The sequence below is a fragment of the Gopherus flavomarginatus genome, chromosome 9 (genome assembly GCF_025201925.1).
Source record: "Gopherus flavomarginatus isolate rGopFla2 chromosome 9, rGopFla2.mat.asm, whole genome shotgun sequence".
NCBI lineage: Eukaryota > Metazoa > Chordata > Testudines > Testudinidae > Gopherus > Gopherus flavomarginatus.
The window spans coordinates 11,091,540-11,235,718 of record NC_066625.1 but is presented as its reverse complement, the minus strand read 5'-3'; the positions used below and the strand labels follow the sequence as shown (position 1 = coordinate 11,235,718).

Sequence of the window (144,179 nt, the reverse complement as noted above, 5' to 3'; positions counted from 1 at the left end):
TATCCTCTTTTCTTCAACTAAGAAAGTTCTTTTCCCCCACCCCCAGGGCTGATGAAGGAACAGGATGCAGTTTCCTTAAGGGCAGGTCCAGACTAGAGCTTTAAATCGATTTTAAGAGCTCTAAATCGATTTAAAGCTGTAACCGTCCACACTACAGAGTGCATAAAATCGATTTTAAGGGTCCCTAAAATCGATTTTGGAACTCCATCAAAACGAGAGGAGTAACCCCAAAATCGATTTTTTAAAATCGATTTTATGATAGTGTGGACGGCCATCGAAGTTAATGGCCTCCGGGACGTATCCCACAGTGCTCTAGTGGCCGCTCTACACAGGTAAAGGTACTCTTCTGCTGGCCAGGTAAACAGGAAAAGCCCCGGGAAGTTTGAAATTCCATTTCCTGCTTGCACAGCGTGGAGCTCTCAGCAGCAGAGAGAAGAATGCAGTCTCCTGAAAATAGGAAAAGAGCTCCAGCATGGAGCACACAGGAGTTACTCGATCTGATAGCTGTATGGGGAGAAGAGTCAGTGCTTTCAGAACTGCGCTCGAGCAGACGAAATGAGAAAACCTTTGAAAAAATTTCTAATGCCATGCGGGAGAGGGGACATACCAGGGACTCGTTACAGTGCCGAGTGAAAGTGAAAGAGCTCAGACAGGCGTATCAGAAGACCAAAGCAGCAAAGGGCAGGTCAGGCTCTGCCCCCAAAACATGCCGGTTCTACGACGAGCTTAACGCAATATTGGGGAACAGCGCAACGACGAACCCCCCCTTGTCTGTTGATTCAGAGGTGGGCGTTGTGATTCCTGCAACTACGGAAGATTTATTTGATGGCGATGATCAGTATGATGAGGACCAAGAGGAGGAGGCTCCAGCAGAGAGCACAGAGCATTTTATCCCCCCAAACAGCCAGGATCTTTTCCTCACCCTTACTGAGGTTCCCTGCCAGCCATCTCAAGGCAGTACTCCAGAAAATGAAGCTGAGGGACCGTCCTCTGGTGAGTGTAATTTTTTTTACTAAAAGCTTCGGTTTACTGTAAGCCTTTTTTAATGGGTGCTTCAAATCACTACCTGTACTTAGAGTCACTGACCAAGTAGATTAAAAACCTTTCCTAAAACAGTGACCCATGAGGTGGTTTTTAGAAAAGTCTCCATTGTAACAGGGCGGATTCATCCTGCTTGTTGGGGGAACGCGAGAGCAAAGCAGGGAAGGAGAGTAGCTTTGCCGCGGTTTGCTCTCGCGTTCCCCTAACCACCCAGCAAACCGCAGGCAAGGAGACCTTCTTGTTCGGGGACCGCGAGAGCAAAGCAGGGAAGGAGAGTAGCTTTGCCGCGGTTTGCTCTCGCCTTCCCCTAACCACCCAGCAAACCGCAGGCAAGGAGACCTGCTTGTTCGGGGACCGCGAGAGCAAAGCAGGGAAGGAGAGTAGCTTTGCCGCTGTTTGCTCTCGCGTTCCCCTAACCACCCAGCAAACCGCAGGCAAGGAGACCTGCTTGTTCGGGGACCGCGACAGCAAAGCAGGGAAGGAGAGTAGCTTTGCCGCGGTTTGCTCTCGCGTTCCCCTAACCACCCAGCAAACCGCAGGCAAGGAGACCTGCTTGTTCGGGGACCGCGAGAGCAAAGCAGGGAAGGAGAGTAGCTTTGCCGCGGTTTGCTCTCGCCTTCCCCTAACCACCCAGCAAACCGCAGGCAAGGAGACCTGCTTGATTACCAGGACAATCTACTACAGGGATTACTAGCCATTATTAACTTAACATTTTCTCCGGACACGGTCTGTGTGCTCCCCTGACCTGCGTCTAAGCAGAACTCTCTGTCCTCAGCCACAAGCAATAAGTATTAAATGAATCCTAAGGTGACCTTGTGGTAAAGTAAAATGTTCCAGGTTCGGTAACAGGCACAGGTCAGTGAGGAGAAAGACTGTATGCATGGTTGTGTGAAATGTGTCTCTTATGATTCTTTTATCACTCTTTCCAAACCCCACCCCCCCCACACACAGCTGCACATTTCTCCAGCCTCCCTCTCGCTTCTCATCTACGTGGGGGGGGTATCATAAGAAGACTGAGGAAAAGGAGGACGCGTGAGGACATGTTCACCGAAATTATGGCAGTAACCCGTACAGAGAGAGCTCAGCAGGGAGACTGGAAACAATTGGTCGCAAAGTACAGGGAGGCTGCCAGTCAACGCAAAGACAGGAGGGACCAACGCGAAGACAGGAGGGACGCCAAAAATGATGTCAGGTGGCAGGAAGATCAGCGCTGGCGAGCAGCAACTCTGGATCTTCTTCGTGATCAGACTGACATCCTCCGCGATATGCTGCAAGAGCTCCGTGGTTTCAGAATGCCCCTACAGCCCGTGTATAACCTCCCTCAGTACTCACCCTGTCCCACACCTTCCAGAACCAGGCGTGTAAGAACGCGTGGGGGAAGGCTCTCTGCACCAGCCCCCTCCACTGCTGCGGACACTCCAACCAGAAGGCTTTCATTAGATTGAAAAGCCCTTTGTGTCCTGTTTTTTCCCTCCTCTAATGATCCAAACTTCTCCCACGGCACCTTTGCCTATTCTTACTCTCAGGTCATGCTATTAAGGCAGTGTGACTGTAGTTTGGTAATGAACTAAAGCAAGCAGCTTTGGAAAGCTGCACGGAAGCTAGTTATCAGCATCAGGATTTGACAATTGGGGATATGGGTAATAAAGGGAAAACAAAGAAAGCAGCCATACCGTAACCTGGTCCATGAGAATTCTTTTTCTGTCTTCTCTGATGCACTTTCTTCTTTCAAACCTCCCTCCCCCTTCCTCCAAACCTCCCTCGCTCCGTCCCCCATAGAACGCTGAGTTATGAAATTTCATGCACAGTATTGTAACAACAAGCATGATGCTTGATTGATGAAAGGGTCTGATTTTAAATAAAGAACACAATTCTTGTAACAAATAGTAGTAACTTTATTTTCAATAAAAAAGCAGTTAAGGAAGGTTGCAGGTACTGTGCCTAGCAGCAGACGGAAGCAGCTAATGGTGGAGGTAGGTAATAATTGGGAAATACAGAATTATATGTTTTCCAATGGACAGCTCTCGCAAGTAACCTAAGCAAGCAATTGAGGAATGCTGCAGGCAAAGTATCTTGCAGCAGCAACACTGCATAGACGGGGAGGGCAGCAATCAATTGAAAGGAAAATCAGCATTCAAACTGTACCCTGGCCCATGAGGAAGCTACTTTTCAGTGCTTCTCTGATGCGCACAGCATCCTGGTGAGATCTTCTAATTGCCCTGGTGTCCGGCTGCGCATAATCAGCGGCCAGGTGGTTTACCTCAGTCTCCCACCCCGCTATAAAGGCCTCCCCCTTGCTCTCACAGAGATTGTGGAGCACACAGCAAGCAGCAATGACAAAGGGGATATTGGTTTGGCTAAGATCTGAGCGAGTAAGAAGCGTTCGCCATCTCGCCTTAAGCCTGCCAAATGCACATTCTACCACCATTCTGCACTTGCTCAGCCTGTAATTAAACAACTCCTGAGCACTGTCAAGGCTGCCTGTGTATGGCTTCATTAGCCAGGGCATCAAGGGGTAGGCTGGGTCCCCAAGGATAACTATAGGCATTTGGACATCTCCAACTGTTATTCTCTGATCAGGGAAGTAGGTCCCTTGCTGCAGCCGTTTAAACAGTGTAGTGCTCCTGAAGACACGTGCGTCGTGAACCCTTCCTGGCCATCCCACGTGGATGTTGGTGAAACGTCCCTTGTGATCCACCAGGGCTTGCAGAACCATCGAAAAGTACCCCTTGCGGTTAATGTACTGGGCACCCTGGTGTTCCGGTGCCAAAATAGGTATGTGGGTTCCATCTATGGCCCCCCCACAGTTAGGGAATCCCATTGCAGCAAAGCCATCCACAATGGCCTGCACGTTTCCCAGAGTCACAACCTTTCGAAGCAGCAGCTTAATGATTGCTTTGGATACTTCCAGCACAGCAGCCCCCACAGTAGATTTGCCCACTCCAAATTGATTCCCGACTGACCGGTAGCTGTCTGGCGTTGCAAGCTTCCATATGGCTATTGCCACTCGCTTTTCCACTGTGAGGGCTGGTCTCATCCTGGTATTATGCCGCTTCAGGACAGGAGAAAGCGAGTCACAAAGTTCAAAGAAAGTGCTCTTACGCATGCGAAAGTTCCGCAGCCACTGCGAATCGTCCCACACCTGCAGGACTATGCGGTCCCACCAGTCAGTGCTTGTTTCCCGTGCCCAAAAGCGGCGCGGAACGGGTAGAACCTCACCCATAACCGTCAGGAGCTCCAACGTGCAGGGGCCCGGGGAGTCAGAAAACTCGTTCTCCAGTTCGTCATCGCTGTCGTCCCCGCATTCAAGCATTCTCTCTTGCATTTCTGCATCATGGGTCAGCAGTGATAGAACGAGAATGCGTGAATTATTTACAGCATTCGCGATCAAGGACAAGAGCAGACCTGGATCCATGCTTGCTGCAAAATGGCGTTTCCCTCACTGCAGCCAGTAAAAACAGCGCGAACTGACTGTGTGCCGTTTACAGGAAGGGGGGGGGGGGCTGTACCCAGAACCACCCAGGACGGGGACTTTGATCCCATCATGCACTGGGCTAGTAACCCATAATTCCAAAGGGCAGGGACCCGTGCAGGAACTGTGGGATAGGTACCCAGAGTGCAACGCTCAGGGAAAAGATGGACGCCAGGGAACATGGACGCTCAACATCGATGTAAGTAGCCCTAGTGTGGACGCGCAAAATCGATTTTATAAAGCCTGCTTTATAAAATCGATTTTACCCTGTAGTGTGGACGTGGGCTTAGAAAATATTTCCATTCCAATTCTGATTTACTCAGAAGCCCTGCTGGTAAATGTGTGGATATCAGCTCATGACAAGCATCTAACTATCTAGTGACTTAACAATTCTCAGGAAATGGACAAAAGTATATTCTCCTGTCCTTTTTTACTGAAGATAGGAGAGCAAAAGGACAGAGTGCACCTATGAAGTCTCCAACATTACTGTCAGTTCCAGTTAGCTACAAGCTGCCACACTGCATGCTTACATTTAATATAGGTAGTTTTTCCTAGGTACTGAAAACCAGGGGGCAGGGGAAAACACCATCACCACATGCTCAGAGAAAAAAAATTGCAAATTCCAAGAACCAGTTTAAACAGAAGTGCTTATATTTTAAGTGCATGAAGAATGAAGCATGTTAAGTTACTTGTGTTGTACTTAGCCGGGGGACGGAGGGGAGATAAGTCAGCGTGAACTGTAAATGGAGCAAAAGGATATTCGAATTCATACTCAAAATACTGACAAAACAAGCATTCAAGCCAGGAGGCCTTTAAACCAATTTATAGAGGAAGGGAGTGATTGCAATATTACTTTGACCATCAGGTTAAATTTTCTAGTTTTACTGTATTATATTATGCTTTGCACACATGCACACAAATCATTGACATGTCTTTCCATTTACAGAATCAGAGCATCTTTATTACAGAGTCAGCAACAGGATGGAACACTGCTACTATCTTTACATTTGTTGATGGAGCAGCAGAGGTTATGTGCTATACATAAACAGCACTGAAGTAGGCAGGGTTGACATTCAAAAACACACACAACTTACACCCTCGACTTCTGGTTTGAGAAGAGTTAAAATAGCCAGATAGCAATGGCAAAAACAAGTCCTTAACTAGCACATGCACTTCTTGCATCTGTGTGAGGCAGGAACAACAGGAGGTTTACCAGCCCCAAGAGACTTCACTGTAACACTAAGTCTCAACAGAACTACTGTGAGAGAGTATTTTATAATACATACACAGAGGATACAGTACTTGGAAATAGTGCTTCTATTTTAAACTATTAAAAACAAACAAGATATCAGATATGAAAGAAACACACAAGTCAGTCACTGAATATGTAACAATCCAAGAACAGTTTCCCCAACCTACACTTGTGTTTCTCCACTTCAATACCTCACACTCTTTTTTGTTTCACTACAGGAGGCAACCAAAGAAGTGAGCTAAAATCACTGGAAATACCTAGAGGCTTTTTTGTTTTGTTTTTTAAAAAACAAACAAACAAACCTTGCACATCTTGATTTCTCCTCCAACCAAGGAAATTCAGATGAGTTAAGAAGAGAAAGACCAAGGTTGAAGATCAGAAGACAATTTTGCAGCCAACTTCCCCCTCCCACAAAAAAAAAAAAAAAGCCCCTCAAGAATAGTCTTTGCTATAATCAATCCTGCAATCTGAAGCTACTTAAAAATAAAAATACTGCTAACTAAAATATTCCTGTAGCATCTCTTTACAGTAGGTAAGCACCGCTTAGATGCCTTCCCATTCCTGCATTATGGTATTGTGGTGCCCTACAGAACTAAGTATATTCAGTGAAGCAAAATGGTGTTTTCAAAGCCAAAGAGTGTGGCCCAATGAGGCAGTAGAATCACTGCAGCTCCAATCTAAGATGGCAGCAGAGAACACAGATGTTAGAATATACAGATCCACTCCACCATCATTCCAATTAGACAGCAAGTCACTCAAGTACAGGGTAAGCAACGCAAAGGACACAAGTATCCTGCCAGTGTCTCCTCACACACTTGGTCCTATGTAGCCACTAAGCCATCTGTTGTCTACCAAGCATTTTAGGCTTCAGAAAGAGACACTGAACATATCACTGAGTCCCAACAAAGGCATGGTGCTGAGCTATCTGAACCACCGCTCCAATCCTATGTAGGATGGGATATTTTGTACAAAGTGGCCCCACAGCTGTTACGCAACCAAGGACTTATTCAGCCACAGGATAGAAGGCAGCGCTTGTGCCTCACCTGGGCAGCTCAGCCTGCGGCAGCATTACCCGTCCAGCCCCGAGGAGCCATCTCCCCATTGCCGTTTGGCATCTGGGCCCAGGGGGCTGGTGTTTTACCCTCCCCGAGAGGAGGAAGAGCTTCAGCTGCTCTCAAAGGAACTCAGGGTCTGTGCTCATTGTTCCAGAGGCTAAATAATTTCCTGCCTCTCTCCGGGGGGCGGGGGGACGGGACAACAGAAGAGATGTATTATAGACTACAGGCAGAGAAGACAAGCTGCCCCACGGCTGATCTACCTCGGGGGAGGGCAGGATACCCTCCCCACCTGCCCCTGGGCGGATCCGCCCCGGTGGGGCCCCCCGCAGGATACCCTCCCCTCCCCCACCGGCCCCAGGGCGGATCTGCCCCATGGGAGGGGGCAGGTCAGACACTGCCCCCCCGTGGATCTGCCCCATGGGTGGGCAAGGGGCAGCACACGCCCAGCCGGGGGCTGTCTGAGGAGAAACTGACGAGACCCTCCCCCCACAGCCGGCCCCTCACCTGCTGGTACTCGGCGTCCTCCGGGCGGAAGTCGGCGCTGGCGGCCTCCCAGCGCAGGCTGAAGTGCGGCAGGCGGTGCAGGAGACTCACCCACCAGGGCGGCGAGTAGCTGACCCCCGCCATGCCCGGCCCGGCCCGGCCCTGCCGACGGCCCCCTCCGAGACCCGAGCCGCGGCCCCCGCCTCACCCGCAGCCGCCTGTCGCTGCCATGGGGGGGAGGAAGGAAGCGCCGCCGGCTCGGCTCGGCTCTCTCGCGCTGGCTCCCCCGAATCAGGCGGCCGGGCCCCCGCTGCTCCCGGGCGGCGCCCTCCCCCGCATGGCGGTGCCGGCTCGGCCCAGGTGAGCGGCTCCCTCCCGCGCGCGCTCCGCGCTGCCAGCCCGGCCGCTCGCTCGCTCGCTCTTTGTTCGCGGAGACTCCCCCGCCTCCCCGGCTGGCCCCGCCCTCCCGCTTCTCATTGGTGCCGCCCGCCGCCGGCCACGCCCCCGGGCGCCCTCCCTGAGACGAGTGTGCGGGGTCTCAGGCCCGGGCGGGGGTCTTCGGCCCCGGCCTGTGTCAGCGACGGGGCGTTGCACCATCACTGCTGCACCTAGGGTGACCAGATGTCCCGATTTTATAGGGGCAGTCCCGATTTTTGGGTCTTTTTCTTATATAGGCTCCTATTACGCCCCTGCCCTTGTCCCGATTTTTCACATTTGCTGTCTGGTCACCCTAGCTGCACATCATGCCACTCCATCACCACCATGCCAGTGCATGATCATGCCACACCACTGCACCACCACGTGCCACCAGGCCACTCCGCTGCACCAGCATGTGGCAACCCAAACCACTGCACTGCCACCACACAATGGGACTCAATCTGGTTGACATCTTTAGTCATTACTTCTAGGTAAATATTGGAATAATAAAACCATCCAGTTACAGTTAAACCCCTGGTGAGCATGATATCAACTAATTTGGTTCTTCACAATTATATTTGTGCACAATAACCTTCTGTACTACAGACAAGTCTAAAAGAGGAAGGATGGGGGAGGGGACAGTACAATTTCCCGAATGTGTGCAACAATCCTAGAACATGACAGAGAAAACAACAAAATTGAAAGTTAACTCAGAGTTACAAATACATCTTTTGGCTAGCAGGTTATTTAACAGTGATAGCTAAATGTAGAGAAGTCATCCTCTGCATCTCTTCCCACATCTTTCCTCCTACTCCCAATCTCTCCTCTCCTGCCCCCCAAATCAAACCTGCACAGTGCAGCTGATGCCTAAATCCACCTCATTTTACTTCCATCTGGAGCTGAGCTTTCTGCACTGAGGGAAACTAAATGACACTTAGTCAGTTTCATTCTCTGTGCTAGGAGAGTTGTTCTTAAAACTTGACAGGAGCTAGAATTAAACTGACTGTGTGCTGGTCATGTTCTACCAGAAGAAGCAACACCAAAGTGCTCTGTCCTCTCACCCTTCTTGGGCAAGAAACAAAAATACAATCTAAAATGGTTGTGTTGATTTCTCACCTGCAGTGCTGGAATTGATAGGTTTCTTCCCCAAATAATCAACTTGAATATAAGTCAAAATTAGGGCTAAACTCTGCCAGATTCTCTAAACAGACTATTTGTATGTCAAGTTCTTTGCCCCAGGTATGAAATTACAGATCCTTTGTCTTTCTCCATTTCACTAGTCAACAAGAAAACAGTATTAGAATAATTAGATGGTCCTCAGAAGACAGAAGCTAGTAGTGGGATAGCTCAGGGATTGGATTCCTGCCCAGTATCTGAATCAGTGTTGTTCAATATATTTATTAATGGTTTGAAGGGGAAAGTGGATAAACTGTTGATGAAGATTACTGACAATACAGAACTATTCCGTTTAGGAAAAACTAAGGAGAATCATAAGTAACTTCAGCTGGATCTAAGTACATTAGGGAATCGGGCAGCACTATGAAAGATGATTTTAAACTTTCATAACTGTAATGTAATTAATATTGGGCAAAATAATCTAAACTTGTGCGTGCTGAGGGGTTCTAAATTTGTAGGAGTGCCTGAGGAAAGAGAACTCGGAGCATATGTGAGAAATTCAAAAGTAAAGAGGATTGGATAATTCTGATCTTTAAGAACAAGCCACCTAAGCTCATTAAAGGTTAACCCAATCTCACATTAATTGCTTGCAAGGATCAGTACAGAATGTCCTTTTTCCTTAAACACAAATGTTGTACAGCATTCCACATTCATGTAGGCACATTATCTAGCTGAAGCACCAAAACATTGAGTCTTAGTTAATGATAGAAGCAGAACAGTGAGTTTGATGGAGTAATACTCTGATCCACTTTGGCAAATATGGTCAGTATTTATACTTTTTCAAATTTAATATAGAGTTTTTAGTGAGCATCGGGTATAGTATGTCAAACGGACGAATAAATAAAGTCAAGAGTTTTGTTTATTCCAAATTGAACAAGGAGTTACTAGCATACCTGGTGTGGTGTACAGAAATGCAGAGATATGGAACAATGAAGACAAGAACTCCAAGGGGGTAATCCTGACCCCCATAAAAGTCAGAGGGTGTTTTAATATTGACTTTTATGGAGGGTCAGGATTACACCCCAAGTATTTAGAATTGGTAAGTGTATAAAAGTATTAAGTCCCCATCCTACTTGTTTATTAGAGGTATTTATATGGCCCTCATCCCTGTAGTATCTGAGCACCTCACAATCTTTAATGTCTTTCTCCTCACAACACCCCTGTAAGGTAAAGAAGTACCGTCAGACCCTTTTTCCAGATGGGGAATAGAGACACAGAAAGACTTGCCCAGAGCAAGGACTTGAATCTGCTAGATATCTTAAGTTCTCTCCTGAAAACATGTAAACATCTTAACTGTTGAAATTCATACCCACTTTTCTATCCTCCAAACCCATTCAGGAGGTTTTTTTTTTTTAAATAGTCATAGATTCCAAGGCCAACATGAGTCGTTTTGCTAATCTCATCTAACTTGCTGTGAAACACAGGCGATAAAACTTCCTCAAAATAATTTCTACAGCATATTCAGTCATTCAGGTTCCCATTGTTTTTCCAGATCTTCCATTCATATGGGTGGGTTTCAGTCAGTCCTTTAACAACCCATTCATACTTCCCCAGTCAGTTATGTGACACAAACACCTCATGTCTTCTGCTCTGCCCCAAGAGCAGCTTTTAAACTTTTTAGCACCACTGGAAAATAAGCTCTAGTCAAGCAAGTCACTGCCATGAATAGAATTCATACAAATATTATAGAGGATTCCCACTTTGTCACATCTTTTCCCCTCTGACACAGAACCAAGCAGGGTCACTTTATCCAGTCACCTGGGGAAGTTCAAACTCACAATTGTTATCATTGGATGCCCAAACCAATTTCCCATCCCCTTGATAGCTGTCCTACTAGGCACTTTTAAGATTCTTACAGCAGAGTTTTCACAACACAGGACACAGCAATTTCACACTCTACCTTAGGTCTTGAGATGACACTAGAAGCGTGCACATGACATGCTCGAGATCAAAAGGAATTATTGTGAAGAAGTTCTATGGCCCGTTTTTTACAAGTTAGACCAGATAATCACAATGATCCCTTCTAGCTTCGGAATCTATGAATCCAAACAAATTTCTGGCATTCTTTAGGTCCTGATCCAAAGCCCACTGAAGTTAATTAAAAGACACAAATTACATGAGCTTTGGACTGGGTCCTTAATTTGATCTGGCAGACAATCAGTACATAAATCAGACCCTTGAATTAAATAAACCCCTAAATATTTCAGTATGAATTGACTCTATTATGCATAGCACAACAGATCATGTGTTGTGCTCTTAACAGAGCCATTCATACATTGTGACTTACTTAAGGTCTGCAACCTGATTAAGCTGGAGGGTCCTTTCACATTCTCTAACAAACAAAGATTAAATAACACTATTTTTAGATTCAAAAAGTAAGAAGTGGAGTGTATCCTCTTGGGAAATGTACTGAAAATTAAGTAAATTATCTGACTAGCTTCAGGACCTTGCAGTAAATAGGGATGAGAAATAACAAGCAGCCAGTGCCCTCAAGCAGGAACAGTGGAAATCACAATTTCACCAGCCTCATTACAAAGATTGTATTGTTTTCTATGGAGATTAAAACTTGTAAAAAAAGTTTGTTGTTTTTCATTATAAAGGAATGTTCCCATATGTAAGTGAATTCTTACTGTAGAGAGGCACGTGGTCTATTATTGCAGGAGCCCTCAAACTTCTCTACAGTACAGACCAAATTTTAATACCGAGATCATTTCATGGGCCACCTGCCTCCCACTGGTAATCACGTGAACCACGCATTCTCAGCTGTGACTGTAGAACATCCTTGTGGCAACACACATGAATTGATTACATGAAAGAGTGAACGTAACATGTTTTAAGTATAACTTATTGCAATTTAGCAGCTGGAAAAAATAAAAACAGCCAGCACCATGTGACCAGCCAGTTTTTCATGAGCCACCAATAAGCATTCCACAGACCACAGTTTGAGAACCACTGGTCTATTTAAATAGTTTTAGAATTAGGAAGCATTATGACATAAATCAAGCTACAAAATCTGTAAATAGCTTAGTTTCTCTATTTGAAAATGAGTATAAAACCTACAACTTTATCCTCTAAACACTAGGAGATGAGTATGGATCATGAACACCTTTATTTTCAGGGAGAGATTTTACCATATTATCCAAAAGCAATTTAGGATTTTACAGTGTCTGCACCAGTATAGCTTATATAGATATGGAAAGCAAAAGACTAAAATGGGCTCTTTGAAAAACTAGGATAAAATGTTAGTTTCTGTAAAGTTTTGAAATATATAGTTGATTTTAATGTCTTTTTTACTGAGGAGGGGCTTTCTGCACAGACCAAAACAGTTTACAGGAATCCTTATAAACAACGGTAAGTAGATTTTAAAACACAGAGGATTCAGGGCTAGACATACAGTAGCATTGCTAAAAAGGAGTAACCATGAACTATAAAAGCCCAGACCCTTCGGCCCTTTTGTAAGAAAAACTCTCATTTTCCTGCACAAGGACTGCAGGATTCTGGTCAAAGTGTTTTGCTTAATTTTGTTTTGTTTTGAGTGCCATCAAGGAGGAGGCAGACATTATTTTGGATTCACACATTCTAAGATTTTTCACCTTTAGTTCAACAAGCTGCAATTGACAATCCTAGGACAAGGAGCTGACAGAGCTCATTGTGAAAGCTGGAAATATCCTTATGCAGGTAACCAGTGGCAAGGTATTTATGTCTCATAATTGTAAGCTGAAATGCTCTTGGCTGGAATCCGTTCTACAGATGTTCCTGCCCATGGACAGAAAAAAAATCTCTTCTGCATCCACCGAGCTCTCAGTCAGCAAAAAATTGAACATAGAGCCATCAAAACAACATTGAGACCTAGTTTGACAGCACTGCTGTAAATCATTCCAAAGTGTTTCAGTCTGTTTGAATTACAACAAGCTGAATACCATTAAGTAAGAGTATAAATGACAGAATAACAACAGTATCATCATGAGGATCAAAGTGGTATACAAGCTGGAGCTCCTGCAGGCTGAAGAATGGTAGTAAACATGCCTCACCTGCAGTTGTATGCTACAAGAGAGAACTGGGCATAAAGACATTGGAATGAGGGCTGGGTTCAAGGGAACAAAGAGGTATCAATGCTTTGAAGCTGCCTCACAAAATCAATAACAGGTGTAAGGGAAAATACAAAGCAGAGAAAAAGATGCACTCTTTAATCTAGGACAGCTGCTCTCAACCATTCCAGATTACCCCTTTCAGAAGTCAGATTTGTCTTGCGTACCCCCAAGTTTCACTTCACCTAAAAACAACTTGCTTACAAAATCAGGCATAAAAATACAAAAAAGTAACAGCATGCTATTACTGAAAAATGGCTGACTTCCTCATTTTTACCATATAATTATAAAATACATCAATTGGAATATAAATATTGTACTTACATTTCAGTGTATAGTTTATAGAGCATGGTCTGTAATATGACATTTTAATTTGTACTAACTTCGCTAGTACTTTTTATGTAGCCTGTTGTAAAGTAGGCAAGTATCTAAATGAGTTGATGTACCCTCTGGAAGACCTCTGTGTACCCCCCAGGAGTATGTGTACCCCTGGTTGAGAACCATTGATCTAGGAAGTAGAGATCAAGTACAGTATTCAATACTAGGCATATTTTCTATTATAGAGAAGTTATGGTATTTCCTGTGATTGAAGGCAGAAGGGACTCTGATCTCAGATTTTTTTTTATCTCTTTCGTGAGCCTATTTAGGTAATTCTTGATTATATGAAAACCAATGGCTGTCGGACCCCATTGATTAGATTTTAGTGGCCTCTTCCCCGCCCTAATTTTTCTTTTAAAGGGTATTTCTCCCACTATCACCAAAACAAATGAATAGAATAACCACAATAGCCACAACAGGAATAGAAGACGAAAGTAATTCACTTTATGTAAAAAAAGTTCTGCAATCAGTTGGAGCCAACTTCAAATGTCATCTTGTTAGATGGCAATCCTGCTGAAAAAATGGTCCTTGAGAGATTTAGTTACTTACAGTTTGCTAATGTGCAGCAGTAGCAACATATTTTGTAACTCATTAGCTTTGTTAAAGATTCACCAGATACAATCAGTCAATCAATCAAATGAACGGATTTCCAAAATGAAAGGTACTGAAGAGACAGTGAGATTAAGGCCAATTTAAACCTTCAAAACAAGGCATGCAACAGGGTGGCCCACTTCAGCCCATGATATAGCTTGAAAAAATGCAAATAGACCTAGTAAATGTAAAAGCACTTACTCTTCATGGGACTCTCTTGACAGTCAGTCAGCCAAACCATTTGTACATTTTTCTTTACTTATTCAATGTAATTACTTCTGGTTGTGCTATAGAAGCATATTATGCAACAAGTAGGCCCACATCCCTGGATGTTGTTTTGAGTTTGGATAATTCAGACTATATCATGCTTTGAAGCTCACACTAGCTTATTGTTTATCAGAACTTGCATGTAGTAGGAAAGATTTTACCCCACATACAGATTTAAAAAATGCAGGCTTGTACTGTGACTAATGGTAGGAGGTAATTTTATGACCCTCTTGAGGCTGGGGGCTAAACTACAGGACATCAGTGAGAAGTCAGTATGACATATGTATTTCAGCAGCATTTCTGCAATCCTGCTCCATCTTGGGAAATGCTAGGATGCCACCTTCTAGTTATGCAAAATCCAAACTGACTTTGCCCTTGCCCCTCCACAAATTATATGCCCTATGTCAAGCCAGGACCTTCTCGCCTACTGAGTCAAATTGTGCTCCTGGGGTCAGAGCTGGGAAACTGTAGGATTCCACTCACTGACCTTCCTCTGCATTTTTCCGTTGAGAGGAAAAACCAACCACTACCCAGAGGCTGGTCCCCAAGCCCCACAGATCATCCTGTGCCTCCATATTAGCCTTGGGTCCCCACAGTCCCTACTCCCTCTAACAAAGCCACACTGCCAGGGCTCTCCCCTGCTGGTGGCAACCCCTCGGCCCATCCTCCCTTAAGGGGAATTCCCCAGCATGGAGGAGGGAGGGGCTGAAGCAAGTAATACATGGCTATAGGGCTTTCTTCTCTTAACTGCAGTTATCATGATCATCTCATTTCCTGGCACTGGTTGATTTTCCCTCTTCATATAGTGGAATCTCGGCTCTCCCTATTTTCCATGGGACTCTTCACCAAGACGCTCTTTTCAGCAAAAAACAGAGACACCCACAGCACAATTCCTTCTCCCTTACCTCCCAACACAGTTTAAACATCCAGAAATGATGGGGATGAAGGCATATTAACCCCAAATCTTTGCAACCCTGGGATTATTATTCCAGCCTGCTTTCTAGCAGATTGCGGAGCCTACTGCTAAGTGTATTATTCTGTGCATTTCCATCATTGCCTGGTCTTAAAGCAGAGCGCTCCATGGTTCTGGCAAAGCCAAACTACTCCTGCAGGCATTCTGCGTCAAAAAATTAAAAATTCTGCACCAAAAAATTAAAAATTCTGCATACAATATTTTAAAATTCTGCAAATATTATTTGTCGGAACACTACATAATCATGCCAGTTTCAATTATTTTGGTAATTTATTTCAAAATACCTGTCAGCAAGTATGTCTGTAACGATACAGACACCCACAAAAATTCCCCCAAAAGTAGAAAGTTAAAGAAACCCCTATGACAACCTTGTCATAAACAGATAGCTAAGGGTTAATATCTCGTTCACCTGAAGCACCTGACCAGAGGACCAATCAGGAAACCGGATTTTTTCAACTCTGGGTGGAGGGAAGTGTGTGTCTGAGTCTTTGTTTTCTGCCTGCCTGCTTTCTCTGAGCTTTGGAGAAGTAGTTTCTTTTTTCTAGTCTTCTGTTTCCAAGTGTAAGGACAAAGAGATCAAATAGTAAGTTATATGGTTTCTTTTCTTTGGTATTTGCATAAATATAAGTGCTGGAGTGCTTTGATTTGTATTCTTTTGGAATAGGGCTGTTTATTCAATATTCTTTTAAGCAATTGACCCTGTGTTGTATCATCTTAATACAGAGAGAACATTTGTACTTATTTTTCTTTCTTTTTATATAAAGCTTTCTTTTAAGACCTGTTGGAGTTTTTCTTTACTTCAGGGAAATTGAGTCTGTACTCACCAGGGAATTGGTGGGAGGAAGGAATCGGGGAGATCTGTGTGTTGGATTGCTAGCCTGATTTTTGCATTCCCTCTGGGGGGAATAGGAAAAGTACTTTTTGTTTCCAGGATTGGGAACAGAGAGGGAGATTCACTCTGTTTGGGTTCACAGAGCTTGTGTCTGTGTATCTCTCCAGGAGCACCTGGAGGGGGGAAGGGAAAAAGGATTATTTCCCTTTGTTGTGAGACTCAAGGGATTTGGGTCTTGGGGTCCCCAGGGAAGGTTTTTCAGGGGGACCAGAGTGCCCCAAAACACTCTAATTTTTTGGGTGGTGGCAGCAAGTACCAGGTCCAAGCTGGTAACTAAGCTTGGAGGTTTTCATGCTAACCCCCATATCTTGGACGCTAAGGTCCAAATCTGGGACTAAGGTTATTACATGAGTGGCAGCTGGTGGGAGATAGACAGAATCCAGAAGCCAGTAGAAATATTATATTTTTCTTTTCTCTGCTAAGGGCTTTTTAGCAGAGAGAAGCAGTTGGTTTTAAAAGGGAACCAGAGAGAATTTTTTTTTCTGCTCTCTCTCGCAGTTTGTGGCTTGCATGTTAAGGGTCTTTTGTCATGCAATAGCCCTCCCATTAGGAGGCAAGTACCAGCACTTATAGGCATGCAAATAAAGTGGTTTTTCTGGTTTCCCTTCATTGAACATTAGCTAGAGAGAGAAAAGGAAAATTAGCTAAAGGCACTGTTGCTAGGCAGACTTCAGGAGGCAACAGAGAACCTGCAGTTCAGAAGATAAACACCGGAGGGCACCCCAACACAAGAAAACAGGAACCATGACTTCTAAGGCAAAAATTGACGCCGAAGAACAAATCAAAGAAGCTGAACACAGGCGACAACTGGAAATAAAACAAAAAGAGATGGAGATGAAAGAAAGAGAAGAACAGATCAAAGAGGCAGCCTACCAAAGAGAACAGGCAGCCAAAGAGGCAGCCTACCAAAGAGAACAGGCAGCCAAAGAGGCAGCCAAAGAGGCAGCACACAAAAGAAAACTAGAAGAAGAAGAGATGGCCTACCGAAGGAAACAAGCAGAAGATGAGTTGGCCCACAGAAGGAAGCAAGAAGAAGAGGAGGCGGCCCACCGCCGAGACAAGGAAAAACACCAAAAAGAAATGGAAAAACAACAAAAAGAAATGGAAAAAACAACAAAAAGAGAATGAAGAGAAGGAAAAACAGAGAAAACATGAACTGGAGATGGCAAAAGCTGGGCTGCCTGTGCCAGCCAACCCTAACAACCCGGCGCCAAATATTGCTCCACAGCACAGGAAATTTCCCACCTACAAGGCAGGTGATGACACCGAGGCCTTCTTGGAAAACTTTGAAAGAGCCTGTCTTGGGTACAGCATCCCCGAAGACCAGTACATGGTAGAATTAAGGCCACACCTCAGTGGACCTTTAGCAGAGGTGGCAGCTGAAATGCCTAAGCAGCAAATGAATGACTATAAACTTTTTCAAACCAAGGCCAGATACAGGATGGGGATAACCCCAGATCATGCCCGTCGGTGCTTCAGAACCCAAAAGTGGAAACCAGAGGTGTCATTTCCCAAACACGCCTACTACATTGCAAAAAACTATGAGGCCTGGCTAACAGGAAACAACATTCAAACCTTGGAAGAACTGAACCTCCTCATACAAATGGAGCAGTTCTTGGATGGTGTTCCTGAAGACATCACATGGTACATACAAGATGGAAACCCCAAGAATATCGCTGAGGCGGGGGAGATTGGAGCCAAATGGATGGAACTGGCAGAAAGCAAGAAAGCTACTGTCAAGGGGAACGATTACCCCAGGGGGCACACAGACCATAAACCCTACAACCGAGGACAGCCAAAGACCCCACATACCACCCAAGTAAAGCCACAGATACCCTACCCTTCAACCTCACCAGTCTCCAGTAACTCACCTCGGCCCAGTGACCCATCAGATGGAAGATGCTTTAAGTGTAATGAACTGGGACATATCAAGGCCAAGTGTCCCAAGAACACCATGCGAGTGCAATTCATTACACCACCATCACACCAAAGATCCCCAGGCCCGGATGCCTCTCAAATACCCTTGGAGCGAAGGGAAAATTTGAGAGTGGGCGGAAAGAAGGTTACTGCGTGGAGAGACACGGGGGCACAAGTGTCAGCTATCCACCAATCCTTCGTTGACCCCAAATTCATCAACCCAAAGGCCAAAGTTACAATTTACCCCTTCATGTCACAAGCTGTAGACTTGCCTACAGCTCAACTGCCTGTCCAGTACAAAGGCTGGTCAGGAATGTGGACTTTTGCAGTCTATGACAATTATCCTATCCCCATGCTACTGGGGGAAGACTTGGCCAACCAGGTGAGGCGGGCCAAGAGAGTGGGAATGGTTACACGTAGCCAAACCAGGCAAGCTTCCAGACCCATTCCTGTTCCTGAACCGTCCACAGAGGCCCCGTCTGTGTTACCAGAGACCCAGACAGAGGTAGTGGACCCGGATTCCATGCCTACCACTGAAACAGCCACAGCATCTCCAGTCCCAGGCCCGGAACTGGAACAGCAACCAGCACCAGCAAGTACAACTACATCTTCAAACTCAACGCCAGAGGGCGCCAGCGAGCCAAAACTGGCAGAAGCAACAGACAGCCATACCCAAAAGGCTCAGCCAGAGCCTGAAATACCCTCAGGTGCACCAGCGGAGAGCGGTTCACCAGCAACGGAAACAACCCCATCACCTACATCGCTTCCAGAGGGACCAAGCCCAAGTCCACAGTCTGAGGAAGAACTGGTGACCCCAGACTCAAGGGAACAGTTCCAGACTGAGCAGGAAGCGGATGACAGCCTTCAGAAAGCTTGGGCGGCGGCACGGAGCACCCCACCGCCTCTCAGCTCTTCTAATCGATCCCGGTTTGTTATAGACCAAGGACTTTTATACAAGGAAATTCTTTCTGGTGGACACCGGGAAGAATGGCAGCCGCAAAAACAGTTGGTGGTTCCAACTAAGTACCGGGGGAAGCTCTTAAGCTTAGCCCATGATCATCCCAGTGGCCATGCTGAGGTGAACCGAACCAAGGACCGGTTGGGGAAGTCCTTCCACTGGGAGGGGATGGGCAAGGACGTTGCCAAGTATGTCCGGTCTTGTGAGGTATGCCAAAGAGTGGGTAAGCCTCAAGACCAGGTCAAGGCCCCTCTCCAGCCACTCCCCATAATTGAGGTCCCATTTCAGCGAGTAGCTGTGGATATTCTGGGCCCTTTCCCAAAAAAGACGCCCAGAGGAAAGCAGTACGTACTGACTTTAGTGGACTTTGCTACCCGATGGCCAGAAGCAGTCGCTCTAGGCAACACCAGGGCTAACACTGTGTGCCTGGCCCTAACAGACATCTTTGCCAGGGTAGGTTGGCCCTGCGACATCCTTACAGATTCAGGGTCTAATTTCCTGGCAGGGACCATGGAAAAACTGTGGGAAACTCATGGGGTGAATCACTTGGTTGCCACCCCATACCACCATCAAACCAATGGCCTGGTGGAAAGGTTCAATGGAACTTTGGGGGCCATGATACGAAAATTCATCAACGAATTCTCCAATAATTGGGACCTAGTGTTGCAGCAGTTGCTGTTTGCCTACAGGGCTGTACCACATCCCAGTTTAGGGTTTTCACCATTTGAACTTGTGTATGGTCACGAGGTTAAGGGGCCATTACAGTTGGTGAAGCAGCAATGGGAGGGGTTTACGCCTTCTCCAGGAACTAACATTCTGGACTTTGTAAGCAACCTACAAAGCACCCTCCGACACTCTTTAGCCCTTGCTAGAGAGAACCTAAAGGATGCTCAAGAAGAGCAAAAGGCCTGGTATGACAGACATGCCAGAGAACGTTCCTTCAAGGTAGGAGACCAGGTTATGGTCTTGAAGGCGCAACAGGCCCATAAGATGGAAGCATCATGGGAAGGGCCATTCACGGTCCAAGAGCGCCTGGGAGCTGTAAACTACCTCATAGCATTTCCCAATTCCTCACTAAAGCCTAAAGTGTACCATGTTAATTCTCTCAAGCCTTTCTATTCCAGAGACTTACAGGTTTGTCAGTTTACAGTCCAGGGAGAGGATGCTGAGTGGCCTGACGGTGTCTACTACGACGGGAAAAAAGACGGTGGCGTGGAAGAGGTGAACCTCTCAACCACTCTGGAACGTCTGCAGCGGCAGCAAATCAAGGAGCTGTGCACTAGCTTCGCCCCATTGTTCTCAGCCACCCCAGGACGGACTGAACGGGCATACCACTCCATTGATACAGGTAATGCTCACCCAATCAGAACCCCACCCTACCGAGTGTCTCCTCATGCCCAAGCTGCTATAGAACGGGAGATCCAGAACATGCTACAGATGGGTATAATCCGCCCATCTACCAGTGCATGGGCATCTCCAGTGGTTCTGGTACCCAAACCAGATGGGGAAATACGCTTTTGCGTGGACTACCGTAAGCTAAATGCGGTAACTCGTCCGGACAACTATCCAATGCCACGCACCGATGAGCTATTGGAAAAGTTGGGACGTGCCCAGTTCATCTCTACAATAGACTTAACCAAGGGGTACTGGCAAGTACCGCTAGATGAACCTGCCAAGGAGAGGTCAGCATTCGTCACCCATGCGGGGGTGTATGAATTCAATGTCCTTCCTTTCGGCCTTCGAAATGCACCCGCCACCTTCCAGAGGCTGGTAGATGGTCTACTAGCTGGACTGGGAGAATTTGCAGTTGCCTACCTCGATGATGTGGCCATTTTTTCAGACTCCTGGCCCGAACACCTACTACACCTGGAAAAGGTCTTTGAGCGCATCAGGCAGGCAGGACTAACTGTTAAGGCCAAAAAGTGTCAAATAGGCCAAAACAGAGTGACTTACCTGGGGCACCAGGTGGGTCGAGGAACCATTAACCCCCTACAGGCCAAGGTGGATGCTATCCAAAAGTGGCCTGTCCCACGGTCCAAGAAGCAGGTCCAATCCTTCTTAGGCTTGGCCGGATACTACAGGCGATTTGTACCACACTACAGCCAAATCGCTGCCCCATTGACCGACCTGACCAAAAAGACCCAGCCAAATGCCGTTAAGTGGACTAATGAGTGTCAAAAGGCCTTTACCCAGCTTAAGGCGATGCTCATGTCTGACCCCGTGCTCAGGGCCCCGGATTTTGACAAGCCATTCCTAGTAACCACAGATGCATCTGAGCGTGGTATAGGAGCGGTGCTCATGCAGGAAGCAACAGATCACAACTTCCATCCTGTCGTGTTTCTCAGCAAGAAACTGTCTGAGAGGAAAAGTCACTGGTCAGTCAGTAAAAAGGAATGCTATGCCATTGTGTACGCCCTGGAAAAGCTACGCCCATATGTTTGGGGACGGCGGTTCCAACTACAAACTGACCATGCTGCACTAAAGTGGCTTCATACTGCCAAGGGGAACAACAAAAAACTTCTTCGTTGAAGTTTAGCTCTCCAAAATTTTAATTTTAAAATTCAACACATCACAGGAGCTTCTAACAAAGTAGCTGATGCACTCTCCCGTGAAAGTTTCCCAGAATTCAGTAGTTAAAAAGTGTTCTTAAAATGTAGAAGTCTGTTAGTTATATACTTAGGAGTATATGTAAAGGCCTATGTGTTGTATTAATCTGTTTATTTTCAAGTTCTAGAAGGAAATCGCCGCCAGTAAGCTTCCCCACTGTCTGCAATTTGGGGGGCGTGTCATAAACAGATAGCTAAGGGTTAATGTCTCGTTCACCTGAAGCACCTGACCAGAGGACCAATCAGGAAACCGGATTTTTTCAACTCTGGGTGGAGGGAAGTGTGTGTCTGAGTCTTTGTTTTCTGCCTGCCTGCTTTCTCTGAGCTTTGGAGAAGTAGTTTCTTTTTTCTAGTCTTCTGTTTCCAAGTGTAAGGACAAAGAGATCAAATAGTAAGTTATATGGTTTCTTTTCTTTGGTATTTGCATAAATATAAGTGCTGGAGTGCTTTGATTTGTATTCTTTTGGAATAGGGCTGTTTATTCAATATTCTTTTAAGCAATTGACCCTGTGTTGTATCATCTTAATACAGAGAGAACATTTGTACTTATTTTTCTTTCTTTTTATATAAAGCTTTCTTTTAAGACCTGTTGGAGTTTTTCTTTACTTCAGGGAAATTGAGTCTGTACTCACCAGGAAATTGGTGGGAGGAAGGAATCGGGGAGATCTGTGTGTTGGATTGCTAGCCTGATTTTTGCATTCCCTCTGGGGGGAATAGGAAAGTACTTTTTGTTTCCAGGATTGGGAACAGAGAGGGAGATTCACTCTGTTTGGGTTCACAGAGCTTGTGTCTGTGTATCTCTCCAGGAGCACCTGGAGGGGGGAAGGGAAAAAGGATTATTTCCCTTTGTTGTGAGACTCAAGGGATTTGGGTCTTGGGGTCCCCAGGGAAGGTTTTTCAGGGGGACCAGAGTGCCCCAAAACACTCTAATTTTTTTGGGTGGTGGCAGCAAGTACCAGGTCCAAGCTGGTAACTAAGCTTGGAGGTTTTCATGCTAACCCCCATATCTTGGACGCTAAGGTCCAAATCTGGGACTAAGGTTATTACAAACCTAGTTCCTGTTCTCTGGCTCCTCCCTAAGCCCAACCAGGGGCCAGACACCCAAAACCCCTTTCCCACCCAGCACCCAGCCATGCCCCCATGCCAATACACCTGAACCCCTGGGCCCCAGAGCCCAATCACAAGTCTCCTCAGCTCAGATAACCGCACCCCCTCCCCACAGAGTCCAGCCAAGGGACCTCCTTGCCCAGACACCTGCCCCCACCCTCCCAGAGCCCAGTCATGGCCCCTCTCCAGCCCAGACACCTGCCCTGTTACCCCTGAGCCAGGAATCCAGAGGGAGAAAGAGCCTGATGCTGGGTCCAGGGTTTGTGTGGTTTCCTGTCCACTGCCATCTCCTTCTCTCAGGGTGTGCAGGGAACTGCAGCTGCTCAGATCCCTGTAATTCCCTTCCCTCCCCCGGCAGTGTCTTCTATGTGTGAGCTGGGATCCACTGGGTCCAGCGGCCCCTAGTGGTGGCCAGCAGCACTGCAGCCATTTCTTTGGGGGGAAAGGAAATTCTGCATATGCAACATCAATTTCTGCAAAATTCTGCATTGCATAGTGGTGCAGAATTCCCACAGGAGTAATCCGGGCCCAGGTTAGTCTTAATCCACCCATAATAGGAAAGGAGACTATTGAGAAGTCAGTCCACTTCTGTCAGCATCAAGAACCCAGGAAACCTGTAAACTTCATCTTTCCTTGCTTACAGTAAGTGCTTCATGCAGTTGGCATGACGTTTCTTTTTAGTCTTACACTTGAATTTTATGCCATAACACAGAGATACAGATGAAACTTCTTGCTGGCTGCACAAAGCAGGAAAATCTGAGGCAGTGGCAGTTTTGGTTTGGACAGTACATTTTCAGGACTCTTCCTTTCAACAGAACACCAGAAACAAATATCTGATATCTAAATCTATCATCACTGCCAATTCTACTTGTGCTTTGGACAGAGTCAAAGAATGTCTTTCATCCTTAATTCCCCTCCTCTCTCTGCGTACTTAGATGAGGACTTTAGGAGTAGAGTTAACACAAACTCCACCCCACTCCCATCTTCACTTTTCTACCACTCCATCTCCTCATTTGTCCTGTGGAACATAAAAAGAGGGACTAGGCACACCTGCCGCAGCAAGACAGCCTCTGGCATAGGGTTGAACAATGACCCAACTGAAAATATAATGACCACATCTTTAATGCATTATGAGTTAGGGTAATAACACAATCAGAGGCAGTTACTGATGCAATTATGCATGAACAATTAATTTATAAACAAAGTTTATTTATAAAGTTCAATAATTAGAGGATAATATATAGCAATTGATTTTAAATCCAAAAGATCTCAGTATAAATTATGTACAACATTAGCACAGTTCTAAATAAAATATTAAAAAGATCACAAAATATATTTGCTCTTCCTAGTGTTCCAAGGTTAATACATTTACATTTAATCTACATTAAAAACTGCTTTTTGTCTGGAATTGTTATTTTAATTGTATGCAGAACACAATAAACATATCAGGCCTAGATGCCACGTTTAAAATGTATTTACAAGTATAGGCACTTCAGGATCAAGAAGAAAATGGAGGAGATATAGTCTCAAGAAAGTTGTACTCTGACTAAAACACACACAAACGCACTCACACACACACTCATGCCCATTTTAAATCTGTTGGAAGACAAAATGGACAACACTGGCACAGAGAGCACTTCTACAACAGCAAAATGGAAAATTTGCAATTAGATTAGACAGGTTATAATGGAGTTTAATTTTAATTCAGGCCTTGAAGCCCTTACGAGGTTATCAGTGCCTTCTGCAGTGAATATTTATTTCTCAGAACCTGAATGAGTTTTTATAGGAACTGTGTTTAGACAGGACTAAGCTACGCTGATTTTCATTTCCTGGTCTCCATGGTGGGTTTGCAAGGAGAAAGAGGATGTAGGGTTGTGATCTACTTTGAGTATTCCTTCCTTCAAGCCTCCTCTCAGCTTTTTCTTACTGACACTCCGAGACATATAGGAATAACATAAAGCTCGGAATGTTAGTTGGTGTTTATATATTGCTTTCAATGTATTCCTTTAATAAATAAAATGAAATAAAGCAACAGCAAAAGCTATTAATATTGTAGCTTTTTCCCTTCTCCCCATATCAACTCAGGGCTCTGATATAAAATGAGTGCAGTTACTTTCCAAACTAAGAGGTGAGCAAGAGAGCAGTACTCAAGGGAACATCATTTTTTTGACAGCTCAGATTTCAAACTTTAGTCTCCCTCCAGACACATTTTGATTTCTCCCACCCTACACAAAGTTGTGTCTCCTTTACCTCAAACTCACTCTGTGCCTCAGAGAGATTTCCCCTCCGCTCTATCCTGGAACTTGTCTGCTGATGCTAAGATCTGACTGCAAATAGCCTTTTAAAATGATTCACTGCTTAGTGAATATGAAAGCCTCTCTGCTCTGTATCTGGTTCCTAATGCTTTGTTATGTAGCACATTATTACTGCCTACTATTTTAAGAGAGAGTATTCTATCCATTATATTCACCATCCAAGTATCTCCCCACAGAGCAGAGGCTGGGAAGCCATTCTGCTCCAGCCGTGGCCCTAGCACATGCCATGTACCACACACTATCCCCTTAATCGGTCAGAGCCCTGAGCTCTTTCAAGTCTCTACAGGCATATCCATGATACTTAACCATGGTTTAAGACCTAAAATTTTAGACATAAGCAACTTTTACAGACCTACCACCATTTTAACTAGCTGACAATCTCTGTCATAGTTTATGTGACTGTTTCTGAAAAAGAAGGAAAACGTCTTCTTTCAGCTTCGGCCAAGAGAACTGTTTTTCTCCCCTCCCCCTCATGATATCACGTGACTGCAGTAACAGCAGGAATACCCTATCCAATGGGAGTGTAAATGACATTCTACAGACTGCATTGGGTATGGAGAGCTCCCAACAACTGCCTCTGGAAATAGTGCAGACAGCATTTCCACTGATGGAATTAAATGAAATCAGCTGCACTGTGCTGCAGCCATCCAGTTTCCTCTTTGGCTGAAAGTATTGGCATGGACTATGATAAACCTCAGATAACACACAGTCTCAGTCGCCTGACTGCAATGAAGAACTGACTTATTAGTATTCAGCATAACAATGCTGACTGACTTTTAATTTAAAAAAGAGAAGGAGGGAGAGAATGTGATAAAAATCTTATATCTAGAAGTGTGGTTTGTGTGTACAAGGGACTCAAAAACTCCTGGATGACATCCTTACCAAGCAGCAACTAAAAGCAGTGTTAGCCCTCTACTCAGGAGAATGGGTGGACTCCTTAAGAATCCTATTGAGTTACTGAACATATTTACAGAATATTTACAAATATGCGACTGCTTTCTGATGTATGCAACATCTATTTGTACTCCTGCTCAATCAACACTGAATGAAGGCGCATTGAAAAAGTATATTTTCTTTAGTTACAGTCAGCATTAGAATGCAATATTCCTTTTCACTCCTCGCAAATTGCGCTTGTGTTTAAGCAGTCCTGTGATTTATTGACAGCTCACTTCTCTGCCACTATGGAGGAAACATCGGACAAGGTTAGGTAGAGGACTGAGAATCAAGAGCGCAACAGATAGCCAGTATGGGCTTGGGTAGGTCACTTAACCACTCTGTGCCACAGTCTCTTGATGATAATCTTTACCTCCTTAACAGGGGTGCAAAATTCATTAATGTTTATAAATCATGTTGAGAACCTCAGATAGAAGATGACATACAGGTGAAAAATAATATCAGATTTTAAAATACAGTAGTGTTCAGCAGATTGAGTCATCTGTATAGATGACATTTCAGACACTGAAAAGTACAGTAAGCTAAAACAGAACACATAACAGTGTATTTCCTCTGTGAAATATTTTCACACATTAAAGATAACCTTGCATAATCCACTTGTGGTTCTGCTTTGTTCCACTTATATATCGAAGGATCCCTTACACAACACTCCCCACCGTTATGCATTCTCTCCATGGATACAATTATAGTAAATGAAATGGGTTACATGGTTACATATTTCACATACAATGCAGTACACAATATGTACTATAAAATACATACTTGGTAAATGCAATAATTTAAGTTCAACTGCAGACACACTTATGGCATAATACACTTATGACAGAGGCAGCTCTCTAAAAGCCTTAAACTAAGTTCTGCACATAATGGGTATATTTAGCACAAAAAGATAAAATTAAGTACCTATTAAATAAATAGAGTCGGATCTTATGGCATGGTTTCACTTAGCACAGACAAGCTGATGATCACAAACATGCATTCGAGAACACTGTGCATGCATCCCTCTTGCCCAATGCATGCAGTTCCTTCTTATACCTATCTTCATCTCTTGTAGCCACATCTACTCTACACTAAAGTCAATGGGACTACTCACATGAGTAAAAACTAGACAATAGTTGCAGGATTGAGCCTCTAGATTGTAAACTCTTTAGGGCAAGGACCTTCTCTTCTTTCCTAACTGTGAAGCCTTATGCTTATCAACAGCACTGTAAGGATCCTGCTGATGCACAACTATTGAACAGTGCAATTCCCCCATTCTCAATATAATAAGAACAGGAAAGAAATACAGTAATGAGGTTAGAGAGATACAGTCAGCAGAGAGGTTATATAAAACTGAATGATTTTTCATGGCTGAAATAACAATGGCTTTAAGGTGACATTGCCCCTTTTAACTCTCTACTTGCTTTATCTTGCCAGAAAGAAGAAAACATTTTCTTTTGTTTGTGAGCCAGGCTTGCAGGAGGGAATGAGAAGAACCTCCACGAACTCAGAAGTGGGAGTAATTTTTCTTCACCAGCAGGGATGGAGAGACTACATTATCATCCGAATCGTCTGAGTGAGCCTCATCCAAAGGCGGAGAGAATATGGGCTGCAGCTGGTCCTGGGAGGACAAGACTGAAATAACCACAAAGAAGACAGGGGCATCAATAAACATCAATGACAAAACCAGGCCCCTGTGGGAAGTATAATATCTCTGAGCCAGTAGGTTACCACAGTGACCTACTGTTAAGAATAATTCTGTTCCCTCTTTTCCTGCATACAACTCTCATCTCTCTCCTTTCCTGAAAGAGCATGGCAAGCATTAAACTGACCATGATTGATTTGTCTTATTGTCACAAAATCTTCTCAAGTGGTTACACACCATAAAATAAAGCAATTTGAGACCGAAGTCATCTCACATCATAAAAACAGATATTTATGAGCAGGCTAAAAAAGGAAAAATTGACCCAAGCAAGATCAAGTTAAGTGGAAATGTCATGGAGAGGCCTTCAGACAGTCATGCATAAAGAAATGGGAAACAGATGGCTGAGGACAATGATTTCTGACTTGCAATGCACTATAAAGTATCATACATAAATATGTTGGTACTGCATGTAAATATTAACAACAAAAAACTGTCACCGGACTATGATTTATCTTTTTCAAAAATTTTTTTTTTTTTTGGATGAATGGAGGAAGGTCCTTCACTTAACTTGATGGCATTCTTCTATAGACTCCCAGAAAGAAAGAACAGTACTAAGAATGTTGCATGCAGGCATGCATACAGAGCCCATGGAACGGGGGACTCTGGCATGGGGGGAGAAGACACACTGAGCGCCTGTGAGATGGGGCTGGGGGATTGGACAAGTCCCTGAAATAGACGGGGATGGGAAGATGGCACACAGGGACTTTGTGTGTGGTAGTGGTGCTGGTGGGGGGACTGGAGGAAAGCAAGACTCTTCTGGTGTGTATGCAATGTATTCAGCCTACAGAAGCTATGAAGTGTGCACCCCTGCCCCAGTTAAATGCACCTATGTACATTCTGTGTGGACTGCTGCTGAAAAGATGAGGGAAGATTTTCAGAAAAATGGTTTATGAACTAATAATACTGAGGATAGAAGCAAATAAAGGGAACTCTCAGAAGCTGACATAGTAATAAAAAGATGCGACTCTCACAATAAACTGCTTGTTTCTAAACGGTCAGTCTTTGCCTCTCTAATAAGACATACCTGATCCATTAACCTGGTAACTTTGCTGGTACATACTATCTTGCTCTTTTTTCCCCCTTTTTGTGCTCCTTTTAGGTTTTAGGCTCTTTGGGCTCACTCTATGTCTGTGTTTGTACAGAGCTTAGCCCAATAGGGTCCTTACTCTGATTGGGGTCTTTGGGCATTATTGCAATACAAATAAATAATAATCACCGCTAAGCAGCTTGAGTTAGTTTAGCTGTGTTCCGAGAGTCCATTATATACCACTACAGAGGTGGGAAGAGATGCCACTCTAGTTAAATCATGAAGCCAGAAATGCAGAGCTCCACCCTGAGATGGAGAAGGAAGTTATAAACCAATGAGTTTCACATATTGTGGATGTCACCCTTATCTACACAACTTTATGGGAAGGAACAAATGTGACCGAACAAGTAGGATCTTATTGAATACATCTAAATATCAGTCTCTAAAGACTGTTTGCTTATCTTTAAAAAGTTCTGGACTATAGTTACAGAAGTCACATGAAGTGAAGGCCTTGAATAAAATATCATTTATTTTAGCATTTTCCACACAGTGAAATTTTACCTCTCTATTTATAGCTCAATCTAGTTTTTCAAAGAGAAGGTTAAGAGGTGACTTCATTAAAGTTTATAAACTAAATACCAATATGGGGAACAAAAATTTGATAATGGGCTCTTTAGCCTATAAGACAAAGGTATAACAGGATCCAATGGTTGGAAGTTAAAGCTAAACAACTTCAGACTAGAAACAAGGCACACATTATTAACTGAGGGTAATTAGCCATTGTAACAATTTACCAAGGGTTCTGACAAATTCTCCACCAATTTTTTAAATCAAGACTGGATTTTTTCTCAAAGATATCCTCTAGTTTAAACACAAATTAATTCAGGGAAAGTCGTGTGGCTTATGCTATAAGATGGTCAGACAAAATGACCACAGTGGTTCCTTTTGAATCAAGTAGAGACAATATAATGAAAGCCAAGATGCCACTAAACCTGAATAATACCTACTGATTCTAGCCTACTTACAAGTCCTCTTTAACACTTGAACATTTACGAGTCATCTGAAAAGAATGCCACGGGACAGGGTAACTAAATGACTTCTTGCAAAATGTATTTCCACAGAACACAAATCTAGAGGTCATCAAATGCAAGTTTGAGGTTGGAAGGTATGAGGTGAAGAGCTCATTCAACAGCTGAATAATTTAAAGCTATCAAGTCCCTTCATAGGTGTGAGACGATCAGGGAAGAGCATTATTGCACTGGGGGCCTATATCACTAGCGGATGATTAGATCAGGCAACAGCTAAGAGTTAGGGAAGTTAGACTTTTAGTGAATGGATTCAAATGGTTAACAAATTATAACCAACTGCAGAATAGTCAGAGTCACTCATCAAGAGGGTATTTATGACAGAGCATTCTCTTTCGTTCGGTAGTTAGTTGCATTTGCCTTTTGGGAGGATTTGGTTATGCTATCTATAAATGGCCATGTCTAAAGGCAAAGAGTCCAAAGAGACATGTAGTATCCAGCCCGAAAACAACATGTTAGACTTATATTCACGTGTATGCTTGCTCTCTCTTCAGTGGCAAGCTAAATATTTTCTAACCTCCAAGAGTGTTTTGAAAAATCTGCCACTTTCTTAGGGGCAACGAACAAACACCCCTTTGTCTTCTGCCTCTTTCTTCCAATACTCACTAGAAGAGGGCTGCAAAGAGGAAAGTTTGTGATCCTTTGATCTCCTCTCTCTCCCTTCAGCAGTAAGTTCCTCCACAACTTCTTCACTGGTCACTTCACTGTCTTCATCATCTGGAATAATTCAGCAATCAGAAACCTCATGACTGCACAGTGATGGTGCTCTATTATTATTAATTATTTGTATTATAGCAGCACTAGTCATCCAGATTTTCTAGAGCTACAGTTATTTTTATTTACCTGGTCTCCCTTGTACTTGTAGACAGTTGAAAAGATATTACCACATCTCTCTGGCTGACTGGGGATGCTTCTTTATTATCAGATAAATCTATTTCCCTTAAGCAAGAAAGGTGAAATCCTCCCAAGTCCCAATTTCTCCATGGTTGAAGCCTGAAATGTCATGGAAACTCCCAAGGTACATCTACATGCTGGGGCTGAGCTGGAAGCAGACAGGCTGCACAGAGGAACACCGTATCTTCTTGGATACTACCCTTTTACCCCTAGAGGTGGTCACTCCAACTCAAGGTTGTGACAAACAGGCAGGGCAGTATGTGGGGAACTTGCATTCAGACTGTCCGGGTATCTATTTTGTGGCTACAAGATTTCAATCTTCAAGACTACTAATCTTTCACAATTTTTAAAGAGAGCTTTAGGTCTAGTGAGAGTGCCCATTCATAGCCCACATACTTCTGAACATAGAGGGAAATGAGATTACCAGGAGAGGCTGATATGAAGGCTGAAGATAAAGGTTTCCTGAGTGCTGATGAGATTTGTTTCTTCTTCCCATTGGAAACAGCAGGGAATGTTCTTTCACTTGAAGCTCTGGAGACAGAGGACCTGCAAAAGATGCACTGCATTACCATGAAGCAGGAATCACTAATCCACCTGCAGAGCTGCAGGCAGGAAACATGAGACAGATATAGTTGAAAGACAGACAGACAGAAACTGTAACAACTCACAGAGATGACAACATGTAAACCAGAAGAGATTGCACAGGTGGACTTTATGTAACAACTACCTCCTTGTTTCATCTCCCAAGGAACAATGTTGGGCAGCGTGGATGACATGAACCTGCTCTGTATTACTTTATTGATCTATGGTTGTCCGATTGCTTTATTGCTTTATATGCTCTATGACTGTCTGATTGCTGTAAGGATGCTTCCTGACTATATGATGCTAAGTCAAAAGGGGCTTTTAGGAAAAACAAGCAGAAAACAAAAGTGATTCTGGCAATTACAGGCCAGTCAGCCTGACTTCAGTACTGGGCAAACTGGTTGAAAGTATAGTAAAGAACAGAATTGTCAGACACATAGATGAACATAATTTGTTGGGGAAGAGTCAACAGGCTTTTTGTAAATGGAAATCATGCCTCACCAATCTACTACAATTATTTGAGGAGGTCAAAAAGCATGTGGACAAGGGAGATCCAGTGGATATACTGTACTTAGATTTTCAGAAATCCTTTGACAAGGTCCCTCACCAAAGACTATTAAGCAAATTAAGCTGTCATGAGATAAGAAGGAGGGTCCTCTCATGGATTCATAACTGGTTAAAAGATAGGAAACAAATGGTAGGAATAAATGGTCAATTTTCAGAATGGAGAGGTAAACAGTGGTGTCTGTACTGGGGTCTCTACTGGGATCAGCACTGGTCAACATATTCATAAATGATCTGGAAAAAGGGGCAAACAGTGAGGTGTCAAAATTTGCAGATGATACAAAACTACTCAAGATAGTTAAGTCCAAAGCAGACTGCAAAAAGCTACAAAGGGATCTCACAAAATTGAGTGATTGGGCAACAACATGGCGGATGAAATTCAATGTTGATAAATGCAAAGTAATGCACATTGGAAAGCATAATCCCAACTATATATATAAAATGATGGGGTCTAAATTAGCTGTTAAAACTCAAGAAAGAGATCTTGGAGTCATTGTGAATAGTTCTCTGAAAATATCCACTCCATGTGCAGCAGCAGTCAAAAAAGTGAACAGAATGTTGGGAATCATTAAGACTGGAATAGATAAGACAGAAAATATCATATTGCTTCTATATAAATCCATGGTACACCTACATCTTGAATACTGCAAATAGATGTGGTCACCCCATCTCAAAAAAGATATATTGGATTTGGAAAAGGTTTAGAAAAGGGCAACAAAAATAATTAAGGGTATGGAACAGCTTCTGTATGAGAAGCGATTAATAAGATCGGGACTTATCAGCTTGGAAGAAGATGACTAAGGGGAGATACGATAGAGATTTATAAAATCATGACTGGTGTAGAGAAAGTAAATAAGGAAGTGTTATTTACTCCTTCTCATTATACAAGAACTAGGGGTCACCAAATGAAATTAATAGGCAGCTGGTTAAAAACAAACAAAAGGAAATATTTCTTCACACAATGCACAGTCAACATGTGGACCTCTTTGCCAGAGGATGTTGTGAAGGCCAAGACTATAACAGGGTTCAAAAAAGAAAGAAAGAAATTCAAGGAAGCTAGGTCCATCAATGGCTATTAGCCAGCATGGGCAGGGACAGTGTCCTTAGCCTCTGTTTACCAGAATCTGGGAATGGGTGACAGCGGATGGATCACTTGATGACTACCTGTTCTGTTCATTCCCTCTGGGGCACCTGGCATTGGCCACTGTTGGAAGACAGGATACTGGGCTATATGGACCTTTGGTCTGAACCAGTATGGCCGTCCTTAATTTCTTCAAGAAAACACTTCGTGAGTCTTTAAGAAAACGATGTCCGGGCTATTAGTTGGTCTGAGAACCACGGCTCCAATAAAGTTAAAAGACTGATTCTGCCAGGGCTCGGGGCCTACGATCAAAAGGATACTAAAAAGTTTAAAAGTCCCTCATACTGGCTTGTCCAGAAGAACGGGTCCAGACACAGAGGGGTTCTGCAGAGGGAGCCTGAAGAAACTGGGTTACCTGGCTAACGTCAGGGGACAGGCCTGCACAGAATCGTAGGGCTGAAAGGGACGAGAAGTCTTCTAGACCAGTCTCCTGGACTCAAGGCAGGACTAAGTATTAGGTAGGCCATCCCTGATTCTACAGCCTCTCTAGGCAATTTATTCCAGTGCTCAACGACCCTGACAGTTAGGAAGTTTTTTCTAATGTCCAACCTAAACTGCGTTTGCTGCAATTTAAGCCCATTGCTTCTTGCCCTATCCTCAGAGGTTAACAAGAACAATTTTTCTCCCTACTCCTTGTAACAATCTTTTATATACTTGAAAACTGTTATGTCCCCTCTCTGTCTTCTCTTCTCCAGACTAAAAAAACCCAATTTTTCCCTTATAAGTCATGTTTTCTAGACCTTTAATCGTTTTTGTTGCTCTCCTCTGGACTTTCTACAATTTGTCCACATCTTTCCTGAAATGTGGCGCCCAGAACTGGACACAATACTCCAGTTGAGGCCGTATCAGTGTGGAGTACAGTGGGAGAATTACTTCTTATGTCTTGTTTACAACACTCCTGCTAAAACATCTCAGAATAATGTTTGCTTTTCCCCCCCCAACACCGTTACACTGTTGACTCATATTTAGCTTGAGATCCAATATGACCTCCAGGTCCTTTTGACAGTATTCCTTCCTAGGCAGTCATTTCCCATTCTGTATGTGTGCATTTGATCGTTCCTTCAAAAGTGGAGTACTTTGCATTTGTTCTTTTTGAATTTCATCCTATTTATTTCAGACCATTTCTCCAGTTTGTCTAGATTGTTTTGAATCAGAGCGCGATTCCTCCAAAACACTTGTAACCCCTTCCAGCTTGATATAATCCGCAAACTTTATAAAAGTGTACTCTCTGTGCCATTATCTAAAAATGATTGATGAAGATATTGAACAGTACTGGACCCAGGACCAATCCATGTGGGTGGAGGCACCAACTTTGTGATTTCCCTGGGGGTGCTAAACCTGTGCTTCGCCACAGGCCCCTCTCCCACTCCACCCCTTCTCCTAAGCCCCCACCTCTGCCCCGCCTCTTCCTGTCCCATCTCCACCTCTTTCCGCCCCACCTCTGCCTGTCCCGTTCTGCTCCCTCCCCTCACCTCTTCTTGACCCTGCTCCTCTCCCTCTCCCCCAGTGTCTTCTGTACACTGCTGAGCAGCTGATTACTGGCAGGTGGGGGACACTGAGGATGAGGGGGAAAAGCCAATCCGCAGGGCTGACGGTGGGTGCTGAGCATCCACTATTTTTTTTTCTGTGGGTGTTTCAACCCCAGAGCAACCATGGAGTTGGCACCTATGCCGGTGGGACCCCACTTAATATGCCTTCCAGCTTGACTGTGAACCACCTTCTGGGAACAATTATGTACCCACCTTATAGCAGCTTCATCTAGGTTGTATTTCCCTAGTTTGTTTATGAGAAGGTCATGACAGACAGTATCAAAAGCCTTACTAAAGTCAAGATATACCACATCTACCACTTCCCCACTATCCACAAGGCTTGTTATCATGTCAAAAAAAGGCATTAGGTTGGTTTGACAGAATACATGTAAACTGTTTATTGTTTTAAAATCCTTGTTCTCTTGCTCTATGCAGTGTTCCCACTATTAAAAATACACCATATAGAATTTAGAAAATGCTTTCTGGTCACTCAGCATAGACCATTTGTCACAGGCAGCCCCCAGAGTGCAGAGGTATAGTGGCTGGGGGCTGCCTGTGACAAATAACCCTGCTGAGGAATTCAGGGTTAGTAAACAGGGATATTAGCGTGGGAGAATCATATGATTCCATCCTGAGAGAGGAAAAAGCTTGGGCTTGTCACCTGAGGGGTGAGCTCTGACAGTAGTGTGGCTTGTCCTGTAACCATGACAGTATCTAAAGCTTTGAGGATAGTAAACCATGGAAAGAGAGGAAATGATTTTCGATACAGTCATTGTACATGTAAAAAATTAACAAATCTGTGTGTTCCTGCTGAGGAAAGCCACTGGACTGCACATGAGATTCCATTCTAGCCTTTTCCCCTAGACTTTAGACTTTCCTACGCTAGCCAAGCGCAGTAGCCCTGAGCACTGATTAATATACCTGTCACATACGTAACAATCATTTTCTGCACTTATTTTTCCCACCTCTAAAGGACAAAAACAATGAGAATACCTGAGGAGATTACAGTTGCAACAAGAACCCTTGCAGAAATAGAAGGACGGGGAATTTTTGTTGCATGCCCCTCCTACGCATTTTACTTGTGAACTGTTCATACTGAACATACCTATTGCTCCAAGGGGCTCTCTCTTTTGCTGCCTTGGAGCCTCTACTACAATTTTACATCGATATAGCCATGCAAATAAGTAACAATACTGTGTCCTGGTGGAGACACCTACTCCTGACTTACCTTTCCTCATGCTCTCCTTTACGTGCTAAGTGAGCCCTGAAAACTGACTGGATGAATGTCACAACCTCCTCATCCTCCTTGAAGTCAGAAGACAAGCTTAAAGAGCTGGACCCGTGAGACATGTTGAGGCCCTGCAGTGTAAAGAGACCAAAGGAAAAAATTAGCCTTTTAACAAATTCCTTGCCAACATAACTGCACCTTTCACATTTTTATTCTTGATTGTGAATGTGGTGTCACTGAGCAGTGAGCAAGCATTTAATTTCTTTTGGGTTGCAGCCCAGTGGGGTTTTACTAGACTTCTATTGATTCAATGATAATCTGTCATCATACAGTTGTTAAATAACTACACAACAGATGAAGGGTAGGCAGCTGAAATGAATGTTAAATGATTTCAGTGGTACTGAGGGCAGGACTCGTCCTCAAGCTAAGAGAGTTAAGGCAATCTCTAAGATGAGTCTGACCTCTGTACAAAGCAGAAGTTTGTCAATGCCGCCAAACTGAGCTGAAGCTGAGCTTAAATATTATAATGTGTAGTGAGATAGAGGGCCTGGCTAGAGAATTCTTCATTCATTTTAGACTCCCTAGATCTAAATGGCTACTTAGGAAACCAGTACATTTACAGCATCTAAAATGTGTAATCAGTAAGAAAGTCTTTTTATATTCAGAGCCTGGCACAGGGCCAAGAGTGACATGATTTAAGAAATACGCTGCAAATCTTCAGCAGAGCATGCTGAATACCAGACTCCAAACCAACCATCATTTTCAACTTCTTGTTTCTAAAGCACAATGAGTAATGTTTGCCTAGCGCTAGGACTCCATGAGTGCCTGGGTGCAGTGCAGCTTTTGAAAAGGCTGCACCCTAACAGTATAACCCTTTACTCTTACTTGATGACAGAACCAGATAAAGAAAGCCAGCAGCTTGGATACAGGTTGCAGCCTACTGCAAGAAGATACTATGGCTTTATTTCTCAGGAGGACTATGAAGTAGATGGTAAAAAGGAAAGCCAACAAATGGGCTTAACACATTTTGGAATTTAAATGACACCATATGCCAAAGTATTAAAAAAGCCCTCTGGATGAGTTACAGAACCAAACCTGGAAGGCTTGAAAGCCTAGTACTTTGCATTGTAAACTGACTGTAAATAACGGGAAAATGAAGAAGCACAGTGTGTCTATGTCCCCACTTGCCCCAACAGTTACCTTATTTCCAAGGCTATGCATGGCAGGAGATTTTCGACTGAGTGTGTTATTCAATAACAATTTCTGCCGAGCTAAATGTCCCCTGAAAGCTGCCTGAATCACAACAGCCGCCTAGCAGGGACAGAGATAAATGGATGTTAACTCCCTTGAAAGACAACAGTTACAAATAAAGTAGTATCCAGAGGGAAAAAGGCATTACAGGAGAGAGAACTATTTTCCCTGTGCAATGACAACTGTTTAATGTGCAGGCATTTCCCCTCTAATCAAGAGGCACCTTTAACCATTTCACATGTGCTGGTCTGGAATCCAAAAGGGTTCTGACCTATAAATTATAAAAGAACTGCACAGACATACAACTCCACAGTAAATTTAACCTGAGAATCTGCACATTATGGAGCCTGTCAAATGCAATTAAATTCAAGGTACCAACATTAGCCCATATTTCACAGATACAACAATGTAGTCATATTCTCATCTTAGATCCCAGCTATCCAGCAGGCATTGCTGCTTAAGAACATCATCAGAAACCAAGTGGAGTCTGGCAAACATTCTGGTGATTATGTTAAACAAACGTTCTTCCTCTCTGCTAAGGGAGTTTAATTCTGAACTAGGTCCCCAAATATCAGAAGATATCAAGGGTATAAAGTGACATTTTAAAATCACCATTCTGATAGATGTTGTATACAGTTTCACACCGGAGGAGTGTGGAAAGAGCTTTGGCACTTTTCATCCTTCTCTTTTCTAACCTACTCAAAGCAGATTTTCAAAGGCTAAAGAAGAAAATGCATATGATATTATGTTGTGCTAGCTGAGAAATAGTATACAATCATGCCATTAAGAACTCTATTACAATGAGGGCTGGTCAAATTTTCTATCAACCCTGTCAAAACAGTTGAGTTTTCAACAATTTTTTTTTTTGGTGAGAAATGTCTGCTTTCTGTGGAAATTTTTTGATTGTTTTGTCAAAAATCTAAGCACCTGTTAAACAAACTACTTCAATTCAGCTATGTCGCCTCATAGGAGCTTTATTTCAGTCTCCTCCAATGCCCAGTGTCCTTTATGAGCTGGGCTACCCAACTGAACTACATCTCCCATGATGCACCCTACCCAGGGACTTGAGTGATACAATGGCCTTCCCTCACCATGAGGGGTGACTATGGTGCATCATCCAGGCATCAGGAACTGGGTAGGAAGTAGCTCAGGGAGACTAGTGGTGGTATCGAATGGGGTGTTTGGGGCGGATTCCCCACTGATGGGCATATTTGCCACTCACAGGTCCCTGAGCTGGGATCCGGTGGAGTAGGTCCACCTACCCAACCACCACCCACTCTGGGGTGATGGTCCACTCCCCTGACAGGCCACTAAGCCATGCAGCCCCACAAAAGGGGCAGTTATGCTGACTCAGGCCACTAAGCCATACCACCTTGCTGAGCCGGGCAGCCACAGTGACTCTGAGTATTAGGTGATGTACCCCGGCCGAACCAGAGAGCCATATTGACGCAGGCCATTAGGTCCCATAGCTCTGTGGGCAGGGGTTGTCACCCTGACTCTGGCCATTGGGTCACACAACCTTGAGAGAGAGAGAACAGCCACAATGATTTTTACTGCAAGGCCACACTGTGATGTTTCATTCCATATTCTTTATGAAAATATGCTTATGATATGAATACGACATAACTGAGATGTACTTTATGCAAGATGGGTCTTGTAAGATATAATTGGAAAGGCTGTAATTTATTGAATGTGATTATCCAGTTCGTATGCCTATATCATTTCTGTATCTAGAGTTAAGAATATTGACTATGTATCTGTTTTTCAACCATGCTACTTTGGGTGACGTCCACTGCCAACACTTCAGGTAAAACAATGGAAAAGCCAGACAGGGTGGATGGCCCATCAACGAGGACAATGGAGTGAAAACGGTTGGCCTTCCTGCAGCCACTCCATACTGCCACTGATTCATGCGATACTCGCTGTGATACTACAAAGTCAGGTGGTCTTGTCACCTGATACTAAACATTACCGGGGACTTCTTGTAACTTTCCACTAGGGGGGTGTCAAGTTTGGGAAACAAAGGATTCCCGCCTTATGTAAATCCTATTTAAGGGTGGGGAGGAAGGCAAACGTGGCTCCTCCTCTCCATGGCCTATCTGCCCAAGAAGAAAGACTGCTAAAACCACCTGAAGGGAAGGCAGGGGGAGTCCAGACTGAAACAGGGGTCCAGTCTGAGAAGAAATATAACTGGAACTCTGAACCTCAGAAACTTTGCAACCTGCCTAAAATAACATTTAGGGTAAGAAATTACATTTTGTAACTTGTTTCTTAAGTATATTGAGCTTAGCTTGTGTACTTTGTTTCATTTGCTCAGTAATCTGCTTTGTTTTGTCTGTTATTTCTTATATTTACTTAAAATTCACCATTTGTAGTTAATGAAAATATTGCTTGATTATGGTGAATTCCCCAAGAGGGAACGGGGCATGCTTGCCTTGCAACAGGCACTTCTTAATAAGGGCTGTTTCCATGTCAAATGTCTACATCCAGCCTTTTTGAAGATAGAAAGGCTGCAAGAATTATTTTATTGTAATGGGAAAACTCTTCTCCATCTCACCAACAGTTCCTTATACTCAAAAGTGCCAGAACCATTTCTGCTTCCATTTTCCAAAAGAATGCATCTTTTGGCAGAGACCACATACAGAAAATCTGTACTCAAAAGGAGAAAGTTTAGGTAAGTCATGAACAACTGAAAAGAGGATGTCAGAAGGTAAACTGTCACACAACCTGAACTATTAGTATAGCAATCACTAGCGCTACTGCTCATATTAAAATCACGTTAAAAATTACATAAACTACTTGTTTATACTTTTTTATTACAAAGTGAACCTGAATTGTCATTTTATTGGTGCGATACACACTCACCTGATCCAGGGCAATTTCTTCTTTCTGAAATGGAGAAAACTTCTAAATTAACATCATAAGAATTTATGGCTTTTATTTAATAAAAGATTACCCCAAAAGGTCTCATATTTTCTTACAGCTACTACAAAGACATCCCAAAACAACTGAAAAGCTCAGTTTTTCTTCCCTGGGGAAGCTTTCTGGAACTGGATTTTTGGGGGGATTGTTTATTCTTTAGCTAGATAGGGGAACATAAAAAAATCCACTATTTCTAACCCCTGAAATCATGGATATAGAGATGCATAATTTACTTTGTTAGTTCAAATAACAAAATTTAATATAAGCTATTCTTTTAATTTGTCACCTTATCCTAGCTGGATGAAACTCAGGCTAAGGAATTTCCAGGTTTGCAGCGATGGTTTAAGTGGCACAGAATCATCCCTCTGAACCATACTGAGTTACAAAGGCCACCAATCATTTTAGCTCCATATATACCAACAGTATTATCCTACGTGAAACTTCTGCAAATTACTGATCTCAGAAATGCTAAGCCATGGAACAGATTTCCCCAACTTTTTATAATACCTTCCAAAATAATTTTAAACCTCTGTATTTCATGCACCTTACTTTATTATTTTTCATTGCATCATTTATTTTGCTTCTGTTGCACATATTCTAAAAATCAGGTTCTCACATTTGGGCCCTGACTAGTTGTGTTATGGAAAGAATATCTTAATTCCACTTTTTTCTCTGTCCCCAACATCTGAGCACTGGTTTCCAGCTCTGGCACTTAAATACAAGTTCCAAAAATTTGTAATGTCTTGCATTTCTGGTTTATCTCACTTCGGTACTCAGAGCTGGCTGGAAAATAGGTTTTCTTTCTGAGAAAAACTTTGATTAAAATGAAAAAAAATCCAAGTTATCAATTGAAAATTTCAAATTTTCAGTGAAAAATCAAAATCTAACATGTTTAAATTCTGACATGTCACCAGTGTGCCTGATGGGAGTTGTAGTTTGGGTTCATCATGCTCCCTTTCTCCTCTATAGGCTGGGATCCCTAGTAAGACTACATCTCCCATGGGAAATCTCTTGGTAAGGGAGGCCACATACTAGGGGAATCACATGGCTGTGATGAGTCATGAGAGAAGTCAAGCTGGAGAGCCCAGCCCAGAGGAGGATGGGAACATGAGGCAGTTTAACTACAATTCCCAAGGAACAGTGCAGCAGCATTTTAGAATCAAAATAGTTCAGTTTTTAGCCAAAAATTCAAAAATACTCAAGTTTCTGGGTTTGTTTTTGTGTTTTTTTTTTAAACAAAAATATCAAAATTTTCCACAGAAAGCAGACAATTATGAAAAAAGTAATTTTAATAAAAAACCAAATTTTCCATTAAAGTACAGTTTCAATGGAAATTTTCTGACCAATTCTAGTACTTTGTACTCCTTTATCCTAGTCCTGGCTACTACAGACACCTTTCCTATTAATTCAGTCAAGTCATGCCTGCTCCTAGCAAAATTCACATTCACTGTTAGAATGCCAGCAGAGTTTCCAGCATACAGGATGACAAAAATGAAAAGAACTATCCTTAATCAGTGGCCCCTGAAGAAATGAGAAATATCCAGGGGAAGAAGGAAAGTCAGACATTTAGTTATGCTTGCATCGGTGCTTGATTCCTGATGCTCATCAGCAGGCTACTCAATACCCTGAAATGAAGGTGAAGTAGCAGGATATTGAAAAAAAAACACCTCTCTGTCCACTTGTAAGAATTTCACCTTGTTTCTGTATGCCTTCCACTGGCTCTGGATGAGTTTGGCTGCTTGTTCCTTCCTGTTGTCTTGTTTGCTCTGATGAGAGCAGAAATATGAAGGCTGTGAAGGCAAAACACTTGAATATAGTGTACATACTAAATGAGATTGCTGGCATGTGATCTTTCTGGAGGTGTAAAAAGCAAGGACTGGAAAGAAAGAGGGAGATCAACAGGAGAAGAAATCATTTCCTCACATGATGTAGGGAATTTGGAGCAGAAAATCTCATTTTAAAAGATATCTGCATTTGTTACATTCAGCTCATCATTTGGAAAATCCTTACAGCGAAATACACTCCTCACTTGTCTTAACTGCGAACTGGATGTGAAATTAGAGTTTTTTATTTAAATACCTAAAGGTGAATTATTGTATGTATTTTTTTAGGTACCCATTCCCGTAGTGGCAGTTACTATCTTGTTGAAAAATAACATAACTTGTAATGCAGACAACATGAGAACATATGCCAAAAGACCTGATTTTGCAGTCCTTTCACAGGCAAAACTTGCACTAATTTCCACTGGAGTTTTGCAAGCGTAAGGACCGCATGACTGGTCCGATACTCATTTGTTTCAACTTACTGATGGGATGGCCATCCTGAAACACCAACAAGGGGAGCCCAATGTAAATTAACACCAGGGCCGGTGCAACCATTTAGGCAAACTACTCAGCCGCCTAGGGCGCCTAGTGGTTGAGGGCATCTAAAAGTCCCCTCAGGCGAGGAGGCGGAGTGGAGGTGAGCTGGGGGGAGGGGCGCGCGGGGGGGCACGCGGGGAGGGCTGCCTGCAGTAACGGGGAGGGGCACACAGGGGAACAGCTCCCTGCCCCAGCTTACCTCCACTCTGCCTCCTCCGCTGAGCACACAGCCCAGCTGTAAGTCTCCTCCAATCAGCACCGCAAGCCTGGGCAGGGAGGAGAATTAGAGCAGCGCCAGCGTGCTCAGTGGAGGAAGCGGAGCCAAGGTGAGCTGTGGCGGGCTACCCAGGCAGGGTTAGCTGCCTTGGCGGGGGGGAGGGGAGTCTCCCTGGGTGGAGTTAGTTGCCGTGGGGGGGCGGGGGGGGAGAGGGGTTAGCTGTCACAGTGGGGGGGGGGGGCTCCCCGGGTCAGATGCTGAGTTAGCTGCCGTGGGAGAGGTGGGGTTATCTGGGTGGGGGGTGCAAAGTGGAAGTTTTGCCTAGGGCGCGAAACTTCCTTGCACCAGCCCTGGTTAACACAATCCTGTTCCTATTTACACTGTTAAATAATCAGAAACTTGGAAAGCAAATGAAAAGTAAGGATAAAAACAAAGATCTTCCTACTTCAGGTTAAAAGGGTATGGTTTTGTACCCTGTCTCAGGCAAATCACATGACTGATCCACAACATGTCAATCTCAATCTCATACAATTACCTAACAGGAAAATATTGAAAGAATTCTCATGCACTGTAAAACCTGAAACACTATACTTGTGTGAGGCACAAAATGTTGGGGAGAGGCCTCACAAGGGGAGCAACCCAAGCAGCTACTAAAAAGCTCAACCAGGTAAAATGCCTGGACCAGACAGCCTACTTGTACACTTTAACAGAAGCTACCCGAAAGAGATTAGTCAAACCGTTACTAGATGTGTTGACTATGCCCACCTAATTAACTTATTAGCAGGCTCTCTTAACTTGGCCATGCTAGCTCCATTTGTCAACTCTAAAAAAGACCCCACTGCTGCAGTTCACACAAACCTACCACATTGCTGTATAAAGACACAAAACCCTTGCCAAATTGCTAGCAATGCAATTATACAAGAGAACAGCCACTATTATAATCCGTGAAGACCAACCAGGTTTTATACCAGGAAGATCCACTCTCTGCACTTTTGAAATATTTAAGACAGCCTTTTTGTCAATATTAATACAGCAAAAATGATACTGAAAATCTACCTGCCCAGGCATAAAACCAATTTTTCCACCTTACTAGGAGGATAGTAATGAAAATGTCAGTGATATTTTACTAATCAATCAACAAAAAGTTATAAGCAGAATTTGAAGATTGATTTAATTTATTCTCCTACTAAACATTTTACAATAACATAGAAAGTTTATTTTACATGAGAACTGAAAAGGGCTTTGTATTCTGTTGAAAGGATTTATTTACTTACACACTTTAAAAAAATTGAATTATGGACCTAAGTTTATTAAATGGATCACCTTATATTCAAAGCTACAGTGTATTATTAAAATTAAACATAAATAGGAAGACAAGAATGATTAAAAACAGTGGGCACAAGACCTGTATTTTCAATCAAAGCACTGATATTGGTCAAAAAATCTGTAGGTTTCAGATTTTTTTTAAAAGTTACTTGGAATTTATGACCCTATCTAATATTCATCAGTCCACAACACAGAACAAAAAACTGACCCTGCCAGAATGGCACCTTATGTCAAAAACAACATCCTCCTATGCAAGCGGGCACTCTTATTCATATTATGTTGTTATCCATGTTCTGGTGTCTATTTTTCATTACACAGTGATCTAAAACACCAGCAATATTACTTACTTGAAACTCCATATCACCGCAGTCTTTTGCTGAAGACAAATACTGCATAATTCACGACAGCATCACAGAAGTAGGAGTTAGCACCAAAAAAACAATTTTTGGATTATAGACTAAAAGAAGCTAATCCTAATGGGAAAAGCCACACCCGTTTGGCAATATAGAAAACAGAATAATAAAAAGAGATATGTGGTTCAAGGGGCTAACTGGCCAGTTATTGAATCTGAGACCAATTCATGCAATATATACAAATTAATAAAAATTCATAACCCTTGGATCTCCAGGAAAATACGTGCAATATCAAACAAAGAAAAAGCATCAATATAATACACTAGCTTTATTTAGGAAATCTTTGCACAACTGTGCAAACTGCATGATGATAAAATTTAGTAATAATACAGAAACAAAAACTGTCAAAGCACAAACCTTCTAACAGATACTAATATCAGTTTTGGTATCTTGGTTATTTCTGTTCATGCTCCAGAGGATTTTATTTTTAAATTTGTTGGGTATTAGTAAAAATGCAGATGCGTGGAAGAGAATCATAAGGCTCCGCAATGTATTTCTCTTTGGCGGTGTGAAACAATGTCCAATGTAAACTAAATGTACTACTCTATATTTTTAACCTAAAAGTATTTGCTTGAAGTGTTTTTAGCCCCACAATTCTTTTTTCTGTTTAAAAAATAATTTTTTCAACTTGAGAGCTCTTGTAATACTGCACTGAGCAAGCAAGGACCAGCTTTACATTAAGGGTAGACAACCACCATGAAGCCTACTGACAAAATTTTGGGTAATTAACCACTGGAACAATTTACCAGTGTAGTGCATTATCCATCTTTAAAATCAAGATTTGATATCTTTCTGAAAGATATGCCCAGAAATTATAGATTTGATGCAGAAACTATGGGTGAAATTCTACAGCTTATGTTATGCAAGAGTTAAAATCTACCAATCTATTAAATTAAGCCCACTCATCACACACCCAGAGGGCTAAAGCCTGCAATCCTTACTCCAGCAAAACTCATAATGAATTCAATGGGAATTTTGCTTGTATAAGAAGCTGGGACCAGACTGACAATGGTATTTAAGCACCTAAAAATGCAGATAGGCACCTTAGGCACTTTTATATATCCACTAAGTTAGTTAGGTGCCTAACTCCCATTGAAAGTCAATGAGAGTTAGGTGCCTAACTCAGGTGCTTTTGTAAATCCCACAAGGTGCCTATCCGCATCTTTAGGTGTTTAAATACTTTTGTTAATCTGGTCCTCAGTGAAGACTGCAGGATTTGGCCCATAAAGTACAACTGTTTCTAAAAGGATTAGCGACAAAAGGGACTGCCTGCTGACATTCTTCCCTTGAGGACACAAATGCAAATGAAAGGCACATCCAGGGAAATTATAATTTACAAATGAAATTGGTTTAAACAAGCGACAACCTTCCTTGGTTACAGTTTAAGTTAGTATATGAAGGGATCTGAAGAAATCACAATTGCATTATGGACCTAAATATCTTTCAACCAGAAAGACTTCAACTGCCCAATTTGTAAGGGTACAAATGGGATGCAAGAAAGAATGAGGTTATACCTTGTTTGGCATTTCCATGGTATCATCTGCAGTTTGTCTCTTGTCTTCATGTAGTTCCGCCTCCAGTTCTCTCACTTTGTGTGTAAGGCTCTGGATTTCCTCCCTACAGTTAGGAGTGCAGAGTTATTTATAGCCAGAACTTTTCTGCTGTTCAGGAGCACACAATGCATGTCTCCATAGTGACAGATATGGAAAATGAACTCACAAAAAGAGATGTCACAGTACTAAATTAAAATTAACAGTGACCAAGGTCACAGTGATACTTTTGATGCTATTTTTTATGCCTCTGCACCTGACCCAATAATTCAGTGACTGGCAGATACAAGATGTGGCAAAATTGTGTGTTTTACTTTGGCTTGAAGTTAGTTTCTGATTGATGTAACAGGAACATATTTTTTGCCATGATTGTCTCTCTAACGATTGCTGCTCAGTTCTAAATACTGTAACTCCTCTAGTGGATGGGAAACCACACTGTTAGGAGTCAGAGTGGAAGGGTAAAGTAGAGATTCTACAGCTCTCTCCTCATAAGCAAAAAGAAGGACAAGAAAAGGTCATCCAGACTAACACACCAGCTTTTCAAGGTTTACTTTAATCTAGGGCTGTCAATTGCAGTCTACTCATGTGATTAACTCAAAAAAATTAATCGAGATTAACAAAATTAATCATGATCAATTGCACTGTTAAACAATAGAATACCAATTGAAATTTATTACATATTTTGGATGTTTTTCTCCATTTTCAAATATATTGATTTCTATTACAGCACAGAATACAAAGTGTACAGTGCTCACTTTATATTATTATTTTTATTACAAATATTTGCACTATAAAAATAATAAACAAAAGAAATAGTATTTTTCAATTCACCTCATACAAGTACTGTAGTGCAATCTTTTTATCATGAAAACATAACTTACAAAAGTAGATTTTTTTTTTGCTACATAACTGCACTCAAAAACAAAACAATGTAAAACTTTAGCGCCTACAAGTCCACTCAGTCCTACTTCCTGTTCAGCCAATCATTAAGACAAACAAGTTTTTTATATTTATGGGAGATACTGCTGCCTGTTTCTAATTTACAATGTCACCTGAAAGTGAGAACAGGAGTTCGCATAGCACTTTTGTAGCCGGTATTGCAAGGCATTTACGTGCCAGACATGCTAAACATTCGTATGCCCCTTCATGTTTTGACCACCATTCCAGAGGACATGCTTCCATGCTGATGATGCTCATTAAATAAATAATGCATTAATTAAATTTATGACTGAACTCCTTGGGGGAGAATTTCATGTCTCCTGTTCTGTTTTATCTGCATTTTCCCATATATTTCATGTTATAGCAGTCTCAGATGATGACCCAGCAGATGTTTGTTTTAAGAACACTTTCACAGCAGTTTTGACAAAATACAAAGAAGGTACCAATATGAGATTTCTAAAAATAGCTATAGCACTCGACCCAAGGTTTAAGAATCTAAAGTTTCATCCAAAATCTGAGAAGGACGAGGTGTGGAGCATGCTTTCGGAAGTCTTAAAAGAGCAACACTCTGATGTGGAAACTACAGAACCTGAATCGCCAAAAAAGAAAATCTATCTTCTGCTGGTGGCATCTGACTCAGATAATGAAAATGAACATGCGTTGGTCCGCCCTGCTTTGGATCAGTATCAAGCAAAACCTGTCATCAGCACAGATACACGTCCTCTGGAATGGTGGCTGAAGCATGAAGGGACATATGACTCTTTAGCACACCTGGCACGTATCTTGCGATGACGGCTACAACAGTGCCATGCAAATGCCTGTTCTCACTCTCAGGTGACATAAACAAGAAGCGGGCAGCATTATCTCCTGCAAATTGTAACCAAACTTGTTTGTCTGAGTGATTGGCTGAACTAGAATTAGGACTGAGTGGACTTGTAGGCTCTAAATTTTACATTGTTTTATTTTTGAATGCAGTTATTTGTTTGTAAATAATTCCACATTTGTAAGTTCAACTTCCATGATAAATAGATTGCACTACAGTACCTGTATGAGGTGAACTGAAAAATTCTATTTCTTTTGTTCTTTTTATAGTGCAAATATTTTTAATAAAAAATAAATATAAAATGAGCACTGTACACTTTGTATTCCGTGTTGTAATGAAATCAATGTATTTGAAAACATAGAAAACATCCAAAAATATTTAAATAAATTGCATTCTATTATTGTTTAACAGCACAATTAATAACGCAATTAGTTTTTATTAATCACTTGACAGCCCTATTTTAATCCTTTCAGTTCTTCCACCATACTCCTCAGTCCCCCATCCCTCCAGACACAGAGACATCATTCATACTTCAAATCACCTTCCTCCAAAACTTATTCCAAAATTATCATCATTTGGCCAAAACAGTTCTGCCCAGAGACCTCATTTACTCATCGTTCCCCACATTTCGTATGACATTCTGCAGATTTTGAACCACTTGGTATGAGAACTGTGTCATACTCAACTTTATCAGTCCCTTTCAAAATTGGAAAATGTCTCTCAAGGTACCTCAAAGTCTCCTCTTTTTCACTCTTTTCTTTCTCCATCTCCTGCAGCTTTTGCAGTTCCCTCTCCAATTCAGTCTTTGCTTGCTGTAACTGCTTCACCTCTGAACTATATGAGAATAGGGAATTAAGCTCTAAGGCAATGTTTATATAATTTGCATTTCAGTGCATTAGAGGAATTATTTGTTGCGTACACTTCTACTGTTGAATAACATTTGTTTTGTTTAAACTTGACAGGAACTTTATATTTTAAATAAGTATATATTTGTCCTTATAATACCATACACTATGGTATACATGGTTTAGATGAAAAAGGACTTTTTGCATGGTATTGATATTAGGTCTTTGTGCATCTTTGCACTGAAGGATCATATTAACATACAGGCTGCTCTGTGCACACATCGAAGCACCTGGTAAAGTTCAGCTGTCTCTCCATGCACTGACAAACACAACTACTGTAAGAAATAGCAAAGGAATTCAGCTGCTCAGTTGAAGGGTGAACGCCAGAGTATAGCAGAAAATGAGAGGTATGTTTCAGAGGAGAAAATGGTAGATTAGGTCAAAACTTCTGTTGCAAAATTCTCACAGCAAAACTGAAAAAGGTTCGCAAAAGGATTTAAAGAAGTAACTATGAAATTTTAGTGTTCTTCAAATGTTATCTTTCCAAAAATTTCATTAACCTTTAAAATTCTTCAGAAACATGCAGAAGTTTCCATTTTTGATGGTCAATCTTGCCATTCATTAATAGCAACTTTTTACAAAGCTGATATGATAAAGAGTGGATTTTTAAACCTTTTTTGCAAATCCAGCCAAACCCCTCCCAAAACCTCAATTTTGTTTAAAATGTGAGAAACTTTTCACATAGCTCCTTTCATGATACAATGTGAAACACTTCACACCTATGAAAAGACTGTCTTGTCTACACTTACTGGAAGATCAACGTTGTGGCGATCGATGCATCAGCGGTCATTTTAGCAGGTCTAGTGAAACCTGCTAAATCGACTGTCGCTCTCCCGTCGACTCCTTTACTTCACCAGATTGAGAAGAGTAAGGTGAGTTGACAGGAGAGCATCTTCCTTTGACGTCGCATAGTGTTGTCACCGCAGTAAGCAGATCTAAGCCAGTGGTCCCCAATGCAGTGCCCGTGGGTGCCATGGCACCCACCAGGGCATTTATGTGCACCCGCCTAGTGCCTAGCAGGGGAGAGAAGCCACAGCCCCGAGCCTGCCGGGAACAGAGAACTCAGGCTGCGGGTGCGGTGTTCTCTGTTCCCAGCAGGTGCGGGGCCTGCCTAGTGCCCAGCAGGGGAGAGAAGCTGTGGCCCCATGCCTGCCGGGGACAGAGAACTGCAGGGCTGCAGGCGCCAGTGTTCTCAGTCCCAGGCAGGCTCGGGGCCACGGCTGAAGCCGGAGAGAAGCCACGGCCCTGCACCTGCCGGGGACAGAGAACTCTGGGACTGCAGGCGCCGGTGTTCTTGGTCCCAGGCAGGCACAGAGCCGCGGCTTAAGCTGGAGAGAAGCCATGGCCCCGCGCCTGTCTGGGACAGAGAACTCTGGGGCTGCAGGCGCTGGTGCTCTCAGTCCTAGGCAGGCGCGGGACCCACCTAGTGCCCAGCAGGGGAGAGAAGCTGCGGCCCCGCGGCTGCTGGGGACAGAGTACTCCGGGGCTGCGGGCACCAGTGTTCTCTGTCCTCGCAGCTTCTCTCTTCTCTCTGGATTCATATATTATGTAATATTAAATATCATGGTTTTTGTATTATTTAATGTACAAATACAAAATAAGCCTTGAGAAATTGTTGGCGCCCACCATACTCTTCTGAAAACATGAATGTGCTACTGGCCACAAAAAGGTTGGGGACCACTGATCTAAGCTATGTCGATTTGAGTTACGCTATTCACGTAACTCAAATTGCGTAGCTTAGATCGACTTTTCCCTTTATCGTAGACAAGGCCAGAGACTGTAACATCCCAGACAATAGTCGGACTTACTATTTGCTGGCCAGTTGATTTTGAAGTGCACTCCTATCACCTTTCAGTTTCTTCACTAGTCCTCGGAGACGCTCACATTCTTCAAGGGGGTCAGGTTCTTGAGTGTCTGGTTGATCCAGCTGTACAGAAGCTGAAGGTGGCAGAGCAAGCAATTGTGATGTGTCATTAGCTGATGACTGCAATCTGTTGTTCTCCATCTCATGCACTTCCTAGAGGTTCAGGGGGGAAAAATTGAAAATTTTCTCTTTCCGCTTCTATAAAATATGGGGAAGAGGGGGACAGAAGGAGGAAAGATCCTCATCTGGTATAAACTGACTTCAGTGGAGCCATACTGATTTACACCACATGAGGATCTGGCCCAGGCTAGGAAAGAGGAAAGGAAAGCAGGATCAAAGGGAGATTAATCGTAAAGCCGCAGCTATACAAGATGAGTATGACACAGCAGAAAAGGGAACAGTATAGATAGCTGTTCATATGTATAAGAGAATGCACCAAGCTGATAGATACTTGGAAGGATAAGGCACTATTAACACAGATCAGCGACTTTATATTTTCTGTTCTACCATTGATAAGACAGGCTATATTATTTCTGTCACTCACTTTTTCCAGTTCTGAAATCCGTCTCACCAGCCTCTGTCTGCTCCACTCATTGTAATCTAAAGAAGGTAACAAGGTTTTAAACAAGAAGCTGGATTGGTGAGACACGAATCCCTAGAAAAAGGAAGCTTGTGTCCATTCAGAAGGTCCACCTCATTGTAGGAGACTTAAAACCAGCTTTAGAGAGGATGCCTTGAGAGATGGAATGGTCTAGAAATGTTTGACATCCTACTTAAACCATTTCAGGTTTCAAATTAGACCATTTAAACCAGTACAGTATATTTTTGGATGATGGAAAGCAGGGCTTTATGGGGAATGTCTTGTTTCTCCAGACTCTGAATGGATACAAGCATGGGTGTCAAACACATGGACCCAGGACACTTTCCTCCAGTCTGTAATTCCCTCTGATTTAACAAAGGGGGCTGGCCTACAGGTGCCTGCTGTAGCTCAAAGAGACTGGGAGGGAGCTGGAGCAACTGGAATTGAGAAGGGAACTCATGCCTGATTGGGTACCCCACAGCCACACACCAGAGTGCAGCGTTCCCCCATCTTCCCTGATTCCTACTGCCACATAGCCCACAATGTCAAAAAAGGGGTGCTCCTCACTCCCCCTTCAGAGAACAGCACCCAGAGGGGAAATGCCACAAGGGTGCAGGAGGGAAAAGAGAATGAGAAAGACTCCCTAGAGGCAGTGGGGGATTGGATTGTGGTTAAGCAAAGAGAGAAAACTGACAAATGGGGATGGGAGGTGTGTGAACGGATTGTGGCGGGAATGCATAGAGGGGTAAATTAGGGTTTGTCTACACATACAGCAGTGTAGCTGCACTGCTGTAGCACTTGGTGAATACGTTACCTAGGCCAACAAGAGAGTTTCTCCCATTGGTGTGGGTACTCCACCTCCCAAGAGGTGGTAGCTATGTCAACAGAAGAAGCCCTCGTGTCAACATAGCGTTGTCTACACCGGGGTTAGGTTGATATAATTGTGTCGCTCAGGGCTGTGGATTTTCCACACCCCTGAGCAATGTAGTTATTCTAACATAAGTCTGTAGTGTAGACCAAGCCTTAGCGACCAGTAGAAGGACAGTTTCACAAAGGCATTTACTTTTTCAAAACAGAATGCAATTGTCTTCCAGTATGATCTGTAACTTTGCCAGCTACAGAGACACATTCTGCAGTCAGATGAGACAGCAAAATGTGCCCCTTGCTAGTGATTCCTGGCCCACAGACCCTAACTGAAAAGGTAGTTCAGTCTACTCAAGGAGCCAGTTTGATGCTTCTGGAATAATAGTTACAGATGGATTGCTGCCCATTTTCAGGTAAAACATTTGCAACGCCTCTAGGAGCTGTATCCGTATTGCCATGTAGTCTATGAACTGTGCCTCTCTACCACTTCCTTTCTGTGTATTTGAAGCCTAGTTCCCTACTCTAACTTTTCAACACGTACTTTTTGTTTTGCTGGAAGCTGGGGAACTGCTCAGCACTTGGTCTAGATCTGCTTTCAGGCTCTTATTTTCATCCTGCAGCTCTTTGATGTTTTTGGATAATCGCAGAACAGCAGCATTCAGCACCTTCAGCCGTTTCCGGGATTCTCTGCTCTCTGGAAGGGATCTGTGCTTGGAAAAGAGGACAAGAGCAGGGGTTTAGACTCAAACACAGCACACATAGGCAGTAACTACAAACAAATGAGAAAACGCCCCACACTCAATAAACAAGCAGATTGGGGTTAGGAGAGGGAAGGGTGCATTTGGGAAGAAGGAGTAATGCATTACAAGTAACTTCTAAGCTAAATTTTCAGACCTGTTAGAGCATCTGATAACTGAATGCTGCACTTTCTCCTTTGAAGGAAGTTCCCTACCAAGCTTATCTCTCCACTTATAAAGATACATTGGAATCAACACTAGATAAGAAACAGACTTGGAGAATGCAGGCAACACGAGTGTAGTGGGAACACCAGGAAACAGACAAGTTAGAGACTACAATGTGTTCAGAGCCTCCAGAACTAGATGATGTCGCTGCACTTTTGCGTTTTAATTATTCTCCTGGACATACTGAGGGTAACTCAACTTCCATTAGAAGTGGTTGTAAAGTTTGTTCCTATTACAGGATTCCTGATGACCTGGAACAACTGCTCTGCACTGCTATGGGAGAGACCCAGGTTATAGAGCAACCTCCCCCAGCAAACCATGCTGAGAGGCTTAACGAATTGACCAAGCCCTGCCATGGCCAAATGCCAGTAACAATGGCCAATACATAAAACAGTTTGTGAGGAAGCCACACATCTCTGCACACTGGAACAATCACAATGGCAGCCTACTGGAGAAGGGGAAGACAGTTGTGGATATGGCATATGCAGTATGAAAAGCTGGGCCCAGTTCACTCTTAAGAGGTCTACGAAGGGAAACAAAGTGAAAACAAACAATCGAACAATGAAGGGTTTTTTATAGGACTGCCCCAGAGAGAAAAATGAGATGCCAGAAATGGTACCTGCATCACTCAATGCTCATTATTTCAGGCAGCTGTCAAGTTAAAATAAACAATCACAGAGATGTAGATTGCATGGAATGGACCATACTGAGGAGCTGAAGGTTTTTTAACTTTGGCAGCAAAGGGACATCATACCCTCTGATGCCAGAGCAATTTAGTTATTTTTGGAGAAATGAAAAGATAACTGCCTAGTCCTTTTTATGCATCCTGCTCAACAGAGAGTCAAAATGTACACATAGTTCTAAAAGGCAAGGGTATTAAGATTCAGGAAAGGAGAGACTAAACACACTATAACTTAAGTCCAGAATTATCCAGGCAGGCACCTTGCACCATCATTATGAACTTTGGCATCATTTGCTATTCCAGTCCTTGACCTTGTGAGTAAAGACTTCTGCCAGTCATGCAATTGGCAGAGACTGTCCTCACCATTTTTTTTTGAGCTATGCACAAATGAGGACTAGAAGGAAACATGATGACTCTTTTTCACCTGTAACATAAATCGAATTTGATAGCCTTCAGCACTGAAAGGCAACTTCTTTAACTCACCGCATGCCTGAGCCAAAATAAAGGAAATATTTTTCATAGTGACGAACTAAATTCCAGTTTTTAATCCACCATAAATGACAGAACAGGGGAACAGAAGGAATATACAGTATTACCCATCAACAGTTCTGGTGGAATTGCATTGATTTTAACAGTTATGCCAGGGATTAAAATGGTCCATTGTGTTTCAGACAGGGAAGCACAAGCACACTCTGAAGTACTGAGATATTATCTTCCAAGCTCAGCAGATCATCCTCCTCCCTGTCTAACCAGTACTCTGCCCTCATCTTTCAGGTGGCTGGACTAACACTGCCTTGCACATCTACACTTACTTTGCTCTCTGAATGTAATTTTACTCCCATGTTACTCACATTCATGATACAGATTAAATTAAAAGCATACTACACTAGATACTTTGAAAGTAACCTTGAGCACTGCTATATTCTTATTTTCATCCTACTGCACAGACCTTTCTCTACCATCTTCATGGTAGCTTCCATCACTGCTCCAGAATCTTTATCTTCATGTCTATAATCTCCCTGGATATCATCTGGACAATTTTTAATTTAGAGTTTAAAACTATTTTAAGAATACAGATTCCTCCAAAATATCTCCTTCATTCCTCCCCCCATATTCCTCTTCAGTATGCCCATGTTGGAGCAACACTCCTGTCAGCCAAGTGGACATCACTTTGGGTAGGGACCAGAAGGGTATTAGGTGCTCACATCCCCCACTCACAAGCTAATTTGTTGTCTTGATTTTTCCTTTTAATTTTTAATAATGAGACTAACAGCACTATCTATAGTTAGGTAAAGTGGAAGCAGTTATTGTGCAAGCTTCCTCAACACCGTTTAGCAATTAACCTCAAGCATGACCTACAACCCCCGCCCCCCATTCTAATCCTATTTTTATAACCCTGCTATTATAATCCTGAGGATTATACAATTATAATCCAGTTCTGCTGATTCTCAGTTTAGAGGGCAGGTATATCATATGGTACTTTTATTTATTGTAATTAGAGATGTGCCTGAGCTGCAAAGTTGGGATTTGGATCTGATTTTTCCAAATGTTTGGCCCAGAACTTTGGTTCAGATCAATGGCTAATTTTAATGCTGTAATATTTCTTATTAAATCATTCTCCAACTCCCTGTGTGCCTTTAGTTGGGCAGGTGACACACTATAACGTTATTAATATTTTATATTTTGCCTTTGTGTTTTATTTTTAGACTCACTACAGCATGTTTTGCCCAACATGCATCTCCTCTTGATCCCTGGTCCACCAGGGACAAGCACTGGTAAACTGGCCTAAGGGTATGTCTATACCACAATCAGAAGGTGTAACTGTAGATCATGTAAGCCTATCTGAGCTACTTTTGATCTGTGTACCTGTCCCAGATCAAAGCTAGCTCGAGTGACAGTAGCAGCGTATCTGCAGCAGCAGTGGCAGCGGCACAGACTAGCTTCCTGACCCTGGGTACACACTTGAGTGGCTAGTCCGGGTTCATGCCCTTGCTAGCTTGCGCTCATGCTGCCGCAGCTTCACAGCTATTGTTACTCAAGCTACCTTTGATCTAGCTAAAGCACAGTTAGCTTGGGTATGCCTACATGAGCAGCAATCACACAACCAGACATGTATGCAGAGACACTGCTCTGACTATATCTCACTCTTACCACATCCTAACACCTTCTAACTGCTACCATTAATCTGTCCTGGTTATACTGTGGACCAATGCCCCTGCACTAGTGGATTATTTTCACACCAAAGCACTTTCTTTATTTGCAGCACACATTCTAGAGTAGCCTACGTAAGTGACTTAAATGTGCACAAATCAAATATCCAACAATCTCTATACATGTAATGTTGCCAGGAGAAGGAGTTCAATTTTGGGGGTAAAGAAACGGATTTTCTTTTATGAGGAATAAATGCTAGAAATCCTTTTTTGAGCTTTCAATTGCTCTGCTTTAAAATGTTTTGCTTCGTTTTCAAACAGCTTTAATATTTGGTTTCCCTGTAAAGTAAAAAGCATTTCTTTGTTCTGTTTGACAACGAGAGTGTTCTTTTGATTTAGTGTCTCTTTAGAGGACTCCTGTTTTGGTGATACAGGACGGGAATTTAATACTCTAATTGATATAGATGCCTTTTGTTTTCCTCATTAAAAGCTCATCAATTCAGAGTGATGGATCTACTGTGGAAGCAACACGGGCATGACATGCGTGCTGTGAAGTCAACAGAGGTAGTGTGGAAAAGCAAATCCACCAGTATCTAAGTTCTGAGACAAACAACAATTTACATGCAATTGTTTTCCATCACTTAGGATAGTATACAAAGTATATACCAAAAACATATACATGCACACGTCCCAAAAGAAATAAACATACTTTTTCCCCACAGCCTCAGATTTTGCCAGCAGGGTTTGGAGACGATGAATCTGAAGTATAAAAAATAGATTGCCTTAATGGACACAGAAAAGACTTAACTATTGGAAAGCTCAGAATGCTAACCTACTATGCAGCGTCTGGTAAGTGAAAATAAAAGTAAGTTCCTTGTGGCATTAGAACAGGTAACAATGCCATGGCCAAAAGAGAGTATGGTCCTACTGGCATTAACATGGATGCTGTGCTCTGAGCTGTACACTGTATTAGTTTCATTATTTGCCTTGTTTAATTAAAAATAGGTTTTCTGCTTTACATCAAGGCTTTTACAAGTACATCTAGTTAGTGCTTTTATATATATACAAAACACACACGTGTCTACTTGACTTTCACACAGACAGGTACAGCTGGGCTCTAGGAAACAAGTGTAAAACTGTTCAGGGTTTCTACCTAGAATCTATAATTGAACCTCTCCTCCCGTTTACACAGGCAGGGGCCTCACCAGATGTACCTCCTCATAGTAGGTCTCCATAGCAATCCTCATCTCTTCCAAATTAGTGGTCTTCACATCTGTCTGGAATTTACTGAAAATGGAAGAATACAACAGTAACCTCAGGGATCTTATAAGGACGGAATGACCATTAAGGTTTAAAATATCTGGGAAGGGTATAGCGAGAGTCACATGTGGTTATGACTTAATTCATCTTTCCCAATGAGTCAGAGAATCTAACTCCATAAGAAAATGGATGTCCAATTCCCTTCCCCCTCTTGTCCAATATATTTCCTTGTCCCAAAAGAACCATACTTGATAGTGTTGTCTTTCTCTTTGCATTGCTGTTCCAGCTTGAGAATCTTCTGCTTCAGCCCATTGATTACCTACCGAAAGGAAAGAACACGGTTCATCAGTTCTAGAGAAATCTCAGAATCTCCAGTCAGAATTCCTGTTTCCCAGGAATCCCACTTCATCTTTCTAAATCCATCTAATGAGAAATATTTAGCCATATGTATAACAGGACAAACAAACGGTAAGCATTACTGCTATCCTTAGAGGGAGAGAGTTAAATCAGATGCCTAATAAACAGCTAGTTTAAATATAACCACATTAAGAGCTGAGTGCAAACACTACTAATACATAAGCATACAATCACAGAAATGTAAGGTTGGAAAGGACCTCAAGAGGTCATCTAGTCCATCCCCATGCTGAAGCAGGACCAAACATATCTAGACCACCCCAACAGGTGTTTGTCTTACCTGTTCTTAAAAACCTCCAATGATGGGGATTCCGCAACATCCTTGGTAACCTATTCCAGTGCATAACTATCCTTACAGTTAGGAAGTTTTTCTTAATATCTAACCTAAATCTTCCTTGTTGCAGATTAAGCCCATTACTTCTTGTCCTGCCTTCAGTGGACAAGAAGAATAATTACTCACCATCCTCTTTCTAACAGCCCTTTCTAACAGCCTATATTTGAAGACTGTTATCAGGTCACCTCTCAGTTTTCTTTTCTCAAGACTGAACATGTCCAGTTTTTTTAACCTCTCCTCAAAGGTCAGGTTGTCTAAACCTTTTATTATTTTTGTTGTTCGTCTCTAGACTGTCTCCAGTTTGTCCACATCCTTCTTAATATGTGGCCCCCAAGAAGGATCCAATACTCCAGTTGAGGTTCACCAGTGCTGAATAGAGGAGAACAATTACTGTCCATGTCCTACACACAACTCTCCAGTTTATACACCCCAGAATGATCTTAGCCTTTTTGGCATTGTTGGCTCATCTTCAATTTGTGAACCCCTATAACCACCAGATTTTTTTGCAGTACTGCCACTTGGCCAGTTATGTTCCATTTTGAAGTTGTGCGTTTGAATTTTCTTTCCTAAAGATAGCACTGTGCACTTATCTTTAATGAAATTCACATAGCATGTAGTCACTAAATAAAAACAAACTTTGATAATTGCATCCATTCACTATTAGGGGGTGTGGGAAAAAAGAGGTGGAGAGTGCAAATGTACATCTACTCTGCTAACTTCAGGGCCATGAATAAGCTGATGTATTGATGCAAACACATTCATTCTGAGGATGAGAAAAGGCGCTTTGAATTGCTGTTAATTCTAGACCTTTGTTTCAGGTCTTATATAAGTGTCTTCATTATTGCCAAATAGGATTGCCTAATTAAACTGTATGGTCTCCTCCTGTATCTTGGATATTCTTCTACCAGTAAGCATTCAGCTGGAAAGGAGAAAAATCATATTTGAAAGTGAAGGTGAAGAAACAATTACCCATCTAGTATCGTTCTTCTCTGCCAAAGTCTGGGCAAAATCAGAGCCCTGTAACAGAAGACAACAAAATCAACTTAGTTTTGTTAAATTCTTCTTTAGCTTCCTCCCTGCAGATTTTCCTCCTAGCCTCCAGCCCAGGAACATGTTCTTACACTTATCTAAGGATTTTCTGTGCCATCCATTACAGTAAAGACCAAGAATTTCTCTTCTAGGCTCACTGGTTTTACTATAGGGTTTTCCTTCTGCTCTACAGGTGAGGAGGCAGGACCATACCTGCCATCCACTGTGCACAGGGCTTGGCTCCCCACCATCAGGTAAATAACTCAGTATGTGGGCTTAAATTTGCCAGTAGAAATGACAATTATCTTCTCCTAAATAAACCCATCTATAAAATATGACATATGCTGTAAGTTGTCCTTGAATTTAATTTTGTGCTTCCAGTTAACAGATAGACTGGAACGGCAAACTTGGATACACAGAACAGAAATCATCAGCTGTATCTCTGTCTTAGGCAAGCTCACCATTACTACAATTGAGATATTCAGAGTAGAGAAATGATGGGCGCAGGGGCAGGCCTGATTTAGTATTACCTCCTGTGCTCCCCTACCACACTTACCTTGAAAGTTCCTAGAAACCATATTCAAGTTGGAGCCATCATGTTACAGACTTTTCATGTCTGAGACATGAGTTTCCCTTACTGACTCAGAGCAAGCTGACCTTTCAGTTTGACACTAAAAATTCAAAAACACCATTTTCACTATCTTGCACTAATACTGTAAACTAACATCCTGCTGTCACATATGGTACTGGGAAAGGTTACAAGACTCACTCTGGAAGGATCCAACAGCTGCTCAATTTGTCGATCCTTCCTGTTGTTCTCCTCCTCCAGTCGTCGGATCTTTGTTTTCATCCGATCCCCCTCACTTTTCTGAACCTGTATTGTCTAAAATGGAACAAAAAAAGAACAGGTTCATTTACAAATTCTGCCCAAGTTCTCCAGGCTTTTACAATTAACTCACTCTTGGACACCAAGAGCAACCCAATTAAAATAGCTAGCACTCATGATGAAGGAAAAGCAAGGAGAGGACTATCATGTTGGATTAGGACTGATTAAGAGGGGAAGTTGCAAGGTATGGAGAAGAGGGGGAAAAAAGACTTCAGTGGAAGGGAAACTTTACTGGAGCCACTGGAACAGCCAAGATGATTGTCTACCAGTACCTCCATCTCAGCTCCTCCCTCTAACCAAGAGCCTGGCTCAGCTTTGCCCAGGAGTCAAGCCCAACACCCATCTTCATGTACACATAGACCCAACTGGCTGACTTTTAATCACTAAAAGAATAATCAGAGGCTGCTATGGAAATTCAAGTGGCAAAGGAACCAACCCCAATCAACCTTTTCAAAGTCCAGGTAGGGGTTTGTTCAGTGTTTTGGGTATACTACATGGTCTCCCACATCAAGAAGAACTGACTATCACACCATTAGTAAAATGAAATATCTTTAAATAGGCATGGTTTCAGTTCAGTCCATACATTACTGAAGTGAAGAAGCTCGGTGGCTTTTCCAGGTATAGGCACCAGACCCTGCTGATCTGGTCAGGGCTGGGTACCCACAGATGGAGGAGGCAGAACATAAGACTTTTTCTATTCAAGTAGCAAAGCAACTGTACCTTCTTCAGTTCAATAATCTCATCATACATATCTTCCTTTTCTTTGTAGTCAGGTGTTCCAGGGATGTAGCCTACAGAAAGAAAGACACAAAATAAGGAAAACTCTTGACAAAAGGAAATCTAAAAACAGGCATTTCTTTTTTCTGAATGACAATCTCATAGATAATAAATAATGCTTTAAGAGCATGAATTTGAATTTAGACAATTAAAAAAAATAAACTGAAAACAGAAAGAGTTTCAGCTGCTGCAGCCGCACCTGAAACCCCTGCCAGATTTTGGGGGCAATTTTTTCTTTAAAAAACAACAACAAACCTCTTTCCCTGCAGTTGCTATATGAAAGATCCACACAAGAACAAGACAAACCAATGGACCATATAATGGAAAATACTGAAATCAACAACTTACAAAAGCCACACAATACTTTGGAAAAAAAAAGGAAAATGTGTACTTTTCTAGCCTTCTAAGTTATAGGAATCTTAGGTGTTACTTGTAACAAAATTTTCAGACAGAAGTGTGATTTTTAAATAATTTATTGCTAAAAGGAGAAAAAGCAATATTCAAGTGTGTGTGTTTCTTTTGATATTCTCATACAATCAAACTGAGTTTTACATAGTAACATAATGTATCACAAACACTTTATAGAGAGAAGTAACAAAAGAAGTCAATACTTTACACAGAATTTTAGGTAGGCAGATGTCTTATGTACTTAAGTAGCTAGAAATAAGGAGAGCAAGCACCATGTGACCAGACAGCTCACAGAGAACCACCTTTTGAGAGTTTGGTCTACTGAAGCAAGGACCTTAAACAAAACGATGTTGCCTAATTTCTGAGCTCACCATTGCTAGAAGAACGAGCATGCTTTGGCTTTTTCATGCCTAGAGCTTCCTTTAGATATTCTGGAGTGCTGCTGGAAAGGTTAGTCCGTGCATGTGACACATCAAAGTCCGATTTCAGGGCCTGGCTCATACCTGCTAGTAATGAGGAAAAAAAACCAGATAACTATACATTCAAGTCACCCTGAATGAATGCAACAGCAAAGCCCAGAACAGCTCCGGCTGCCTCTACGAACCCCCACTAGAAACAAGTTCATCCAAATACTGTAAAGAATTATGTAAGTCGAATTCATTCCCAACAAATGAACCAGACACCAGCAAAGTAAATTCCAGCTAGGCATTTAATCAAGGACATATTTCTGTTTGGAGGCATCACAGAGTTTATAGGTACTCAATACTGAGTTATGCAAGGTACTCAAGAGAAAGTTATGCAAATATTCAACCAACAAAAATGGTCTTAAACAAACTTTTAAATGTAAAACATTATGGTGGACCAAATGCAATCCTGGAGTAAAAAAGATTAATTTATACTGGACTGAATGGAAGCTGAACCCACTTAAATCAGGACTGTATTATAAACCCTACAAAATTTCACTTGCAGATGTGGATGGAATTACTACACTGATACCTTGCTTCAGAGATCCTAGCCACATCTGCCTTGGTGTTTTAGCCATTGGGTTCTCATGCTGTATGATCCCTGTTCCCTTCAAGGACCTCCAAACTGCAGCCTTTTTAGGATACAGGTATGTGCTGGAGATATATGGAGATTCTAAGGCAAGAGAAAATATTTCATAGCATTATTACAGTTGATGTCACAAAACAATTTTCTCCTTCTTGAACATAATCCCTGATACAGTCTTCCAAATTATCAAAATACATTTTATAACACCTTAAATGCTTAGCTCTTAAAAACAACAACAGAAGACAAGTGGAACATAGCCACATCAAAATAAGAAAAAAGTCCGCCTTCCAGAAATAGTTGCTACAGAGATGAGTAAGTTTAGAAAAAGAGGAATAATCACAACTTAATATATACCGACATATCTGTATGTACACTTTAAACAATCTATGCACCCATAAGAAATATACACACACCTAAATTAATAAATTGAAATGATCTATTAAAAAGAGAGTATACATATATGCTCTACCTACACAAAAGATACTGTATGGCTCAACAGAAGAGAACACTTTTACGTGTGCAAGTTTGTCACAGCATTTATGACATCAATAAAAGCATAGTCAAAAGTGATGTCACAAAGGCCATGATAGAAATAAAAGTGCTATTTTTAAGACGACTTGATCATATAGTCATAGGTAGTTCAGAAAGAAAAAAGCGTTTGTAGGTACAAAGAAAGGGAAGCACCTAACCAAACGTAGCACATTAGAAGAAGTCCACTGTTTAGAAATATTATATACTGTTTATAAAACACAAACATTAGGTATGAAATACAAATTCCCAAAAGATAAACTGAATATTAGACAGTTTACTGGCAATGGACTTAAAAAATGAATAAAAGGTTTTATCTGCAGTTTATAGACATTAAGGATTCTATGACAACAGGGGGCAGTTTCCTTAACCACAGAATTATAGTGCTAAATGAAAAATGGAATGGCTTAAATCCTTCTGTAGCCTCCATGACCCAGATATTCTGCAACCCACTAGGTCCATTGGATGTTAGGATGCACTGCTTCAGTACTTCTAGACCTCAAAACTTTGGATCTCTTTCTGCCAAGGAACAGCAAAGGACACAGCATTTCTTCAAGGAAATAAAAGGCAAACAGTGATTTTATCTGCAAACTGCTTGCCATCACAAGGGAAAAGTGCATTACTACTCAGTTAGCGCCTAGCACCAGAATCTCCAGAAAACTGTAAACTCCAATCCAACGCCTAGAAAAGTAAAATGTCTCTTGTTATAGGATATAACACTCAGCTGGGAAGGCTTCACATTCCATAGAGAATCACAGATGTTCTTATTTTGGGCATCTCTTCAAGGTGGTGTGTTCCAGGGAGATCAATCTCATTCAGGACAAAGAAAACAGAAGAAAAAAATATGGTAACACTTACTTGGTGACTTTGGGGGTTTATGAGAAGTTTTCTTCTTCCGTTTCTGGAAGAAAAAGAAAAATAGGCTTTCTGTATTCAAACTCTCCCATTCCTAAAACACCTCAGCAAGTAATCTGAAAAACAGAAACTGCAGCCACTTCTAATGGGGAATCAACAGAGACCTAATAAAACAATATCAACTCATCTAAGAAACAGGACTGTAGTGCACGACTACATGCAGAACAAAAGGGATTCAACATAGCTATCCCAACCGGTCTAGTTTTACCAAAGTTCAAATGCCACTGTAGCAGACTATAGCAAATGAATGAAAATAAATGCATGCCAAAACAAAGCATCCCACCACAATTAAGGTGCTGCCCCACAATGGTGCATGCTACAAAGCCAAAGCTACCTATTTTTGCTCATTTATTGAACAACTCTGTGAGGTTTACCTGTCCATTTTAAATATGGGAATCAGCAAGTCCTTAGAGGTGCAGGACTATTACAGGGCAGAGAATGGAGCTTAAAATTCCCTAAAAGATGGAAGAACCCTTACTTGTTCCATTCAACTAGAGCGTACTAGACAGACAGTTTAGGGTCCCTTAACTTGATGGTATTGAGAAATTCCCTGAATGTCATTTACAAACTGTCTCAGACCATGCATGAGAATTTTGAAAGACCAATAATGTTTGGAATTACTGGAGCCCCCACATGTTAAATTCTTTGTTGGAACAATATAGTTAGCTCTATTTTCTAAAGTATCTATCAATAATCAGTAGACATAACTGGGATATGCTGTATGGGATACAAACAGATTCTGAGAAGTTTTTTCAAGTGTTTACAAAAAGCACATTGATGATAAAACTCACCATCTCTGTGTCAGATTCGTAGGTTACAGCAGACAGACTGTCATCTCCCTGGGGAGTAGATATGTACAGTATAACCTTTTCTGCTCTTTAGATGGTTGGTTAATATTTAGATCACCAGAACTTAAATAATACCCGTTTTTTATAACAATCACTGCAGTAAATTCAACTGTGTACTTTGTCACTGCATTTACAAAGAGACAGTGTAGTTGGGAAACATTTCCTAAAGAGGAAGCCTCTGCAAGATCTGACCCTAAAATGTTGAAAACCTGGGCTACAGCAACCTGGACTGCTTATTCACAATATCAGACAGCATCAGTAGGTGCAGAATGAAAAATCACTGCAGAGTGAAAAATCAATTTCAGAAAAGGTAGTAACATAAGGATTACATATAAAGTAAATGACAAATGTCCATGGAAACCCTAACATTTTCCTAAGCAAGTAATAAAAATCTCACTTATCATTAAATAACATTTATATTATTATTTTTAAATCATCGCTATATTTTGACAGATAGTGACAATGCTGGATGGGATGGCCAGAGCAATTGGCAGGAAGGCCAACTTCATATCTTCATGCCCGCTTTTCAGTGCCTTTAGTCTAATAAAAGAGCATGATGTACCTGTAAGCCTCTCTCTCAAGTAACTCTGCATTTAATAAGTAGTAACTATTTTTCAGTGTTCGTTATATTCTAGATGCAATATGACCAGAGATGCTCATATTAACCTTAACACTCTCCCACTTACAGGCTCTCCAAAGAGTACTGGGTGGCTAATTAGCTCAGTATTAATACCTTAGCACTTATACACTGCTTCACATTTTCAATTGCAACATTAAGCAACCCTCACAACAGCCCTGAGAGGGAAGTATCACCATCCTCATTTTAAAGACAAGGAACCAGAAGCATAGCAAAGTTCAGTGATTTGACAAGGGTTAGACAGTGAGTCAGTGAAAGAGTCAGCATTGGAATTAGGAGAGAAAGGATTGTCCAGTGGTTAGGGCACTTACGAGACCCGTGTTCAGTTCCCTACTCTGCCACAGATTTCCCTTGTGACCTTAGGCAAGTCACTTCGCTTCTGTGCCTCAGCTTCCCTTCTGTAACATGAGGATAACAGCACTTCCCTACCTCGCTGGGTGTCGGGAGTATAAACACACTGAAGACTGTGAGACACTAAGGTGATGGTGGCCATACAAGCATCTAAAATAGGTAGCTGGATAGGTTTCCCATGTTTATCCCTTCAGATCACAGTACCTGAAAATAACTATTGGTTTAACATTGCACCAACATAGAAGAGTACGATCTCTTCATACTGAACCAATGGATGATCTTTGCCTACTTGTCATACACGAGTATATCCAGGACAGAAGGAAAGTTTGGAAAATTTCAATTTCATATGATTTTCATGTTATGTTGCCCTTGCAAAAAAGACCATGCAATTCATTTCCGCCTGCTGCTGGCTTCACTGGCTTACAGATGCAGCTCTGTTCCTAGGCAAGATCCAGATCTAGCTCATTGTGAGAAGCAGGAGAAGAGGTAAAGTAGATTTTAAAGTGTTGGCTGATAGGAAAGAAGGCAGCATAGAAAATATTAAGAACAGATAAAGCAGCTTTTCGGCCTAGCTGAGTGCAGGTAGGCATACATTTTATACACTATGCCATACAACTTTTAATTTCCTGGGTCAATGTTCCTAGCAGCATACTGACAGGTTATTTTTGTTATTCTTGGAGCATTTTATCACACTGCTGGATATCACTATGAAACTCCATCGGCTATGTTGGCAATTAGATAGGGAACAGCAGCAACGAGGACAGATAAATAACAGTGGGTAAGAAGCAAAACTAACTAATGTGCATATAAATCTTCAATGGATAGAATCTCCTACTCCTAAAAACCTGCATCTCCCTAAACAAAAGGGATAGATAGAAAGACTGTGCCAGATAATAATAGAACAGTATGGCTTTCAGCAGATGAACTCAAGAAGTCTAGTGCAATGGAGGTGACAGGGAAGTAATTTTACAGACAGGACACTAAAGCACAGACAGGGGAAGAGTTCTTCCCAAGGTCAAGAGTGAGCTCGTGGCAACAAGGGCATTAGCACCTGGGGCCCTTACACCCAATCCTAGAAAGAGTTTTACCACATATTTGCGCATTCAATACTTCACAACATTTTGACTGAACTGCCACAGGTTTCAAACCCTCATTATATGGCATCTTCACAACATGTGCAAACCTCGCTACAGTGTGAGGAGGCATCGACTCCGAGCTGCTGAGAAATATTGGATCAAGAGGAGTCAAACCACCAGGCCACATCAGTACCTCAGTGCATGACACTGTCATCACATCCATTTAGAAAAAAAAATTAACCCTGTCTCTTGTCAGCGGGGAAGGAAGAGCACAATATCACTGGAGTCTTCTCAAGAGGTGCTCAGAAACTATGGTGATGGGTGCCAAAATAGGAACTGAGCTAGATAGTTCCTTATCACACTCCATGATGTCAAAGCCCTTTGGTGTCACCACAGCATGCACAATCCCAGGCACATCATATTAAGAATGCATAGTAAGGTGTGCAGTGTCCTCATTGACATGATGATGCCCCACCTTACATGCTACTGGAGAGAAGGTTGTACTTGCCCCAGGGACTCTAGGGTAGTGGGCATCCCAGTCCTACCTTTCAACTCCACACATCTGCCCCGGTCCCATTGTCCCCCATCCCCATAAGTCTTGTTCCTGTCCCTGGCCCCAATGTCTCCCTCCCCATCTGCCCTGGTCCCAGTCCCAGTGTCCCCTGCCCTGGTGCCTCTACCTCCTTCCCATCTCCTCCTGTCTCAGTTCCACTGTCCCACAACCCCTGCCCCAACTCCAGTGTCTCCAGTCCCAGTCCCACTGCCCCCCCCCATCTCCCTCAGTCCCGGTCCCACCACTGTCCCCCTCCCCATCTCCCCTGGTCCCACTGCCCCCCCCATCTCCCTCAGTCCTGGTCCCACCACTGCCCCCCTTCCCATCTCCCCCGGTCCCACTGCCCCCGCTCCCCATCTCCCCCGGTCCCGGTCCCACTGTCCCCGCTCCCCATCTCCCCTGGTCCCGGTCCCACTGCCCCCGCTCCCCATCTCCCCTGGTCCCGGTCCCACTGCCCCCCTCCCCATCTCCCCCGGTCCCACTGCCCCTCCTCCCCATCTCCCCCGGGCCCAGCCCCTCTTCCAGCCGCTCCCATTGGATTCCCTCGGTCCCCTGCTCACCAGCTCCCTCTCCGTGGCCGCCTCGCTGGTCGCTAGGGACATGGCGCGAGCGGCGCTCAGGGAGCGGCCGGATCACAGGAGCCGCTTCGGGGGAGCGGGCTCGGCAGGGGCATGTCACCAGGCGGGGGGCAGGACAGGGCGGCCTGAAGGGCAGAGACCAGCGGTGCTAGCCTGGATCGAGCCCCCTCCCCTCAGAACTTCCGGGTTTCCGAGGCCATGGCAACCAGCCGCGGCAGCCGCGCCAATACCCGGATGAACAGGGCACGGGACGCCCGGGCCAGGAGTCTCTGCGCCCGGCGTTTGGGGAAGCGGCTTCGTCACGGGGCTGGGACAACCAAGTGTTTGCTCGGAGTTGGGAGAACACAGAGCAGGGGAGTAACGAGGTCAGCTGGGGAGCCAGCAGGCAGGGGCTGGGGAAGCCCTACTGATGGGGTTACCCAGGCTAGGGCCAGACACCCACACAAGGGTCCCACGCAGAATCTGGCCTGGGACCCTCCCCAACAGGGCCATGGTCAGATGCTGAGCCCCATGGAGGGCTGGTTCTCAAGGGCCCTCGCAGCACCTGATGCTGGCACTCAAGGCCATGTACAGATGGCACCGGTGGGTCTTCACGCAGTCTGGCCAATGGCATAAAGTCTGGTCTTTTTCTTACAGCCCCAGGTCCAGATATCAAAGGATTAAATATGAATCTCTGTCCCCCACCAATTCCTTGTGTGGCCGTGGACAAGTCAGTCAGCAGCTCTGTGTCTCCTTTCTCCATCTGTAAAAGGGAGTTAATACCTCATTCCTGTGTGTGTGAAACCTAATTCATTAATGTTTGTATGGTGCTTTCAGATCATCTGATGGAAGGCACCACTGAAGTGAAAAGTATTATTGGTATCCTGGTTTCTATTATTCACCATTATATATTTTTTTTTCTTTCAAGGGTCGCATCTTGCTGTAATTGAGACACAGACGACTGTGTCTACACTCCAAAATTTCCCAGTTACTACCTATCACCAGTTCTACGACTGGAAGTGCTAGTGTATACTGCACTTTTGCAGAGTCCAATGTGTATTTTACCACCTTGTTGTCTAACCTTACCCAGAGAAGTTCCAAATGACCTTGTGGTAAAAAAGCCAGCACTGTTACTCATTTATGCCAGTGCTCTTATAGCTGATACCAATAGTGGAACTGAGCTAGTAGTAGCAACAGTGGGAAAATGTTGGGGAAAAGGGTTATTGTAGGCATATGTATCTTTAATTTCCTAAGGTCCAAGCACAGGACCTGTTGTGGGACAGTGGCAATGACAAGGGACACAAGAAAACTAGCCTCGCTGCACTTACGTTACTACAACATTTAAATTACACTTCTATAACTGGTTTCCAGATTCCATGTCTAGTGTTGATAATTTACACCTCAAGCTTGCGTGGGGCTAGTATTCTCTCTCATCATGAGGGATAGCTGAGAGGCATGATCCCACACAACACACTCAGGATGGGGATCTATTTCATTTGTTAAAGTAAGAATAATACAATGAAAACCAGCAAACCCTAAACCCAATAAAAAGAGCATTAACACTTACCTGATGTCATTAAAAATCATATTGGGATGACAAACATCAAAGGGGCTTTGTAGATATTTATGTGGAGCAATAGTGCCATCAAGTGGTCCTTCAGCAAGCAGAAATCCCCAGAGGTTCTCAGGGTCTTGCTTTCAGATAGAGAGACAGATTTCTGAATTCAGATCAAGTGGGAACTGTCCTTCCAGCTCACCTCTCACAGAGTCAGCCTTACCATTTTTGGACAGGCTTATAGTTTTCCATTCCCCAAATATAACTGCCTCCTGACCACTAGGGCCAGCCTGATGATTTGAGGAGGTGGGATTAATGAGATGATTCTTTGAGATACACCCTAAATGTAACTGATTTTTCCTCCATAAAGAACTGTATATGATCTTTAGGTCCCCTCTCAAGCCTCCTGCTGTATAAACGGAGCTTAACTGTTTGTAAAGAACCCCAGTGCATAGCTGCCAACAAGTAAGCCTGGGCTACACACAAGTTTTTTAAATAGATGTAACTGTTTCAGTTAGAAGTGTGATAGTCTAACAATATAGTTAAATGGATACAATCCCTAGTGTGGACACAGTTATATCAGTATAAGCTGCCTCACACCAGTATAGTTTATACTCTTATGGCGTATTCCTACAATCATCACACTGGGGCTCATCTTGGCTAGGAACATCAGGGGAAGCACTTGCCTTGTCTCCACTAGGATTTTACCTTTGCAGCAGCTAACTGGAGATAGCTCTTGCAATTGAAATCCCCTCACACACACCTTTTATTCAGTGAAGCCAAAGATAAAGTGCCAGTGTACACAGGCACTCTGATTTAAACCTGACAGAGCGCCATAGCTTGCTGCTACTGATGAAAACTGCTATGATCACTCTCAAACCAGTAAAGCCTGTCACACAGGGGACTGCACCGCTTTAGTCAATACCAGTGCACGTGTGTGTGCAGAAATGCCCCGCCCTCCACTGTCGGTACAACTTTACCCCAGAACCTCCCTGCACAGCCTCCCACACCCCGGCCCCTTGGCTATTCTGCTTTTGCGCCGTTTTACGACAGTAGGTGGGAGGCGCGGTTGGCGGCCGGTCTCAATCCTGCGCTGTCTGTGGTGAGGTGGGTTTCGCGGCCCGGCTCCAGAATCCCTCCGTCTGCCCCGTCCCCCTGCTCGGTGCTGCCGGGAGCAGACCTGACCTCCCCCGCGAAGAGAGCCTGGGAGTGGGCCGGACGCTCCTCGGGTGCTGCAGGGGCAGGTCGGTTAGCCCGGGGCCCGGCTTCACACACACACACCCCGGGGCCCGCGCTGAGTCGGCGGGGTGGTGCTGGCCGCCCCTAGATGTGGAGGGAGCCATGGGGCCGCAGGCTTTCCTCTCCCCCTGTGCCTGGAGCGAGAGCCCGGACAGCTGGGCTCCAGGGAGCCTGCGGAGCAGCTGTGGGTACATGGCTCAGCCCGCTCGCTGAGAGCTTAAAGGGTCTGTGGGCCAGGTCCTCAGTGGTATTTATTTGGGATCCCTTTGAGCAGGCGGTTCTCAAACTGGGGGTTGGGACCCCTAAGGGGGTCACGAGGTTATTACATGGGGGGTTGTGAGCTGTCAACCCCCACCCCAAACCCCTTTTGCCTCCAGCATTTATAATGGTGTTAAATATAAAAACAAGTGTGTTTAATTTATTGGGGGCAGGGGTCACACTCAGAGGCTTGCTGTGTGAAAGAGGTTGCCGGAAAAAAAGTTTGAGACCCACTGCCTTTGAGGATTTGGGCCTGTATCCTTACATCATCCTGGCTCCTGAAACAGTGTGAGTCAAATAGAAAGTATGATTTAATGTTTGTAAAGCACTTTGAGGCTAAAAGCATCAAAATAAATGTTGCTTGTTACCAGATTCAGTTGCAGGCTGTCAGATGTAAAGCACTGTGTCTCTTAAGGCTTGTCCACACTACCACGCAGGGTTGATCTAAGATACGCAACTTCAGCTACTTGAATAGTGTAGCTGAAGTCAACATACTTAGATCTACTTACTGTGGTGCCTTCACTGCAGTAAATTGACAGCTGATGCTTCCCTGTTGACTCTGCTGTGCTTCTCGTTCCTGTGGAGTACCAGAGTCGACGGAAGAGCACTCAGCAGTCAATTTATCGCATCAGTCGACCCCTGCTGGATCGATCGCTGCCCGCCCATCCAGTGGGTAGTATAGACAACCTCTTAGATTTCACTGCTAAGTGTGTCTGCCTTGTACCTCCCTACTTGACTTTCAATGTTGCCTTGTTATGGAGGTGCACTTCCACTGAGTTTGCTTCTCACGTTCTTTTACCAGAAGAAAACCAGACACACTATGGACAGGGAATGTTCCCAGCTCCTACCGTCTGTTTGTGCAGTTCTAGCAGACTCAAGGCAACTTGTTGCAGATGACACCTTTCTAGAGAAATTTCTGGACTGGTTTAAGACTCTGACTGAAACAGGTAATTTTGGCAGTCTGGATTTGGCCTATGCCTCTTGGTAGCCAGAGGGATCATCACAGATGTGTTTTAGAAGAATTAATATTGTACATACCACTTGGTTGTACCTATAGGTTTTAAATAAAATGGTAGCTTGTCTCAGGGTGATAGAAGCTTCCCTCAATTTGGAGGGTGCTGTCTGGACATTTTCATACTGTAACAAGAACACACAAAAGCTTTAAAGGGAAGTTTTGTTTCACTTCTTGTAAGTGGCTGAGATTCTTAATCTAATAAAATATTAATGTCTGTAAAAGGGCTGGTGCTTTAAATGCTTCTGAATCCTTGTCCAAATGACAACTAAGTGGGTACACTTTATGCTTGTTGGCTTTTAGGTGAAGCTGCTAGAATTGTAATACAAAATAAAGAGATGTCCTAGAAATGATAGTCAATTGTTGCTCCACCTTCCATGGATGTTTCTTCCCCAGAATCTAGCCTGCTGCTGTTACAGGAGAATCCATGCTTGACAGAGCTCATCACGTGCGTGCTGAAACTGAAGGATCCAAGTTCTAGCACTCTTTCCTTTATTCTGAGATTAACAGGGATATTTGCAGCCTCTGAAAGCTGCTTCCAGTATTTACAGGTAAATTAAGCCTTAAGCGACTAATCACAGAAGCACTTCCACTTCTCAGCTTTTGTCGACCTCACCTGAATAAAATACAACCATAGTTATGTAGGGTTATTTTCTAGTAAGAACATTCCAGTCCTGAAGTCATTCAAGCATTGAGTCCTGTTGCTAGAGTCACACTCTGGGATGTCAGAGCAGACAGAAGGCAATAAAAGCCGCTACTTGCTCATCCTTGCATGCAACAGAGTATGTGTGCAGAACACAGCTGTCAAATGCTTGGGAGAGGGGAAGAGAAATGACACATCTCAGCCCCAAAACTGAATATAGAATGACCACTTGTATGACTCTCTCACGTTTGTTAATCTCTTTTGAGGCATGTGACAATAAGTAAACTGTTTGTTTTCAAGGAGTTGTGTGTGCATGCTGCTATGCAGGTACTATCTTCAGTGGGTTTTAACTTTGCATTTCCTGAATTCTGGTTATATACCATCATTCAAAATTAATCAGTTAATTTACATGGCTTAGTGTCAAACTCTGCTTTACAATATGCTACCAAAACACATTTATAAAAATCACACATGGCATTTTAGCACGAAGTATTGCATCCTCTGTGAGCTCACTATTTTGGACCTCAGGGTGATGGATAAAAATGAATTAATCAGTCCCTGAAAGCTGGTGGTTGCTTACAGACCAGTGATCAGGACTTATATTCAATGTAGACAAACAAGATAGTCCCAGCCAGTAATATATTCATGGGCTGCTTCAAAAGAGCTAATTTCCAAGGCTGAGAGGAAAACTTAGATAGAAAAATGTGAATGAAAATTGGGAACTCTTTTTAAGAAGAATTTAAGATGGCCAGAAAATCATGATTCCTTGCTCAAGAAAGAGGACAACTTTGGCTAAAAGCCCATACTGCTTCAGTAGTGAAGTAAAGACAACAATTAGAAATAAAAAGGCAATATATTAAAAAAAGGGGAAATAGTAATCAATATAAACTAAAAGTTACCAATAGGAAATTGATAAGAGAAGCTAAAGACTTTAGAGGAAACTCAGTGGCTGGCAGGGCTAGGAACAATAAGTATATTAGGAACAAAAGACATCCGAGCAATGGTATAGGTGCATTTCTAGATGAGATGGTAAGATTTTTAATAATGCACAAAAGACAAAAGTGTTCAATAAATATTTCTGTATTTGGAAAGAAGCAGCATTGTGTATTCATATCATATGAAGATGAAGTACTTTCCAGTTCATTAGCAACTGAGGAGGATGTTAGACATCATCTACGAGGCATACACATTTTTAAATCTGCAGGTCTACATAACTTGCCTGCAGAGTCCTAAAAGCATTGGCAGAGCAGATCTGTGACATGCTGGTTTTGATTTTCATAAATCTTGGAATAGTGGGAATATCCAAAAGACTGGAAGAGTGCTAATGTTATCCTAATATTAAAAAAAGGCAAGTGGGATGACTTAGGTAGTGATTGGCTAGTTAAGCGGACATGAATTCCAGGCAAAATAATGGTAAAGCTAATAATGGAATTCAGTTGATAAAAATCAAAAGTTAGGAATATAACTAGTGTAAGTCAACCTGGCTTTATGGAAAACAGGTCTTGTTAAATGAATTTGATTTAGTAGTTCTGCAATTAAAAAGTGTGGTTGATAAGGTAACTCTGTAGATGTAATATACTTAGACTTTAAGGCATTTGACTTCTACCACATAACATTGTTTACAAAATTAGCACTATACCATATAAAAGGAGCACACTAAATGGATTTACTGGCTAACTGACAGATCTCAAAAAGTAGTTTTCAATGGGGCATCATCACATGGGAGTGTTTCTAGTAGGGTTCCATAGGGATCTGTACTAGATATGATACTGTTCAATGCATTCAGTGATCTGGAAGTAAATATAAAAAATTGCTGGTCAAACTTAAGGTGACAGAGATAGGTGGAGTGGTAAATAACAGTGAGGACAGGGCAGTCATACAGAGTGATCTGGATACTTGGTAACCTGGCCCATTCAAACAAAATGAATTTTAATACAGTCAAATGCAAAGTTACACATCTAGGGACAAGGAATGCAAGCCATATCTACAGAATGGGGGGGCTGTATCTTGGAAAGCAGTGACTTGGAAAAGGATTTAGGGCTCAAAGGATAAGCAACTGAACATGAGCTCCCAGTGTGATGCTGTGCCAAAAGGACTAATGTGATCCATGGCTGTACAAATAGAGGAGCAGGGAGGTGATTTTACCCCTCTGTACAGTCTTAGTGAGACCAATGCTAGAATACTACACCTAGTCCTGGTGTCCACATTTAAAAAAAAAAAAAAAAAAAAAGTGCTTTAAAAATTAAAGCAGGCATAGAAGAGAACCACAAGAATTACTCAAAGGACAGGAGAAAATGCTTTACAGTTAGAGACTGAAAGAGTTCAATCTGTTTAGCTTATCAAAAAGAAGACTGAGGGTGACTTGATTACATTATTTAAGTGCCGTCATGGGAAGAAAGAGCTGTGTACTAAAGGGCTCTTTAATCTAGCAGAGAACTACATAACAAGAACCAATGGCTGGAAACAGAAAACAGATTAAATTAGAAATTAGGCATAAATTTAACAGTGAGTGTGATTAACCACTGGAACAAACTACAAAGTAAGGGAAGTAATGAATTCTCAGTCTCTTGATGTCTTCGGATCAAAACTGGGTGCCTTTCTGGAAGAGATTCTTTAGCCAGACACAAGTTATTCGGCTTCATACAAGGGTAACTGGGTGAAATTTAGTCCTCTCTGATATACAAAAGGTCAGACTAACCGGGCTCCAGGATGTTTTTCCTCAAACTGGGTGCATTGTGGAAGGAGGAAAATAAACCACATAAAGCCATGGTATATACCAGTATCTCTCCTTCAATCTACACTAAATTTACAGTGATCTAAACACATTTTGGGCAGTGATTTAATTTGTGAAAACTTTCTTAGAGTATGCATGCTTCAGACAAAGCAGCTAGTATATGCCAAATTGATCAGCAAACATTAATACATTAAGCCAGACTTACAAACCCACTAAACCATGGGAATTCTGACTTAATGTAGTCACCACTTTCTTGTCTCTGCCATATGATGTGCTTCAAATAATAGCACAAAATAATAATAATTTATGCAGTGTTTTTCATCTTTAAAGTGCATTGTAGTATGTGGCCTAACAGCATCCTACAGCAGAGGCTGGATAATAGTAGCTCCCCAGAAAGATCCTTTTAATTTAAATTGCAATAATGGAACATAGTTTTTCCTGTGAGTAGGACAGGGTGGGGACCCAGCAGTTTCAGTGTGCCTCAAACATGAGGGAAATATGTTTTTATAGTCCCCTTGTTTTGTATGCTGGTAGCTGAATTTAGAGTATACTCTAAAGTCAGATCGAGGCCTACAGGGAAGAGAACACCTGGCTAGGAAACAACCTCATGGGGCTGTCATAGCCTTAGAATTTTTCCTAAAGTTCTAAAAATCTCATTCAAATGGTTAACATTTCTCTCACTCCTGGGTTAAGCATGTGACAAATGTTTTCCCTAGATATGCAGAGCACCTTTTATTAAATGTTTTAATTAGGTAGGGTTTCACTGCGGTAGTTATTATCAAGTTGATACACACAGCTAACCTACAAGCCCCCAAAACTGCTTGCTGCATAGTTTACTTGTGTTCTCTCCTCTTGACTCAGCAGAGGGAGCTGTTGATCAGTCTCTTTGGAGAGGTGGGGCCTCTCAGCAGTGCTCTGTGGGAAGAGGCATCTGTGCGAAGCGGCTGGGTCCAGGGGGTGCACAGCATGGTGCAGCACCAGAGCGCCCTCCATTTTTTGTGCAACTGTGGTGAGCACTGTTTCTTGCCAGTATTCTTTAACTTCTTAAATCCCTACTGTGCCTTGACTATTGTAATCTGTCACTTAAGTGTTAAATGAGCAGAATCGTCATAGGATATTATGTTTAGATGTCATTATTTTACTTTGAGAAAAATAAAATGAGGAAACAATGACAGAAGGGACTTAAGCTGTTGTAAAAGTTAATTGTATTGCTTTATTTTTGTTACACGTACCTATGTATTAAGGTTCCTCAATATAAAAAAAATAGCCTCCATGTTGGAGCGAGAAACACACACCCAATAGGCAAAGTAAAAATAGTGCATTAGAAAGCCACCAAAATTCTTATTTGCAGTCTATTAGAAATAGTTCAGGATTATTGTACTCCAGGGAAATTAACCCAGATTTCGTTCCCATGCACTTTTAATTGGGCTTGTAGATTTTACTCAATGTGAGCAGTCCTATTTGTGTTTATATTCAAATAATCCACTAGTCTTAATAATTAATGGCTGCTAACTTAACTAGGTATTTAATAAAGACTGTTAACATAAACTAATCTGAGTTAAAATGTTCTGTATATCAGTCTAAATTAAAACTAACAGCCTCCTCCAGCTGTCAGTTCCTACATCCCGAAGATTCAATTCATTCTCTGTAAACCACAGTAACACATCCTGAATGACATAAGTGGTAGTGTGCACTGCGCTATGTTGGCGGGAGAGCATAAGCTGCCTATCACAGCCCCTAAAATCTTACAGTTGGAAAAACAGAAATTTTACAATGCCAGCCATTGTCATTTTTATTTCCTTTTTTCCCCCATATGGTCAATGATGGATGGACTGCCTTTTCTCAGTCTGTTCATGTGTAACATTAAGTTTTTCTTTTCATTTTAATTTTACATTTTAATTTGTGAGAGTTACTCAGAAGTAAGATGACACGTGATTGGACTGCAATGAATTCTCCAAGTTGTAACAAACCTTGTTTCTTTGAGTGTCATGACTTTGTTGTTGTTTTTCCTTTGACATAGGAGCCATAGATGTGATCTTCACTCTGCAGGGAGACCCCAGCCTGTTTGTGGCTTCAGCTGCCAATCAGCTTTTAGTGCACATGCTCACCTTCTCTCTACAGTCATTCCAGACTAAACCTGTAAATATAAAGGACTGTGATTGGCCAATATGTGCTCAAAAGCTTATAGTGCACATTGAAGAGTCCCTTAATTCCAACTCTGCCTCTCGTATCAAGCAATCCTTGAAGCTGCTAACCAGTGTGTTTGCATGCTGTCATGATCTGTGGACTGAAGTACTTTGGTCACGGCTATCAGAGCCAATTGTATATCTTTTGGACGAGGAGCCAGTCCACACCGGGCACTTACTGGTGGACCTTTTCCTGAGCATGGCAAGGTAAAGACCTCTTTGGAACTTGGATTCATGCACTACTGTCCAAAATGTTACAAGAAATGTGATTGTCTTTTCCAAGGTGTTCCCCAAAAATATGTTAACACTTCTTTCTTTCAGGTCTCCTGTGTTTAGCTGCCCTGAATGTAGCCTGTGGACATCAGTAACATGTGCTCTGGAGCACTTAAACCCAGCTCAAGTTGGTTGTTTGGCAGTGGGAGTACTGAAACTTCAGGAATGGAATGAATTGTTGGTATCAAACTTGAAAAAGCTTTCTTACGTTCTTGGAATATTATTCTGCAAATCTTTCAATAAGTTGTCAAGTCCCTTTCTGATTGTCAGTGTTCTATATAAGGAGGGAAACTTTGTGGTGCAACTCACTGCCAATGGTACAGAAAGTGTGTCCAGGAGCTGCACATGCTGGTGGTTAGACTGTTCAGTTTCAAACACGAGGAACAGGAGAAGCAACTGCCCTGTACATGCTCTCAAATCCCACCTACAGTCAGCCAGCCTCTAGGATCAGAATGGCAAACGTTGTTTTTGCTCTCTAGCGCCAAAGTTAACATTCAGAGTAGGCATTATCTTGAGTGCAAGTCAAACACGACTTCCCTCTATTTCCTTCCCCTTCACCTATGCTGTCTACTAGAAGTACCCTCTCTGCTTGCCAGCAGAAATCGCCATCGTTGCTCTAGGGACTTCTATCTAAACCAGAAATGTGAGGAGAAATTAATTTAATTATTTTAAATGAGAGAATTATTGGGTGCACATGATCCAGTGTTGCAGGTTAAGTAATGCCTGCACTCTGAGTATATGACGTTGTTTAGATGGGAAGAAGGTCACCCAGGATTCCGTCCCTTTACAGTCCCCTTCTCTTGGAAAACTTCACACCAAAACGAGTCAGCTCTACTGCAGTGACATTGCTTGAAAACCACAAAGACCTTTCTCCTCCCTCTCCTGGCTTAGCGCAGGAAACTTGGGACAGAGCTTGGCACACATGGTAACGTGTTCCACTCCCACCAGTACCAGCCCGATCTAAGGCTGAAAGAATCTACTCTTGTGAATTGTTATGAATTTACTAATCAGAATTTGAGGGCAGACACTCAGGGAGAACAAATTGTTGTGTGTTCACTGCTACTTCTTCCTTTGAAGCCCACAGGCAGTAAGGATACAAGCTCTGAATGTTCTGCTTCAACCAATGGACTGTGTTCTGAAAGCAGCCTCCCAACCCTTGGAATACCCAGGTATAATAGTTATAGACAAGTGAAGGATAAACAACTAATCTGCCTATAAAGGACAAGACTGTATTCAGAAGGAATGGGGGTATGAGTATCTTAAATGAGTGGAGGGAACTGAACAACTGTTGTGTAAGAGTGAGACTAAAGTCAAGAAGCAGCGTTTGTGATATAGCTGCCAGAGTATACAGCAGGGATCAGGAACATTTGGAACGCAGCCGGGCTGGTTTGTTTACTAGCCACATCCGCAGGCTCGGCTGATTGTGGCTCCCACTGGCTGCGGTTCGCCACTCCAGGCCAATGGGGGCTGCGGGAAGCAGTGCGGGATGAGGGATGTGCTGGCCTCTGCTTCCCACAGCCCCCATTGGCCTGGAGCAGTGAACCGCAGCCAGTGGGAGCCGCGATCAGCCGAACCTGCGGATGTGGCAAGTATACAAACCAGCCCAGCCTGCCAAGGGGCTTACCCTGGCGAGCCACGTGCCAAACGTTGCTAATCTCTGGTATGCAGTATCCTGCTGAGGGAAGGGTCTTATTCTTCAGTGAAGGATGGCACTAAATCCATTCCTTCCTTTACTTAAAACTGTTTCCCTCTCTATTTCAAACCCACTGCTGTACTCTAACCTTAGTTCTCTCCTCCTTTCCATCTCCAGGTTTGCTGAATAGGTCTGTGAATGATTCTGCCACTGTTGAAACTCTTCTGTCCTGCAGATCCTCTTGTGCTAGCCTCCTGTGTCAGACGTTGGCTCATCTGGAGGAGCTGCAGTACCTGGTAGTGGTCTGGGGAAGGAACGGGTTATTTGAAAGATTTCATTAAGATAGGCCCTACTGTGAAAATCTGCAACCAAACAGAACATGGAGAAAGGTTGCCAGTGGGGACTTTCCATTGGTGACACGTCTAGGTGTAGAAGCAAGATGGCAGAAGAGGGTAGTAGATTTCTTCATCGCTCGCAGAACAGGCATATTTAAGCTTTAAAAGAAGGCTGCATTTAGCTTATGCATCACAGTGGATTTGAGGCTACTGTCCACCACATGTCAGTGATGGCAGAGAGATGATCATCTTTCCTCCTTCACCCACCCATGCCAAGTTTGCCCTCTAGCACTGCAGAAATTTCTATTTTTAAGTTTCCTTTCAGATTCTGAGGTCTCATCTACTGTAAACCCTGTTCAAATTGCTTTCTCTAGTACTAATAGTAACCCTCCTCATTTGTGCAATAGCTTTTTGGGGTGTGGGAGGGAACCTGTTCATAACTATCAGACTTGTGATACCACAGGGATGATGCCACATTAGAACAAAACAGGTTTCTGCCAATGATCTCCAACTTCTCTTGTAATAGAAAATTATATACACTGCATATAAAAACACATGTATGAAGTATTTGCTAGAAACTTATCTGCTTTCTCTCTCAGACCTGCTTGCCAGTGGATTTGCCCCATATACCTTTGCTACAGTCTGTAGTGACAATATTGCAATTCTGTATTGGCCTTGCGACTCCAGCATCCTGTCTGGGAAAAAAGATCAGTAGAATCCTGATTGGTTGCTTCAGAGTTCAGCGGTCAGCACTTGACATCCTGGGCGTGCTGTCTCACTGGGAAAGTGAGTGTTTCCCACGTTTTATGCTTCAGTGTATTTACTTATTTCTGGAACTTGTAGCCATTCTGGATTTGTAGCAGTGCAGAGTGTCCTGTACCCATTTCCTCTCTCGGCCTCTGGGTCCACCATTTTGAGGTATAAGAACAAACCATTTCCCAAGTTTGTTCAGTTCTGGGCTTCTCAGCCCATACATCAACTTCACCAATGAATCTTCATCACTGTTGGTAAGTTAGAGCAACTAGTGATGAAAGCAGTTTTTATAGGTAGGCCATTTCTCTTCTCCCCGGCTTTCAGTCATAATGTATTTTGCTGTTTAGTGGAATTACACTTGCTTTCCTCCCCTACAAATAGTTCTGTAATAAATATTGGTAATTCAAGAGTTGATTTGTCTTTTTTTTTCTGATTAGTATTGATCGTTGGCTATCACTTTTCCTGTGTTCAGGTCACAGTGTATTCATGGGAAGTGTATTTGACATCCTCCTTGCATACCTGAAGAGTCCAGATACCAGTCCTACCGTAAGTACAGAAAACAAATCACTGAAGGTGATAGTTTACTAAAACAGTAATTCTAGTGTCATTAGGATGTGGTTCTGAGAAACCGTTTGACACCACAAACAACTGTACTGGAACATCTTAAGAGGCCTCTGTCTCAGCTCTGAGTGACAGAGGAAGTGGCTCAAGAAATGTGACTAAGCCATTATACAACTGTTTCCTTTCAAGGATATTGAACACAGTCAGGAGTTATTGTACCCAACAGTAGTGTCACATCACACTTCCCTCAATCTCGGGGTTTCTAGTACTTGGTCCTGGGTTTGCCAATGTTTTTGGTATTACATTATTGCATTGCTGAGATGACTGGAGATTTCCTGCTGGTTGAGACTCTAGAAAATTAGAAGCTGGTATTAAGAGTAGACACGTTCCAGTAGCCTGCTAGGAAAACAAGCAGGCACCATTGGATTCTTGATCTAGGCAATGTTTACCAGCAGCCTAGTTCTTGATAACAGAGGATGTTGGGTTGTTATCCCTAGCAATTTGGCTACAATTGAAAACTAAGCAAATATTATCCAGTGTAAAGGCAAAAAAATGCCTCCTCGTGAAGTGAATATTAGAAGGGCAGCCTCCCTGTGATTGCTGTAGCCCTGCTTTGTCGTATTCTAGGTTCTGAAGAAGTCATTTCAAGCAACACTCAAATGGCTGGTGAGTTTGTCAGAGGCCCCCAGCTCCAAGGATCACTGGCAACAGACTGAGGAGTTTCTCCGAGGTAAGGAATCGGTTGGGGGTAAAGTCAAACTAATGGCATAAAGTATTCTAGCAGTAATGGGCAAATGGTTCCAACAGAGAAGTAGCTCGTATAGAACTGCTATTCTGCCTGTCTTTCACAATCCCTATAACACAACTGTTGGAACAGTGTCCAGTAAGATGTGCTAGGGATCTCTGAAGGAAGTATGCAACAGCAGTAAAAGATGTTGCATATGATGATTTAAAGGATGCTAATGGTTAACAAAAAAATTGCTACTACTGACTTGATCCCTTCCTGTTGATCTAAACCTATTGCTTGCCATGTGCAGATCTGTTTCTCGTGCTGCAGAAGCGTTTGTGCAGCCCTTACTGGGAAGTACGGGACTCTGCCCTGGAATTTCTCACCCTTCTGGTTAAGCATCTGAGAGGTAAGTTCAGAGAAATTAACACTTTAGATTTGAGGCTTATCACCACATCCAAGCATTTAATACCCAAAACCCCCCAAAAAACCTTAGCCTGCAAACTCACCTACTTGCAAAAACAAACCCGTTGCACCCAACACTTTTGAGTGGCCTAAGCCATGAGAAACCCTGACAAGTCATCAGTAGGTTTATCCTACTTTCCCATTGTGGTCCAAGTGCTGAGTCCTCCTGAAGTTCCAGACAGAGCAGTTTTAAGGAATATGACTAGGAGGCAGTGAAACAATGAGATATGGAGGGAGGCAGTTCATATCTGTTAAAGGCAAATAATAATGTCCCCCTTCTCCAACAGTGTCTCAAAGTGGAATGGATAAAGTTTCGCTGAGCTGGCAGTGGGGCAGGATTTGGAGGGTTTACACAAGAGCACACGCATGGATGGTGCAGGGGCTTTTTGCCCATTGCAGATTCACCCTCCATTCCCCCCTTACTTGGCAGAGGCCTAGCTCTGAGGCCAGGATAGTTAACACCATGGTAGCTCAGTTCCTGTTTGATGGCAGAGAGGAAAATTAATTTATTTTCCCTTCTTCTGTCCCCAAACCAAAGTGGAACTCTCCAGTGCGCAACCCAGCTGCTTGTCCTAGCACACAGCCTCTGGCTTTGGGCCTTGAGCAGCTCACACCTGTTTCATGGGACCTGCAGACCCCTCATTGGCACTGTCAGTTACTCAGCATGTGTTGGGTAGGTTCTTTAAAACCATCAGAGCTAGACATTCATTTTTAAATAAAAGCCTAAATTCAGCAAGCTGAGAGTAAATACCCACTTGCCAGGGAGAGGTTCATTTGCATGCACACCAATGGCAAGTAGATTTTCTAAGCTCTAACAATTGGGGAGGGAGAGGGGGGTGGACTGGAATTCAACAAGCCCGTGGTAGTGCATCTGTGCGCTTATCAGCAGTTGCCTGGTCTGCATAGCAGCTCAACTCATTCTGCAGGCAGACAACATCCTGGTAAAACGAGGGGCTGTTTGCATTGGAAACAGTTTGGCTGGACAGAGGAATAAAGCCTTTCTTTGGACTGCTGTATATTTACAGAGAAGGAGGGGTTCAGGCAAGTTCTCTTCTCTTCGGAGGTGCCCAAGCTCACAGAGGATCTTCTTGAGGACCCAGAGAGTTATGTGCGAGCAAGTGCTGTGACAGCCATGGGACAACTGTCCTTCCTCACCCATCTCATCTCAAAGAAGCCTGGCCTAGAAAATGGAAATCTTAAAGAGGTAAGGGAGGGGGAAGATAACCCTTGTTTAACCCACAGCAGAATCTAGTAGAACTTCCCATGAGCAAATAGGAGATTTTGCAGCCATTAACTAAGATGCTGAAGCACTAGAGAGAAACTGGAGCATTTTGAACTCTTTAGCCAAGAGTTTCCATTTTTTTAAACATATTCCCTCCTTGTTTTCTCATTCTTAGAAAAGCATTGTAGCACAGCTTAAAGAAATCTTATCAACAGACTCAGAGGGCTTCCCTAGAAGAGCTGTGATCAGTGTCTTCAGTGACTGGCTGAGAGAAGGCCACCCAGATGTACTGACAGACACTGAGCCGTTTGTCTCCAGCGTGCTCCAAGCTGTGAACAGTGACTTTGACTGGGAAGTTAAAGCTGGTGGTTTGGAACTGGCTGAAGTTTTCTCTGCCCAGACACTTGGACGGCTTGGCCTTGCTGCATGCCCATATGCTGCTGTTTTATCCTCTGCCACCCGCTCCACTCAGATGAGTGAGTCTCTGCAGATATTCTGCCGGGTGAAACTGTTTGAGTTCCTCTTTGGTGCTTTGTGTGACTGTGACAGGCCAGTGGCTCAGAAAGCCTGCGATATCCTCATTGCCTTGAAAGCTGAGCTGTGTGATGAGAGCAGGCTGAAGGAAGGAACAAGTGCAGGCTTGTCTACAGAAGCATGTGGTATTACTTGGTTAGAAGAGACTCTGAGGAGATGGAGTTCCTGTGCCAAGCCCTGTCCCAGAGGTGATGCTGATGAGGCTGGATCCCAAGACCCAAACGGTGTGCTGCTGGTTTTGAGAACAGTGGACTTAGAAGGGCTGCACAGGTCTCTGAACAGAAGTAGTGACCACATTGAGAAGAGCCCTCAATCCCTCTTGCAGGACATCCTGGCCACTGTGGGGACCTTGGAGGAGAATGAAGCTGACTGCTATTAGTCAGTGGCAGTTTCTTGCTCAGAGAGGAAGCCATTCCAAACCAATATCTGGCTGCAGGAGAAGTTACTTGCTACCCAAGAGTAGAAACCAGGCCTTGCAAAAGGGGAAACTGTGAAAGAAAGGCCCAGGAGGAGGACTCTGTCTTGGACTGGTCTGAACAGTGAGGATGACAACTTGGTTGGCTATCAAACGGGTTAGACAGTTATTAGTGGCATGTTGTCCTTGCTAGCTGTAGCCCAGAATGCAAGGAATTTAAATGAGAGAGTATTTAAGAGGTACAGCCACGGAACTATAATACAATGTATTTTAACAAGTCATTGTTAAATACAGGGTCTGTATGAATTCAGACTCTGTAGTCACTGCCCAAAGCTTTTTTTTTTTAAGTCCAAAAAAGTATCTGTTTCATTTTAATATACCCTCACGTAAAGCCACAGAAAAGTACCGCTCCCCCCCCCCCAAAGTTTTAAAACTGATTTAAAGTGCTGGTGTAAACAAGGTAAAAAAATCTATACACCCTCTTTTACAGCCTGGTTGGTTATACTTGCTGAAAGCTGGTTCAAGTAGACTGGTTTTAAAAGGGATCTATCCATTTTTGCTTTGTCTACACTACCACTCTAAAATCAGAGTTCCTGCTATAGTGAAGGGCCTAGAGGCAGAGGAGAACATTTAGGAAAGAGTCACAACATCGGTGTTTTGAATGTTTCCTGTAACTGTGGCAGGAGATCAATTAAAAATTACAGTGGCAAAAACGTTTCTGACTTCTTCCCGCACAGGTTCCTAGGGAGAAGATGAGATGCGAGGTGCACTACACTTGCATTTCAGTGACACGGGGCAATTGCAGTTGCTAAGCCTTCAGAGTGCTGTAGTCTCCATTTCAGAAAAGCTGGAATGACTCCCAGTGGGAGAAGGCAGCTTTGGCAGCTGGAGCTTTCTGATAAAATGTCAGTGTCAGACTTCGGTTTGCCTCATCCAAGTCAACAAACCTCCTTAATTAGAAATCTAGCAGCCATACCCAAAGTGGCAGGGCTGCTTTCTGAGGACAATTTGACAGCGTTTTGAAAACAGCTTGGGGGAGATTTGTAGTTTACAACTTCAGCAGCCCAAGAAGTGACTCTGTATTAAAACCTCTCCTCTATAGTGAAACACATAGCCATGGCAACAGTGTCAAACTGTACCTAAGCCTACACCATTCCTGGTTGGCAAGGTAAGAACACGCCATTCAGTTTAGGCTAATGGAGGATACTAAGCTCTCATCCAGCTGCAGTGTCTCAGGAGGAGAGAGTCTCAATTCAAACACCATCTCATTCATTCCCTTCTGCCAACAGCTGTGCTAGCCAGTGAAGCAGCATCCCAAATTCTGTCTTTTTTTGAACAGCTCACTGGCAGCAGTGCAGGGAGGCTAGACATGGGTTTGACTACTTAACTGCTGAGGCTGGAAGTTTACAACATACCCTTTAATGAATTCAGACAGTAAGCTTATCTGCCACGCTGCACACAGCTTTCTACATAAGAGCTCCAGCTCTCTGATGGCAACTGGAAGGAGCAGCCTTTGATGACGATATACAGGCCGTGGGCTGTATCTGACTCAAGAAAGGAAAAAAGGTATAAGACCAAGATGGCCAGATCCTTACCCTACACGCCACTTGGAGAAACTGGGAGGGTTAGTCAAGAGGAGCCTGGATAATTTAAGGAAGCGTAGATTGTTTTACTCAACTGCTGCAGCCGTGTCTGCTGGATGGATTGTTATCCAAAGCTAGCACCACACACGTTGCAGGGCATTCTCTGACCTGTTTAAAGGGCAAGAGAGCAGGGTTATTAGATCCCAATCAGGGACACTTTTTAGGTAATGCCTTTCATTAAAGGAATCCAAACAACTACCCAAAGAGAGACAAGTATATATTACCACCTTTTACAGGTGGGGAAGGTTAAGGACTACAACTCAGGTCTCCTGCCTCACAGGCCACTGGATTCTACCTGCTTTGTTTCCTCAGTGTGTCACCTTTAGCTAGAAGTGATGGTGAAGCTAAGCTGAGGGCCCGGACTTCTTGTATTTGGAAGCAATGCATGATTCATATGCCACCGGAGAAAGACATACAGTCTGGAATGATGGACAGGGAGGGCTACTTACATCTGCAGTGTGAAGTAGCATCTTATTCATCCTCCTGTCACCTCCACTTGCAGACAGAAGGATTAATTTTGGAACTTTTCATAAACACTATTGTACTGAAAAGCTCTCAAACGTCAGCAATTAGGCTAAAAACAATACTGACTTTTGCACAGCTTCCATTTCTTCTGATCTTTCTGTTTTGACCTCCTTTATTGTTCTTTGCATGTGTCTGTTCACTGCACTCTGTTCTTCAAGACTTGCATTAGTGCTGGGATGCTGAGACTGGAATCATATATCCAACAAGAAGGGGAAGAGCTGAGCAGCATGAAAAGCAGCAGCATAACAGCAAAGTGGCAGGGAGGTGGAAAGATCAAGGGAGGTGTAAAGAGCAGCAAAGAAAACCCTACTTTCCCTGCTGCAGAAAAATTCAGCTAGTGCTTAGGGATGTTACAAATCTTGTTTAAACCAAAACCTTAGCTGCCTGACTTGTAAATGAACACCATGACACAGCCAGCACCTAATGCATTCCCCTAGGTGCTTGTAAGGGCAGACAGCCAGCTCCGAGAGGAATTGAAACTGAGTTCTGGCACAACAGCCTCAGCCACGGGGCTCTCCGCCCCCCCCTTTCGGTTTTTAGAGTTAAGTAGAACGTTTTCTTACTGCACCCTTGAAAAGAAAAGCCTGGTTCATGTCGTGTCTCTGTCTCCAGAATGGCATATTCTAGACTTGTTCTGGACCCCCAAGGAGTTCTGCCTTTGCTGCTGAAAAATGCCCCAACGCCAACAAAAATCCAAGAAGCAAATTTAAAATAAATGAGCCTCCTACCTTAGTAATCTAGTGCTGTTCTGTAAGGAAGGAGATCAGTGCTGTGGCCTGATCTGCCTCCTGGCAATGGTTTACCCTTCCCTTGTACAGTGATGTCTCCCCAGGACACTCTGATCTCTTGGTGAGTCAGTGAGGAGTCAGGACTGTAAGTCCAAACCGTTGCAAGGCTTCCAATTTATTGAGCAGATTAAAGATAAGGAATTAGTCTTGTCCTGCAGCAAGAGCATCATCCCAATCCCTGAGTATATTCTGGTATAGTGTGCCATGGTGTTGAGAATTTAAGCAGTTTGCCTATGTTGCCCTTCACTCCTGAGCACAGTGATCACAGCACCTCATGATGTGGGCTTTTCCCAAGGAGAGTGCCTTGCTAAATTCATAACAGACCCCTACACTCTCACCCCCAGTGCAGAGACCAGGGTTCGGCTCAGACAGAATCTTCATCAGGGCCTACAGAGCACATACCCTGCCTGTTCAGAAATATGCACACTGAACACACCACCACAGAATTGCAGGTTTTGCTATCTAGCACGTCATCCTCTAGGCTGGGGTAGTGGTCTCCTTAAATTGTGTATATCCAGAATACTGAGCAACAGCCATCATTCATGCTGGGGAAGGGATTTTGTAGGTATGTGAACAAGAACATGTGCTCATCAGCATTCAGAACACATGTTATGGTGGAGGGAATCCAGCAATGCCCACACTGCCTCGTTTTTTTGGGGGGGAGGGCCCACTGTGGAAGCTCTGTAGCTTTTATAACTCAGAACATTAGCTGCTGTCATAGGGAGACTTTTCCATACACACAATACAACCCATAAGCAAAATTCCCCATTGCCATCAGCTATTAATTTGAGTAATAACTTTAGGCTGTGGCCTGTTGTATCCACATTTAGAGTATAAAGATGCATCAGAGCAGAAGCTTATTTCACGGAGCTTTTTCCAAACACTTGCAGTATAAGTCCTATTGCATGATATATGAGGGGATGTGAAATTCTATGCATTACTTCTTTATTCAACAAATTTCAGCACAGCTTGGGAGAAAGGATTTGTCCCTTTATTGGCTCATGCAGAGTCACCAACAGAGAGCACAAGAAAACAAGCATTTTTTTTGCTACCAGCAGCTCTGCACTGAGATGTCTCTGTCTGAAGAGAACAAGCCTTGCAGAGTATGGCTTGGAAGTCTTTGTTTGAACTGTATTTCTTAGTATGCAAAACCATTGTTTGCAAAAGCAATTGACAAAGGCCACAACAAAGGTGTTACTGCCGATTCCCCCTGTATAAATTGTAATGCGATTTTTCATAGTGAAACTGCTGAACCAGTTCCCTCCCCATAGGTGGGTGGCTTTTAAAATGTAATCGTCACACATGCCTGTAGAAATGTCTATTCTTCACCAGAGACCTGTTTGTATTACATATATGAGACACTTTCAAAATGACATTTTCCTTTAAGAGCTATGGGTTAATGGAACAACTGTATTCATTTATGCCCTGCATTTGACCAGTGAATACAATTGTTAAAACTGTGGAGAATGTTCTCTGGATTTTAAATAGCAAATTAAAACACACCCATGTGTTCCTGCTGCATTACACAGCTTTAAAATGCAAAATGAGGAGCAAAGAAGGACTTGCCCACACGTAAGTTGTATCACTCTGTACTACTCTAACCATGCTGGTATAGTTAAAATTTCCTTCCTCATCCCCTCCCCAGTGTGGATGCAGTGACCCTGGTATAATTAAAGTGTTGCAACTTTGCTAGTGTAGATGCAGTCATACTAGTATAGCTTATTTCCATACAGGAAGGACATAAGCTATCTTGGTAGAAAAGTTACCTTGATACCATTTAACTGCATCCACACTGGGGGTTGGACAACAATTTCTGTTAAAAAAAAAAATCATATCCCTCACTAACGGTTGTACCAGCGTAAGCCCTGTATATAGACCAGGTCCAAGACATTTTCAAGGAACGTTTATCATAGCTATAGCACAGTGCTGTGACTAAAACCAAAACTTTAGATAAGATCCTAGCTTCACATCAGGAAATGTATCGGTACATCTGTGCTGCTGTAAGCTTGTAAGCGTAGACAGGGCTTCAGCCCTCCAGCCAAGTCACACACAGTCTATATGTGAAATAAAAACTCCTTCCGGTTGAATGGGGGCCTATCCCAGAAACCCTCAGTTGGCCTTTCTTTCTTGTAGCCCTCAATTAGTCCAGCAGTCTTTAAAATGGCATTGGCCCTGGTATTGAACCGTATTCCAGGGCTCTCTTCTTAGAGGCAATGTCCTCGCCCTCGCTGGGCCCAGCTTTTCTGTTGGGCAACTAAAAAGAGTTCAGTTCCCCTTATGGTGTACATCAAAGTCTAGGCCACTTTCCCAGTGGTTGGTGGGGGGACCCAGGCCTGCCCTGAACTCCAGATCCAAGCCCAAGGGCCCTAAAGAAAGCAGCCATCTGCAGTGTCCTTTTAACTAAGTTGCTCCAGCGGCTATGATTCCCTGGGCCACTTCTCTGTGGCCCCAGCATGTTCTTCACCCTTATCTCAGGACCTTGTCCTAGTTGAATCCCTGTCACCAGCCCAGAGCTCCTTCTCACTCTTGCCAGTCTCTGCCAGCACTGTTGTGTCTAACATCCTGTAGCTCCTTCAGCCAGTACACCATCCACATTCCTCCAGCTCCAAGGAAAAAGGAACTGAGCTCACTCTGGCCCTGCAGCTCTTCTTCTACTAGCCTGCTGGGCCCTGATTGGCTGTTCCCTGCAGACCCTTTCTGATTGGCTGTGTTCCACACAGTCACTCGAGGCAGCTTGGAGGACCCTCTCCACTGCCCTTTTCTGGAGTGGGTTGTGGCAGGGCCATGAGGCCTCTAGCCAGGGGACCTCAGGGCATGGTCCACCCTGCCACAATCCCAGTCCCAGGCAGACTTCATTTCTTTCACTTTCAGAAGAGAGGCTCCCAGCTGAGTCCCAGGCTATGCGGAGACCAGACTGAAATAACTGAATAAAGAGACAGGGCATGTCTAGAGTAGGAAAATAGGTCACATGATCACAACCAGACACACATTTTAAAACATGACTCACCCTGTCTAACAGGATTTTAGCTGGGACTTCGCACCTAGTGAAGTTAAAATGCATTAGCTAACACAACCGATTTTCCTAGTCTGGGCATGTCCCTCCACTAGGATAATCCTCATGCAGTGAAGGTACAGTTTAGTGCTGGAATCCATCATTGTCTAATATAAAACCCTTTCCATGAGAGTGAGGCACAGATTACAATTCTTGTTATAGTCTAATAGAGCTGCATTTCAAAAAACAGCTGTGGTTGCTAAGTGACAGCATCTGTACAAACCTCTCATATTCACTAACCGAAGCTCTTAAAACCAAGGAAGTGAATAGCTACAACCTTCATAAAACCGAACATGCCCCACACATAATCAAACATGTTCTTATCAAGCACAAAGAAATGCGTATTTCGTCATAACCCAAAGTCCTTAACCCAGGGCTATTCTTTAATGTTGTTGAGCTGTGAAAGATAAAGCCCCACAACCAACGCAGGTCCACAACTCCAATTGAAATCAGTGGCTATAGATTTGGGCTCCAAGGTCTCCACAGCAAAAACTGTTAATTTCATTTCATCCGATTTTCTTGCAAAAATAGCTGGTGCATACATTTTCAAGATGAGCTGACAACATGGCAAGTTTATTTCTAGGAGCCATTTCTGAGCGAGAGTGAGACAAAAATTAACATTTCTAATGAGGGGTTTTGCTTGTTTGTTTTTAATTACTTCAGCTCAGCATTCTTGGTGTCCAGGGTTAATCTGGCAATTTCCAGGCCAAGCCAGAGTGATAAAGGGTTCTAAAATAGAGCTTTACAATAGGTGGTGGTTGCAGTCTCATCCCAGGAGAGATAACCCACAGCTTTCTATACAGGCTATGTTTCACAAGGAAGATTCCTGCAATATTCATAACCTGTGATAAATATTCCAATCGTCTCCTGGGTTTACAGGAGCTTTGGGGGATCATGCTGGTTTCCTCTATTTATCCTAATTCCCTGAGAGCCTGCTAGAGGCCCATTATCCTCACAGTCAACGTTGATAAAGTGATAGAAAATCATCTTTGGTATTTTTGATGTAAACTGAGGGATAATTGTGCTCAACAGGGTCTGATCCAGCTGGGAGTCTTTTCAGTGACTAACGGAAGTCAGATCTTACTCTTAGCAAACAACTTCTCTTAATTTGTTTCTTTCAAAATGCCATCAGAGAGCCTCCTAACCCAGGTCTGGGGTGTGAGAGGAAAAGAGGAAGAAATGACACAAGTGAATCCTTCTCACCAATGAGAGACTCAATCCCTCAGTGTTTTTCTTGCAGTCCAATCAGAAGTGGCACCAGGGTTTCTAGTGCACTAGGCAGAATTCGGGGGGCAGCATTTTGTGCACTCCCCATGGGGTGCGTGGGAGCTTCCGGTGCCACTCCCATTGCGCCGCCGAAGGACCCTCCGCCAAAATGCCGCAGGTGACAGCAGCAGTCATTGAGCTACTCAATTGCCTGCTGCTGTTTTCTGTGGCACGTCGACGGAAGGTCCTTCTTCGGCAGTGCGACGGGAGTGGAACCGGAAGCTCCCGTGCGCCCCCTGAATCCTGGTGCCCTAGGCGACTGCCTAGGGTCGCCTAATGGAAGCGCCGGCCCTGAGTCCAATACATATAATTTTATGTACACACAAATCACGGGCACTTTATACAAATGTCAAACACCTTTGAAGCCTGGGCCCAGTTTGGCAGTAGCATTTCCTTGGGATAAACAACAAATCCCACCAAAGAGAAGGGCAATTCAATTTCCCTCTCTCAGGAAATCATCTTAGTATTAGACAACATGGTCTCATACTGGATAGTGCACTAACCTAGCACTCAGGATACCTAATTCTTATTCCCAACTGTGCTACCGACCTGGAGGAGCAAGACATTTCACCTCTCTGTGCCTGTTTCCTCTCACACCCTTTGTCTGTCTTGCCTATTTAGATTATAATATGGAGCTATACCTATCTCATAGAGCTGGAAGGGACCCTGAAAGGTCAGTGAGTCCAGCCCCTTGCCTTCATTAGCAGGACCAAGTACTGGTTTTGGTTTTGCCCCAGATCCCTAAGTGGCCCTCTCAAGGATTGAACTCTCAACCCTGGGTTTAGCAGGCCAATACTCAAACCACTGAGCTATCTCTCTCACCTTATCAGCCTTTTGGGATAGAGATTGTCTCTTACCATGCACTTTTACAGTGACTGGCTCAGTAAGAAAGGGGCCTGTGGGTGCTATCACAATACAATTAACAACAGGCAGACTGCTGCTGAGTTCTCAAAGGTACTGCAGGCTGTGAAGGGCCTAAATGCTTCAGTGAAATTTGCGTTGGTATAGATATGGAAGACCTGTGTAGCAATGCAAATTCCCTAATGTAGACAGGTCCTAAGAAAAAAAGCAAGTGTGGTTCAGATTGGGAGATGCCACCTTTCGGAGTTTAATGCCTGTAAGCCTGAGATGTACAAATGAGAATTACTGGAGGGGATCAAAATCAGAGTACACACAGAGCTCACTCACCCTGGGTATTATGTAACTTCACAACCTCATGGAAAAACCTTGCATGACTGATGCAGTGGCCTTGTTGGCAGCAAAGATAAGGCAGCTGAATCTGTCCACATCCAATAATCAGTGGGACAGATAGGAAGTGACAAAGGAAAGGCACCACCTAGAAGTTAAGGGAAGTGAGAAACTTACAAATAGATATGCAGAAATATGCGGACACCCAAGCCTGCTGCACATGTACACAGATCCATGAATACAATATCCACACAGGTACTGTATAGATACTGCAGCTAGGCATTCAAGCCAATATGAACATGTTCATCTGTCAACATGCATCTTTGTGAGTGGAATACACTGGCGTAGTGCAAGTGGACAGGTTTCCTTCAAAGGGGTGATCCAGCCTCCTATTCTCACACCTCTAAAGACATTCTATATGGAGCCAGGGTTCATTATATATGGTTACAAAGATATATGCACATGACCACAAACCCCATGTCAACATGGTAAATGCTTTTAATCTTCTTCCCATACCAGTAAAATAAGGTACTTTTCTACATCCCATCCAAAGGCCACACTCCTTGTACATCACCTCTGCACCCCATCCATAAAGGCAGCATGCCTCAGTATGTTCCCCATGGCCCAAATCACTTCTCGCCACTCAAGAAGAAAATCAGAATGCCACTTACTGCATGGTGCTTATCAAAGTTCTGTGTAGCATGGGTATCTATGTTCAGGGCCGGCTTTAGGAAGTGAGGGGCCCAACTCAAACAATTTCGACGGGGCCCTGGCAGGGATGACTTAAAAAAAAAAACATATAAAAAAAACACGTGGGGCTTGTATTCACTGGATGGTCCTCTGAGTCTTTGGTGGCACTTTGGCGGTAGGTCCTTCACTTGCTCCAGGTCTTCAGCGGCACTAAAGGACCCGCTGCCGAAGTGTTGCCCAAGACCCAGAGTGAGCGAAGGACCCGCCGCTGAAGTGCCGCTGAAGACCCAAAGCGCCGCCAGGTGAGTAAAAATTAAAAAGGCGCCTCTAGCCAGGGAAGGGATTCTCACTGGGCGCGGGGCCCTTTTAGGCGCGGGGCCTGATTCGGGGGAATTGGTGGAATAGGCCTAAAGCCGGCCCTGTCTATGTTCCACAGCACATGCTGGCTAATGCTTTGGGGAGGGTTGTACCTACAGGCATCTGGCTTGACCTCACAGCAGATGCAAATGGAACCAGCTCAAAGATATGCCATGTTTTCTATCTGCCTGAGGAAATACCATATGCCAAAATGTAGCTTCCCTCCACTCATAACCTTGTCCAGCGCAGGCAGGAGGGCATCCTATTCTAATCATCACTACAGACCCTGCAGCATCACAAAACCAAAAAGTCTTGGATCCAATTGCTCTGATTCCCAACTTCACAGACACGGGCCTAGCAGGAATTAGCCCTTTCTGCATTTTTAGATTGGGACTGTCTTCTCCTTTGTTTATTACTAGATCAAAGATGTGTCTCCATGGAAACATTTGAGCTCCTACAGTTTCAGTACGGTGACTTTAGATCCTGCCTATTGTTTTCAGCTCTGTTTTTAAACTGGAGCCTTGAGATTAGATATATCAGCATTCACTTCTCTGCGTAAATGATTTGATTAGTAAGAACTGATAATGTGAGCAGCATACACATGCGTGGGCGTGTAATTAGTATGTGTGCATCCATGACAGACTGGAGCAGAGCCAAAATTCAAGTGTGCATGCGTGCCTATACAGAAATTTGTAAACTTGTGGGTCTCCCTTCTGATCTGCACAGGTGTACATAAGAGAATGGGAATGTGTGTGTGATCGTGAAGGCCCATGTGAGTTTTGAAGCTTGTGAGTTTTTGCATTTGGCTTTAGCTGGAAGGTTGTAATTGTTCTTGTGCACCTCAGCATGCATCTAGCACGTCTCGACAGGATTACTGGACCTTAAAACCACTGGGAAACTTCAGGCTGCACAGATTTGCTGGTACCCACCTACTCCCTGAAGCATATTACATCTGTGCTCCCAGGGCTGTTTCCTTCCAGTGTAATTCAAAGTGGTGGTGGATGGATAAAGCCATAAATAGTTTGGATCTGGGATCTAGGAGACAGCCTCTTTTTCTTTGCTTTGTCCCCCACAGCTCAGATCTAGTTGGGCACTTGACAGGTCCCAGATTTGTCCACTGAGGAGATGAGACAGTGGAGGTGCCTTCTGCGCTGTAGTTTGTCCCCATCCCAAGTCATGTAGGCCTTGGAAGAAGTGGGCTATGAAGGGGGAAGTACTGGGGGGTGGGGGGCTAGGGTGATCAGACAGCAAGTATGAAAAATCGAGATGGGGGTGGGGGGTAACAGGAGCCTATATAAGAAAAAGTCCCAAAAATCGGGACTGTCCCTATAAAATCAGGACATCTGGTCACCCTGGGGGAGGGGCTGATTGCAATGCTATTGCTAAATGAGTCCAGAGATGGTAACAGACACAATAGACAGCAAAGCAAAGAACATGGTACATTAAATCCTGAGCTGCAGGGAGAAGTGACAGCCATCGACATGCATGCCTGTGCATGTTTGTAAGGCTGTGTACGTGCTAAAGCTTGGGACGACATTAACCCTTCTTGCATCAGAAGCTGCATCCATGAATTCTGTACTGAGGCAGCCCAGGCGCAAGTCAAGGCCACTGACTTTCTCCCTTTCTTCCTGTTGAAGCCCTGGATGTCATGACTTGCAGACCTGAGCCAGCCCAGGGAAATCAGCCCTGGGATTCAGCCAGACTCCAATTACTTTGGCTGAGCCATGCCTGAAACCAAAAGGAGATATTTAATTTGCTTTAAATTTCTGAGATCTCCAAAAAATAACGGCACAGACTGAAGAAAATTTGATTCAATGTCAAGACCCACATTTTAAAATGCATGTCATGAGATGAGCAAAACAGGTGGGAGGCATTAAGTGATTTAACTGGCTAATAAGAATGCCAAGCCATGCCTAATCAATCCAATTCACTACGGAACTGGATAATGCTCCCAACACTGCTGAGAGTCGGATCTTGCTCTCACTGAAGCTAGTGGGAGTCTTACTATTGCCTTCAATGGGCATAGAAGCAGACCCTTAATTACCAACACAAATACATTTTTATAATCACATTAAGAAATTCTAGAGTAAAAACTGTGCTGTGTCAAATCAGGCTGCCAACACAGCCTTATCCCAGTGCACAGGCAGAATACGCTAGACACGAATGAATGCCACAAAAGCTGTACCCTGCTATGTCTTATGGCTTAATTATGGAACAGAAAGCACAAAATGAAGGGATCTGTTGGGTTAATCAATGTTCCGAGTACTCTGACTGTGACAACAACAGTTACAGTCGATGGGGGCCAGGCACATACATTTTAAAAGCACAATATTTTGTACTCACATGTGCTGTATTAATTCAATCTGGTTGCAACGATTGCACATGGGCACTATGCACAACACCACACCAAGGACATCACCACTGTCATTGAGTCAAATGCGAACTAAGGTGTAGGTTGATCTTAAGGAAAAATAACAGCCTCACATCAGGCCACAAGTGAGGTCAAAACAACGAAGATGTTAACTCAGACTGAAAGTGCGACAGGCCAAGGGTCTGATCCTCCACTCTTGCACCTTGTATGGTCATTTATATCTGCACTGAGTGCACAACGGATGTCAAATGCTACACCGTGCAAGTGATTGGAGGATTTGGTTCAGTTGCATCTTACCCACCCCCCCTTTGCACAGGTGTAAATAATCACATAAGCAGCAAAGCAGGGGAGAAATCAGGCACTAGGGATATTCTGCATATAATCTGTTCTCCAAACACCTGTGCAGTATAATAGCTAGAAGTCCTTATCTTTCTCAGTGTCTACAAACAGTCCTCCTCAACTCCTCCATTACCTCACCTCAAACCAATTCTTATTTCCCAGTCAGCTTTTCATCAGGTTTATTTCTCAGTCACAAACCTCTCTTTTTAAACTGAAATTCTTCCATGAACAGTATTTTGTCTGACATTTCCTGTTATAAACTTCTTCTGTTTCCACCTGAATTCGAGAAAAACTCTCAAAAGAAGCTTAGAGCAGGGACATTGTTAGGCACAATCCTTCCACCTGCACCATATACACACCAGTTAGTTGTACGATCTGAATTCCATGATCTCACTTAGTTGAGACCTTACTGTTTTATCAAGGGATGCCATCAGCGAGACAGTCCCAGGCTGAAATGTTACAGTATTGGTTACCAGTCGATACCACATATTCTAAGTAACAAAATAATCTCAAACACTTGTTTCCTTTAGTTAAATAACCTATTCGACGAGAAACAGCTTCTTCAATGCAACCCTCTATCCCTCTACGAAGTACAGGATTCCTCTCAAAATTTCTCAGCACTAAAGATCAAACAATAGTACTTCAAAGGAAACATCTATCCTGCCTGTCTCAACTTAACCATGTTCTACTTAATACCTTAACCAAAAATAAGAGAGATGCTATTTCTGCTGTCTTCATAAGAGACCTCTACAGAACCCCTTCTATAGGCAGAGAAACTTCTCAGAAAGTATATGAGGTGTCCAGTGATCACTCAGGCCCAGTCCATAAAGGTTTTGGTGACTAATCCTAGATATAGGCACCTAAATCCCATTTTTAGGCACCGCTACAATTCACAAAACCCCCATTTGGCTGCTGCCTAACCCAGTGGTGCCTAAACTCATGTGGAGCCTATGATTTTTGCTGTAAAAGTTCTCTAGGTACCTTTGTTTCTGCCACCAGGCATGAGCACTGCTGCCTCATTCTAGACGTCAGGACCCCTCTCCGCTGCCAGAACTCCAGAGCGATCCACAGAGGAAGATAGGCAGAGGAACGTCTATCATACCTGATGAAGAGAAGGAACGTGAACAGAGATCAACCACCTCTCAGGTGAGAGCGCTAACCCTGAGGCTATGGGGTAGTCTGATATGAGTCTTCCTCCATCTCTCCTACTGAAGTTGTTCCACTTGAATTCAATATTAATTGGACCAGACTCAGTGAGAATTGCCCTCCAGTCCAGTGTCTAGGTCCTGCACCTCAGAGGTGGCGAACACCTGATCAAATCCCATCTCCTTATCGGGCAGAGATGGGACTTGAACTGAGGGTCTCTCATCCTAAGACAGTACCCTAACCCCTGGGCTAACGGTCTTAAGGGAGGTCATCCTCCTTCTGCCAGCCTCCTTTCCCCCACCCGGCTGCCTTGTGTGGAGTTAGGTGCCTGCCTAACCTCCTCTCACAAGTCCTTTGGTGCACGTAAGCTGTCTGACTCCAGGAGAGGGTTCCCAGCTGTGGATTGTAGCCAGAGACAGGCACCTCCCAGCAGCCTGGATTTAAGCACCAAAGTCTGAGGGACAGGCAAGGCTTAGGACACTCCCCTCATCAGCATCTCCCATTGACTGACTTCAGCAGCTTCCCACCTACCATACTGGCTTTTGGGGATCCCACTCTTAGGCACCTATCTCCTCCCCGCCCCCATGCATTGTACAGGGAGTGTAGGTGCCTAACTCAGGCTTTGTGGATCCCATTGTTGTTCCAGGGATTTTCTAGGGATCTAAAAATTAGGTGGTGCAATGTCCAGGTCCCTTTGTGGATCCAGGCCTATGTACTTGCAAGAGCTCAGCTCTGTGTCCACGTCCAAGTGCTGTGCATAACAATAAACTTCACAGCACCCCACCCAGACTTTCTGTCTGGGATGCTTAGCCCTTAAAAGGCACAGTCCCCAGTACCACAGGATACACATAACAGTGCCCAAGCTGTAAGATTCCATTTTCCCCACATACAAATCCTAAACATTATCCATGCCCCCTCCCCTACCCCCAAAACTGAGTGTCTTATTAAGGGATTGGTACTAGGATACAGATCACCTCAAGGAGAGCGATCTGACGCAAAGTATCCACCTCTTAAAACACATCATCTTGTGAGGAGCTTGGATACTATGCTGATGCCATGATATAAGAACCTGGATCACTATTGGGCGAGGTTTTGAATGGCACCTCTCCAGAGGTACAGCCCAGGGTGGAGCAGAGAAAACAAAGATGGCTTGAAGCCTCCTTTGGGCCTCTGGAATTCTGAGCCTGGCTAGAGGCATATTTGTTCCCCAGCATAAATGAGAGCAGCCCCAGAGGCTGCTCCAATTTACAGTAGCTTCCCATAGCTGCTTATAGGCCATTCCACGAACCCAGCAGGGGAAAAGTGATCTCTGGCCACATACCCTCTTGCCCTATATTGCAGGCTGCACAGGGGACCAGGACAGGCTTCTCTCTCTCACTCACTCACGCACACTGCAGTAGGTGATAATCAAAGAAAACGGCACTTGATACATTTGCAAGAGACAGTCCCATGCATCAGCAATCCTCAAAGAGGCACTGGGCTTTGTTGGCCTGTGGTGCATACTAGCTCCGGGACACCTGCATTTTCAATCTAATTCGCTAATTGGCAGAAGGGAAAAAGCCATTTATCTACAGGTGGGAGATTAGCCAAGGCTTACAAATTGAACTGCCTCTTGGATTGCATAAGTCCTGACCCCACTCTGGCAGTGCAGAGTCGCAGACATGCACGTCCACACCACAGCCCACACGGGTTCTTTACACTTGCCATGTCCATTACAGAAATTAAAACCAGAAGATTAAATGTCCCCTAAGAACAAACAGACTGGGTCAGAACATTGGTCCATCTAGCCCAGTACGCTGCCTGCTAACGCCTCAGAAGGAACAAAACAGGGCAATTTAAAGTGATCCATCCTGCCGTCCAATCCCAGTTGGAAGTTGAGGGGCACCTGGAGCATGGGGTTGTGTCCCTGACCATCTCAGCGTATAGCCATTGATGGACCTATCCTCCATGCATTTATCTAACTTTTTTGAACCGAGTTATATTTTTGGCCTTCAAACATCCCCAACAAGTCCCACAAGCTGATTGTGCGTTGTGTGAAGCAGTACTTCCTTTTGTTTGTTTTAAACCTCTTACCTATTAATTTCATCAGATGACTCTTCGTTCTTGTGCTATGTGATGGGATAAATAACAGGTCCCTATTCACTTTCTCCACATCATTCATCATTTTATAGACCTTTTATCATATTCCCCCTTAGTCATCTCTTTTCTAGGCTGACCAGTCCCAGTGTTTTTAATCTCCCCTCACATGGAAGCTGTACCATGCCCCTCATCATTTTTATTGCCCTTCTCTGTCGTTTTTCCAATTCTAATACATCTTTCTTGAAACGGAACCACCACAACTGCACACAATATTCAAGATGTGGGCATACCATGGATTTACATAGCAACTTTATGATTTTTCTGTTTTATTATCTAGCCCTTTCCTAATGGTTCCTAACATTGTTAGCTTTTCTTACTGCCACTGCACATCGAGTGGATGTTTTCAGAGAACTATCCACAATGATTCCAAGATCTCCTTCTTGAGCAGAAACCTGGATCAGAGCTCCACTGTGCTAGACATTAACACACACAGCAAGATCTTATTGTTCAAACAGACAAGAAGAGGGGAAACAAAAGCACAAAGAAGGGTCACACAGCAGGTGAGTGAGAGAACTGGGAAGGTCTCCTGACTCTCATGTCAGTGCCCCATCCACTAGGTCATGCCACCTCTACCAGTGAGGGTCAGTTGAGAGGTACCCTTCCAAGCAGGGTTTGTCATCTTTTAATGTTTTTCAAGGTTGTTTAACTGCTGGTGCTTACAGTGACTCCAACAGCAGGGTAGTCCTCCAGACATCCAACATAACGCTTTAGAACTTCATGCCAGGGGAATTTCTCCTCAGAAACAAGTGATCTCAAGGACTTTAATACAAAGTCTAAGGATCCTCCACCTGACGTTTTCTAGTGACCTGGAGCAAATTTACATTTAATCTACCTTTCCTAAGTCCATGTGCTGGTCCTAGTCTTTGTGGTGTTTAAGCGTGCCAGGGGGAAAAGATTGTACCTGTTGGGTGGCCAGATCTTCAACTGCTGTAAGAATCATGTACCACGTCAGTCATCTCCCAGATTCAGACTCTCAAGATTTCTGGTGGTGGCTTTAATTTGTTCCTGGATTCAGCCTCCCTACACATTGGTCTAACAGGAAAGACTTACACAGCTGGCTACAGGAGCTGACACACTGGCATCTCTCTTCCACCTTGTGGTGATCACCACTACGATTTTGCAGTGAGCTCAAGCATATCTGGGCACAATGTCAGTGACTGGTTTAATAAGGGTCAAGTACACTTCAAATCCAAGGAGAAGAAAGAGTGGATTAGGTACACAGACTGCCGAGTCACTGTCTGACAATATCCACTCTGAAAATAAATAGCTGGTGTTCCGGCTAATCACTGCCCTGCAGTTAACTAGGTGCCTCTGATAGGCTAAGGTTTCTGCTGACTCAGGTACTACTGCCAAGAATTATATTGAGTTTGAGTTTTTATTTTCTATTAAATCAAAGAAGGGCAAGTCACGGACAAATTCTCCTGGATGATATTCACCACGGAGTATGAACTGACCAGCAACTGATGAGCTGTAGCTTTAGAATGGCACCTAATCTCTTGAGGTTTGTAATAATACTGCTTCCATCTTAGAAAGGAATCATGGGGTACATCTACACTGCATTTCAAAACCCACTGCAGTGAGTCTTAGGCCGGGGGCTCATGCGACAGCAGTAAAAATAGCTGTCTGTAGACATTCAGGATCAGGCTGGAGCTCAGAATCTGAAGCCTGAGGAGGAGGGCGGGTTTTGAAGGCCGAGCTCCAGCTCAGGTCGCAACATCTACACTGTTGTAGCCTGACCCCTGCTGTGTCTGCAGACCTGAGCTCTGAGACTCGCTGCTGCAGGTTTTAAAACACAGTGTAGATGTACCCACGCAGAAGGTCTTGAAGGAAAACAGAATGGCACAACTGGCAAATTTACCAGCATCCTCGTTCCCAGAAAACGTCCATTGCACAGTCAGCTCCAGAGGAAAAACAAATACATTGAGCCTAATCCTCGGAGGGCCATAAGTCAACGTAGCTTGTTTGAGATCAACAGAGTGTTGCTAATTGGGGCAGAGTTTCAGCTGCTGTTAGAGTCCATATCTCCCGTATCTCTGTCTCTCTCACATGGTGTGAAAACAGGCCATAGAATGAGCCTTCTCTTCACTGCCACTTCTCCCTTCCGCTGGCTCTAGCATTCAGAGCCTCACCTCCTTCGTCCCTATAGCCAGGATCAACTGCCCGCCTAAGCGACCTCTTGATTTATTTCCTTGCTCTCATGTCCTGCCTACAGCTGAGGGTTTTAGAAGTGTGGCAGTGACTGGAAGAGTGGGGGCTGGTTTAATTACCTGGGTCCACTGCAGTTTAACACATTGCTGCCCTCACCCAGTTTGCGGTTTCTGCACCCCAGGGCAGGCAGCATTAAGAGGACTGCGCCATGTAGGACTACAGAGGGTAGTAGTTCTGCCTGTCGCCTTAGCCAGGCCATGCCTTAGGCTTTGCAATGCCTTGGTTTGGCTGCTCTGATTGAGACAGAGCATTGTACGTGGCATCCTGTCCTTTTCTGGAACCACACTGCTTACACCAAGATTGAACACTGCCTACCAAGATCCTGCATTGCCTGCCGGTGTCATTTTGAACTGACAGCATTTGGCCGACAAGCCACACTTAGGCAACAAATTCTGTGGTGTAGCTTCTCCTGACAATCCTGCTTGTTACTTCTACCCACCTTAGACAGAAGGACAAGGCCCCTATCAGATGCTTTTCCTTCCCTTCCCTGCTTATTAGCTTGCTAAGATCCAAAAGGGGGGTCAGCGTCCTGGAGAATAAAGCAAGAAACAAAGGAAATGAGATCAATTTCTCTACGGTAAGTAACTTTTTCTAGAACAGCTATTAACTGACTCAGTGTTCCTGGTGTAAAATAATAAACAGGGACAGAGCGAAGCCCCGAGTCCATGTGGGACAGAGGGTGGGAATGGTACAGTGTATATTAGAACCAAATGCAAATACCAGCTTTCACACTCCTGATCTTGTGATTTGCTGCAGAACCAAGTATCCAGAGCACTGGTCTCCAGGCAGATGTGGCTTTATTCATTTCTCATTAGAAGATGACATTCAAGAGGGCTTTAGTACTTCTGGGCATTATCACACTGCTCAGCCCCCAGGCTCATTCAGGCACACGACTTCTTTGCTCTCATCCATCCCCCAATCCCTGATCTACACACACGACTAGCCATCGGGGCTAGAACAGAATTGAGACTGTCCACCCTGGGCATGGTCAATGCCATCCCAGCCTAGAGTCCTTAACTGAAAGCCTTCTCCCTGAGGCTAAGAGGAGCTATTGCTTTCCCCACACTGTTCCACCAAACCTCTTCCCCCATCATCTGGGCTGACACCTCCCTGGGCTGAGAACAGCCAAGGCACTGCTCTTCCACAGCATGGGATCCTGGGATGTCCTGGAATGACTATCTCACAATGACTATCCCTTCCACGGATTTGTAACTGATCCTCAATTAGTATGTCCTTTGAGAGGCAAAAAGTGATCAAAGTCCCTCTCCCCACTCCCCCCGATTGAAATGCTCTTCTGATGCACTACAGATTCGAGCCAGAACTCCCGAGGATCCCCGTGGTCGTGTCAGACCCATACACTGACGCCAGGCCGTCTAAACGGCACCCCTTAACCGCAGCAGCGCCGGTGTGAACAGACCCTGCCCTGGGCTCAGACCCTTCGGAGCTGGCATCGCTGCAGACACGTGCTCCGGGAACCCGAACCGCAGGGAGAGACATTCACCCCACCACCCCCTTTGGGACTCTCCCATGCGCAGGTGTCCTGGAGGCGGGCGGGGCGCTTCGTGGCCGGCCAACGCGGCCCGTTTCCTCCCGGGGAAGGCGCAGATTCCGCCGCCCCCCGGTCTCGCAGCACCAGCTCTCCACGGACCCCCGCCCCAGAGCAGACGTCACGAGTGCTGGAGCCTCCCCATCCCCACTCACCCAGCGCGTGTCTCTCGCCTCCGTGCCGGCCCAGCCGCTGCAGACCCGGCATCGGCTGCTGCTCCCCCAGGTAAGTCCTGCTCCTGCAGCCCGGGCTCCAGCGGCGCGGGCAGGATGAGCGGAGGGCAGCGCGGTCCGCCCCTCGAAGACAGATAACGGGGAGGGAGAGGCGGTGCGGCTGAGGGCCATGGGGAAATGCCGCCACCCCTGCGGGGGATTAACGCCGGGGCGCCCGTGCTGCAGCTAAGGGGAACACGTGCCGGCGTGCAAAACAGCGAGCTCACGCCCCTCATGGAGAGAGGGGAGAGCAGGTCCCTAACTGCCCTGAGCGGGACCCTCTGCACCGAGGGGCTGGCGCTGCTACTGCAGGCTGCTCTCCACCCCTGGGTCCCTTCTGGGTCTCCGCCTGGCGCTGGAGAGGCTGTGCTGCCTGTGCCTCCTTTCCGGCCGGAGCTCGCCCCAGGGTGGGAATGCAGCCTGCAAGGGAGTCCCGAGCAGCCGCGCTGCCTGCCTGGGCTCCAGGCTCGGGGGCTGCTGCCGGAATGTTCATGCAACAGCTGTTCAGGGAGGCGGGATTAGGAACCTGGTGTAGCCCAGGCTCCCTGCCCTGGTACCTTGGTCTGAGTGGGGCCAGGGAGGTGCTGCAAGGGATGTGCTCTACGTGCCTGGCTGCTGGCACAGGGGTAGGGCAGCCCTACGGCTTAATTTGTGCCAGAGCTGAGGCCCTGTCCCTAGAGGCTTGGCAGTTCATGGCCCCAGCACCTCTGGGCTTGCGGCAGCAGTTATGAATGTAAAAAAATGGCTGGACCACCAGCACCTCTTTCCTTACAAGGTCAGCACTGAGCAGTACATTCCAGAATAGGAGGCAGATGCATGGAGGAGCCCTGAACCCCAGCATGGGTCAAAGCAAATGCCAGCCCCTTGTACCTGATAAACGTGGCAGGGTTGATGGGAAACCCTCCCTTTGCTGCCAGCAGGGGAAAGGGGTGGGTGTAGTGTATCTTAGCCCAGCTCCAGGTCCGGGTGATACAATAAGGCTGAGGCTGTGGCTGTGTTTTGGGAAAACAAGAGGCTTGTTAGTCTCTCCAAGGCTTTTCCCTGCAATAACTTTAATGCAAACATTTACTAGCCTCTCCCGTATAAGTACAGGAGCTGAAGGTTGCTGCAGCTCTAGGATTGACACAGTAAGGGGGAGACAGGGGTGGAAGTGTTGCATTGTCAGTCTAGGTCCAATGGGCTAAACCAAGCAGGAAGCCAGCATGAGCTCAGAGGCTCCAGCTGTCATCAAAACAAAGGACGTGTTTTTACATTTTCAGTTTATTTAAAATAATTCTTGAAGATATGCCTTATCAGCTATGCTTACGGGATTTTATGCAAGACAATGCAGTCCAGTGCTTAGAGCACCAGGTTAGATGAGATCTTGGATTTTATTCCCAGGTATGCCGCTGGCTGTGTGGCTTTAGGCAAGTCACAGCAACTTGGTATGCCTCAGTGTCCTAATGTGCAAAATTGGTAAAATAACTCAGCTTGGTGCAATAAGCAAGGAATAGTTTTGTGTTTGTAAAATGCTTTGGGCATCAGTGCAATGCATCTGTATTTAAATAAAAATGAAATGTTACCATATCCCTTTTGACAGTTGGTAAGGCAGAGCACAGATGTGTGTGTTAAACTATTATAACACTGCAATTTTATTTAAACTTTTAAAACATTCAGGAAACTATTAGGGTCCACCTGTAGAAGCATTAGGTCTGTCTACACATGTTTAGAGAAGACTAAGGTGCCCTGAGCAATGAATGATTTGCACTTGGGTGGTACTTCAGCAAGATTTTTCTATTAAAAAATGTTGTTAGATGATCTGTTGTGTGTGCATATTTGGTTATCAGTTGCATGTGAAATAGTGGCATAGTTTGCTATGGGACAGGGGATTGCTCTTGTCCCCCGACTTTTCACAGCTCTATATGCTCCACCGTGTCTTCCAATCCCCTCCTGACTTTGCAGGATATAACACACAAAACATTCTAGCCACTGACAACTTTGCCTCTCTCCTAGTTTTGGCACCCTGATATGAAGTAGCCAACAGTATCTCCTATAGGAACAAGGAAAGGAGAATGCAGCCACACCACCACATGCATACACATGGTAGCATTTTCAAAAGCACATAAGTGACTTAGGCACTGTTGAAGGTGTTACCCATACACATTAAAATGAGCACTGGAAGAAATAGCCTGTTTAAAAACTGAATGAAATGACCTACTCATCAGTTCTTTTAATGACTATTTGGTCCAACACTATATAAAATACTAACAGTGACAGTAAGTCCCCCATTTAATTCATCCTACCTGCTGGAGGGTAATTAATGTCGGTAAAGTATTTCGAGCTCAACAGATGGAAAGTGCTATAGAAGAGGGCAAAGAATTATTATAACATGATCCATCGGGAAACAGAACGTATAAAACCCTTAAGAGAGAAGAATGAAGTTAGGGTAATGGATCTGCTTAATACATGTTAATACCCGAAGGAGTCTGTGTTGGAATCCACCCTTTTCTCCTTTTCAATAAATAAAACAAAAGCAAGGGGCTCCCCGTGAAACCGTTCAACCTTATCTGTATCTTTAGGCACCTCAATACCATTACAAATCTAGCCCTTAATCCTGCAAACCTTTACTCGAGTCATTTCTTTGACTTCAATGCAGCTAGCTGCATGAGAATGATTCAGTAAGGGCTTGGAGGATTCCCTCCTCCCTGCAATAATAAAGCAGACCAATAACAGGTACAATGTGACAGGTAAATTGTCTTACCAGTAATGCATATGTATGCATGGGAAACCCTCTCAGCGATGGGAATGACTTCTGCCAGGGAGACTAAATGAAGCATCTGTTTCAAAGTGACAAACATTTGTAATGTCTCCAGGAAAATAAGTCTGAGCAGAATCAGGTGGTAACTGTGGGGACAGGACTCTTTAATCTACCCTTATGGCATGAAGCACACAAGGCCCTGCATCTTCAGTAGTCATTTACCCCAGTGCAAAGTGGGTATAAAATAACAGTCCTGATTGGGTGGTACTTTCCATTGATACAGTAATGATGAGTTGGGCCCAGGTGCATTTTATTTTCTCCTTGAGCAGAGGAGCCTGATCTTGCAAGGCGCTGAGCACCATCAATTTCTTCTGAAGCCAGTGGGAGTAGCTGGTCTTCACTACCCCTCAAGATTGAACCCGGCAAAAAGTTTGTACTCCTTTGACCTCAACAGCTAGGCCCACTCAGGGCACGATGCATCAGCCTAAGCACGGGAATATGTGTAGGCAAGTACCACCGGGGCCAGGGAAATGCAAATTTTGTTTACATGAGGGTTAAACACCCTGGCTTCCCTTAGTGCTCTCCCGTCCTCTCACAGACCTTGACTGTCCTATATATCAAAGAGTTCAGCCTCTTAGTCAAAAAGTCTTTTTCAATACATGTCAACAAATTGAGAAAATTGCCTTCGGCATTGCATCTCCCTTTGTACTGGAAATAAGAGGATGATCTGAAAGCAGCAGTAGCAAGCACTGATTGCAGATCTCAGGAAGGGACCTACTGAGTGATTAGAGCATTTGCTGATAATTAGCTAATGTTCTTTATATGCACTCCGGGCTTTTCATTTAGGTTGACAGGCTATGAATTTTCTGCACTAGGACTACTTATTTACAGTAGAGCACCTAATTTAACCAGTTAATCAGTTTTAACAGACTCAGCTAGCATCCCTCAGACATTCCAAGTGCCTAGTTAAATTAACTCACCTCTAAACACTTCACAGAAATTCAGAGGGGAAGAAACAAAATCCCAAAGATTCCTTCTCTGAATCTGAAATCCATAGTTTGTATGAAAGTGAGTAGAACGATGTATAAAAGAAACAGCTTAGATGGTGGTTTTTAAGTGACCTAAACCCAGCTTAGGGCTAGATCATGGAAAGTGCTGAGCAAATCCCATGGGTGCTGGGCATTTTTTCTCTCACCAGACCAACAGTACATATAATCTGTTCACCCAGGGCCCAATCCTGTCTCCTCTCAGTACTTGTGCTATTTTATTCTACATATGTTCTCAATTATGCTGTTACTGTCACCTCCAAAACATGTCTATCCTAGGGAGAAATGTCAATATATTGAGACTAATTTACAGAATTAGAACAAGAATAATTCATAAGTAATTGTCAATTACAGGGAATAATTTATAGGTAGCTGATTTACAAAGAGAATAATTTATGAGCAACTGAATTGCATGTAGAACCTTTTATGGATAACTGTCAGCTCTGGAGGAAATATAATGACTATACCCAACTGAGAGATGAAGCTGTATTTTTAGGGAGCATTCCTGGAGAAAATATCAGCCATTAGAACAAAGTTCAAGTCACGAACTCCCCAGTAAAAGTAGTTGTATAATATGTACAATATGGTGTGAAGACCTGAGGTACCAACAAAAGCCACACTTACACCAGAAACAGCTAATGTTCTTCTGAGAAGGTCCCATCTTGTGGCATCTGCTCATCCAGATAGCAATGCCTAGGCTGGAGTCTTACAGCTCATCTTACAGCTCCTGTAAGACTTCTTCAGTGCTCCAAGTCTTTGCTGGTCTGGAGTGTGAGAGATAAAAAGCCAAAGCCTTTGGTTTTAAGTGTGTTTATATCTCTAGGCAACTGTCAATCCACTGGATCAGGGTGTGCATGTCAGAGATCTAGTTAGGTGCCTGATGAATCTGCTTATGGCTGACTAGCCCAGTTTGAGAGTGACAGCTTGTTACAAGTTTCACAGATCCAATGTTGTCTGAAATAGAGACCAAGATTGTAGCAGGCTGCTCTCTTTTTTTCTTGCTTTGCTTCCATCCTCTGGATCAAAGCCGCTTCATGTTGAGCTGCACCCAGTGCCAGATATTCCCTCCAGATTGGATGGGTTTGTGCGTGCTCCTCCCAGCTTTCTACATTGATGTTGAATGACTTCATATCATTTTTGCACACATAGTCGTTCCCCATATAGGGTGACTCCGCTTTCTAGAGCCGTCACGAATCTCTGTACAAAATATTCTTGGGGGATATGGTCTCCTCTTCTCCCGACATGATCGAGCCATTGCAACTTCCTCTTCTTAATAGTAGTTTCTAAGTGTGTCAGTGCTGCATGCTCCAGCACCTCTGTGCTTGGTATTTGTCTTCTCACTTTATTTTCAGGTTCTTGTGCAGGCATCTCACATGGAAGCTGTTCACTCTCCTGATGTTCAGAAACATGAACTACATACTGTAGGCACCAGAGAGCAGGGATGCCAGCACGCAAGACTTGTAGATTTGCATCTTCACCTTGGTCAATAGTTTGCAGCAAGTGGGATGTTTTTCTAAAAGATCTGCTCTAGGAATTATTTTGGGGAAGTTCTGTGGCCTGTGTTATACAGGAAGTCGGACTAGATGATCACAATGGTCTCGTCCGCCCATGGAATCTATGGATCCATCCCTTGACAGATCCAGAGGGCTGGGCATAAACAGTGTTGTAGATGGTTTCTGAATGTAAAGCTTTGATTGGAGTAGGCCCCCATTGCCTCCATCAGTACTGTTGTGCTCTCTGCAATCCAAGGCATCGGGGCTGTTGAAATCCAAGGCTTGCAGACACAAAGGGATACTGCTCATCCTTTGCCCTCTCTGGAGCTCTCCTTTTCAGCCTCAGGAAGGCCACACAGAATGAGTCACTGTTAATGCTTGTTTACACGCATTAGTCTTTCCAAAGGTTACTTGTTTAGTTGTAAAGCATCTAGGACATGCAGAAAAGTATATAAATTGTATATACAATTTGGCCCATGGTATTTATTAACAATTAATGAATTATTGTTAGCGCTACCCTATAGGGCCACTGATCATCACTCTGACTCCACAGAAATACAGCTGCAGGTGCCATTATCTAGCTGTACACATGGAGGTGGTGTTGCATTTGCAAGAGTCAGTTTCCTGGTGCAGCACCCTTGGCAGGGATGCTGTATTCCCTGTGCTGCAGACACACAGCAGGCTTGCCTCTTTTTACCGTCATGCCAAGATGTTTATCACTGTCTTGTCTCCTACATTTCAGAGACACAAGCTTTGGAAATCTGAGCTGTAAGTAGGTTCTGCTGGTTTCCTCTTCATGGACAGGCTGTTGGCATCTGTCCCCAGCATTCCTCAGTTTTCCTTGACATGGTTTCACAGCTGTCAAGGAAATGCTTCTCTTTTCTGTTTGAACATTTTCATTCTGTTGTGTCCAGCTGACTGGGCAGCTCCTTGAACCAAGGACTCAGGAGGAAGACTCCCAACTGTGAGCTATGTTGACCATGTTTGCACTGCATGGCTATTTCCACAACAGTGACAAACGCCCAAAGTCATTTCCTAGCGTGCCCTGGGCTCAGTGTAAATCTGGGATGGATAGTCTTGGACAGCACTTCCCCTCTCCCCCAAGTTCCTAGGCTGAGATATAGTTGTAGGCTAAGTCTAAATTGCAATGCGAGTTGGATGCCTAACTCCTATGAAAACCACCACCTTAGGCCTGGTCTACACTTGGTGGGGCGGGGGAGGAGAAGAGTGTCGATCTAAGTTATGCAACTTCAGCTACGTGAATAACACAGCTGAAGTCAACATACTTAGATCTATTTACCGCAGTGTCTTCACTGTGGTAGGTCGACTGCTGATGCTTCCCCGTCATCTCCGTCAACGCTTCTAACTCCAGTGGAATACCGGAGTCAATGGGAGAGCACTCGGTGGTCAATTTACCCCCCCTGGATCGATTGCTCCACAGGTAAGTCTAGACATGCCCCCAGCGAGGAACCTGGAAATAACATGTAGTATCCTGGGAATATCATGCCTTTCAGCTGCAGGCTTTGATTTGCAGGGTATTTACCTCCATGTAGTGTTTACTGCATTGCATGAAGGTGCTCAGACATTACAGAGATGAGGCCCTGTAAGTACCTAGCTAGATGGCTATGGATAAAGCAAATGAATGCTTTACTGTTAGTGTAAAAAGCTGCTAGAGGAAGCTATTGGTAGTCTCTCAGAACCCAGGAACTATGTTATATGTTATTGCGTGCCATCCACTGGTTCATTATTAACTATTTACATATACATAAACACAGAGTACTCCTGTAACAAATGTTACCACAAAGGTATAGGACTTCAAGCCAGCAGCACCACAGAACTCTGAGCACCCAATGATCTCAGCTGAAATCATTAGGCAGATTTACCCAAGTGCAAATCCCCAGGTCCCTTGAGAGGCTAAATGCTGATGATTTGATTCACTTTCTACAGGCAGTGCCACAGCCCCAGGGCCTGTCAGCAATGTTGCAGTGCAGACATGCTCAGGAATTCAGCTTTGGGCCTCGAGCTCTGAAGGACGCACTCATCTCTACTAACCCTGCCCTCCAGGAGCTCTATGCCAAAGCCTTCTCCAGCGCAGAGAAACTTTTCCTTTCTGAAGCATACAATCCCCAGAGGACACTCTTCTGTACTCTATTGATCAGGACTGCCTTCGACTGGCTCCTCAGCCACCCTGATGCCCCTGAGGACTTCGAGACCTTCTATCACTCCATGTTAACGAAGAAGCAGAGTTTCTGCCAGAAGCACATATACCTGCAGCCTATAGGTAACACAGGCCAAGAGCCACAGCATCTTTGATGTGGGACATCTTTAAAGAAAGAGGAATTAGTTGTTTTTTAAAAACATTGTCAACACTCCATCGTTACCGCAGCCTCGTCTGTCCAAGGGCTGAGACTGTGAATGGCCAATGCCACAGCAAGGCCTTTTTGGACAACCTTTACATTTGGATAACCTGTGATTGATCGTGCATGGTGGTGCTAAGGGTTGCTTTCGATCCACAGTAAAGAGCCATTGCTGACAACTGGAGATCGGGTCCCACCCCAAGGGCATTATGTGCCCTGGGGAGCAGTTTCTCCATGTATAATTGGAAAGAAATACATACAAAATGGTGAACTAAGAAAGTGGTCCCAGAGATACCCCCCCACACACATGGCTAAGCTCTCTGCATGGCATGCCTGCCCCCAAATGACTTCTCGGACCCCCCACATAGAGCTAACTTCTTTCAGTGGCCTGCCCTGTAAATGACTAGACAGAGATACTCCCCACAGCACCTAATCCCCTAAGCAGCCTGTCCCTGAAAAACACCCCCCAGTCTGAATGACTAGCTCCAGAGAGACCTGGCAGCCGCCCTGAAAGACCCTTGCAGAGCTAACCCCTTACCATACCTTTGACTAGCCCCAGAGAAATCCCTTAAGATATTTTGACCTGCCCCTGTCATACAAGTAACTGACATTGGTGCTTCTGCTCTTAGATCTAATTGAAGAGCCTGCTGGGATCTGGCTGCTGGATTCCCTCAGAAGTTGCCTAGAGTCTTTCTTCTTGGGCCTTCATGTCAAGTGCCTTCCCTCTGTTCCCATTTCCTCCATCCACTGCTGCTATCGACAGAGCCAGGATTCAGACAGAGCGCAAGTCCATGCAGGTAAGGAGGGAGAAGAGCAGAGCCAGCAGAGAAGTCCGTCTGGCACACTGGCTCATGACAGTCTCTCGGCCCACATCCGCTCCCTTAGGAAATGCCTGTGATATCACTTCTCTGCCTACACAGAGGAGGAAGGGAGGGAAGAGGGAGAAATCCTGTTTCCATGGAAAACCCAGCTTTTGGGGCTGGAAACCACCACAATAACTAACCAGGAGGGCAGTGCTCATCATACTTTTTCCTCTAGGTTTTTATTTTTCAGAGTTTTTATCTTTAAAGTCAGTTTTGCAAGGTAAAAGCTGCTGCTCACCTTCGCTCAGAGTACAACGTGCTTTTAGATTTCATTCTGTTTGACTATTTTATGTCATTCCCTCATCTGTTGCCTAAAGCCAGATTAAACGAATGCCTGGGGGGGTTAATGCACTAGCCTTTCACATGAGGAAATTGGAGTTCAAATAGAAGTTAGGTCTCAGGTGAAATGGGTTTGCTGGTGCCAGGCTAGTGTTGCGTGACCATTGGTCCACAATGCAAGACTGTCATGCTGCTTGGTACAGCTGGCAGCGTGTGCTCTGGAAAGGCCCAGTGCTGGCACAGTAGGGCTGTTGCAGGTCAGGGCTGAGGTGCCCACAGAGAAATTCTGTGCTCTGTCCCATCCATCCTTTCTTTCATGTGACTCGGCACAGGATTCACTCATTGTGTCTTTGTCCTTAGAATTCTCTTTTAGCTTTATTCAGTGCAGCAGCATCTCTAGGGAAGCCAGGTCTACTGGTGCCCAGAGCAAAGAGAATGGGTGATAAAGAGCAAGGAAGAGGACCACCCCCTTCACCCTGGATATTGAGTTCAGTACCTCCACCAGCTTGTGGCTTGGACTCCAAGTTCCATCCCAGGGACCGTAGAAATGGGAAACTGGATTTTTACCTTCTCTCTCCCATTTATCCAGATGGGATCCTAACCTTCTTGAAGAACAACAAGCCTCCAGATGCCCTGTGCGTCCTTGGACTCACTCTCTTGGACCTGTACCCTTGTGAGACCTGGAGCTTCACCTTTGGCAAATTCCTGCCAGGACAAGGTGCAAGTGACATCCCATATTCTTCCCATGCAGGGAATGAACAAGAAAGCGCTTTACCTTAAACCAGTGCTTGGAAGGCAGAGTAGCCAAGTCCTCCCCCACAACTTTAATAAACACCCCAGTGGTAGGAAACAGGATTTCCCAATGTAAAGCATGGGAGCTCAGGGCTCAAAGCCACCAAGAGGCTGTTGGTCCAGGCAGGGAAAGCTGACTAGCTACAAGCTGGTCAGCTAAACAGTAATAAGTCTCCAGGACCAGCTGGTATTCACCTAAGAGTTCTGAAGGAACTCAAATGTGAAATTGCAGAGCTATTAACTGTCATCTGTACCAAATGACTGGAGGATAGCTAATATGATTCCAATTTTATAAAGGGCTCCTGAAGTGACCCCGGCAATTACAAGCTGGTAAGCCTGACTTCAGTACCGGGAAAACTGGTTGAAACTATAGTAAAGAACAAAATCAGACACATAGATGAACATAATTTGTTGGGGAAGAGTCAACATGGTTTTTGTAAAGGGAAATCATGCCTCACCAATCTACTAGAATTCTTTGAGGGAGTCAACAAGCATGCGGACAAGTGAGATCCAGTGGATATAGTGTGTTTAGATTTTCAGAAAGCCTTTGACAAGGTCCTTTACCAAAGGCTCTTAAGCAAAGCAAGCTGTCATGGGATAAGAGGGAAGGTTCTTTCATGGATTGCTAACTGGTTAAAATATAGGAAACAAAGGGGAGGAATAAATGCTCAGTTTTCAGAATGGAGAGAGGTAAATAGTGGTGTCTTCCAGGGGTCTGTACTGGGCCCAGTCCTATACAAAAATGATCTGGAAAAAGAGGTAGACAGTGAGGTAGCAAAATGTGCAGATGATACAAAACTACTCAAGATAGTTAAGTCCCAGGCAGACTATGAAAAGATCTCAAAACTGGGTGACTGGGCAACAAAATGGCAGATGAAATTCAGTGTTGATAAATTCAAAATAATGCACATTGGAAAACATAATCCCAACTATACATATACAATGATGGGTCTAAATTAGCTGTGACCACTCAATAAAGAGATCATGGAGTCATTGTGGATAGTTTCCTGAAAACATCCACAGAGGCAGTCAAAAAAGCGAACAGATTGTTGGGAATCATTAAGAAAGAAATAGCTAAGATAGAAAATATATTGCCTCTGTATAAATCCATGGTTTACCCACATCTTGAATACTGCATGCGGATGTGGTCGCCTCATCTCAAAAAAGATATATTGGACTTCAAAAAGGTTCAGAAAAGGGCAACAAAAATGATTAGGGGTATGGAACAGCTGCCATAAGAGGAGAGATTAATAAGACAACTAAAGGGGGATATGATAGAGGTCTATAAAATCATGACTGGTGTGGAGGAAGAAAGTGTTATTTACTCCTCCTCTTAACACAAGAACTAGGGGTCACCAAATGAAATTAATAGGCAGCAGGTTTAAAACAAAAGGAAGGATTTTTTCACACAATGCACAGTCAACCTGTGGAACTCCTTGCCAGAGGATGTTGTGAAGGCCAAGACTATAACAGGGTTCAAAAAAGAACAAAATAAATTCATGGAGGACAGGTGCATCAATGGCTATTAGCCAGGATGGGCAGGGATGGTGTCCCTAGCCTCTGTTTGCCAGAAGTGGGGAATGAGCAACAGGGGATGGATCACTTGATGATAACCTGTCTGTTCATTCCCTCTAGGGCATCTGGCGTTGGCCACTGTTGGAAGACAGGATACTGGGCTAGATGGACCTTTGGTCTAACCCAGTATGGCCATTCTTATGTTCTTAAGCCTTTAGGGGAGCACATGCCCCCACACATTCAGTGCAGTGGAGGGTGAAGGGCTATTTTGGATGAAGCTAAGGCAGTTTCCCATCATGGGGCCTAAGGCTAAGAGACCCTGTCTCACCTTTATTTGCCTCTTTCTGTAGAAGTGGGCGTCTGCAGCTTTGCCAGATTTTCTGGCAGTTTCCCCCAGCCAGGCTGCACCACCTTAAATCCAGCTACCGGGCGAGAGGAGCTGCGTGAGGTCACCGAGAAGGCCCGAGACCGGCCGTTGCTGTTCAATGTGCTGGAGATGGTTCAGTGTTGCAAGGTGCGGTTAGCAACCTATACAGAAGCCAATGTCCTGCAATGTGGGGTTATGTGCCAGCAGATTGTGACGGTTCCCTGAAAGAGGAGTGACACCAACTTAGCAAAAGCCATTGAAAGTTCCAGCAATGTTCCTATGCTCACATAACACTTTACACCTTCAAAGCACTGCTTGACCATTCCCCACAACACCCTGCGAGGGGAGTCTAGTAGTTAGAGCAGGAACTGGGACTACTGGGTTGTAGCCTGGGCTCTGGGAGGGAATTGGGACTTATCTCCATTTTACAGATAGGGAGAGGTCACAGGATTTGCCTTACATCACACTGTGAGTGTGTGGCAGAGCTGGGATTAGGAACCAAGTCATTTTTGGCTCCCAGTCTCATGCTGAAGACACTAGATGGTACTGCTTGGCTGGCAGTAGGTAATGAATGGATAATACCTTCTCTATCCCCGAGTTGTCATTTGTAGTCTGGTAGTCTCTTCACAGGCAGCATAGCAGAGTTGCACATCAAACATTGTGATGGATGCAGGAGGCAAGTTGTATGCAATTGCATCTCCCTCCAGCGACTGGTGTCCACAGTGGAGGAAAACCTGGTGCTAATCCCTGCCAGACCTGCCTGTGAGAGCTCATCGGAAAGAGCCGAGAAAAGTTTACACATATCTATATGCAAATATGTTCATAATCCCCATAGGCATCTCCACTCCAGTGTTCCCTCTGAGACATCTCCTATGTTCTCCCCAGCTGCGCTTCTGGCATGTGGTATTTCCTCACAGGGGTGGCCTATGAGCAATAGTAGCAGCTCCTGCTGCTGCAGGGCTGGCTCCCTCCCTCTCTACTTCCCCAGCTGGCACTTGGCATTCCCTGCCCTGGGCTCCTTCCCTAGCTCCCTATGGATCAGATTGGGAGAGGGAGGCAGCCTGACTGGATGGCAGGGGAAGGAGAGGGACTCTCAGTCATCAACATCTTTCATGCTGGACAACTGCCCAGGAAGCTGAAAGCAGCAGAGGCTGTCCAGAAGCTGGAAGGCTGGGAAATAAGTGGGTCTGGTACTAGCTCAGGGCAGCTAACTCAAATTGTATTAGCCTGGGCTGTGGTACTGAAGGACCCAGGTTCGATCTTGGGTAATAACTTGGGGTGGGCATTGTTACAGATGTGGGTCTTTTAACTGTTCCCCTCCTGCCTCCCAGTGGAACAGTATGTCTCTCAGAGACCAATGGCACAAGTCACACCTCCCCTTGAAGGAGAAGGTGATGCAAGTGGCTGCCTAGTGTTCCTAAGACTATGACTAGGGCCCTACCAAATTCACAATCTATTTTCGTCAATTTCACAATCATAGGGTTTTAAAGGAACCTACATTTCAGATTTAAATAGCTGAAATCATGAAATTTCGGTGTTGTAATTGTAAGGGTCCTCTCAAAGGAGTTGGGGCGGGGGGAGAGGGGGTGTCACAAGGTTATTGTGGGGGGGGAGGAGGGGGTTGTGGTCCTGCTACCCTTACTTCTGTGCTGCTACTGGCCGAGGTGCTGCCTTCAGAGCTGGACTCTCGGCCAGCAGCTGCCGCTCTCCAGCTGCCCAGCTCTGAAGGCAGCACAGAATAAGGGTGGCAATACCGTGACCCCCCTGCAACTCTATTTTGGGTCAGGACCTCCAATGAGAAATGCTGATCTCCTTGTGAAATCTGTATAGTACAGGGTAAAAGCACATAAGACCAGATTTCAGTCCCGGACGTGATTTTCATGGCTGTAGATTTGGTAGTGCCCTACCTATGCCTATGTGCCCCTAAAGGGTCTTCTTTCAGTTCTTTACTAAAATGTCCTCCAAACTCTCCCTTCTCAGCCCATGCATGGACATTGCTTCTAAGGACAGTCTGGGATTCAGGGTACTGAGTTTCCCTCTCACCCCAGAAAAGGGTCATCCCTCTATGTCAGGGTTGGAGTGCATTAGTGGAAAAGTCTGGCGCATGTCCATGATTGAACAAACAAGGAGCTTTCACCTCTTTCACCTCCCTGAATGAGGCAGGATTGAGCAAGAGGAGGTTGTGGGAAAAGTTTGGTTGGCTGGTTTGTTTTTAACAACAAAGCAACTTTGTTTTCCTGAAAGGTTACGTGTCATGAGATCTGCCACCTGATTGGCCTGGGGAACTGCAGATGGCTACAGTGCATCATGCAGGGCGCGCTGAGTTTGGACGAAGCATTATTGCGGCCCCTCGAGCCCTGCCCAGTTTGCCTCAGGAAACTGCAATACGTTGCGGGCTTCAAACTCATCGAGCGCTACAGGGTGAGAGACGGACCACTGAGTCCTCTTGGGGCAAAGGGGTAAAGCAAGAAGTTCTCCAGCCAGGTAGCCCATCTGCCAATTACAGCCTCTGGCTGCCGTGTTAAAGTAAGGGCCGGACGTCGAAATACACAGAGCTCTCTCCTGGCATTTGGCATGAGTTACAAGATATTTAACACAAGATCCAACATAGAGAGGGTGGGTATCCCATACACATTCACTGTGACTAATTCTGAGCACTTTAAACACAATCTCCAAAGCTCTTTGCGAACAATATTACAAACACCCGAGCACAAAACTATTTCCCCCATTTTACTAATGAGGAAATGGAGGCAAAGGGAAAGAGACGAGCAATGGCAGAACTGTGGTTTGCATGTGGAAGTTCCTGGGTCCCAGTCCTCTGCTCAGACAGTGCTGTGTGTCAGCAGGGTTTCCTGGCCCATCAAGGAAATGCTAATAGCACAACTAGCTTTCGATGCTGGAAATAGGATCTCCCTTGAATAGCTAAAGTGCTGGATTCTAGTCTTAGGACAGGTGTATTATGTAAAGCATCAAAATAAGCAAGCCTACAATTCATGCTAAATGCCCTATCTTCTGCATGATTTTATTAGTCCCCTAGCACATGCATCATCTTCAGAGACTGGATTTTTCCAGGCTTGCCTATTTTAAACTTTGGTGCATTGAATTGTCATCTTGTATAAAGTTAGCTGTGCTGTTCCAGGAAGTTTTCTAGCTTCTTTCTCCCCCCCCCACCCCAAGTTCTTACTCATTCAGACTGGAAATCAGACACATTCACACAGAAGGACTTCACCATGCTTTGGGGAGAACACACTACCCGGTTGTGCTGCCAGTCACTGAGATGGTGAGGTTAGAATTAGTGCTTTTCATCTAGATCTTGGGCCAGCTGCTCTACATCCAAAACTGAGCAGTCCTCAGACCCAGCCTCTCTGGGCTGCTGTTAACACAAGCCAGAGCAACACTAGCAGCAAATTGCCCTCTGCAAGGCAGCGCTCTCTCTTTCCAACAGAGAAACACAATCTGAATTAAATGTTTCCATAACTGGTTTCCCTCTGCACCTGTTTCATTGCAGTAACTAGTGTAATTAACTCAGGTTCCCCACAGCCACAGTGAAAGAAACCCTGAAAAAGAGGAGCCAACTCGCTCCTCCCCCACAACCGACAACAGCCTCCAGGATTTATTGTCCTGGAGGCCGTTATCGGTTGTGGGGGAGGAGCGAGTTGGCTCCTCTTTTTCAGGGTTTCTTGAGTAGACTATATGCAGGGCTATATAGTGGAGTTGTGATTATATCCATAAGGGGCTTATAGGGCCAGCATCAATGCAGTATTTAAGTGCCTAGAAAAACAGGTTAAATAGCTAACATGACAGCAGAGGGCACTGAACCTATGGAGGCAAAATCATACCAGAAAGCAAAGTTGCTTGCAAAGCACATTCTGAGAGGCCATGGCTATCCAATGCCCTGCGTTTGGAATCAGCTTTATCTTGAATTATTGCTTCTTCCGGTTGAGGAACCAATCTCCCTAAATTGCACAACAGCCCAGGTCAGAAGCAACAAATATGGCTAATGCCTGGCACAGAGCTGTGCCTTCTCCATATCAGATAATGCTGCCAAGGCCAGAAAGGGCAGCACGGGCCACGGGCAGAAAGGGCAGCGGGTGGAGATAGGCAATCTTTCAGTAAGAGGATGAACTCTTTGCAATTAATTGATTTGAGTTTACAGTCAAATACGCTCTATTTTGACATCAGCCAGGATTTGTTTTATCTTGATCAATTTAGAGCAAAAAAAAAAGTCCAGGCTGCACTTAATGTTACATAGAGTTTCCATGTTTCCCTTAGTGTGTCACAGGCTGTTCTGTGCAGCAAACTCCCCCCTTGCAACATTTCCCTTCAAGGCTCTAGTATAGAAGAGCAGCTGGATAGCGCCTAAGGGTACATCTACACTACAAACATGCTCTGGGGCACAGAACCTGAGACTACAGATTCGGGCTTGTGCAATGACACTAAAAATAACCATGTAGATGTTCCTGCTTATGCTGGAGCCTGAGCTCTGAAACGCAGGGTGGAGGTAGGTTTCAGAGAACTGAGCAAGAATGTCTGGGCTGCTATTTTTAGTGCCGTAGCACAATCTCGTGCCCATAGCCCCGGCCTCAGAGACTCACTGCTGCAGGCATTTCAGTGTAGCCAGACCCTAAGGGCTTGCTCGGGCTAGCTGGAGTGAGAGCAGTCATATGGCAAAACACTGAAGCCTCTGCAGCCCCACTGCATTAGCGTCCTGCTGGGCCAGTTCGCAGAGCTGTCTCCAGGCATCAGCACAGCAAGCAGGTGCTTGGGGCGGCCGAGAGGAAGGGGTGGCACATCCGGGTCTTCAGCGGCGGGTCCCTCAGTCCCTCTCAGAGGGAAGGACCTGCCGCCAAATTGCTGCCGAAGAATGAAGCAGCCCGGTAACCTGCTGCTGAAGTGCCGCTGAACGTGGCTTTTGGGGGTTTTTTTGGCCACTTGGGGTGGCAAAAACGCTGGAGCCGGCCCTGCCAGCTAGCTCAAGTTTAAAGCACCAACTCAAGTTAGAGATGGGTGTGGAAACAGGAGCTGGCTCGGGCAATGCTCGAGTTACAGTTCGAGCTAACACTGCAGTGAAGATAAGCCCTAACTTACTGCTCGGCCAGCCCCAGCCATTGGGAAGAGGATTGGTTAATAAGACCCATTAATGGATTAATGATGCTCAGATTGGGGTGTGGCAAGGTTTGGCTTGAAGCAGGGGATATCCCTGTCTCTGTGGAGTTCAGTCCCTCACTGGCTGATGTAAATCAGTCCTGCTACGGATGACTTCTCTCTGGCTCATTATGGAAGATATTTTTCCTTTCCCCCTTCAGAATGCAGCAAATGGCAGCTAATTGCAGAAGATGATACCCCAGCAGTCCCTTAGGCAGAGGCTTTATTCTCTCTGCCCTCTGCAAATTGCTCAGTTCCAGTTTTCTCACCTATAATCATCATCACCAGGTCAAACTGCTCCTGTCTAGCCTACCGTGCACTGACGGAGATGCCACTGCTGCAGCTGAGGACAGGCTGACCCTGTACTAAAATCTGAGTAGCACCGTTCCCTTGTAATGGCAAAAAGTGGATTTCAAGCAGCGCTCAAGTGCATGCTGAGCAGGCATACCAGCTGCCTTCCCACGGCCACGGATTTCACAGGCTCCTGCAGATAAGAGAAGCATGTGCAGCATGCCTCCATCTGGCTGAGCAGCAGAATAGAAGAATGAAGCTAAAAACCATACAAACCTTGTTTAAAGTGTGCCACAGAGTCTGGAAGATAGAAAAGGATGCCACTCCCTCCCACCCCCATGACAAGGATTTCAGGGACAGCTCTTCCCTCTTCTTGACTTGAAATGAGCAAGACCTTAGAGCTGCTTGAATTTTCCTGTAAAAAATATAATGCAGATTTGGCAACACCAAAGCATTTTGTAACTTCATGTCAGTTTCTCCTAATCAAAATGTTTCACTTACATTTTTGAAATTCTAAGTTATTTTTGGTTCTAAATGACCGAGTTTTGAATTTCCTTCAATTTGATATAAAAATCAAAAAGATTTTAAAATGATCAAAATCAAAAGTACATGTTTTGATTTGTCAAAACAAGATGTCCCTGTTAATCTGAAATTAATTGTTTCCCCTGCTTTTTGGTTTGCCAATTTTTTTTTTAAATTTAGTTTTCAGGTAGACCGAAAACATCCCGCCCCCCCCCCCCCCCGAATTACCTGCAAACAGAAACATCCCTTATTCACACATCTCTACCCAACATCTCTGTGTGCATGTCCTGGCTTCAGCTATCCTTTTTGTTTGGATACATGTTTCCCCCCCTCAGGTGGTTTTAGACTGAGTGGTGGTTCTGATTATTCTGGAGTTTCATTGATGTCTTAAAGAGCCATGATAAAATCCAGGACATAGCTGCAGCTTTCAGACAGCATCACTGCCCCTCCATCCACTCTGGCCCCTCTGCAGGCTCTGATGCATGTTCTGTTGAACACATGCATGGGTGGTCAGGGGTGTGTGCAGAGCTGGCTTTAACTGTATAATAGTGATCACAGCAAGGCAAAAAGAATGTCTTCCCTTGGCCTTTTTTCGTGGTCATAGGGGATCTCAACTGTTCAGATGCATCCCGTAAACACCCCCAGCTTGAAGTGGTTTCCATTATCTACACAAGGTTTACAGTTGGGGTCAATGGCTCTCAGCACCTTCACTATACAAATTGTTCCCGCACCCTGGCCTGTACAAAACTTTTTGCCAGGGCTTCACACAAAGACAGAAATAGAGAACATGCCTGCCTTGCCACCACCCACTCCACTTGGTCTGTGTACTGCTTCTGTCACTGGCCTGGGGAAAGAAGGCAATTATAGAAGAGGGAATGGAAAGTTCTGGCAAGGGACCTCTGCAAATGCTGATAAGGCCTGGAGACTTAGCCAGAGTGCAACACTGATGCCCTCTGCTGGACCATGCCAGCACCATCCTCACTAGGAGCAGAAAGCACAGTACACTCACATAATTCATACATTAACTACCAGCCCCATGCTAATAGTTTCTAACTGCTACCACTGTATTTGCTTGAGGAAGTGTATCGCTTTGCAGAGATACCAGCTGGGGAGTAACTGAAAACAAGGATAAGATACATCAGTATGTGAGAAGATAGGAGTGGGGGGTGTGAACACTAAGGAACAAAAAGAATCAACATGTATGCCAGCTAAATAGACAAAGAGACCAAATTTTATCAGTTGGCAACTGTCAAGTGCTTTGATGAATTCCCAAAAGCCTAAGGAAAGTGTGCCAGAAGCAAGCAGCTGTTTGACATATTACAGCATGAAAAATTTGAGATTTCCTTTTAAAATATTATTTTCTATTAATTCTTTCCTAGAGCCCAGCCTTTCCTTATATGCAGTTCAAGTGAAGAGCTGCTCTTGAGACTGAAAATGCATTCTGAATAGGAATGAACGTGTTCGTGAAACAAGACTCCTTAGCTTTGCCTCAGGAGCATTTATATTCACGTAACCTAACGTCCTCCAGGGAGATGGCACTTGTTTTTGTGTTGCTTTTACACAGATTATATGGCACACAGAGATCCTTGCGGCGGGGGTAACACCAGGGGAGTACACAGCTACTTCTCTACCGTCATCTGTAAGATACTCAAGTGGAGTTTAGGCCCAGTCTTTTCTAGCAGCAGTCACTGGAAGGAATGGTGCAGAACCACAGGCTGTGAAAGCATTTTTAAGTATTCCAGGCCCAGTTTCACCTGAATTATATTTGGATGCTAGGAGTGTTATTCTACTCTTGTTACTGTACGGTCAAGATTTTAAAAGGGTGCCTAGTGATTTGGGATGTCTTGAGTTTTGGGATACCCAACTTGAAATGCCTAAAAGGGGCCCAGTTTTCAGAGTGGGTGTTCAGCACCTCCTGGAAATCACATGCCTTTAAAGTGTCTTACAAACACCCCAAAATTGAGGGACCTGAGATTACTTGGCACTTTTGAAAATCGTGGCCAACTTACATTGTTGCGCTAAGTCGCTCTAACATGAAAACCTTTTCCTTCACCACAGAAACTCTATGCTTGGATACAAACTGTATTGTCTACCTGGCCTAGTCAAGAGTCAGACCTATCAACATCTGAGGACCTCCTGCCATTCAGCTCAGACTCTGGGATGTGCTGTGAGAATGACTCTGAGCCTTTAACTTCCCTGTCTGAACCATTGACACCAGACACGTGCAGCCAAGCCGTTTCCATTGGGCAGGAGCTGGAGCACGACCAGCAGTGTGTTTCTCCGGCTGACACGCCCAGCCAGCCGCAGCTGGGCAGGACCACCAAGTCCACAGATATCATTAAAGATTACGAACTATGGCTGGAAACATGCATCGCTGCCCTGGAGAAGAAAGTCTCTGAGGAGGAGCTGGCTCAAGTGGACAAAACCGTGGATGCCCTGGCTAAGTGGGAAATGTTTACAGGGCAGCTCCCCACCATGAGGAAGGATCTGCCCTTCCCCAGAGACAACACAGGGCTCAGGAAAGTCCTGGGAGACAAATTCTCCTCCTTGCGGAGGAAACTAAATTATAGAAAACTGTCCAAAGCTGAATCTTCCCCTCATCGCTGGAGTTGGGAGGAAAACTAGCGCCTGGTCTGACTTGTCCTTCGGCAGTCATTGCTCTTTTCTGGGCTGGGAAAAGCAAGCTCAGCTCATCATTCTGATTTAAGGTTTGTTACAATTGCCATGCATTTGATCCTTCTCACCAGAAGTTACTGTCTGGCTGAGAAGGAAACAGGAACTCCCTACTGAAATAAAAGCTGTTTCTTTTTCCGAGGTTCCAAACATGGAATTTGTTTCAATCATTCTGGTGCTTTAAGAGCTTATATACATGAGAAGTTTGCACTGGTTTAACCCAAGATGTGAAATCAACAATGCACAAAGCCCTGTGTGGATGCCCATGTTTTGGTATAGAAGTGGCATATTTCAGTTTGGCTTAAGTTGGCTGGGAACTGGTTTATGTTAAATCAAAACAAGCATGGCCACATAGGAATATGTATCAGCTTAACTAAAACTGGTTTAAAAACTGATGTAAGTTAAACCCATGCAAACTTTCCAATATAGGCATGGCCTCAGGCTACTGAGCATTTGAGCTCTAAGCATGGAAACTGTTTCTTCATTGTGTTTTATACCAAATGTCTATTTCCAGCCAAGTCCCTGGCCCACACATTGCAGATTGCACCAAGCACAGGCGCAGAGCTGAAACTTTCTAACCATAGCCCTGTGGAGTCCGGGTGAAAAGCAGACACATGGTCTGAGGGAGGCAGAGGGGAACAGGCTTTAAAAGAGAACTGGATAAATTCATGGAGGTTAAGTGCATTAATGACTATTAGCCAGGATGGGTAAGGAATGGTGTCCCTAGCCTCTGTTTGTCAGAGGGTGGTGATGGACAGCAGGTGAGAGATCACTTGATCATTACCTGTTAGGTTCACTCCCTCTGGGACACCTGGCATTGGTCTCTGTTGGTAGGCAGGATACTGGGCTGGATGGACCTTTGGTCTGACCCGGTATGGCCATTCTTATATAACAGGCATGAGGGGTACAGCAAACAAGCAAGCACCAAGAACCCTTTCTGCTTATCCAACATAATCGGTGGTGTTAGCTTAAAGGGAACAATTTGTTCCCCTCCCTTTTTAGCTCCAGCAGCAGAAAAGCTGCATCCCGTCCTTTCCCCAAGATCCATAAGTCTCTGCAGCCCATGGGTGCTTCTACTGAGAGAAAGCTGCAGCAGAGCCTGCCTTTCAGTTGCTACTACATGCAATAACTTTTTATAGCTCGGCGCTCGAGAGGCTGACAGTTTTTCAAGCCCTGTAATAGTGAGAGACGTGTGCTGGCGCAGGCTGACTCTCCCCATTATAGTCTCACTCAGAATTCCAACACTGATAATACACTCATCAACTTGCAGCTTAGTGGTCAGAGTTCAGATTGTTCTGATCTAAAAATACCTTTAAATTCCCAACTGTCCAAAGCAGAAAGGAAAGTAAAACTGAGTCCATTACATTCAGTGGGGGGGGGTGTGTGTGTTTCCTACCAGGCTGGAGCTTTGGGCTTTAATGAGAATACTAAGCATGTCCCCTGCCCACCCCCCTACAATCTGAGATTGAGAAGGCCACAATAACCTTTGAAGGGGAGGGTGGGAGAGGAGGGAAGGGAAGGGAGGTAGGGGGTTCAGGGGAAGACACCTGAGGAAAACTTGGGGCCTGTTAGTGCAGGTGATTGCAGGAGAAAATCTGTAGTGACCTAAGTTAAGCTCACGTAAAGAAAAATGTATAAAAAAATTAAAGCCAGCATGATTCATACAAAGAACAATGGGGGTTCTGACTTCTAAAAGACTAATGATGTCAATTACTGGAAAGGCATTTTTTCCAGTCTGCACATCTGGAATCCATGTTATGTGAACGCTGCTCCTGCTGCCGCCACCTGCTGGCTGTCTAAATACTAAAGGACATTAAAAAAAAATCACTTCATTTAAGATTCTTCAGACAAACAGAAACTTTAAAACAAATCATACTTGAACTATAAATCCATCCACTATCCCAAATCTCGGTCTAGTGTTTCTTAAATACGTTGACTATTTTTAACAAGAGGGGTTTTTTTTGTTTTTTTTTTTGCCTCTTTACTGCGGGATCAAGCAAGAGCCAAGTTATAAGGCTGAATTTAAGACAGTTTCCAGAGAGATATTACTAATGCAAGGTGGTGATATTGCCAGATAATCAAGTGGGGAGTGTGACGGAGACAGCTCTTAGTTCTGACACAATTGCAGAGGGAATACAGGAGAGGAATGGCTAAGCTGAAGTGCAGAGATATGGAAGTCTCCCATGCAGACAATGGCAAACAAAGGGAATGCATAAATATTCCCACTCACTATTTAGGATACTCCAAAAGCAGGGAGGGGCAAGAAACCTGGGGGAGGAGTGCGAAGTGGGGAGACTCTGGTTGGCTATAGACACTTTTGCTTATAGTTATTAGTAACCTGTCAACAGTATCCCTGCTGTCATGGAAGAGTTTAGACGAGGGGTCAGCAACCATTCAGAAGTGGTGTGCCGAGTCTTCATGTATTCACTCTAATTTAAGGTTCTGCATGCCAGTAATAGATTTTAACAGGGCTTTGGAGCTGTGCTCCAGCTCCAGGCAAAAACCTGCAGTTCCACTGCTGTGGAGCTGCTCCGCGCTCCAGGCTCCGCTCCAAAGCCCTCTATTTTAATGTTTTTAGAAGGTCTCTTTCTATAAGTCTAAAATATATAACTAAACTATTGTTGTATGTAAATTAAATAAGGTTTTCTAAATGTTTAAGAAGCTTCATTTAAAATTAAATTAAAATGCAGAGTCCTCCGAATCGGTGGCCAGGACCTGGGCAGAGAGAGTGCCACTGAAAATCAGCTTGTGTGCCGCCTTTGGCATGTGTGCCATAGGTTGCCTACCCCTGGTTTAGATCCTCCTGCTCCACGCTCCACAATCACGGAAATGTTTGTAATAGTATAATCACTGATATAGCAACCACTTACCAGTTCAGAGAATCTAGGATCAACTCCAGGTAAGGACTAAAGGAGCTCTGGAACTCTGCTTCATGCATTCACATAGACAGCTGAAGGGGATCCAGGGCCATAATATAACTTCAGGGAGATGGATGTAAAGCCAACGCTGCTGAGCCCTCAAGCAGCTGTACGGGAGAGAGAGTCTGTACAATACAGATCGGTAGACTTTTGTTCACACAGAAGTATCACATTCCTTTGCAGCAGATTACACTCAGCACCAGCAGATAGATGTCTAGTGAAGTCCTCTTCATCGAGGCATAGTGGAGGACAGTCTTTCCTTCCCATTAAGAGAATTTCCAGTTAACAGAGACTACTGTGACAAAGTTCCTCCTCTACCTTGGTGGGTCCTGCGCTTATTGGCGGATTTGCACACCTCACAGATTCATCCTGTGGGTCGGGAAACAGCCCAGAGACATTCCCTCTAGTAGAAGCCACAGTCCAGGTCAATTCCTCCTGTGTTTGATCACGAGTTGGGAGGTTTTGGGGGGAACCCGGGCCTGCCCTCTACTCCGGGTTCCAGCCCAGGGCCCTGTGGACTGCAGCTATCTAGGGTACCTCCTGGTACAGTTGCACGACAGCTACAACTCCCTTGTTTACTTCCCCAGGGCCTCCTCCCAACACCTTCCTTATCCTCACAACACCTTCCTTATCCTCACAACCGGACCTTCCTCCTGATGTCTGATAAAGCTTGTATGTCTCAGTCCTCCAGCAGTGTGCCTGCTCACTCTCAGCTTCTTGCACGCCTCTTGCTCCCAGTTCCTCACACACACTTCCTCTCCTCTGGCTCCCTCTTGCCTGACTGGAGTGAGCCCTTTTATAGCATCAGAGGAGCCTTAATTAGAGTCAGGTGCTTAACTGCCTCACCTGACTCTTAGCAGGTTAATTGGAGTCAAGTGTTCTCATTATCCTGGAGCAGCCCCTGCTCTGTCACTCAGAGAACAGAAAACTGCTTATCCAGTGGCCAGTATATCTCCCTTCTACTACTCTGCTGTTCCCAACTGGCCTGGGTCTATCACACTACTTTTATTGTAATACTGCTAAGCAGGGAGTGCAGTGTAGCCCAGGAGTTCAGAAATTGTTACTGGTCAGACTCACGGGCAGCTTATGTGCATTGGGGCATCAACTGACAGACCAACCCAGCAGTAGCCAGTGAACGCCAAAATGGGGCACTGACACTGAAGGTGCAGATTGGTAATGCTTAGCACTCACATAGCAGGTTTGACTACCAAGGTGAGCAATGTCATTATCCCCTTAGTAGAGATGGAGAAACTGAGGCACAGAACGGTGAAGTGACTGGCTAAAGATTCTCCAGAAAGTCAGTTTCAGAGCTAGGGCACAAAGACGCCATTCTTGCCCTTTCTGTGCGTCACAGCTGAGGATGGATGGATGGAAAAGGGGAGGAGCAAACAGCCAGACGATTCATAGACTCATAGACTTTAAGGTCAGAAGGGACCACTATGATCATCTAGTCTGACCTCCTGCACAACGCAGGCCACAGAATCTCACCCACCCCCTCCTATAACAAGCCCCTAACCAATGTCTGAGCTATTGAAGTCCTCAAATCATGGTTTAAAGACTTCAAGGTGCAGAGAATCCTCCAGCAAGTGACCTGTGCCCCATGCTGCAGAGGAAGGCGAAAAATCCCCAGGGCTGATGCCAATCTGTCTTGGAGGAGAATTCCTTCCCAAGACTCACCAACCGGACACCTAGATGGGCAATATTCTGGGGATGGAGTCATAGGCTGACCATCAGCCTAAGGAGTTGAACACGTGTGTCAGAACCCGTATTTCATCTTTCATTTGTTCCAGGGAGAAGTCCAACACTTTTAGTATGAAGGCTTGAACATTTCTGATGCACAACAAACTGCTATTGAATTAGATGAAGGCTGCCCTGTTAAAAGGAGTTATCCCCCCCTTTAAGTAGCAGTCAGTGCTATTGAGCACACAGGGTTTTAAATTACTTCCCTCCTAAACTTCTTGATTAAGGAGGTGGGAAAGACATAGGTTACAGCTATTAGCTGTGGATGGGGCAGGACACAAGAGGAGGGGATTTGAAGTTTGGTTTTAGGAAGTTAATTAGAAGGACTCAATCAGCAAGAGGTAGATGAGCACTTTACACACGCTGTAAGCCAAGAAAATTAGTTGCAATCCACTAGTGGGGGTCACAATGTTACAAATGGGTCAGGCACATACAGAGCTCCATTATACTGTGCATAATGGGTAGGGGAGCCTGGGCCTTTTGTACTAGACAGCACTTCAGACCTCAAATGGGGAGCCTTTGCATGGGGAAGCAGGATGAGGGGTACAAAGCTTCATGACAGATGCAGCGTTCACTGATTATTTTGGGAACATCGTCCATTGTGTTAGGATATTGTAAGTGAAAGCATACCACCGCTACACTAGGTTGATTTGCATTATAAGTACAGCAGAGCACTCCTATGGGTCTATGGAGCTCCCCAGGAATCCAGGGAGACCATTTACAATCCGGGGGGCGGAGGGGGCACTAATGAACAGAGCAAGGAGAGGGAGATTGTCATACAGGAGAAGCACTGGCTGTTATCAGAGAAGCTTAAACTGCCCAAGAGCAGAACTTTACTTCTGTGAGGTTAAGCAGCTCCCAAGCTGTGCAGGACTCTTCTGCAGCTTCAGTAGCAGCATAGAGCCCACTAGCTACAGTATATAACTCCCTACCCCTGCAATAACAGAGCTCCATTCCTGAACTGCTTAGGAGCCCTATCTGGCAGCCTCCCTAGAAGTCTTCTCTGCTGTACTACCACCGAGAGAATATCTTGCTGTCCTGATCCAGGTCTGGAACTGCCTTGGCTACTACCTAGCCACTTTGCCTCTGCAGCTGGTGGGCTTCCTGGAGCTGCTGCCACAAGGAAAGACACAAAAGGGCGTAAAATAGTGAGGGGTGGTGTGCATGTGCACACTGGAAGGGGAGAAGATGACTGCCATTTGTTCTGGATTTATGCAGTCATCCGCCCAGCTGTATCGTCATGCACAAGGGGCCTCGCTTCAGAAATCTTTCAAGTGACAACCCAAGAGCAGAGATGTCGAGAGTGCTTTAGAGGTGGATCAGCTAAGGTTAGCTGGTGCCATACTGAGTGTCTGAATTCAATATAGTTTCTAGCCATAACCCAAAACCTCAGTGGTGGTTCCAGTATCCGTTATGTTGATACCGATAAACACTAAAAGCAGACAGACTATTTTTAAGCCATTCTTGCCATCTCGTAAACCTATAATTCTCCATACCGCATCAATGGGATTAGTGGTTACATGGCCTTACAAGCTCAGGAAAGCAAACGCCTCCATTAGGAAGGACAAGATCTAACAGGTAGATCAGCCTTCCACTGCGTCCCTCAAAATAAAACCCCTGTCCCTCCAGTCCCAAAGGAGCAGACCAGCCATAACAGACAGCACAAGGGTTAAAGCCTCTTCTATTACCGACTTCAGGAGGAAGCTCCAGGAAGAGCGCACGTGTGTTCTGCATGCATTAGAATAGACATGACCCAAACCCATGTTTGGGGTCATTGGGGCTGTACCTTCCTTATTTCCTGAAAGTCCAAGACATACCTTAGAGATGCGTTCTATGCCACCACACAGAATGTGTTAACACCGAACTGCACTGGGTACAAGACAGCTCTTGTCAAAAAACTCACCTACTACAAAGACCGTAATCACCAGTGTCACCGAGGCATCAAGTCACTTTCTCCACTCCAATGGTCCACACCAAACTCTGCATACGGTACTTGTTATTAGATAACCTGTAGCAGACCTGAACCACAAGGAACTTGGTCTCTCCATGCTGACTCTGGGCTTGGCTCTAACATCATCATGTACACTTACCTGTCAACATAGCTGATAAGCCAACATAAGATGCATTACTTGTGCAAAAGGATGCATTGTTTTATCAGCAAAAATCCAGTCAATTCTGCCACGACACAATGCTAGTGCTCTGAGATTCCAGTGGTGTGACTGGCTGCAGTGAAACTGCCTATGAAACAGTGATAAGTCCCTTTGGTTTGGGTTCCCCAAATGACACCATCTGGATTTTGACATTATGTGCCACTGAGGGCTTGTCTGTTATGGGATCTTTATCTAGGTCCCTTAACCACCCTTGCTGGATCTGGATTTCAAACAATGGATGTGCCATGAAAAAATTGAAGTTGACCACATCCTCATCAGAAAATAGCTCCATAGTGAAATTTCACTGGGTCTTTGGTGGTACAGGAGCACCAGCAAACTCAGACCATAGACTAAATATCGTTCAGCTTTCACTGCAGACATCCACCAACAGTATGATGTCCAGCGACTATCCAAGGATCCTTCTAAAGCTGTGTAATACACACATGCCATTGAAGATTACATATGTAATCTTGGTCCCATCTTGGATGGACTTGGACCATGAAATGACTAGCAGCAGCAACCCCAAATGCTTACCTGTGCATTATTCTGATCAAGACCTAAACATCTGAGCTTGAATGCTTCCTTGTAGGCACCTATATCCCTATTCAGGCTCTTGAACTGAACTGATTTTCAGAAGTACTGAACACCCACAACTCCCACTAGGCTAAATGGGAGCTGAAGATGCTCAGGGCATCTGTGGAAACAAAAATCAAGCCAATTCATATACCCGACCAGTGATATCTAACCTGGGGCACCCAACGTTTCCAGATAACAAAACAGCCAAGACTCCCATTAAATTGAGTCAAATTGTGCTTGTACTGCCCCGGTCAAATGGGATTGACAATGTAGTGTCAATCTACAATTAGGAACTGCAATAGAAGTTTCAGTCATACAATAAAAGCAATACTCATAGCATGTGACCTGCCGAAGTACGATAGAGGAAAGGTTGTAGGGATTGCGAAGAGCAGGAGCTCAAGGCCTGATAGAACTGGCTGGTGCTAAGATTGCAATACTGTAAGAGGTGGCCAATGAGGTAGATTATTAAAATTGTCCTAAAGTCAGTAGTTCTACATGGGTGATAAAAAGCAAGTGAGGCTGACAAGGGAGGAACTGGCACCATGAGAGACAGACACGAGAGAGAGATACACACACACACACACGTAGGTCATGCTGCTATTATTGGATACTATGCAGCTGAAGAGAAATTACTTCTAACAGGTGGTGTCAACTGAACCAGTTTAAAAAAAAAAATCTTCCCTGGCTGAGCTTGAAATACACAAAGTGGTTCTAGCTGTACCCCCGTCAAACTTTAATATTTACACCAGCGACTGAAATTCTACAGGATGAATCTGAATTTTAACAGAGATTTAAATAGGATAACAGTTCATCAGCATTTCCTCCATATGCCATACTAAAGGTTCAATTCTTTGACAGACTCAAGAGCAGCAATTCAGAGCAGAATCAAGGGAAGAAAATATGGAATATGTTCAGATTATGAGTAGGGCTGGCAGGCAATTAAAAAAATTAATAATGATTAATCGTGTGATTAAAAAAATTATTTGTGATTAATCACACTGTTAAACAATACTATTTATATATATTTTTGTATGTTTTCCACATTTTCAAATATATTGATTTGTTACACAACATGCTGAGTCATCATCCAATACTGCTATAACATGAAATAGATGGCAGAATGCAGGTAATACACAGAACAGGAGACATACAATTCACCCCCAAAGACTTCACTCAAATTCAATTAACACATTTTTTTAAACAAGCATCGGCATGGAAGCATGTCCTCTGGAATGGTGGCCAGAGCATGAAGGGACATATGAATGTTTAGCATATCTGGCACATAAATATCTTACAATGCTAGCTACAAAAGTGCCATGCAAATGTCTGTTCTCACTTTCAGGTGACATTGTAAGTAAGAAGTGGGCAGCATTATCTCCCGTAAACGTAAACATACTTGTTTGTCTTAGTGATTGGCTGAACAAGAAGTAGAACTGAGTGGTCTTGTAGGTACTAAGGTTTTACATTGTTTTGTTTTTGAGTACAGTTGTGTAACAAAAAAAATCTACATTTGTAAGTTGTGCTTTCACAATAAAGAGATTGCACTACAGTACTTGAATGAGATGAATTGAATACTAATTTTATTTTTACAGTGCAAATATTTGTAATAAAAACAGAGTACTGTACACTTCGTATTCTGTGTTGTAACTGAAATCAATATATTTGAAAATGTAGAAAAACATCATCCAAAATATTTAATAAAGTTCAATTGGTATTCTATTGTTCAACAGTGCGATTAGAACTGTGATTAATCGCGACTAATTTTTGAGTTAATCGTGTGAGTTAACTGCAATTGACAGTCATAATTATGGACAAGTGCTCTTCCACCCAAGTTTTTGTTGTATGACAGCCATGGTCTCATTTTTATTAATTTCTTAGAATATTAGAAATATAGGGCTGAAAGAACCTCGAGAAGACTTCAAGTCCAGACGCCTGTGCTGAGGCTGGATGAAGTAAGCCTACACCATCCCTAACAGGTGTTTGTCCAACCTGTTATTAAAAACCTCCAGTGAGGAGATTCCACAGCCTCCCTCAGAAGCCTATTCCAGAGTTTAACTTCCCTCAAAGTTAGAAAGTTTTTCTTAATATCTAATCTAAATCTCTTTGTGGCACATTAAGCCAATTACTACTTCTCCTACCTTCAGTGGGCATGGAGAACGTTGATCGTTGTCCTCTCAGGTCCCCCTATAGTCTTTTTTTTTTTTTTTGAGACTAAACATGTCTAGTTTTTTAAATTATTCTTCATAGGTCAGGCTTTCTAAACCTTTAATGATTTTTGTTGCTCTCTCTGGACTCCCTCCAATTTGTCCACATCTTTCCTAAAGTGTAGTGCCCAGAATTGGACACACTACTCCAGCTGAGGCTTCACCAGAGCTGAGTGGAACAATTTCTTCTTGCATCTTACATACAATACTCTTATTAATACAGCCAATAATATTAATCTTTTTCACAGTTGCATCACACTGTTGACTCATATTTGTTATCCACTATAATTCCATATCCTTTTCGTCAGCACTACCATCTAGCCAGTTATTTCCCCATTTTATATTTAGGAGTTTGATTTTTCCATCCTAAGTGAAATACTTAGCACTTGTCTTCACTGACTTTCAACTTGTTGAATTTAGACCAATTCTCTAATTTGTCAAGATTGTTTTGAATTCTGTCTTCCAGAGTGCTTGCAATACCTCCCAGCTTGGTGTCTGAAAATTTTATAAGCATTCTCTCCACTCCATTATCCAAATCATTAATGAAAATATCGACTAGTACCACACACAGGACCCCACTACTTACACCCTCCCTGTTTGATACCACTGAACTACTCTGAGTATGGCCTTTCAAACAGTTGTGCACTCACCTTATAATAAATTCATCTAGACTGCATTTCCCTCATTTGTTTATGAGAATGTCATGGGGGACTGTGCCAAAAGCCTTACTCAAAATCAAGGTATTACATCTACCATCCACTAGGCCAGTAACCCTGTCAAAGAAGGAAGTTAGGTTGCCGTGATTGGTTCTGGACCAATCCATGCTGGCTATTCCTTAAAAACCCATTATCCTCCAGGTGCCTAAAAACTCATATTTCAGTATCCTTACATATATAAAGGTTCAGTCCGCCTATAAGTCCCCAAGTCCTCTGTGTTCCCCTTTTTAAAGACAGATACTATTTGCCCTTCTTCAGTCTTCTAGGATTTCACCCGCGTCCTCCATGAGTTCTAGAAGATAACCGCTAACAGTTCCAAGACTACTTCAGTCAGGTTCCTGTATTATCATAGTAAGCATATGAACAAGGTTAAAATTTTACCAAAATTCAGGCTCTGTATTGAAAGATTCAACACTCCACAAAGAACAGTATAACAAGTCAAGTTTTAATATTTATAAAATTCATATATACAAAACAGTAAACTAATTCACCAAAACTATAAAATACACTTTTTACACACCACAATATAATTTTATCTAGTACACAGTTTTCATAAGTTGAGACGATCAAAGCAAACAGGCTGCTTCTATGGTGGTTTCGGTTCTACAAAGACACTTAAATGAGTAATGCCTTTTTCACCTCAACTTATTTTAGTTAGTCACCGTCTTTAAAAAGAAGTTTTACGTGAATGTTAGAAATTAAGGCTAAATTCAGGCCCTTCCTGCCCAATGCAGCAAACTGGTTTAAAAACAGTTGTATGATATTGCATAGTATGTGTGCTACAATACCTAGGCACCACACGGCGTTAGAGCAGAAAAGGTAACATTTTAAAATCGATTTCCAAGATACAGGATTGTGTCACAAAATTAACTAGTGTTTTGTCATTCCTACGGCTAGGCTTTTGGCACAGGTATTTTTATTAAAAGTCACAGATAGAAGGCAGATGATAAATCGTGCTGAAGCCTGAGCCCTGCCACGTGGGGCTGGAGCTGAAGCCCAAGAACTTCACAGAATCTGTGACCTGTTTGACACACACTCAGCCATAATCGTTTCACTTGTATACAATTCAAATCAAATAAAAAAAATCAGACAGCTTGTTTAAAAGAACACCACCACACTTTGCCAATTTTTACGCGTAGGTATTAGACACATTGTTGTGTGCAGTCAGTCATTAATAAAAAGGTGTATTAGCTGTTCTAGTCTATTGGGCAAATACTACAACAGAACAGGCTTATCCGGAAAAATGCACTTTATCCAACAGACTAATGTCTATGAACTGAAACACAACTTCCAAAGCAGACTTTACCACAGGGACTTTAAATCCTGTGGATTATCGAAAGATCATTTACTCACGATTGTGCCAAGCATGTGAGCTTAACACGTTTGTGTGAAGTACTCTAAGAGCAGCCGCTGATTTTGAACAAGATGCCCTCATGTCTCAAAGTAACCTGAAGCAATCTGACCCCTTTAAAGCAGTTGCCTCTGCATACTCCTCACAATTTAATACCTTAAAGCAAGGTTAACTCGTTTTTAAATTGGCGTGAGGCATGCTGACTGACGAGAGGCTTGCATGTCGAGTTAGGAAGCATTGAGTTTATAGGACCCAGTTACAAACAGCTGGAAAAAAAGATTTAAGGGAAGTGCAAGCAGCTATAGCTGTGCCAATGTGCTGGTAGAATACACAGCCAAATAGCTTCCCTGGAGTCAGTTATCAAAGAACACTAACTCCCTACTGATGGCATTTCGTTCAATATACAAACCGTATATAAGCAGAAGCATTTGGGATCCATTTAGAAACTAGATCGCTGCTCTCTCCATCCCCATCCCAACAATATCCTTTGGCTGTTCTCCAGAAAGTCCATCTTGGAGAATATCAGTGCAGCTCTTTCCTTCTGACTGTGGTTCTTTCCAAGTCAGCCAGATGAACCATGGACACACGCCAAGAGCTAGATGGTGGTAGTTTACAGAGTACAGCAAGGCAGCCACAGAACTGCTGGCACTGGAGCCATCCGGTGTCTCCCTTCCCTTTTCCTCACATGGAAAGACAAGCATGTCAGACACAGAAACCTAAACACTGTTTTTAAAGATGCCATTAAAAAGAGATACAGACTTACAAAGAGCCCAGCAATTTGTAGTCAAGACTAAACTGACTCACCCAGAGGCACCATCTGATTAGTTAACAGAGACCCAGCCTGAGTTCTGAATATCCAAGCTGCCCTTCATCCCCATTTGTGTTAAACAATTTAGTGTCATTGTTTAAAAACAAAAAGTGAATTTAGTGCTCACAAAAAAAAAAAAAACAACCACCACCAAGTGGGGGAGCCCTCCAGCTAGCCACAAGAAATACTCAACATTGACAGCAGCAACACAAGCACAGGGGCAGGTGCTGCAATGTCCTGTCAACATACCTCCCTCTTCGGCTGGAGCATCCAGAAGTGAGTGGAGGGGACTCCATGCTTATTCAATTTCAGACTGGCACTGATTAAGCCAATCTTAAAGATCTGTTCTAGGAATACAATGTCTTCCAAGAAGCAGCCATTGTGGAAATCCTTAGATAATAATTCACTTACCAAAGAGTCTAATTGCTTTAGAGGAGCGGCTGAAGGATCTCCCAATCCACTGACTTTTATTGTGTTACAGAGTAAGGGAGAAGGGATACCCTGACGTAAATTTGGGCTTACAATGGAAGTGCTATCTGAACACCAGCCCAGGCTTGTTTGATATGTGGGGAGGGGTTGGTCAGGTCTCAAGCCTACAACCTCACTACACCACTTAGTTTAATGCACACTGGACAACTGATATGGGGAAGAGACTAATACTAGCTTGCAAAAATAGGTACTGCCTTCATCCCTGGGAGATCAGTATTTGATTTATAGCAAGTTGCACTTTAAAAAAAACATGTTCATTTACGTAGTTTTTATTGCCCCAGGATGGCATACAGCCAGTTGCTTGACAGCACCAATAGCTGTTTTGATGTGAACATCTGTTGATAACCATCAAACATCATGCAGCCCTCAAGGCTCATTCCATTTGAAAGTTGGAATCCTGGTAGGTGTATAAAAGGCCGCCCTAAACATCTGAGGGAAGTTTTCTCCATGCAACTCCCTTCAAAGTTGTTAAGAAAAGAATCAAGGCCCCACCACGTAGCATCACTGCTCGCAAAGGCAACTATATGGAGAATGCAAAGCATAAGGTGTGTTTTGTTACTGCAATAAAGCAAGGGTAGGGGCTGTTCTCTAGGCTGCTAAACAAGTTCAGCTGTTTCAAGGGATTTTCATTATCAAATGCAAGAAGGGCATATCCAGAGAGAAGCATTTACATTTTACCTATTGTCAAAGCAACGAGCTAGAGGACAGAATACGTTATTGTTGTGGGCTTAGCAAGGAATTACAGAATAGGTTACAATGCCACTGCCCTGCTCATTGGTGCAAACAGAAAGACCATACTGATATTATCTTTATCAAAGTGCTGTCCTCGGCAAGTTTAGGGCACAGGTGGAAATGAACATGGGCCTTAGTTTGTCTAGGGACAGAAAAGATGTGTGGCAGAAAAGGGTTGTTAATCCCTTCAATGGCTCATTCTCCATGCTGCAATTTCCTTGACCAGGAAAACTCCTTACAGGATAACCCTGCACTTCTGTTCATTCACCAGGACTGTTCAGTACCAAGCAGATTATAAATGGGGAAGCAGAGCTTCAGAACATTAGCTTAGAAGCAATATTGTAGCACCTGTTCTCCAGGGAGGTTGAGCTCGGGTGCATGGTTGGATTTCGAGGGCCTGGGGGCAGTTGCTCAAAATCATCATTTCTTGCTAGTCAGTTAATTAATCAGTCTCAGCCTATAAGTACAACTACTGTCAGCCAAGATATTTTAAAGGAAGAAATAAGAGTGATTCGTCCAGAGTAAGACTTGCAGAGATTCAAGACACTCCCCCCTCGCCCCCACACTTTAAACAACTTTGGATCACAGGTTTGGGAAAAACCTGAGCTGTGAAGCCCAGAGAAAATGGGCTTCACATGAACAGTAATAAAACGCACCCATTATAAATCTTTACAGAGCACTAGAGAACCAGCACTAAATTGAAAGTGCATCACAGAAGTGGGGAAGGGAAGAAACCCATACATAAGACACAAGTAAGCTGGACAATCAATTAAATCCTGATTACTTAGGTACCACCTCATAACACCCCTAAAAGCCTTGTGACACTATTCTGGGCGGAAAGGGGAAATCAGTGTTGTCAATGGACTGATGGAATGCATTTCACACTATCCCAGACTCCACTTCAGCTGCTATCACCGCTTCAGTACAGTGAAATTTTAGTCTTTGGCCCGATCAGCTCCTCCCACACTGTTTAAACTATAGCTCCTTCCATACCAAAATCTCTGAGCTACACAAATGCTCTCCACTCTGTTTGAACTTAAGCCAGCAAACTTGTTAACCCTTTAGTTAGCTTTGAAAAGCCTACAGAAATGCTAGTTGGTGGAAGCTCCTTCAGACATATTAGCAGCACAGTTCTAAGTTTAACAGCACAATTTTAAACGTTTTAAACATTACTATAAAGTTGGCAAGCTCAAACAGACTACTATGCTATATTACATGGAATGAGATTCAGATGTGTAGTTACAATGGAAACTAGAAATATTCTAGAGAGTTGTCACTTAAAATAGAGCAGCTGTTAATCTTAACTCCATTAAATCTTCGTCACAGTATCTTGTGTTCCCTCTATATCTCAAAAATATTGTTCAATGGGTTGTTAAAAATGGCAGTTACCTATTGAACATGTAGTTTATCAACAATTATAACGTAACATTTTAAAGATAAAAATTGTTTAAGCCCGTTTACTTGCTAATTCTAGAGCAGTTACTGCCTTGTAGGTAGCTAATTCAAAGAGAAACTTATTGGTTAGCTACTTTGAGGAAAAGGCATCTACCGGTGACCTGACAGTCTTCAAAACATTATCAACATGATTTTCAGTATAGGCTCCCATCTGCCACTTTTTATAAAGCTGATAGTAGATCACATTATAGGGCTCGCCTGCTTAAACATGCTGCAGGCATTTCCTCTTTGTCCTTGCAGGATACAAAACACAGGGAGGACCCTTGTCAGTGACCTGTATGTGACAACTGAGGGAGAGTGAAGAGCTTTATTTTTTTTTAAAGAAAGCATATGTTCAAGGCCTCCACCTGATTGTAGTCTTGCCCATGACCCATTTCCTGACTAGTCAGTTGAACAATAACTTATGAAGTTTATAAAAAAGAGAGCTGTCCCTCCCAGCTGTGTTTACCAGCAGATAGTCTCCAGGATGTCCCTGAAAAATACAATCAGTTGTTTCTTGCAAAAGAATTGAGCAGACCACCAAGTCTGGCTAAAGATCGTTGCACAATACTGGGTAGTACCTTTTGAATTCTGCATTAGTAATTACTAGTACCACAGACGAGTAGCTTTATTGTACTATTTTTACTAAGGGAAATCCAGTAGGGAATGTATTTAAAAGTATGTCCCAGCCAGGTAAATGTATTTGCCACTTTAGAATGAGTGTCTCTTTGCAAGAGGAAATCCTGCTGGACTAAGGGTATTTTGATTTTCTAGTGGAAACTTTCAATGAAGTTTAATACTATGACTGGACAATGCATGTCATAACTACACCTGAAACATGTATATTCACCTAATACGGTATATAGCTCGTGTCTCCAAACTACTCTGCTTAAGATGGTTTCATCATGCACCAAATGTAAAGACCCAGGTCCACTCAAACCTGTTTCAAACTAATTTAAGTATTGCACTAAAAACAGTGGTGGGCTTGAATCCTTGAAGCAGTCACTAACATGGCATAGTGTCAACTTACATCAAGGTGTCATTTTGCATTCAAGTAGTGAAGCACGTCGTATTCCAGTCTAATTTTTGTTTGTCATTATGGTCAGAAGAGTGACTAACTCACATTTTCCATTAACAAATTCAGAGCCATATTGATTACTTTTGACAATGACAAGTTTGCTATTTGTTAACCGCTCTTTGCGTTGCAGAATTAATAGAGCTATGGAATGCTGACCTGAATTGTTCTCTAGATCCCCCATCCAAACTGGTAACCAACTGTGAAGTCTTGATGGTTGGTTGATAATGCTTGAGCAAGAAAGCTGCTTAAGTTACAGAGTCTTAGTAGAATGTACAGGGCTTGCAGTGAGTAAAACATGAGCTAGATCCTTAGCTATGGCTGAGAGGTGCAAAGCCCTATTCTGACTTGTGCACAAAAAAATTCTCCTCTGCATTTCCTCAATCACAGGGCTACGGTGTGAAAGGATGGTCCCAGCCCAAAGCTAGGCTGCTCTTGTACCTAATGGCCCAAAGGAGACAAGATAGCACCTGAGGATAGATGCAGTCTGGGGCATCACGGTTATGCAGCCTTGTGTCCCCACTTTCCTCCTGGGGTCCTAACAGGCCAACTTTATGGTACAAAGCATCCCCAGCATCCCAGAAGAACTGGTTGTTTTACTACTATTACAAAAAAAATGAAACTTGTTAAGAGTTGTTGACATTAAACATGGAAACACATGATGCTACTTTTCAGAGTGCAACTATAACAGTGAGAGTTGCTTTGAGAACACCACATTTATTAGCGGAGTTCTTCTAAAAATCAATAAGATGACCAGGAATACAAGACCTTACATTTGCATTAAAAAGAGGAGTAGTTTCATGCTCCAGTATTGCAGTTAAAGCTACGGCAGACTTCATATGTAAAACTGAGGCAGCTTTTCAATAATATCTGGTTCTAAAAAGGGAATGTTTTCTCAAGAGTTAAATGGGCAGAACATTATTCCAAATAGAACACTCAGTAAAACAACAAAGTGCACAAAGAATCGACTGGGAAGTGAGGCAGTCTGAGTTGCCCTGCTATAGCTCTAAAGCCTTCTGTTGAGTAGAAACTACTGCAAAGTCTAAATACATTATCTGAATACTTAAGTAATGAAGAATTAATACTTTAGATCTCGTTTAACCAAATAAAGAGGCATGCTCAGAAGAACACATTCCATTAGACCAGTAAGCTACTATTTGTAACACCTCATGTTGAGGCATTTACCTTTCCAAATGCAATTACCATAACAGAATCCTCATCTGTAACAATGCAGAACAGTCAAGATGGGGTGACTTGATATTTCCCTTTTTCTATTAAAAAAAATCACTAAAAGTAAAATTGGTCCCTGGTGAGTAAGACTTTTCTAACTAGGCAATTAACTACTGTTTACATTTGAGAAGTAGTGGAAGTGTAATTTTAAAATAAATAGATTTTTCTGTCTGCAGCTCCTTACTGGTTTACTTCAAACATTTTATATGCATTATACAAAACTAGAACACAACCACATCCTTTTCACTCCTGAAGCCAGCACAAAGAAAGCTACAAGATTTCTGCATTAGGAAGCTGCGCATACCACACACAGAGAAATAAACTTCTGCAAGGCACAAAAGGAAGGATTCTAGATTTTATCCAAGTTAAACACGTGAAAACTCCAGGGCAGGGTTCTTTTTAGATCAGCATTTCTCATGGGATTAAATGCTAAAGTGTTCCTTTTTTGACATGTCATTATAGTTTTAAAGGGGACAAGAAATACAGAGATTCTAATGACTTGGTCGAGCTAGAGAAAGCCCTTCTGATTTTTTTTTTTTTTTTAAATAAAATCAAACTATGGTACCAATTGCACAGTAACCATTTGTGTTTGAAAGTTCCCTGGGAAGAAGAAAAAAAAGACACTACAGCACTGAAATAAAAGGCAGATCTTAAATTTTGTTTATGTACCTCACTGTAGTAGACATGGTTGGAATTATCTGTACACAAAGAAAGGCACCTGATAGTTAACTATGTAAGTTTAGAGAGCTAGAAAGCCAACAGTTCACATCAATATTATTCACAGCCTCTTGCAATTTCACACGTGTACACCATTGCCTGAAATAGGCAACTAATTTTGACAGTTTACAAATACTATATATAAATTAATATATGCTAAAGATCCCATTAAGAAACATTAAAAATGGGCTAGTTTACAGCAGAGTCCTGCTGCTCGAACCTATCAGTGCAGCTGTAAAATTGGGATCTCAAGAGTGCTGGCTCTTCTTGTGTAAGGTCAGCTGTTAGGAACTAATCAAGCAGCTGCTCTATCACCAAAAATTTTGCTAAAAACTTTAATCAGCTTCCACACATTTGGAGACAGAAAGCCCTGTTATTTGAGAGACTGGAGCTTCACAAATACTGCCAACTGCAGGTGTGAAAACAGTGACGAATTTCCGTAAATGACACCTCACTAGAGCACCCACTATGTGCAGATATGTGGTCAGATGTTCTAGTACGTGCCTCAAGCTGTATTACTGTGGAAGTCAGTTTCCCATGATGTAAGACACTGTATATGTATATGTAGTGCAAAACAAAATCTTGTCCACATCAGCCAGGCCTTAATTTTCTCCTCCATATGACTTCGGAATGGCAGGACAGATGACTCATATAGCCTGGTGGGTTTCATTTATAGTTCCACTGCATTTCATTTATAGTCCTAGACTCGCGTGTCTCAAGAGACTGATGCAAGACCTTCAGACAAGAGTTGTGCATCCACACTGATAAGTGGACTCCAGATCCTTGGCAAACACTGCACATGCAAGCAAGATCTGGTTACATATTTAAAGATTACATGTGGAATTGTGGTTAATATATTGCCATTTATTCTCTAGTACAACTACCAACCTCATTATAATTTACATTAGTTTGACTGGTTAACTCAGCACCTCCAAACTACAGAGAAAGGCAGTCTGTACAGTTACTGTCCTTGCAAAACAACAGTTTTCATTAAAAGTCTTCCTTACATAGTTTGTCATTTAGATTTTTCTAAGATAGGAAGGTGATTGTGTTATTCAATATTCCAAACTAGGCGTCAAACCCTACAACGGCCACTTTTTTCAGTAGTGTTACTCGTCCAAATGATTCAGTAGCTAACATCAATGTTTGACTCCTCCTGCCTCCATGACTGGCTAGTTTCAGCATTCCTGAGCCAAGTGAATAGCATGGGTCCTAAAACCACATGCAAGAGCCAAAAAGATAAAATAAAAGCTTTGACTTATAACCTCGGGTAGATTTCAACACGACAAGGGGCGCTTTTCTTCACTGCAACATAATATCCTTCAGATTCTCTTGAAGGATTGTGTCCTTCACTGCATGAAACACAAAGCGGATATTTTCAGTGTCTATGGCAGTTGTGAAATGATGGAAGAGTGGCTTACTGCGGTTCCGCCGTTTTCTGTCAAAACACTGCACCAAGTAACGCTGAACATCATCTAGCCTGTGAGGATCACCCTTGAAGTCTGAGAAATACTTCTTAATGCTGACTGTCTTTACCTTCTCTACAAGGAGATCCATTTTGTTCAGGAAAAGGATGATAGAAACATTAAAGAAGAGCTTGTTATTGACTATTGTCTCAAAGATGTTCATGGACTCCACCAGTCTGTTTGTGCGTCTATCTTCCATGAGAACCTGGTCATATTCACTGGAGGAAACCATGAACAAAATAGAAGTTATCCCATCAAAGCACTGGAACCACTTCTGACGCTGAGACCTCTGTCCACCCACATCCACCATCTTGAAAGGGATTTTTTTAATGATGAAATCATGCTCGACGATTCCCTTGGTGGCTTTTCTGGCCAACAAAATATCTTGTTTGCTGGGGAAATAATTCTGTAAGAGAAAGGAGAATAGTGTCAAATTGCCTCACATCTTCCTTTAAAATATGCATCTGCTGGCATTTTAAAAACAAGATGTATCATATCTCAGTGCAAGGACAGCTGGGGAGAGCTATGATGTTCCAGTTCTAGGAACTCAAGGTGACATCCGATACTGAGTGACCAAGTGAAGGACTTGCTATACATGATCAAAATTAATGGACTTGTCGACCAATGGACTGTACACTGAAAATTTGCTGTTGAAAGATGGAGGAACGTGATGGAGCATGTGAAAGTTTATGTATAGGTCCAGTACTTTCCTTCAAAGTTTCATCCCTTCTACATATTTAAGTTCAATTCTTCCTTTCCAGGTTGGAAACTACTTTACTATTAGGATATTCTTGCCCATGAAACTATTAATTTGTGTTAATGAATGCAAGTCTCCATAATGTCATTGAAATTATCTTTTAAACCTATTTTTTAAAAAGCTTGATACATTTACTACTCCTACTACTACTACAACTACAACATCATCATCTTGCAAGCTTTAGTTACAGCATCCTTCCACAGTAGGTATGTGCTGACTGCTACCACAAGTTTAACTTTGTTGTAAGTACTAGCAGTCTCACTGCTACTTATGGGTACAACAGTGAAATGGATGAAATTCTTCTCTCTCTTTCTCTGCTCAGGAAGATGAGCAGCACTGCATCCCCATCTCACCTTTTCTCTCTCTTTTGCAAGAACTCAAGTTGTTTTCCCCATTACTGTGGCCCTTACAGGTGATAGCAGCTCAATGGACAATTTCTTGTCAAATTCACACTGCTGCACAGGGCAACTGTGAATAGATCAGCACAGGAAGTGGATGTGGTCCAAAAATGGCGAGAGAGAAGGTAGAAGAGGAAGAAGTGGATTTTGTTTTTGTTCATGCAACTTTTCATTGTATTCCTGTTTATTTGTCAATACAAAGGGTTAGTAAAA

The 144,179-nt window shown here is 43.7% G+C and overlaps 6 protein-coding genes across 12 annotated transcripts in view; 3 read left to right on the top strand and 3 right to left on the bottom strand.

The window, feature by feature from the left end:
* Positions 1-7,613, bottom strand: part of TTYH3 (tweety family member 3) — a 112,823-nt gene extending 105,210 nt beyond the window's left edge. The window contains exon 1 of one of the 5 annotated variants that reach the window (XR_007776119.1): positions 7,328-7,611. Coding sequence is in view for 4 of the 5 variants with exons in the window: in XM_050966321.1 (XP_050822278.1) it covers positions 7,328-7,450 (123 nt within the window). In the remaining variant the exon portion in view is untranslated. Of the gene's footprint in view, positions 1-7,327 lie in introns of all 5 variants that reach the window. The other 4 variants (XM_050966321.1, XM_050966320.1, XM_050966322.1 and 1 more) reach the window with 4 other exon arrangements.
* LOC127057555 (uncharacterized) lies at positions 566-2,730 on the top strand. Its single transcript, XM_050966365.1, has 2 exons — positions 566-993; positions 1,993-2,730. Exons 1-2 carry the CDS (start codon positions 588-590, stop codon positions 2,484-2,486), a joined length of 900 nt encoding a protein of 299 aa, XP_050822322.1. The 5' UTR covers positions 566-587; the 3' UTR covers positions 2,487-2,730.
* A 16,257-nt stretch (positions 7,614-23,870) lies between the features above and the next one.
* On the bottom strand, positions 23,871-67,372 carry IQCE (IQ motif containing E). Of its 3 annotated transcripts, none has more exons than XM_050966313.1 (23): positions 67,114-67,372; positions 63,880-63,927; positions 63,032-63,074; positions 61,592-61,732; positions 60,967-61,101; positions 60,131-60,201; positions 59,294-59,407; positions 58,465-58,512; positions 56,996-57,066; positions 56,693-56,774; positions 56,197-56,246; positions 52,235-52,398; positions 50,794-50,849; positions 50,194-50,402; positions 48,210-48,314; positions 45,683-45,785; positions 41,547-41,642; positions 39,796-39,819; positions 36,880-36,990; positions 35,680-35,810; positions 31,060-31,181; positions 30,348-30,458; positions 23,871-27,559 (listed from the first exon to the last, which is right to left on the bottom strand). In XM_050966313.1, the coding sequence occupies exons 1-23, from the start codon at positions 67,153-67,155 to the stop codon at positions 27,432-27,434; spliced, it is 2,205 nt and encodes a 734-aa protein (XP_050822270.1). In that variant the 5' UTR covers positions 67,156-67,372; the 3' UTR covers positions 23,871-27,431. The 3 variants fall into 3 exon arrangements, with proteins under 3 accessions (XP_050822270.1, XP_050822272.1, XP_050822271.1); XM_050966315.1 differs by having other exon boundaries at positions 56,702-56,774; XM_050966314.1 differs by having other exon boundaries at positions 60,967-61,098.
* Positions 67,373-69,722: 2,350 nt separating this feature from the next.
* On the top strand, positions 69,723-84,368 carry BRAT1 (BRCA1 associated ATM activator 1). The gene is made up of 14 exons (XM_050966306.1): positions 69,723-69,772; positions 70,965-71,109; positions 71,571-71,725; positions 75,413-75,560; positions 76,572-76,944; positions 77,059-77,178; positions 78,088-78,179; positions 78,821-78,939; positions 79,578-79,764; positions 80,204-80,277; positions 80,920-81,022; positions 81,330-81,428; positions 82,510-82,688; positions 82,882-84,368. Exons 2-14 carry the CDS (start codon positions 70,983-70,985, stop codon positions 83,617-83,619), a joined length of 2,514 nt encoding a protein of 837 aa, XP_050822263.1. The 5' UTR covers positions 69,723-69,772; positions 70,965-70,982; the 3' UTR covers positions 83,620-84,368.
* Positions 84,369-103,059: 18,691 nt separating this feature from the next.
* On the top strand, positions 103,060-123,338 carry AMZ1 (archaelysin family metallopeptidase 1). The gene is made up of 7 exons (XM_050966326.1): positions 103,060-103,138; positions 110,349-110,682; positions 111,388-111,555; positions 112,490-112,618; positions 114,558-114,721; positions 116,819-116,995; positions 122,591-123,338. Exons 2-7 carry the CDS (start codon positions 110,379-110,381, stop codon positions 123,155-123,157), a joined length of 1,509 nt encoding a protein of 502 aa, XP_050822283.1. The 5' UTR covers positions 103,060-103,138; positions 110,349-110,378; the 3' UTR covers positions 123,158-123,338.
* Positions 123,339-140,095: 16,757 nt separating this feature from the next.
* Positions 140,096-144,179, bottom strand: part of GNA12 (G protein subunit alpha 12) — a 72,881-nt gene continuing 68,797 nt past the window's right edge. Inside the window, exon 4 of the mRNA XM_050966345.1 lies at positions 140,096-143,217. Within this exon, the coding sequence (XP_050822302.1) occupies positions 142,648-143,217 (570 nt within the window). The 3' untranslated portion in view covers positions 140,096-142,647. The remainder of the gene's footprint in view (positions 143,218-144,179) is intronic.

Bases quoted from the DNA above. Each gene is read 5' to 3' on its own strand.
- BRAT1 (XM_050966306.1), top strand. From the start codon at position 70,983: ATGGACAGGGAATGTTCCCAGCTCCTACCGTCTGTTTGTGCAGTTCTA. The intron at 71,110-71,570 runs GTAATTTTGGCA...TTTCTTCCCCAG, and splicing joins TAAGACTCTGACTGAAACAG to AATCTAGCCTGCTGCTGTTA. The intron at 75,561-76,571 runs GTGAGCACTGTT...CCTTTGACATAG, and splicing joins CCATTTTTTGTGCAACTGTG to GAGCCATAGATGTGATCTTC.
- LOC127057555 (XM_050966365.1), top strand. From the start codon at position 588: ATGCGGGAGAGGGGACATACCAGGGACTCGTTACAGTGCCGAGTGAAA. The intron at 994-1,992 runs GTGAGTGTAATT...CCCCACACACAG, and splicing joins AGCTGAGGGACCGTCCTCTG to CTGCACATTTCTCCAGCCTC.
- AMZ1 (XM_050966326.1), top strand. From the start codon at position 110,379: ATGTTGCAGTGCAGACATGCTCAGGAATTCAGCTTTGGGCCTCGAGCT. The intron at 112,619-114,557 runs GTGCAAGTGACA...CTCTTTCTGTAG, and splicing joins CAAATTCCTGCCAGGACAAG to AAGTGGGCGTCTGCAGCTTT. The intron at 116,996-122,590 runs GTGAGAGACGGA...CCTTCACCACAG, and splicing joins AACTCATCGAGCGCTACAGG to AAACTCTATGCTTGGATACA.
- IQCE (XM_050966313.1), bottom strand. From the start codon at position 67,155: ATGTCCCTAGCGACCAGCGAGGCGGCCACGGAGAGGGAGCTG. The intron at 48,315-50,193 runs GTAAGTCCGACT...ATTCTCATATAG, and splicing joins AATCAACTGGCCAGCAAATA to TTCAGAGGTGAAGCAGTTAC. The intron at 35,811-36,879 runs GTAACTGTTGGG...TTTACACTGCAG, and splicing joins TGCATAGCCTTGGAAATAAG to GGCCTCAACATGTCTCACGG.